Source organism: Geotrypetes seraphini, chromosome 5 (genome assembly GCF_902459505.1).
Source record: "Geotrypetes seraphini chromosome 5, aGeoSer1.1, whole genome shotgun sequence".
Taxonomy (NCBI): domain Eukaryota; kingdom Metazoa; phylum Chordata; class Amphibia; order Gymnophiona; family Dermophiidae; genus Geotrypetes; species Geotrypetes seraphini.
The window spans coordinates 97512646-97619262 of record NC_047088.1 but is presented as its reverse complement, the minus strand read 5'-3'; the positions used below and the strand labels follow the sequence as shown (position 1 = coordinate 97619262).

General features: G+C 44.0%; 1 protein-coding gene across 1 annotated transcript; it reads left to right on the top strand.

The window, feature by feature from the left end:
• The first annotated feature begins 32594 nt into the window (after window positions 1-32594).
• On the top strand, window positions 32595-80693 carry LOC117361193. The gene is made up of 5 exons (XM_033946200.1): window positions 32595-32822; window positions 54868-55323; window positions 70914-72083; window positions 72262-72294; window positions 79604-80693. Exons 2-5 carry the CDS (start codon window positions 55206-55208, stop codon window positions 79651-79653), a joined length of 1371 nt encoding a protein of 456 aa, XP_033802091.1. The 5' UTR covers window positions 32595-32822; window positions 54868-55205; the 3' UTR covers window positions 79654-80693.
• The last annotated feature ends 25924 nt before the right edge of the window (window positions 80694-106617 follow it).

Below are 106617 nucleotides of genomic sequence, written 5' to 3'. Positions count from 1 at the left end.
CAATCTTCCAGCGTATGAAAGGTTTTCCAAACCTTTTATCAAACATGTCACTCTCTTTTGAACCCTCTCGAGTATCGCCATATCCTCAGGGCCGCCATCAGAAATTTCTGGGCCCCTTACTGAGCAATCCTATTTGGCCCCCCGCGCACCCCTTCCCCCCCCCCAACACCCCCCCTTCTTCCATGGGCCGAATACACACATACTTTTCTGCTAATGCTCCACCTAAGCCAGTCCTGTAAAATCTTCTCACATCCATTGGGTGATTTGGCATAGAGGAGATAGTCATAAAAAGAACGTCCGTCAAGATCTTTACTCATAGACTGTGCCATTTGCTTTAAATCATCTTCCATCATTAATCCAAATTGCACAATTCTTTCTCTGTCTTTGTCTGAATGGCATCTGGCCACATTGCTGGATCCTTCCAGTCAACAAATTTATGAGCAGGCGCGGAGAACGCATTTTTAAACAAATGTAGTTTATCCTTGTACTCCTTATGTAATTTTAATCATCTATGGATATGTTTGTATGTTTATTGTTCAAATGGTTTTATTTATTTCCCCAAATTTAGTTTTGTTATACGCATTGAAAATATTTGATATTGTGTTTAAATCAAAATCTCAATAAACTTGAAACTTGAAACGAGTGCCTGTGAGATTGTGGGAGGGTTAAATACTCAAAACTTAGAAGAATAACAATTTACTTAAAGTTTTTGCTACGCCAGCTTTCTGGTATCTTTACATACAGTGGCGTACGTAGCATATGTAACACCCGGAGCCCATCATTTTTTGGCACCCCCCCATTTGTAAGAAAAACATGATTTTTAGTAACAAACCACACGTCACACATGAGTACCTAGGAAAAGGCAGCATCTTACATATTGCAGTGAGCAGTACATCAATACACCCATTGTAAAACTAAACAAGCCAGACCAGCACAGATCAATCCTACACCGTCAATCCTAACAGAAAACCATGTCTTTCGAACACACAGAACACAGAAAACACCTTCGCCTAGTATGGAATATGTCATCACAAACTAACCCCTCACTCTTTTACAAAACTGTAGTGTGGATTTTAGCCACAGTGGTAACAGCCCTGACGCTCATAGAATTCTGAGCATCAGAGCTGCTACCACCACGGCTGGCGCTAAAAATCGCTCCACAGTTTTGTAAAAGGGGGGATAAAATAGAAATACACAGTTTCAACGCTCTAGCTCAGAGGTGCCCAAACTTTTTGAGCTTGTGAGCTACTTTAAAATGACCAAGTCAAAATGATCTACCAAAGCACAGTATACGCTGAGAAAATGTTAATTATCATTCCTATTCTGGGTTTTTTTTCAAAGAGGTCAAGGCAGATGACTCTATGCATTGTCACCTCAGTAACAACCATACAAAAATAGACAAATATACCCTCCATCCTTTTTATTAAACCACAATAGCAGTTTTTAGCGCAGGGAGCTGCGCTGAATGCCCAGCACTGCTCTTGACACTCATAGGCTCCCTGCGCTAAAAACCTCTATTGCGGTTTAGTAAAAGGGGACCATATTGTAAAATATAGACAGCAGATATAAATTCAGAACTGTGCATAGTAAGTGAAGGGAAGTTTTCATCTCTGGGAATTTACCCAGTTAACTATTAAGTTATTTGGGCAAATTCCTTTGAAAACTGTGGTAATACTGCCTCCACTTTGCTAAATTTAAAATAAAATCATTTTTCCTACCTTGTCTGGTGATTTCATGAGACTCTGGTTGCACTTTCTTCTTCTGACTGTGCATCCAATCTTTCTTCCCTTCTATCAGCCTGTATGCTTTCTCTCCTCCACACCTCATTCCCTCCCCCAATTTTTTCTTCCTCTCTCCCTGACCTTTCTTTCTTTTTTTTCTGTTTCTCTTCTTTCCTTCTGTTTCCCTGCCTGCCCCCTTTCTTTCTTTCTCCCTGCCGTTCCCCAAGCCACTGCCACTGCCGCTGCCATCGGGGAACAGGACCCACCAATGGATAACAGGCCCCAAAGCCGACGCCGACGCTGACGCATGCTCTCCCTGCTTCGGGCCGATCAGTCTTCCTCTCCCCAACGTCAATTCTGCCGTCGGAGAGGAAGTTCCGCCCAGCCAGGCAGCGATTGGCTGGCCCGAACTTCCTCTCCGACTGCAGAATTGACATCGGGGAGAGGAAGACTGATCGGCCCGATAGATTAGATCGCCAAGACAAAGTGAGTCCTGGGTGATCGACTCACTTTACTTTGGCGAGCTACTGGCGCCCCTGCCTTAGAACACTGCCTAGGACCCTGGGGGAGCCCGGGCCCCCTGTCAGCTCCAGGCCCCTGAATGCAGGACTGGTAGTACTGCCCTGATGGCGGCCCTGCATTTCCTTCTTTAGGTATGGCGACCAATATTGGACGCAGTACTCCAGATGCGGGCACACCATCGCCCGATACAATGGGAGGATAACTTCTTTCGTTCTGGTTGTAATACTCTTCTTGATTATACCTAGCATTCTATTCGCTTTCTTAGCAGCCACTGCGCACTGTGCCGACAGCTTCATGGGCTTGTCCACTATTACCCCCAAGGCCCTTTCTTGGGTACTCTCACTCAGTAACATTTCTCTGGTTCATAGACAATTGCACGCAAGACAATTGCGCGTGGACAAAGAGGCGCAGACATCTTAGCACAAGACAAGTGAGCATGAGACAACTGAGCGCAAAGACAACTGAGCACAAAGACAACCTAGCGCAAGACATTTCAGCGCAAATTATTTTCTGTAATATGCACGAGCGGGACAACTGAGCACAAGACAACTGAGCGCGAGACAACTGAGCGAGAGTCATGTGAGCGCCGGCAAGTTAGCGCAAGACAACTGAGCGCAAGCCAACTGAGCGTGAGACAACTGAGCGCCGGCAGGTGAGCGCAAGCCAACTGAGCGTGAGACAACTGAACGCTGGCAGGTAAGCGCAAGACAATTGAGCGCAAGACAACTGAGCGCAAAGCGGAAGCAACGGTGCTCCAATGGGGGATATTGGTTGGGAACCCCCCCACTTTACGGAATACAGATCGCGCCGGCATTGTGGGGAGGTTTGGGGGGTCTATGCGTTTAACCCAGGTGCTTTTGTCCCGTTACCAGACATATTCATTGGGGACTGTGAGACCTGTTATAGTGGAAGGTAAATGGGCATAGTGGGTGTTGTTTGCAATGGGTTCATAATAAAATGACCCTAGTCTGATGCCTGCAGTGTCTATTCATCTGATCCATCCGTCAAATGCTAAGGTAACCAGGCTAATGTAAAGCTAGAGGTGTGTAACATTCAGTAAGTTATGTTATTTTCATTATTCTAAGTTTCATTATTTCTAAGTAATCATTTATTTGTGTTTGTCTTGCAGGATATGTTTGTTGTATGAATTCTCAAAATTTGGTAAAGCTTAATTTGCTTAATGATCTTTACATGACAGAATATATGTTTTAAGTGTTTATGAAGGTCATTATGTCTTTTTCTTTGTTTGTTTAAATCGTTAAATCGTTCATTTTCAAACTTACAATAAGTGTCTTGCGCTCGGTTGTCTTCACGCTCAGTTGTCTTCAGGCCCAAGAAATTCCAAAGCTTAAATACAAGCTTCACTGAACTCCCTCCACCTCCCAAAAAAACAAACAAACAAAACTGTCCACAATTTGTTTTCAGCCTTCTAGTTATTAATTTTATGAAGTGTCTTAATATGTTAAAAGAGAATAATAACTAATTTGTTGAATGGCAACCTCAGTCATCATAAGTCATTATAAGTTCATAATCTCATTGGAGTTTGCGAGGTTAAAATAAAATAAATTCTGGACTCAGTAGTTGTATTATAATGTTTTTATTTCTGGTTAACTGTGTTATTTAACAAAGCATAATACAGTGAACATATAAAATGGACAACATAGGTCCCCCAGGGCAAAGTTAAATGCAATGTAAGTATTATTGAACACAAGTAAACATGACGTGAACAGTGAATAATAACATTGAATGATAAAGAGCATTATAAGGAGTTTGAAATTGAAAAGACAATTACAAGGTCAAAAAATAAGCTGCTGATGAGGACGAAAGCCTCAATTCACAGAAAGAGAAGTATTTTGTATGCTTGAGCTTCAGTGTTGAACTGGAGGATGTAAAAGATTATATACATACATATATAGATACATACATAAATATAGTACATATACACATATAGAGTACCTCTCTTTCAATGAGAAAGTATTGTTCCTCATCAAGGGCAAGCACAGGAACATTGGAGAAATGGACAGGGAGTGGAGGAAACTCCAGTGCCTGTTCAATGCCAGTGCTTTTACTCTATAGCTCTCATTCAGTCAGTGTGTGTGTGTGTGCAGTGTGAGCCACAATAGTGGTAGTTGCAATAGGGGTGGCTGGTGGTGAGGGGTTGGTCCCAAAATCACAGGTGGAGCGGCGGTAGAACAGGTGGGACACCGGGTGGTGCTTTGTATGGGGAGGTAGGGTTGAAACAGAGGATAGGGTGCGAGAGGAGGTGGATGCTAATATATCTGCAATGACAAACAGCATTAAAAGCAGTTGGAAATTGAAAAGACAATTACATAGTCAAAATATAGGCTGCTGAAAGAGAAGTCTTTTGTTTCATATAATTTAACTGAATACTTTTTGTTCAATGAGAAAGTATTGTTCCCCATCCTCACTGTCATCTGAAGAAATAAATGCATGTAGTGTCAGAAGTATATGAAGAACTGTTAATGTTTAAAAAAAATTATTAGTCAACAGAGATATTATGACTGTAAGGGTAAGCACAGGAACATTGTAGAAATTCACAGGAAGAGAAGTATTCTGTATGCTTGAGATTCAGTGTTTGAACTGGAGGATGTAAAAGATTATATACATACATAAGTATAGTACATATACACATATAGAGTACTTTTCTGTCAATGAGAAAGTATTTTTCCTCATCAATCAGCAATCAGATCGCAGGAGGATAGAGAGGAACTCCAGAGCGACTTGTGTCGGTTAGAAACATGGGCAGAGAAATGGCAGATGAAGTTCAATGTGGAGAAATGCAAGGTAATGCATTTAGGCAATAAGAATAAGGAATACGAGTATACAATGTCAGGTGCAACTCTGGGGAAGAGTGAACAAGAAAAGGACCTGGGTGTACTGATAGATTGGACCCTGAAGCCGTCGGCACAATGCGCGGCAGCGGCAAAGAAGGCAAATAGAATGTTGGGCATGATAAAGAAAGGAATCTCGAGTAGATCGGAGAAAGTTATAATGCCGCTTTATAGGGCAATGGTCAGACCACACTTGGAATACTGTGTCCAACATTGGTCTCCCTACCTAAAGAAGGATATAAAACTGCTGGAGAGGGTGCAGAGACGAGCAATAAAACTGGTGAAGGGTATGGAGAAACAGGAATACGAGGATAGACTTATAACACTAGGATTGTTCTCCCTTGAGAAAAGGAGACTGCGTGGGGATATGATCGAGACCTTCAAAATACTGAAAGGAATCGACAAAATAGAGCAGAGAAGATTATTTACATTGTCCAATTTGACACGGACTAGAGGACATGTAATGAAGCTAAGGGGGGACAGGTTCAGGACTAATGTCAGGAGGTTCTGCTTCACTCAGAGAGTGTTTGACGCCTGGAATGCCCTCCCAGAGGAGATTATTGCGGAATCGACCGTCCTAGGCTTCAAGAGCAAACTAGATGCATATCTCCTTAAGAGAGGCATATAAAGATATGGTGGACTATAAATTACGCTGACATACTGAAAATCAAAAAGATGAAGAGGAGAAAAATAAACCTCAATTGAGGGTCGTTGGGACTACACAAGTGCCCAACCATCCCCTCATCATCACGGGTTTATAAAAAACTCCAAAACATGCATAAATAATCACTTTTCACATCTTTCATTCACACGAGGTCTTCTTTTTGTTATTTTTCACAGTCTTAAGCTTCAAGTAGTTAAGCTTGGGATTCGGGCCTTGTTCAGTGCTTGACAGTTAAACTGAAATTATATACATAAAAAAGACTGTGAAAAATAACAAAAAGAAGACCTCGTGTGAATGAAAGATGTGAAAAGTGATTATTTATGCATGTTTTGGAGTTTTTTATAAACCCGTGATGATGAGGGGATGGTTGGGCACTTGTGTAGTCCCAATGACCCTCAATTGAGGTTTATTTTTCTCCTCTTCATCTTTTTGATTTTCAGTATGTCAGCTTTATTTATATGTTTTCTGGTCTGGATGAATCCCTGCTTATAACTGAATTTGACAAAACGCATCTTTAATATATTTACTATTAGTTTTACGTTTTGGCCTCAAAATAAATTATTAGTGGACTATAAATTACGCCAGGTGTACACCTGGCAGGGCCTCCGCGTGTGCGGATCGCTGGACTTAATGGACCGAAGGTCTGATCCGGAGATGGCAGTTCTTATGTTCTTATGTTCTTATCAAGCACAGGAATATTGGAGAATTGAACATTAAAAGCAGTCGTAAATTGAAAAGACAATTATTGTTCCATATCCTCACTCTCATCTGAAGAAATAAATGCATGTTGTGTCAGAAATATATGAAGACCTGTTAATGCTTAAAAAAGTTATTAGTCAACAGAGATATTATGACTGCAAGGGTAAGCACAGGAACATTGTAGAAATTGCCTAAATTCACAGAAAGGGAAGTATCCTGTATGCTTTAGGTATAAAATAGTTAAGACTTGAGCTTCAGTGTTTGAACTGGAAGATGTCAAAGACTATGAACCGTAAAAGATTATATACAGAGATACATACATAAATCTAGTCCATATATACATATTGAGTACTTCTTGTTCAATGCTAAAGTATTGTTCCCCATCAAGCACAGGAACATTGGAGAAATGGACAGAGTATGGAGAAAACTGACTCTTTGGCTCTCATTCAGTCAGTGTGTGTGTGCAGCGGGAGTCACAGTGAGCCATAATAGTGGTCGCTGAAACAGGAATGGTTGGTGGTGAGGTACTTAGATTAACTGAGATGGCTTCTTATCATGGATTTTGTGTGCACAAGCCCAAATTCTCTGAGCGTGAAGTACTCAGATTAACTGAGTACTTCTCGCTCAATGCAAAGCTGCTGTTCCCCATCAAGGGGAAACGTAGAAATATCGGAGAAATGGACAGGGCGTGGAACAAATTCACGCACCTGTTCAATGCTAGTGCCTTGACACTGTGCTCAGGAAGTACATATTAAATACATGCGCGGTTTATATATATATATATATATGTTTGTTGCACAGAAGTATTTTGTTTAACAGAGTACTTCTCGTTCAATGAGAAAGTATTGTTCCCAAACCTCACTGTCGTCTGAAGAAAGAAAAAGATAAATGCATGTAGTGTCTGAAATATATGTATTGAATTAAGAACTGTTAATACTAAAAAAAAGTTATTAGTCAACCGAGATATTATGACTGCAAGGGCAAGCACAGGAATATTGTAAAAATGGACAGGGAAATGGAAATGTTCACCGGCAGTGCTTTGATCCCTTGCTCAGTAAGTACCGATTACATTTACATAGTAAAAAATATAGGAGTGGGAACACATACCACTCTCCACTGAGGTCTTTGAATCTCTTCATTATTGGTGATATTGAAGTGCAATTGGGGAGTGGGATTTTATACCTCCTGAAGAAGATTATTCTCATGCTATTAAGTAGTTCTGGGATTTAAAGCAAACTAGATGCACATCTCCTTACAAGAGGCATACAGGGATATGGGAGACTAAAATTACGCCAGGTGTACACCTTATACAGCAATCACATTGTGTGTGCACGAAAGGAAAGATGTTAACATATCACCTCTATACATTTCATCTAATTTATACTTAAATGATTAAGAACGATAAGTGTTCTACTCTATTAAAAAGATCTCTAAACAAGATAAGCTGTCAATCTTATAGCTTTACAAATTCTACGTAGTTCTGTGCTGTGCTGCTGTCTCTGGTCATGACACAGCCATGTACATTAACACTTATGTTTGATAAGGTTTTGCATTTATCCTGTACGCAGTTGTGCCTTATTTTTAATAACTATATTAAAATGTCTTTTTAAAAGTATCATAGATATGATATCACATTTTTCTGATCATCGAAGGAGAGCTGGCAAGCCAAGTCCAGACATGGGAGCTGAGACGGTGGGATGCAGGCGAGTCTTCATGCTGGAGACTTGATTGTTCATGGAACTAGTTAGTGGCGACATCAATGCTGCAGCAACACAGGAGGCTGGAGGGCAAAGAAAACACTGTTGTCAGGGATAGGAAACAACAGTCTTGGTCTGAGAAGGAGAGAGAAAGAGAGAGAGAGCCATTCACAGGAGGATAGCAGATCCCATGAGACGGTAGGAGGCAGGCGAGTCCTCAAGCAGGAGACCAGATTGTTCAGGTAGTAGTCATTGCAGCAGCAACACAGAAGGCTGGAGGGGAAAGAAAACACTGTTGTGAGGGATAGGAAGCAACAGTCTGGGACCGGGAGGGAGAGAGAGAGAGAGAGCCACTCACAGGAGGATAGCTGATCCCATGAGATGGTAGGAGGCAGGCGAGTCATGATGCTGGAGACCAGAACTGTGAAGCTGTAGTCACAGCTGCTGCAACACAGGAGGCTGGAGGGGAAAGAAAACACTGTTGTGAGGGATAGGAAGCAACAGTTTGGGACCAGGAGGGAGAGAGAGCCACTCACAGGAGGATAGCAGATCCCATGAGACGGTAGGAGGCAGGCAAGTCATGGATGCTGGAGACCTGAATTGTGAAGTTGTAGTCACAGCTGCTGCAACACAGGAGGCTGGAGGGGAAAGAAAACACTGTTGTGAAGGATAGGAAGCAACAGTCTGGGACCGGGAAGGAGAGAGAGAGAGGGAGAGAGAGAGAGAGAGCCACTCACAGGAGGATAGCTGATCCCATGAGACGGTAGGAGGCAGGCGAGTCATGATGCTGGAGACCTGAATTGTGAAGTTGTAGTCACAGCTGCTGCAACACAGGAGGCTGGAGGGGAAAGAAAACACTGTTGTGAGGGATAGGAAGCAACAGTCTGGGACCGGGAGGGAGAGAGAGAGAGAGCCACTCACAGGAGGATTGAAGATCCCATGAGATGGTAGGAGGTAGGCAAGTCCTCAAGCAGGAGACCAGTGGCTTTAGGTGAGAATGGGTCGGCAAGTGGGGAACGGATGTGGAAGGGGTGGGAGTGTGGACGGGTGGATTAAGAGGGGAGGGAGTGTGGCAGGGGGAGGAAGAAGGGGTGGGACCTGTTTTTTTTTTTTTAAAATTGTATTTTTTCAAGGAGGGCTAAGGGCAGGAGGGGAAGGGAGTGTGGCAGGGGGAGGAAGAAGGGGTGGGACTTGTTTTTTTAAATATTTTTGCATTTTTTCAAGGAGGGCTAAGGGCAGGAGGGGGAGGGAGTGTGGCAGGGGGAGGAAGAAGGGGTGGGAGGAGTGGTGAGAAGAGGGTGCAGCTCCCTTGGTAATAGCGGGAGACATTCACGGGGTGGGCGGGGTGGGAGGGGCACCACCAAGTTTTTCACTTAAGGTCCGTAGTACCCCTGTCATGTCACGGACCATTGTGACTGCGTCCTGGGAGAGGTCCTGAAAGAGTCCCACACCCGCATTCAGGATTCCCACCACCGTATGAATGTCCTCCGCTGTTACTGAACTGGGCGGAGGATCGGTGTTGGTGGCAGCATGAGCCACAATCGTGGTCACTGCAATAGGGGTGGTTGGTGGTGAGGGGTTGGTCCCACAATCTCAGGTGGAGTGGCGGAGGGGACAACTGGTGGGGCTTTGAATGGGGAGGGGGATCTTGACACAGGGGAGGAGGAGGAGGGGATGTCAATATATCTGCAATGAAAAAGAGCATTATAAGCAGTTGGAAATTGAAAAGACAATTACATAATCAGTATCTCAATGGCCAAGAATTTGGTCTTGGAGGATGAAGTGTACAGTGGCAGCATCTATGAGACAAACTTGGTTCTTTTTGTTACATAGGTAGGAAATTAGCCTATGCATTTGATATTATATTAGGAAAATTCAAGTGATGTATTTAATCTTAAATGTTTTTATCAATTGTACACTTGATGTAAGTTATAAAAATGAATAAAGAATTTGAAAAAAAAACAATTACAGAATCAAAATATCGGAACACTTACCGGACTAGACAGAGAGGCCGCTGAATCTGTCCAGGATGGGGGCTGAGGGAGGACTCCTGGAGGTATGTGGGAGGGCTGGGGGAGAGGTGATGACGGAGGGACGATTTGGGTGGAAAAGTTCTAAACAGAACCGGGGTTTAGGGTGTGGGAAGGAGGGGGAACTGGGCATTGGAAATGAAGGGGTAGGGCTGGGTTTGGGGCGTTTTTGGAGGGGGATCTTGGAGGTGGGGGGAAGTGGGACGGGACTGGGCGGAGGTGGAAGGGGGTTGGAAAGTGAGATGGGACTGGGCGGAGGTGGAAGAGGGTTAGGAAGTGGGACGGGACTGGGCAGAGGTGGAAGGGGGTTGGGAAGTGGGGCGTCGGCGTGGGATAAGGAAGGGGCGGTCCAGGATAGGGGCATCTTCCTCTTCCTCCTCTTCTTCCTCCCCCTCATCCTGCTCCTCCTCACTCTCATCTGACAAAATAAATGCATGTAGTGTCAGAAGTATATGAACTGTTAATGTTTAAAAACATTATTAGTCAACAGAGATATTATGAATGCACACCTTACACCCAGCCTATATTTTACTGTAACATACCTGGGGTGTTATCCAGATTACACCTCACTCCACGCACCCATGCAGAATGATGGAGCCTAAGCTCCCTTGCTTTTTATTTCAAATCTTCAACCTATTATATAATGGAGAGACATGAACGAGGCATGATATATATGGGAAATGTTAAACATCATATTAAAGGCAACTCCAGTCCTCGAGCCCCGTATTTCAGTCCGGTTTTCAGGATTTTCCCAATGAATATGCATTGAAAGCAGTGCATGGAAATAGATTCCAAGCATATTCATTGTGGAAATTCTGAAAACACGACTGGAATACAGCTATCTCGGACCGGAGATGCCTATCCCTATATTTAACTCAAACAAGTAAAAGATGGAGGGACACCATTATGACTGTGCAATTTTCCAGCGGATGGATGATGACGCAGTGCGCGATTTCATGACATACAGATGAAATATACATACATTATTGGCTTCCGCGCAAAAAACAAACATGCACAATCTAAGTAAGTATCAACTGCGCAATTTTGTTTCTGGTGGAATTCAGTTTGTCATGTATATAAAATGGAAAGAGCGTTGGCAGTGCAAAAAGAATTATAATAAATTTAAGGATGTATGGGGACCATTATTAAATTATTATAATGAATAATTTACACTTTTCCCGATGTATATACACATGTGGATTTGGGATGGGGGGTTCTTGGTTTTCCACTAAGAATATATATATGAAAGACAAGATTATTTTCATGAGATATAATATAATGATATTTGAATTTGGGAGGGGGGTGGGGGTTAAATCTTCTTGTATAATATTGTAGATTTTCAAGTGGTATTGTAATATGTTTGATATTTATTGTACACTTGTTGTAAGATATAAAATGAATAAAGAAATTAAAAAAAAAAAATGTGCAATTTTCCAGCGGATGGATGATAACGCAGTGTGCGATTTCATGCATGCGCAACAAACATGCATATATATAACATGTATTTAATAAGTACTTACGGAGCGCGGTGTTAAAGCACTAGCATTGAACAGTTGCGCGAGTTTGCTCCATGCCCTGTCCATTTCTACGATATTTCTACGTTTCCCCTTGATGGGGAACAGCAGCTTTGCATTAAGCAAGAAGTACTCAGTTAATCTGAGTACTTCACACTCAGAGAAGTTGGGCTTGCGCCCACGAAATCCTTGGTAGGATGCCATCTTCTCTGTGAATCTATGACGTTTTTGCAAAGCTTATATACCAGTCACATGACTGATTGAAACGCGTGATGACATCAGCATGCATCCATTAGTGCATTATGATGATGTGTGTCATCATGTTAAAGTTATCGTAGTTTTGCGCGCAATTGACGGGTTTGTTTCCCAGTGCGCAATTAACGGGTTTAAGTTCAATGAGCGCAAGTCAAAACCGCGTGGATTAAACAAGTTACTGGGAACTTGGAATAAATGGTGACAGATGTAAATGCGGGTGGGGGGCCAGAACTGCAAATGCGCACATGTTGTTGACCTATTGATCCTTATGATTCAAATGTGAGTCGCGCCGATATGTGAGTCGCAGCGTGCATGTGCAAAGTGTTTATCAAATACTGGCAATAATAATTTATTTATTGTATACTGTGACATTTCCGCCCTGTGCGACGGTCATGTTAAAGTGAAACCCCGGTCTCAATCCTGTATTAGAGACCAGAGTCTGCCTAAGGACGATCAGGATGAAGATCCTGAAAACCGTGCTGCCTGTCCTGAGCCTTCTCAGCTGGAGCAATGCCCAGAGTATAAGTTAGCTCCACGACCCAAGAGAAGCCTGAGTCACACCAGGAGGTTAAACCAGGTTCCCAGTAGTATTCTGCCCGGCAACCTGGAGGGGAGCCCAAGAGCACGCAAGCTAGACACACACACACTGAGTGCAGGGCGTGGCCAAAAGCCTCTTAAGCAGCTCTCCCGAGCATTAAAGGGAAAAGCACACCAGGAGCTGGCAGAGAAGGTTCTCCGGGCCAGGCAAAGGCCAGACCCCGCTCCAGAACCTATTGAGTGCGAGGATTCCCTGCCTCAAGAGCCAGCCGAGCAGCTGGGTATGGTGGAAAACATGGAACTGGATGAATGGGGCATGCCTGAGACCGATACGGAGGAAGCCATGGATGTAGGCTTGGCAGCTTTCCACTAAGGGTGGCAGGTACGGAGCTGCATAAGAATAATAAGGGAAAAGATTAATGGAAAGCTATTTTTGATTGTTTTGTTGGAGTAAAGACAAGCCCAGAGCAGTGCTGCAGCAGCCTGATTAACTCACTACACTACAGTCATGCAGAAGCTCAGAGGAACTGGAGAAGGTTTGCTGGCTTGTGAAACAGTTTCCCAATTAAGCCACCTAAGTTCTAAGGACTTACAGAATTGGGGTAGGAACCCCGAAGAACCAAGGGTTGGGTTTCAGAGGGAGCTTATTGAAGCTAGATATTGAAAGGGGATCCAACAATTCTGTGGCCCAGCAGTGGGAAAGACTGTAAGCTAATTAGTGCTGAAAGAACAAGAGCCTGCGGTGAGGCTAGAGTTTTTTTTTTTGCTTTGCATGTTTTAAGTTTACTTGATGATAGAACATGTAAATACCTGGTGAAGAAACCGGATTGTCTTGAATTGAAAGTCCAGGGTGTAAGCGCAATTCTTAAGGACTTCCTATGGGACTAATTTTGATGTGTTTCTTCAGAGACTGTGTTTCCATGCAGGGAGAGCAGTAAAACCGGGACTGTGAATTTACCTGATAGCAGCCCTGCGCTGCTTGCACAGAACTGAGTGTAAGACAAAAGTCTTTTATTTGTGTTTTTTTTTTTTTGAACAGGGAATCTTGGACTTTAATGATTCCTTATCTGTATTTTGAGTTTTCTAATGATTATGTGTTAGGCGATAAAGTAAACCTGACACATTATTTTTGATTCAACTAGGCTCGCTGTACTTTATTTGAGCGAAGACTAGGATATTGAGGCACCAGTGAGGTCTCCCCCTTTGGGAGCCACGCCAGGGTTGTGCTACCCCCTATCGGCGGTCCTCCTTAATCTTACAGAGGCCCCGGCAGGTGACAATACGCAAAATAAGAGAGCAGAACATTTGCAAGTCATATGAGAGACTGACGCAAATGCACATGCACAGATATAACAGTGTTTGCATATGGGTACTTGAATTAAAGTCCTAGAATCGCTGTAGTATCTGTACAAAAACCAATTACAGAGGGTGGGGTATATTTTCCAAACTTATATAGGTATCATCAAGCCTATATTTTACGCCAAGGTGTGTATTGGGTCATCCCTGAGCTCATTTAAAACATTCCAGATTGGTTATATTTGGAATGGCGACTCATGTCTCCTTTAAATATATTTTATGTTTTATCAGGATGCCTAGATTATATAAAGATAACTGAATATTAATGGACACATGGAAAACCTTAACATTTGACAGCAATTTAACAACCATTCCTATTAATAAATCAAACTATATGGCTAAACTCTTAGATTCAAATTGGCGGATTTAAGGTCCTATGGAAGCATTGGATGATAGCAGGTATAAGGACTTAAAATGATGTTATTTCAGAGTGAAGAGCTTGATTTTACACAGTTGAAACATAAATATGGTCTTAATAAATCAAAGTTTTAGGTGGTTGCAACTGAAACAGGCCATTCAGTGTTAATCTGTAAAAAAAGTAGCCTAAAACTGGTCTAAGGGATATTTGGAGCATTGAATTTCAGCATCTCAATGGCCACAAATTTGGACTTGGATGATGAGATGATCAATGTCTGTATCTATGAGACAAACTTGGGTTTTTATTTAGCATAGAGCAGTTATATATTATTATTCATATTGTCAAATTATATATTTAATGATGTATGAATAAATATGATTAAAGAATTGTTACTTTTTTATTCATTTTTTCATTGTACATCAAGTGTTCAAATAATAAAACATTTTAAATTAAATATATCACTTGCAATTCTTTCTAATAGTTCATTGTTTTAATTGTGTACCTTACTTGTTAGTTAGTGGGATAGCACAATAACAAGTACAATTAATGGCATGGTTATTGATCTCATACTAAGATAAAGAAGAGAACAAAATGTTTTCAACATTGGTAAATGTTTATTAACATATAGCATATGTGATAAACATGTAATACGCATATGTTCAAATATAGTGTCAACACCACAAAATCTTTGAGCTCACCATTCATGATCTATTATGTACAACATGCTGAATTGTAAAACAATGTATTATTCTACATGTCATGTTTTCTGAGACAGCACCTGACTGACATTGCTACTTAGGGACTCTGCTTCTGTGTTCTAGAAAGGCCAACACCTGACTGCCATCATCACGTTTGCATCTTTGTTAACTTAGATATGTTATAGCAGAAAAACACTCAATGTACACAGGAACCACAAAGCAGCTCAATGTACACAGGAACTGAAACGAACAAGATCCGTTTCTTGGTCCCGAAACTGCCCTGCAAAACACTCTGTCATCTGGAGGCAATTCCCCTTAGAAAGAAAGATAGGTAGACAGTTTTCTAAAGAGATTTTGCCTGTTTTATTATCAGTGTACATTCAGTTATATATCCTTCACATGGGTCAGTGGTATTAGCAGATGACACAATGCAGGATCATATCTAGTGACAGGATACATAGGCTTCAAAGAAGTAATCAACACCAGAAAAGGGGGGGGGGATGAATGAGCAGGATATGTACTTCATTGTTTAAATCTTAAAGGTGTTAAGAGCTGTGGGGGGTTGAGCCTTCATTGTTTCAGACAACTAACTTTGTTAACATAAATTAAATGACCTCTTCCCAAACCATCAAGAGAGTAAACACGAACATTCTGCATTTGATTACTTCCAGCATAGACAGAGACAGAAAACTTATCCTTTCAATCCCCTCTTACGTCATGAAAATGACGTCACAAATACACAGTATGAGCGTGGAGGGAGATAGATTCTAGATATGTCTCTTGAGGAGGGGTTTTAGGGGCTGTAATATGAGTCAAACAGCGCAGGAACAGTCTAAAATTACATAAGCAACAAGAGTGCATATAATAATAAAGATTATAACAATAAGAAGGTCTTTCACCCACCCCTGCATCCAACTAAAATACAGATCCCAAGGATTAGATAAACCAGAATTACGTTTAAGTTCAGCAGAGAGGTCTTCTAATTTTTTAATGGCCATAGTAACCTTACCCGTGGTTTCTGAATCTCTAAACAAACTGTACATTGTAATTTTTTCCCTTTTTTCAGGAAAGCTGCGATATTTCTTTACAGGTCCGCTCCGAAATTCTTAGCAAACATTATATTTTGTAATTTTGATTCCTAATAGTCTCTGTACTCCTTCCACATATTGTAAATCGCTGAATGTCCAGCTCTCTTAAATGTAAACTGCCTAGAAGTCGCAAGATTGTGGCAGTATAGAAGAATAAAGTTACTACCATTATCATTATTATTACTGAAGCGAACAGTCTCATCTGTCTAGGAGGGGGAGAATCCTAAGTTCCTTTATGACCCATAACCAAAAACAATATCACAATGCAGGAATTTTTTCAATAAAAAATACAATATAACAATTCAGAAATTTTCGCTTACCTTACCTTATAAGCGAGGTACATTAATAATATACAATATAATCTTATACTCTATAAAATCTTATCTAAGCGATAGAAGAGAAAAGCGCATGCAAAGAATGGTACAGATGACAGAATGAGCAGACGTTTCTATAAATCCACAATAGAGAAATGTTAGTGGCTAGGCTCAAAGGCTTGGGGCAGGACTCTGGGAAGATAATAGAGTGAGGAGGGAGAGAGAAAAATAAGGAAAACAAGCATTGAATTTGTAGTTCATTTTAAATTTAGCTGTTGTGGCCTCCTCATCTCCCCTTATAGCCACACCCACACCTCTAAGCCATTTATAATGAACTACAAAGCAGTTAAGTTTACAATGAACTACAAAGAGGCAAGAAATGAGAGCTGGATTTTTGCTAGTACAGGACAATTGTTAATGGGATGGGCTTAAAGGCTTTAGGCAGGAGTGTAGGAAGACAAGAAGGAGGAGGTAGAGAGATAAATAAGAGGTCAATGTACACATAAACCACAAAGCAGCTCAATGTACACAGGAACCACAAAGCAGCTCAATGTACACATTAACCACAAAGCAGCTCAATGTATACATAAACCACAAAGCAACTAAATCTACACATGAACCACAAAGAACCCATATGTACACATGAACCCATATGTACATATATGTACACATGACTCTGCCCGCCCCAGCATCGGAGTTCTCTTCAGCCCATAAGGACCGCCGAAATTTCATCCCCCCAGAGACTTCCAATGCAGAGGAAGGAGGAAGTTTCTACCATCTTGTCCCTCCTTCCTCCGCCCAATGCCAATCAACCAGGAGGGCTCTGCTTTTTCTCTTCAGAGCTCCTGCTTCCACCAGCCACCGGGGATCGCCAAAACCTGTGCAGGCTCTGTTCGGGTTGACTCTGCCCGCCCCAGCATCGGAGTTCTCTTCAGCCCTTAAGGGCCACCGAAAGTTCATTCCCCAGCGACTTCCAAGGCAGAGGAAGGAGGAAGTTTCCACCATCTTGTCCCTCCTTCCTCTGCCCGACGTCGATCAAGCAGGAGGGCTCTGCTTTTTCTCTTCAGAGCCCCTGCTTCCACCAGCCACCAGGGATCGCCAAAACCTGTGCAGGCTCTGTTCGGGTTGACTCTGCCCGCCCCAGCATCGGAGTTCTCTTCAGCCCTTAAGGGCCACTGAAAGTTCATCCCCCAGCGACTTCCAAGGCAGAGGAAGGAGGAAGTTTCCACCATCTTGTCCCTCCTTCCTCTGCCCGACGTCGATCAAGCAGGAGGGCTCTGCTTTTTCTCTTCAGAGCCCCTGCTTCCACCAGCCACCAGGGATTGCCAAAACCTGTGCAGGCTCTGTTCAGGCTGACTCTGCCCACCCCAGCATCGGAGTTCTCTTCAGCCCTTAAGGGCCGCCGAAAGTTCTCCCCCCAACGACTTCCATAGCAGAGAAAGGAGGAAGCTCTCATCCATCCTGCTCCCTCGTTCATCCGCCTCACATCCCTTATGCAAACAGGATAACTCTGTTCTACCCATGAATCCTGATGCTATACTTGACCTTCTTTAAAGCTTTTTTGATGCTATTCTGATGCTATACTTGACCTTGTTCAAAGTTTTCTTTAGGACACTATCCAGGCTACCGCCTGACCTTAACCCTGTTCTGTTTTTCCTATAGGACACTAATCAGTTGCTAAGTGCTCGACCTGTTCAAAACTCTTTAAAAGACACTTTCTAGTTGCTAAGTGCTTGTCCTGTTTAAAGTTTTTTTTTATAGGACACTATTTAGTTGCTAAGTGCCTGACCTTATTCAAAGTTTCTTATTTGACACTATCCAGTTGCTAAGTGTCTGACCTTGTTCACAGCTTCTTATAGGACACCATCCAGTTGCTAAGTGCTTTCATTGTTAAGGGACGAGTGCAATATTTAAGCCCTCTCCTTTACCTTTATACTAGTTTCATCCCAGTATGCTAAGTCTGTCTGGTCCTCTCACTACCTAGTTGTCTAGATCCTCTTCTTGTTTAGATACCAAGTTGCCTAGCTCTCCACCCGATCTAACTTTCCCCCCAAAATAAAAAAATGAAAAAAAAAGAAAAAAAAAAAAAAATATATATATATATAGATATAAATCTAACTCTCATCTCCTGCCACTTCTAGCTCTCTTCAGGGACCCTTCTGAAACTACTCTTTCCTCAAGCCTTTGAACCCACACCATTAACAATTCTCTTGAACTGCTATAAATCAGTGAAGAGAGCCGGAAATGGCAAGAAATGAAAGTTAGATTTATATCAATGCAGAATTGTTAGAGGGGTGGGATCAAAGCCTTGAGGCAGGACTCTGGGAAGACAAAAAAGCGAGGAGGGAGTGTGATAAATAAGGAAACAAGCATTGATTTTGTAGTTAATTTTAAATTTAGCTGTTGTGGCCCCTCATCTCCCTTTATAGCCACACCCACACCTCCAAGCCATTTATAATGAACTAGAAAGCAGCTAAATTTACAATGAACTACAAAGAGGCAAGAAATGAGAGCTGGATTTTTGTTAGTACAGGACAATTGTTAATGGAATGGGCTTAAAAGCTGTAGGCAGGAGTGTAGGAAGACAAAAGAGGGAGGAGGTAGAGGGAGAAATAAGAGCTCATGTACAAATAAACCACAAAGCAGCTCAATGTACACATGAACCACAAAGCAGATCAATGTACACATAAACCACAAAGGAGATCACTGTACACATGAACCTCAAAGCACCTAAACGTACATATAAACCTCAAAGCACCTCAACGTACACATGAAAAACAAAGCAGCTCAATGTACACATGAACCATAAAAAACCCAAATGTACACATGAACCACAAAGCATCTCAATGTACACATGAACCACAAAGCAGCTAAAGGTACAAATGAACTACAAAGTGGATACTTCAGTTTTACACATTGAGCAAGAATGTAGTTTCAGAAGTGTCCCTGAAGAGAGACAGAAGTGGCAAGAAATGAGAGTTAGATTTATATCAATGCAGAATTGTTATTGGCTAGGCTCAAAGGCTTGGGGCAGGACTCTGGGAAGATAAGAGAGTGAGGAGGGAGAGAGAAAAATAAGGAAAACAAGCATTGAATTTGTAGTTCATTTTAAATTTAGCTGTTGTGGCCTCCTCATCTCCCCTTATAGCCACACCCACACCTCCAAGGCATTTATATTGAACTACAAAGCAGCAAAATTTACAATGAACTACAAAGAGGGAAGAAATGAGAACTGGATTTATGCCAGTGCAGAATTGTTAATGGGATGGGCTTAAAGGCTTTAGGCAGGAGTGTAGGAAGACAAGAAGGAGGAGGTAGAGAGAGAAATAAGAGGTCAATGTACACATAAACCACAAAGCAGCTCAATATACAAACGAACCACAAAGCAACTCAATGTACACATTAACCACAAAGCAGCTCAATGTACACTTGAACTAAAAAATGGATGCTTGAGTTTTACACATTGAGCCAGAACATACAGTTTCAAAAGTGTCCCTGAAGAGAGATGGAAGTGGCAAGAGATGAGAGTTAGATTTATATCAATGCAAAATTGTTAGTGGGTAGGCTCAAGGTCTTGGGGCAGGACTCTGGGAAGACAAGAGGGTGAGGTGGGAGAGAGAGAGAAATAAGGAAAACAAGCATTGGATTTGTAGTTCATTTTAAATTTAGCTGTTGTGGCCTCCTCATCTCCCCTTATAGCCACACCCACACCTCCAAGGCATTTATAATGAACTACAAAGCAGCAAAATTTACAATGAACTACAAAGAGGCAAGAAATGAGAACTGGATTTATACCAGTGCAGGAGAATTGTTAATGGGATAGGCTTAAAGGCTTTAGGCAGGAGTGTAGGAAGACAAGAAGGAAGAGGTAGAGAGAGAAATAAGAGGTCAATGTACACATAAACCACAAAGCAGCTCAATGTACACAGGAACCACAAAGCAGCTCAATGTACACATGAACCACAAAGCAGCTCAATGTATACATAAACCACAAAGCAACTAAATCTATACATGAACCACAAAGAAGCTAAATCTACACTTGAACCACAAAGAACCCATATGTATACATGAACCACAAAGCAGCTAAATGTACACATGAACCACAAAGCAGCTAAATGTACATATGAACTACAAAGCAGCTAAATGTACAATGAACTGCAAAGTGAATGCTTCAGTTTTCTGAATCTGTATGTTCTTGCTCAATGTGTAAGTGTCCCTGAAGAGAGCCAGATGTGGCAAGAGATAAGTTAGATTTATATCGGTGCAGGATAATTTTTAATGGTGTGGATTCAAAGGCTTGAGGCAAAAGTAGTTTCAGAAGTGACCTTAAGAGAGCCAGAAGTGGCAAGAGAGGAGAATTGGATGGGGATATTTGGGATTCAAATTCTAATAACATTGAGGAGGATATATGTGTTGAAGGAGAGGAGGCAGAAAGTTTAGAAGCAAAGCCTGTGAGGAGACGAAGATTACAGGGAAATCTGCAGACAGGAGAAAATCTGACTAGAAATAATGTTATGGAGGATTTTACTCAACAGGAAGTCATGGATATAATGGCATGCTTTACACAGCGGCCTGGGGAACCACTAATACAATGGATAATTCGGGTGCAGGAGCTGGGCACATCAGGGATTATGTTGGATGCCACGGATGCCCCTAAATTTGTTCAAATTAGTCAAGAATCAGCAGTACAAGATGCGTTACGGGAAGGTCCTGATCCTGCAAAATATGCCCAATGGTCTTTATTAGAGATAATTGGTAGGGGTGTCACGAGGCAATATCCACTTGAATCTGATTGGCCCTCAAATGATAAAATTTGGTATACATTAAAAGATGCTCAAATGAGAATTAAGGAGGAGGCTATGAAGGTAGCTTTAGTAATAGGTCATGCTGACACATATATGTCATTACCTTTTATAGTGTCCATGAGAAATAAAATTATCACAAAAACAAGTGCCCAAGAAGTCTCTAATTACCAGCCAATAGCGAACATCCCTTTTTTAGCAAAGCTCCGCCAAGAAAATTGTCTTCCGCCAAATTTATGACTTCACCAAGAAGACCAAAGTTTTGTACCCGAACCAAACTGGATTTCACCAACACCACTCCACAGAACTCTCACTCATAGGCCTGACCACAAAGATACTTTATCATCTTGATCATCACCAGTCAGTTCTGCTTATCTCCTTGGATCTTTCCTCGGCGTTTGACACGATAGACCAGGGGTAGGGAACTCTGGTCCTCGAGAGCCATATTCCAGTCAGGTTTTCAGGATTTTCCCAATGAATATTAATTGAAAGCAGTGCATGCAAATAGATCTCATGCATATTCATTGGGGAAATCCTGAAAAACCGACTGGAATATGGCTCTCGAGGACCGGAGTTCCCTACCCCTGCGATAGACCATAAGCTTCTTCTGTTGCGTCTAGGAGAAATTGGAATCACAGATCAAGTCATGGACTGGTTCTCATTCTTCTTTACAGAACAGTCTTTCAAGGTAATTTTCAATGCAACATCCTCAGATTCCTTCAAAAACTGATATGGCATCCCACAAGGCTCGATTTTATCGGCTTTACTTTTCCATATCTTCATAGCCCCACTCTTAATGTTAGGTCAATCTATTAATTTCACAATGTTTGCTTATGCAGATGACATTCAACTAACACACCTGACTGATCTAAATAACCCCACCGAGGTAACTATCATAAATCAAAAACTGGAAAAAGTTAAATCATGGCTAGATTCTAACATGCTATCCCTTAACATTGAAAAATCCAAACTAATGGTCTTTCCCATCAAAGGATTGTCCATGCAAGCTCCTCTCAAATACAAATCTCTACCCATCAAAGCTGTATCCTCTTTAAAATTTAAGAGTCACCTTTGATAGCAAATTCACTTATGACCTTCACATCAGCACAGTAGTCCAGTGCTGCTTTCATCATCTAAGAATGATCAGATCTCTCCAAATTGCTTGAGCCCTCCTCTTTGAATACTCTGATCCACTCACTCGTGATCTCCTGCATAGACTACTGCAATGCCCTCTACAAAAGCATAACAAAAAAAGAAATAAGATACCTCCAGATAGTGCAGAATACTACAATGAAAATCATATTTAACGCTAAAAAATATGATCACGTCACTCCCCTCTTGTACAAAGCACACTGGCTACTGGTAGAACATATAATCAGCTATAAAATCCTTTCACTAACATTCAAAACCCGACAAAATAACCAGCACAAATTCATCAACAGACTCCTCTTTCCATATAACCACTCCAAGACTCTTCGTTCCATGACTCAGAACCCTCTTTCAGTTCCATTCTTGAAGCACATAAATACGATGAGATCAAACATTTTTACAGTGACCACTCCTTCCCTCTGGAATTCTATTCCTAACGCTTTTGAATCCTAATTGCCCTTGTAATGACAACACTACGCTGTTTTCTTTATAGTTACCCCTCCTATTGTCCTTACCCGTGTGAGCGGACTGCTGGACATGATGGACCAATGGTCTGACTCAGCAGTGGCAATTCTTGTGTTCTTATGTACTCTTTACTCAGAATATTGTAGTTCTTGCCTTCTTATCTTTTGTTCCTGTTCATCCAGTGTTTAAATGTCTTTGGATGTACTAACTATCCCTAAAGATGTCAAGCATTGTTAAGTTTTAACCTTTTATTCCAGTCAATGTATGTTTTTATTTTTATTGTACACCGTTTAGAAGTTTGATTAGGTGGTATAAGAAATTTTAAATAAACTTGAACTATAAGGATTAAAAATAGTTTTAAAAATATTTACAAGCCTCATATTGCAGTTCCCATGAAAAAGTGTGCATGTAAAAAGTCTGTGGTGGAATAAATTTACAAACCTGCTAAAACTAATCCTGAGATGTTAAAAATCTATAACTAATAAAAACACTAAGGGGATAATAATAAAAACAAAAACGTCAAAAAACTGGCTTAAATGGGTTTTAGACGTATCTAAAACCAGCTTAGGCCTTTCCCCTGCCTCTGAATGCATAGAGCGAAAAGAGGCATTTTTAGAGGGAAAAGGGGAGGAGGTGGGCTGACCTAGACCTAGGCGTACAGCAGATATAACCAAACATTTTTACAGGTTGCCTAGTCGGCACTTATACATTTTGACTTAGACAAAGTCAAAACAGGTATAAGTGCTGAAAAATAGCTCGCTGAGCTGATGGCAGCTGGCGCGATCAGCTCAGCAGCCTGGCAAACTACTCACCCCCCCCCACCGCAACCATTGTGGCAGGAGAAATGTCTCATCTCCCATGCCGTGATGCGATCACCCCTCTACCCGAACTGCTGCGACCCGCAGCAGGAGAGATGCACAATTTCTCCTGTCGCGGTTTGTGGCAGTTCGGGTAGAGGGGCGACTGCATCGCGGCAGGGGAGATAGCCAATCTCTCCTGCCGTGATGCATCACCCCCCTACAACGATCTGGGCAAGAGGGAGCCCAAGCCCTCCTGCCCCGTCGAGCCACAACCCCCCCACAATGATTGGAGCAAGAAGGAGCCCAAGCCCTCCTGCCCTGTCAAGCCATGACCCCCCCACAATGATCAGGGCAAGAGAGAGCCCAAGACCTTTTGCCCTAGCAAGCTGTGACCCCCCCCCTGCCAATTACAATTGGGCCAGGAGGGAGCCCAAGCTCTCCTGGCCAGGCAACCCCCTTATCCTCCACTCCCACTAAGATATGGGCAGGAGGGATCCCAGGCCCTCCTGCCCTCGATGCACCCCCTCCCCCGATCACCCCCAAACCCCCGATCAGCCCCCCCACTGACCTGTAAGACCCCCCTGTTGACCCCTCGATCCCCCCAATTGCAGGTCAGCGGGGGAGTGATCGGGGGTTCGGGGGGGGCAATCATGGGAGGAGGGTGTGTCGAGGGCATGAGAGCCTGGGATCCCTCCTGCCCATATCTTAGTGGGGGTGGGGGGTGGTCGCCTGGCCAGGAGGGCTTGGGCTCCCTCCTGGCCTGATCGTAATCAGCGGGGGGCTCACGGCTCACCGGGGCAGGAGGGCTTGGGCTCCTACTTGCCTCGATCATTGGGGGGGGGGTTGCGGCTCACAGGCAGGAGGTCTTGGGCTCCCTCTTGCTCCGATTGTTGTGGGGGGATGGTGGCTCGCCAGGGCAGGAGGGCTAGAGCTCCCTCCTGCTCAGATCATTGTGTGTGTGTGTGGGGGGATTCTGTAACCGGTGTTGTTTTTGACAGGCACCGGTTACAGAATCCAGCTTTTAGGCGAAGGACTGGTTCCTCCTTTGCCTAAAAGCCCTTATTTTGGGTGTTTGGGACTTAGGCTTTTTTTAGGTTGATTATATGGTGTAAGTTTAGACGTAGTGGTGGTCTGGGTGTTTAAACAGCTGAACTTAGAGGCAGGCCATTATCACAACCCGTCTTCTCCATGTCCTTTCAGCGCCCTTCTCCACCCCTCTGTCTTCCCCATGTCCGTTCAGCGTCCTTTTCCCCATCTTCCCCATGTCCTTTCAGCGTCCTTCTCCCCCCCATCTTCCCCATGTCCTTTCAGCGTCCTTCTCCACACCTTTGTCTTCTCCAGTGCTTTCAGCGTCCTTCTCCCCCCTCAGTTTTACCTTAAGCGTCTTTTCCTCTTCACTCCACTCCACTCCTGGGGCGGACCAACCTCCCCGCTCCCCCTTGGTACGCCCCAGGTGCAGCCATAGGGGGGGTGCACAGCCGGCCAGGTCCCCTTATCTTTATGACGCTTCCTCCGACTGACCGACAACAGGCCCGGTCCGACAAACCTCCCTGCTCTGTAGCTGCGAATCTAAATTACTTTCTTACAGCAGCTTCAATACTCCAGCTGCTATAAGAAGGTAATTTAGATTTGCGGCTACAGGCAGGGAGGTTTGTCAGACCGGGCCTGTTCTGTTGTCAGTTGGGCGGGGAAGCGCCACAAAGGTAAGGGGCAGGGAGGGAGACAGGGAGGAAAGGTGGAGTGGAGAGGAAGAGACGCTTATCAAAACCCTCCTTTTGGATGTTTTTTTTTTTTTTATAATGGACATTTTCCCTGCTTTTACTTTCAACGTTTAGGGCCTTAGGCCAAAAGGGGACTTAGACGGATTTTTTTATTATGCCCCTCTAAGCAACTCCAAATGATAAAAATAGGCTTTAAAATACAAAAAATGTGGTGGAATGCATAGATCTCATTAAGATGCATTTCATTGATGTCTGTGCCTTTCACTGATGTTATTGATGTGTTATAACTAAACTAAACCTTAAGTTTGTATACCGCATCATCTCCATAAAGATAGAGCTCGGCACGGTTTAAAGGTAATTCAATAAATGAGGAAAGGACATAATAAGAAATTAGAGGTTTTGAAAAGTATAGCTAACTTTACATTTTAAATAGATAGCTTTACGTTTTGGAGAAAATCCAGGTTTTCAGATGCTTTTGGAATAATTGGAATGAGCCTAGGTTCCGCAGCGGGGCAGGGAACCATATAACCACAGAAGAAATTTCAAAATGTTAAAACATCCCCCAAAATCTGAGGAACCACTTAAAATGCACTCAAAACATCTCAGAACATATATAATATGGAGTCTGCAATGTCATAAAATATGAAATTAAAAATATAAATCTCAATGTAAAAAAGGGTTAAGCAATACCAGTTAGTGAACTAGAAATCTCTAAGAACATAATAAATCATAGTAAAACAAATCTCTATAAATAAATACAATAAATAAATAAATTTTAAAATCTTAAATGAATAATATCCTAAAGAGGCAGCGAAGACCTAGTAGAACTACAAAAAACTACAGAGAGGGGTGTCATAAAAATACAGTGAAATCGATCTCCTGATTTAGTCAATGAGGAGTGACTGTATTGAACATGTATAATGAATCTCTGTTCTGCTTGTAGAAACAATCTGTCCAAATCACTTCCTCTCCAGTGGGATGTCTAATATAATAATAATAATAGCTTTATTTATATTCCGTCATACCTTTCAGTTCAAGACAGTTTACAAGAGAGGCTGCATGAATGCAGTGAAGTTATATCATGAGCATGAAGTAGGAGTAAACAAACAGGCGTGTAACGTAATTATATATAACAGGAGGTAGGAGTATGCAAGTAGACATAGAGGAAATCGTTTGAGGAGGTTTAAATGAATTTGTCAAATAAATGGGTTTTCAGTTATCTTCTGAATGATTGGTATAACAATGAGTTAAGGAGTAAGTCACTTAGGGTATTGTTCAGATTCCTGCTTGGACGGAGAGTGTCTTGTCGAATAATCTTTTGAATTGGCATTCTTTGGGAGTTGGAAAGGTGAATAATAATATTCTGCGTGAGAAGCAGAGTTTGTCTTGGAGAACAAAGTGTTTCAGACAACAAAAGAAAAACCCTTAAAGACATGTTGTTTCTCAATACAATGCTGTATAAAAGGTTTATCAACTACAGTCCCTTTGATGGCACTTTGTTTCAAAATGCACTTGTTGAGTGGTCTGATAGTCTTCTCAGTATAAAGCAGTTTATAAAGGCACATAATCACGTTTATCACACCAGCACAATTCATACTTTTCTCCTATGGTTGAGTAAATGATCATTTTGATGTTAACCTTGCAAACAGAGAAAAAAAACACAAAACCACAAATACAAATGCAGGAAAAGCAGGAGTGGAATTGTCCAAATCAGAATGATGTGCACTAAAAAAGTGTCCCCCAATTCATCTGATGGTATAAAAATCTTTATTCCTCCAATGATGCAAAGATACATTCAATGACTCAATAACTCGGCCCCCAGGCCTGCCTCAGGAATCTTAGAAGTCAAAAAATGATGATATTCAAAATGTACTGCAATCCAGAGAGAGTCAACCAAAACAAACAAGTAGCATGTCATATCTCCAACGATGCAAATACGTCCGTGGCACATATTCATTAATTATTAAAGCACATGGCGAAGATTTTAACATACAGGCTTCCTTCTCTACCAGTAATGGAATGCAAAATCATATATCTTCATTACAACTAGACCAGAAGTCAGAGGCCCTTTCAAACAGTATAACAAAGGAATCAGTATAACAAAGGAACAGGCTTTTATTCTTAATTATTTTATTAATTTTCAAATGACATACCAAGTAATCACTTGTACAGAAAGTTAGTTAGTATAGATATAACCTATATCCAATACTCTATTTTAAGTTTCTAACAATTCAGAAACAATAAGTAATGCTTGATCCGATGCTTGATCTGATATTTTAACTTGCGTTGGGGCTCCTTCTTTATTTGGCAAATAGTACACTTGAACAAATGGTGGTAAAGTTTCTTCTGAAACTTGCAAAGTTTCTATCAAATATCTCCTAAGCATTTCCCTAGGAGTAACCGAAATCAATCTAGGGAAATTAATTAATCTCAAATTGTTATTCCGGGAATTATTTTCAAGTGTCTCCAATTTCTTCCTTAAGTTAATATTGTCTTTAATTAGGGACTCCTGTACTTGTTTGGTCAAAGAAATTTCTTGATCAAGCTTTTGAATTGTATCCTTTGAAACAGTCACTTCCGCAGACAAATCTTTCAGCTCTCTAGAATGTTGAATCAATTTCCTCTCAATATATTGGAAATTGGGACTAATATTCCTAGTAAAATTTGCAATCAAATCCCATAGTGAATCTAAAGTCACTTGTGCTGGTTTTTCCAAAATTGGAAGACTTTGCTGAGTGTAAAAATGCTCACCGTCAGAAGAAGAAAAGTTCCCCTGGTTAGGTTCTGGCTGGAATCCTACACCTCCGGTTGCTTGTCCCAGCCCGGCTTCTCCTGCAACTACTCCCTGGTCAGAGAGTATTGCCTCCTCAGTTTCCCATGATGACCCCGCTGCCTCGAGGGGAAGTACTTCCCCCATCTCCAGGGTTTCCTCCACCCCTGGGGAACTGGCTGACCGGGGACACGGAGGTGGTGCTCTCAAGTCGGGGGCTCAAGGTAGTTTCTAGCCCTGGAGAGACAACCCTGGTCTCGCCCATCTCCGGTGCTCTCAACGGGCTTGCTCCCGACACAGGAAGAACTGCCTCCTGCAACCGCCGCAACATCTCGTCGACTATGCCGAAGGAGAGTGCATCGGAGCGCCGCGAGGCGTCAGCTGCGCTCCGGCCCCTTCTCTTCGGCATCTGAAGCAGGTAACCAGCAAGCTGACTAACAGGGAAAAAGAAAGATGAGTGGAGCGGTCAGAAGCGTTGCTCTCAGAGCGTCTGCACCGTGGCCATCTTGGATCCCACAAAGGAACAGGCCTAAGGCAGGAAAGGATCCTTTAGCTAAAAGCCTGAAAACAAATAGAGAGAAAAAGAACTCAGGATTTTCACCTCACCTTCTATAAATGTCAGTGCACTTAATATTTCCTAAATCCTGCTTAACCAGCATATTACACAATTATATATATTATTTCCATGATTTTCTTACTATTAATTCTCTTTTCCTCTCGCTCTCTAATTTCCTGATCTTTTGTTAATTATCCTTTTAAGGGAGTTAAAAAAAAAAAATGTTCGCATATATAAATATAGACATACTTTGTCCAGCTGGAAATATCTCTGCCACAACCTGCTATCTGCGCTGTTCACGCCAGACAGTGCCATCTTAGTTTTCTATATAGAAACATAGAAACATAGAAAAAGATGGCCGATAAGGGCCGCGGCCCATCTAGTCTGCCCACCCTAATAATATACAGTAGATCACTATGGAAAGTGCCATTTTCAAAGATGATGTTGATGTACAGAAAATGGATGCCCAAAATATCAAATGTCATTTGAAATCTGAGATTATAGTCAAAGTTAAGTGATACAAAAATTCTTCAAGCTCTGTTGATGTGCCCTTCCAGATAAGTAAAACATCATTAATATATCATTCCATAGGATAATGTTACGATTCCAAGATAGTCCATTAAAAAATATTTTTTTCAAAAACTGCACATATAAATTAGTAAAAGAAGATGGCACGGTAGCACCCATGGCAGTTCCCTTGATTTGATTAAAAAAATACTCTCAAAACAGAAGTTCCTCTTCAGAGCAACTAATGTTAATCCAACCACAAATTCAACTGGGATGTGTGTGTTAGGTGCAATCGATTTGGGTTTGAGTCCTAGTGACTTGATGAATTATAGTTCCAAAAATAATTTGGCTTTGTGTTAGTCCAACAATGTCCTCCAGTGTCACCCCCCATATTTCACTAGTAGCGTGGTAAGCACCTTCCAACCTAAAGGACCATCTTCCAGCACTACGGGCTCCTTTTACTAAACTGCAGTAGCATTTTTAGTGCGCACTAACCTCCACGCTACATGGAAAAACTAACGCCAGCTCAATGGAGGCGTTAGCGTCTAGCGCACCTAAAACTGCTAGCACAGCTTAGTAAAAGGAGCCCTGCATGTCAGTTCTTTATGTCTCATCATCATCTAGTTTTTTTGGCAGAATACAGAAGTAGATTGTCTTGTGGGATATTGGTATATAGTGACTCTATGTTCAATGTTACAAGAATGTCACCATCGACCTTCAAATCTTTAAGTTTAATGATAAAGTCTGCAGAATCTCTTAAAGATTTGAAGGTCAAAGGTGACATTCTTTATATTTTTTATTGTATCTTTTATGACATTACAGACTTCATATTTCAAAGTTAGATGTTCTGAGTGCATTTTAGATGTTTTTAAATGGTTCCTCAGATTTTGGGGGGACTTTTTACACTTTCTTCCATAGTTGGAATACATCAGTGATATCAGACACTTCTCCACAGGAACTGCAACACGAGGCTTGTAAAAGATTTTAAACCTATTTTTATGCCTCACAGTCATTTATTTTGCTCATAACAGCCCTGAGTCATGGAGTTGTTGTTGTGCACAGGTTTCTTTGATTGTCAGTAGTAATGGACACAGGATCACGTGAGTAGTTTTATTAGTTTTGTATGAATTACTGACTTTGGAGTTTATGATGCCACTTTTTGTATCATCTTAATGAAATGTACTAAGTTCTAGCTTTCTGTTTCACTTCTGTATTTGTATTATTTATCTTCACATTATTGTAGCAGCAGCTTGATTTTAAGTTAACCTTTGTTTTTATTTCAGATGTGTTTTGATTTTATTGGTACATCTCATGACTGAGCTATTTTAACAGTTCTTGCAATACTAGTGGAAGTTGTAGAGTATCACCTGCTGGGTAAGCCACTTTTATCTCATTTTAATCAGCAATTCAAAGTTCTTGTTTTTATCTACTCTTTTTATTTATTGTATTATTCATGTATGATTTTTTTGTTGTTGTTTCAGTTGTATGCCTCTGACACAGCCAAGCCCAGTGAAACACAGCCACATCTGGCACCAATTCCTGGGAGAACTGATTAAAGCTATTATTCTTCATAAGGTCCACTTATTATTTGCTTTCCATGATGGATCTAGTAGACTGGCTGCCTTGTTTTCTTACCCATAGAAAATGGGACAGCTAAAAACCAAAGGCTTATCTAGTCCACTCATCTACATCAATAACTTCCTACCTAGAACAGACGAGAAACTAAAGATAGAAAATTCCTCCAAAGTACTAGGAGTTATACTAGACTCAAACTTAACCTTCAACCAACAAATCACCTCCCTGGTGAAAAAATTATTCTTTACGATGAACAGCTGAGGACAATAAGACTAGCCCTAACCTAAGCCAATTTTAGGACAGTAGCACAATCAGTACTAATACCATACCTAGACTATTGTAACTCATTATATTATGGCATTACAAAAAAAGAACTCAAAAGACTACAACTACTTCAAAACACTGCCACCAGACCAGGGATCTCAAAGTCCCTCCTTGAGGGCCGCAATCCAGTCGGGTTTTCAGGATTTCCCCAATGAATATGCATTGAAAGCAGTGCATGCACAGAGATCTCATGTATATTCATTGGGGAAATCCTGAAAACCCGACTGGATTCCGGCCCTCAAGGAAGGACTTTGAGACCCCTGCACCAGACTAATTTTCAAGAGAAATCGGTATGAGAGGGCAAGTCCACTATTAGAACTGCAAAGGAAGCCGATGAAAAAGTGAATCCAGTTCAAGATGGCCTGCATGGTTAACAAAGCAATCTATGGAGAAAATTTGAATGTTATTAAACCTCTGATATCAAAGTCCCATACTTCTTCAAATCAGGAGCATGGTAGCACTTCACATTAACCTTCCCATTGCCTCAACAAGTTAGATGGAAGAAGGTGTTTGAATACCAAGGACCTTATCTGGAACAAACTGCTAATATATCTAAGGCAACTCACCACTTATCTCAACTTCTGGAAAAAATTAGACCTATATCTTCCCATCACCTCTTCCCTTAAACACAAGAATTAGTGCAAAATTGTAACTTTAAGAACCTGATCAAAGTTTTATTGTAAGCCACATGGATTCCTTGTAGAGAATTGTGGGATACAAGACAATGTAGTGTATTGTATCAATAGCCTACACTCATTTCCTCTCCCTCAGAGATTCTGTGCTTGTCCCATATGTCTTCTTGAATCCAGATACTATCCTCATCTTCACCATGTTCACTGGGAGGCTGTTTCATTCTTCCACCACCCTTTCCATATGTAAAGAGATTTTCCCTTTGATATAGTGACTTTAAAGAAAACCATTTATACTTTTGGTATTCTGTCTCAGTCCTCGAGGATCACCAAAAAGGTCAGGTTTTCAGGGTATCCATGCGGGGTTAGGTTCTGTTCTCAAAATATTAAATGTGCACGATAGGAATTTGCATATATATATGCAAATTCCTACCGTGCACATTTAATATTTTGAGAACAGAACCTAACCCCGCTTGTTCCTCCGAGATCGGGAGTCGATACCAGTGACTTATGTAGTCGTTAATGGTTGCTGACTCCATGAGGGATTTTGAATACTGTCCCTTTTAAAATCGCTTTAACACAGGCTATTCTATCATCAGGATTGAAATGCAATCTAAGAAGAGACAATATGGACCAACTCCACATCTAAATCTTGTTATTGTCCTTTTGGCTTCCAGTAATTTTTATTTATTGGTTTTGTTGGGGGTATTTTTTTTTTTTAATTTAAAATCATTGTTATATTATTTCTCTGTCCCTTATTTGCTTTAATTTTAACCACTTTACATTCTACTTTGGCAGCACGTGTATAAATTTTCATGCCAAAAACGTTTTCTGAATCTGAGTTTTTAATCTGTCCTACATATTTAGCCCGGTTCCACGCCGAGCCCGAACCCGCCTTTTCTGACTCGGAGGATAATGGCTGCTCCCCTCCCTACCGCCGCTTCTTTCTTCTGCGTGCGTTCTGGCGAATCTGCTGTGTGCGGACGTGCAGGCTGCGTTTCCCTCGGACTCCATTCTCTGGAGCAGTCACATGCTCAGAGTTTGGGCTGATCAGACTCAGTTCCTGCCGCTGCTCAGATCTGCAAGGTTACTGCTTCCTGGGCCTTTGCCGTGCCGCCCAAGCAGCTTCTTACACGCTACTCTGGCCTTTTGAAGCGCGTGAGTTACGGGAAGAGGCTCCTTCGGCTCTGGCGAGTTTTCCTGGGATATCTCTGGCCCGGTGAGTTACAGGGAGTGTCTCTTGCAAATCTTGGGAGTTAGTCGAGGTACCTCGGGCCTAGTGAAATAGGGGAAGCGTCTTTTTCAGTTTTAGGGAGTTACCGGGGGCATCGCAGGCCTGTTGAATTGTAAGGAGAGTCTGTTTAGTTCTAAATTAGTTTAATTTGAGATTTCTGTCCGCGAGCCAGTCACTCTGAATCATAATAGAAATTCAGGGTTAGAACATTACAAAGTCCTAAATGACAATCGTAAGTAGATAGTTGCGTAGTGAAGTCTCTTGTTAATCATGAGATAAAGTAATTCAGAGTCGGACCTCGTGGAGATGTTATGTCTTGACTAAACGCTCTAATAATTTAACTTTGAAATTACAAAGCAGATTATCCTAGATAAAATGAAATAAGAGAAATAAAATGAGTTCGCCAGATCAGGTGCTGCTACCCTGAAGGCTCTGGACCTTTAACTTTATTTCTTTTCTGATTAAGCAGCTCTTAAGGGATGGAACAACCAATTGTTTTTCACTTGAATGTAATGAATTAGGTGGTCAAGTCACTCATTTTCTGAATCAAATAGGTAGGTCCCGTTCCCCTTGTTGTCTTGAATAGAAGACAGAAAATTTAAAAATTGATGTGAAGAGATATTGGGAAGGAGCAGGGGACAAAAATTAGGATGGAAATGGCCCAGACCCATATTCTGCTTCTGGTGACTTTTCCTGGCTGCCTTTTAGAGTATGTGCAATTTCCTAATTGTTTTGTGAAGGGATTTTTTGTTGTTTTGTTTTTTTTGGTAGGCATTTAGGTAGCATTAGTTTAAATATATAAATACTACTGATTGGATGACTATTGTGCAAGTAGCTGGTAAGATCACCAGAAAACTGTGTTCCAATATTCAGTGGCAGCAGTAATCCCAAGGCCTTTCCAAGGGTATTTGATGTCCTAGGTGAATCTTATATGTGCACTCATCCCTCCTGTCAAGGCTTTCCTCCATTTTCAGTACAGTATTTCGTTTTTCTTTCTCTATCATTTAAAAATTGAGCATCACTCCCTAGTCTGCCCTCCATGGTTTGCAGCATTTCTCTCTAGTTCTTTTCCCTACTTGATCTCTAGCATTCCTCTCCCTCCCATCCTCAACATGGTCTCCAGAATCTCTCTCTTTCCTTCCCTCCATATCCCTGATTTCCCACAATGTGTTCAGTGGCATATTCCCTTCCTCTGTGGTGATGATATAACATCATCTTATAAGAGCTGTCATACTGAGACAGACCCAAGCTGATCAAGCTCAGTATCTTGTTTACAACAGTGGCCAACCCAGGTCACAAGTACCTGGCAAGATCCCAAAGAATAAAATATAAAACAGATTTTATGCTGCTTATCAAAGGAATAAGCAGTGGATTTCCCCAAATCCGTCTTAATAATGGCTTATAGGCTTTTCTTTAGGAAGTTATCCAAATCCTTTTTAAACCCTGCTAAGCTAACTGATTTCAACACATTCTCTGGCAATGAATTTCAGTGTTTAATTAAATATTGAGTGAATAAATATTTTCTCTGGTTTGTTTTAAATCTGGAAGTTAGTAGCTTCATTGCATGCTCTCTAGTCTTAGTATTTTTGGAAAGAGTAAATAACCGTTTCACATGTACCTGTTCCACTCCACTCATAATTTTATAAACTTCTCTCATATCTCCCCTGAGTCATCTCTTCTCCAGGCTGAAGAGCCATAGCCACTTTAGCCTTTCCTCATAGGGAAGTCATCCCATTCCTTATATTATTTTCATCACCCTTCTCTGTAACTTTTAATTCTGCTATATATTTTTTGAGTTTCGGTGACTAGAATTGCACACAATATTAGAGGTGCAACCGCAACATGGAACAATACAAAGACATTATAACATTCTCATCGTTTGTTTTTCCATTCTTTTCATGATAATTCCTAATATTCTATTTGCTTTCTTAACCATCGCCGCTGCACAGTGACCTGAAGGTTTCAACATATCCTCAGAAAACCCAAAAAAACCTCTGTGGAGTGACAATGTTCCTAAATGGACTTTATTTGAAAGTGTCAAAGTTCCAAAGGTACACTGAAATCATCCACATAAAATAATTCCATCCACATAAGAGCCTTAAAGGACCTAGTCCGCTAAGGATACAGGACCCAACACGGTCTGCGTTTCGACAAAAAGTCTTCTTCAGGGGTCCCTGGGGGTCCTATAAAGGTGAGTACGTGGGAAACAATTCTGTGGTGAGCCGGAAGTGAGACACTGCTTGCATTTGCAATGGAAAGGGAACATATCCTCAACAACAACCTTTTCCTAATGTAGGCAGTGATTCCTAATGTACCCTACATCACATAGCTATAGATTGGGTTCCCTTTTTCCCACATGCGTCACTTTGCACTTGCTCACATTAAAAATCACTTGCCATTTTGATGGCCAGTCTTGCAAGGGCCTCTTGCAATTTTTTAAACAATTCTGTTGCAATTTAACAACTTTAAACCTCTTTAAGAACATAAGAATAGACATTCTGAGTCAGACCAATGGCCCTTCTAGCCGAGTATCCTGTTTCCACAGTTGCCAATCTAGGTAATAAATACCTGGAAGAAACCCAAATAGTAGCAACATTTCATGATATCGATCCCAGGCAAGCAATAGCTTCCCCTATGTCTGTCTCAATAGCAAACTTTGTTTCATCAGCAAATTTATATTGCTTGTTCCCATCTCTAGATCATAGTAACATAGTAAATGACAGCAGATAAAGGCTTTCTGAACGGTCCATCCAATCTGCCCTATAATTACAGTACATGCATTACAATTTAATGATTAAAGTGTCTTTTCTTCTTTTTTTTTTTTTTTTTTTTGTTATTTCTGGGCCAAATACTTTAGAAGTCCGCCCAGTACTGTCCTTAGGTTCCAACCACTGGAGTTACTGTTGAAGCTCACTCCAGCCTATCTAAACCATCTCATTGTTTACGGGATCCAGACTGTAAAAGTCTGCCCAGCACCATTCTTATTCCAAATTGCTGGGGTTCCCATCAAAGCCCTCCCAAACCCATCCTAAACCGAATTGTGATATATAGGACACAGATCGTGCAAGACTGCACGGTACCGGCCTTGGTTTTTCAATTTATGCTTATTCATATTCTAATTAGAGATACTCTGTTCATCCCACACTTTTTTGAATTCTGTCACTATTTTCCTCTCCAAAAAAACAGAGTGCTATGGAATGGATGTTCTTGAAGCAACTGTTTATTGGACACATATAAATTCATCCACATGAAAGTGCTATGGTTGCGGACCCAACACCTTTCTCAGGGTCCCAGATAATGGTCATGCAATGATTAAAAACAAAAATAGTTGATGAATTTCACTGAGAATAAACAATGCTCCAAATTCAGTGTAGTATAATAATGTTCAGCGGCTGTGAAGCAGTGACTATATTTTCCTCTCTACCACCTCCCTTGGGAGGGCATTCCAGGCATAAATAAAAAAGAATTTCCTAGCATTACTTCTAAGTCTGTCACCTCACAACTTCAATTTATGCTCTCTAGGTTTACCAGTTTCCCTTCTCTGGAAAAGATTTGGTTCTATATTAATACCTTTCAAGTACTGTATTTATGTCTATTAAAAAGCAACGGTCCCAGCACAGTCCCCTGGGGACCCCCCACTATTTATCCTCCTCTATTGAGAATATTGACCTTTAGCTTTACTCTGTTTTCTATCTTTTAATTAGTTATTAATCCATAGTAGAACATTACCTTCTATCCTATGACGTTCTGATTTCCAGAGATGTCTTTCATGAGGTACTTTGTCAAATGCCTTTTGAAAATCCAGATACATAATATGGACTGGCTCAACTTTATCCACATGTTTATTTACCCCTTCGAAATGCAGTAGATTGGTGAGATAAAGTTTCCCTTGACTAAATCCAAGTTGTTGCTGTCTCATTAATCTATGCTTATGTACTGTATATTCTCTGTAATTTTGTTCTTTAAAATACTCTACCATTTTGCCCAGCACCAACATCAGACTCACCGGTCTATAATTTCCTGGATCACCTCAGGAACCTTTTTTAAAAATTGGCATTACATTGACACCCTTCAGTTTTCTGGTACCATGCTGGATTTTAAAGATAAATTTACAAATTATATGATAGCTCTGCAAGTTCATTTTTCAATTCTATCAGTACTCTGGGATGTATACCATCTGGTCCAGGCGATTTGCTATTCTTCAACTTGTGAAGTTGCTTCATTATATTTGCCAGTCTTACAGAGATTTGCTTCAGTTTTTCTGACTCATCAGCACTAAAAACCATTTTTGGCACTGTCGTCTCCCCTGTATCTTCCATGGTGAATACTTAAGCAAAGAATTTGTTTAACCTCTCAGCTTTGGCCTTGTTTTACACCTTTCTCATACAGCAGTCCAACTGATTCTTTTCCTGGCTTCTTACTTCTAATATATCTAAAAAAGTTTTTACTATGTGTTTTTTGCCTCCAGCGCAATTTTTTTTTTCAAGGTCTCTTTGCCTTCCTTATCAATACCTTGCATTGGTTTTACCGTTCCTCATACTGTTTGTTTTTACTGTTTTCAGATGGATCCTTCTTCCACTTTCTGAAGGATTATCTTTTAGCTCTAATAGCTTCCTTCACTTGTTAACTGCACCAGCTGCCATTTAGGCCCTCTTCTATCAAACTGCGATAGCAGTTTTTAGCACAGGGAGCCGCGTTGAATGGCCCGCGCTGCTCCCGACACTCATTGAGTGCCTATGAGCATCGGGAGCAGCGCAGGCCATTCAGCACAGCTCCCCACACTAAAAACTGCTATCACAGTTTGATAGAAGAGGGCCTTAGTCTTCCTTTCTCCTTTTTTTCCTTTACAATTCCAAGTGCAACACTTACAGCCTATTTTACAAAGCCATGCTAGCGGCTGCCGTGCGGCAACATCCCTGAACCCCTTTAAATCTCTATGGGCTTTGGGGCCGTTACCATGCAGCAGCCGCTAGCACAGCTTTGTAAAACAGGCCCTTAGTTTTCTATAATTTCTTTGAATTTTCATGTAAGATCTATGTTTTCTTTACCGTTTGGCCTTTATCTGCCATCATGTTTCTAAAGAACTCCAGTTTAAGGAAATAATTGTAATTAGGGAGAGTCATGATTACAGAAAAAATAGGGGTCTAATAGAGGAAAAAAACCCTTTATAAATATTTCATATAAGCTTATAAGAAAATTTGGTGGGTTAAAGAATACATCTCCAAATATGGCTCTTATGCAGGGAGTCATAGTGTGTGTGGCCATTTTAACATGTGCTGCAACTCTTTCCATCTCGAGTTGGCAGCACCCACCGTGAATACAAATTAAGACATCACACCACCTGTTTATCGCAATGGGTGATTTATATAATTATATATCCATGCAACTTGCTATATGTGGGACGGACCAGCAGAAGGATGAAGGCAAGATTATCAGAACACAAGCGGGAGCCTTGTTCATTCGGAGGATACTACCTGAGGGGATTCTAAGCCGGTTCCTGGCCTCCTGCAGAAGCGGTTTGCAGTTTATTTTCCTTTGCTGGCAGGCACTTACAGAGATGGACCCCCTGACGTCATCGGGTCCGTCTCCAACGCCTTAAAACTAAGCTGCCGCCGTGGCTGAACCGGGAGCCTTGTTCATTCGGAGGATATTACCTGAGGGGATTCTAAGCCGATTCCTGGCCTCCTGCATCAGCGGTTTGCAGTTTATTTTCCTTTGCTGGCAGGCACTTACAGAGACGGACCCCCTGACATCATCGGGTCCGTCTCCAACGCCTTAAAACTAAGCCGCCGCCGCGGCTGAACCAGGAGCCTTGTTCATTCGGAGGATACTACCTGAGGGGATTCTAAGCCGGTTCCTGGCCTCCTGCAGCAGCGGTTTGCAGTTTATTTTCCTTTCCTGGCGGGCACTTACAGAGACGGACCCCCTGACGTCATCGGGTCCGTCTCCAATGCCTTAAAACTAAGCCGCCGCCGCGGCTGAACCGGGAGTCTTGTTCATTCGGAGGATACTACCTGAGGGGATTCTAAGCCGGTTCCTGGCCTCCTGCAGCAGCGGTTTGCAGTTTATTTTCCTTTGCTGGCAGGCATGTACAGAAACGGACCCCCTGACGTCATCGGGTCCGTCTCCAATGCCTTAAAACTAAGCCGCCGCCGCGGCTGAACCAGGAGCCTTGTTCATTCAGAGGATACTATCTGAGGGGATTCTAAGCCGGTTCCTGGCCTCCTGCATCAGCGGTTTGCAGTTTATTTTCCTTTGCTGGCAGGCACTTACAGAGACGGACCCCCTGACGTCATCGGGTCCGTCTCCAACGCCTTAAAACTAAGCCACCGCCGCGGTTGCGGCTGCAGCCGCGCGACCGCAGGGCGTGGCCATAGGGGCGTGCCCTAAGGGGCACGCCAGGCCCCTTTGGAGCCACGAGGAGCCCGGGAGCTGGAAGCCGGTTGGTAATATAAAAGTCTTCCTATAATTTTTACATGACTGCTTAGAATATGGGAAAAAGAAAGATAAAACCTAAAAGTTCTACACCAGTGGTATCGGGTCCAATAGATAGACATTTATCATTACTTTAGGACAATCCACCAGTGGTACCACCAAATGTAGATTCCTCCTTGTCAGGAGCCTCAATAAGTCCTCTCAATCGTACTCCTTCCCTTCATCCGGTACCCAGTGATAGTGAGAATATAACACCCACTATATCCGATGCTCAAGTGATTTCATCTACCCATTCAAGTAAATTAGTATATGCTGAAATACCTAAATCTTTGATATTTTCTGGTGGAGTGGATGAAAACACACGGACAGAGGAACCACAGGATATTACCTTAAAAGACTTATGGTTAGGTATATCCAGAGTTGAAGGGTTTCTCAGGACAACGATGAAACAAATGGGAGACTATTCTCAGTTAGTTTCTTCTAAATTAGAAAATGTGGATGCTAACATAGGTTGTTTGGATAAACGACTAAATGTGGTGGAAAATCAATGTAATAATTTACAAGCTGTCTCGGTATCAGCTGTTAAAGATTCTACAGTAATACATTCTAAAATTGAATCTATGGAGAACATGAGTAGAGTGAAAAATCTACGCTTGGTCAATTTTCCAGTAACTCATTTATTGTCACCAATGCTGAGAAGTTTCCAATAAATAATTATTATTATATCCCTCCAAAAAAACTTGAATCTGCCCAGGAGGTGGACCATCTGACCACACCAGAGGTAAATTTGACTGAATTTCTAGAAGATACACAGGATGTGATTCAGAGCCGGTCCACCCTGGTAATAACATGCATAAGCGAGATGGATAAAATGTTGATAATGAGACTTTATTTTAAAAACAGGTTAATGAAATTTTGTGGGGATTTGGTTAGGATTTTTCCGGATGTATCCAGAACCACACAGTTGAGGAGGAAAGAATTTTTGAAATTGAAGGATAGAATGTTGGCACTGGATGCATCCTTTTACCTGAAATTTCCCTGTAAATGTCTGATTAAGCTACAAGATATTGAATATTTTTTTGGGGATCCTATACAACTACAACAATTCTTAATTGCAAGAGAAAAGAAATAGAAATGAGATTTGTTTCACTTCGCTGAGAAATATGAGGAGAATTAATATAAACAGTATCCCAGTTTAAGGAATGACTCAGGGTTCATTAAATATGAACCAAGAATCATCCTTTATATTTCTTGAACTTTATTTTATTAGAAATAGCAAGATATACTCCCCATTAATGTGGGCTTGAAAGGAGCTTTGTATGTATGATTTGATTATGTATTGTTTTATGTGATTTCCTTTTTCTTTTGAATTGTTGGATATTGTAATGTATTCAAAATTATAAATAAATAAATAAAAAAAAAGATTATCAGAACACAAAAGCAGACTTAACACCGCTACTTCATCTGCCTCTATGGTTCCTCGCTGCTTGGAGGAGGGCCACGATTTCTATGATCTTACATAGAGCAGATACCGTGGGATTTTAAAGGCGATAAAACAGCTCACATTCAACTACGGGAACAATTCTGGATTTTTCATCTTAACACTTCAACCATATGGACTTAATGAGAGTATTGAGTGGAATACTATTGTGTAGCCTTCTTGCCTAGTGGTTCCTGTTGCTGTGGCATTTAGCTGCTTTTTATTGACGTCAGTCTCCAGTGTTCTCCCCAGAAATTTTTTCCAGCCGGGTGGCATGAAAAAGTAGCCGGGTGGGGCGGGATGGGGAAATTTGGTGGTGGGGAAAATTAACCCCCTCTTTTACTAAGGTGCGCTAGCATTTTTAGCGCGCGCAAATCCCTGCGCTACGTGGGAAAACTAGCGCCAACTCAATGCTGGCGTTAGCATCTAGCGCCAGCATTTTGTTGCTTTACGTAGAATCAAGTAGTATTGTATCTATTGATTAAAGTTTATAAATAGGAAATGGAAATAAGGCAGTTTTTTGGGGACTAAACCCCTTTTCTCAGGTCAGGACAGGACACCATACCATAACAGCAGGGGTGCCCAAATGGTCGAGCGCGATCGACCAGTAGATCACAAAGGCAATGTGAGTCAATCGCGTTGCCTTGGCAATCTTTTTCTTCCTGCCTCCCTGAGCCAGGCCAGGTGCGTACAAGCGCTGGACTCATAAGACTTCACCTCTGATGTCAATTCTTACGTCGGAGAGGAAGAGCCAGGCAGCGATTGGCTGGCCCAGAACTTCCTCTCTGACGTCAGAATTGACGTCAGAGGTGAAGTCTTATGAGTCCGGCGCTTGTACGCACCTGGCCTGGCTCAGGGAGGCAGGAAGAAAAAGATTGCCAAGGCAACGCGATTGACTCACATTGCCTTTGTGATCTACTGGTCGATCGCGCTCGACCATTTGGGCACCCCTGCTGTTATGGTATGGTATCCTGTCCTGACCTGAGGAAAGGGGTTTAGTCCCCAAAAAACTGCCTTATTTCCATTTCCTATTTATAAACTTTAATCAATAGATACAATACTACTTGATTCTACGTAAAGCAACAAAAAAATTTTTTTCTACCTTTTGTTGTTTCTGCTTTAATCATCTTGTCTTCACTCTTCTTTCTAGCCAGCATCTGTCCGCTCTGTCTTCTATGCAGCATCAGCCCCTTCCATCCACTGTCCACCCTCTCCCCGTCCATATGGCATCTTCCCTCTTTTTATGCTCCTTCAATAAACTGTCTATCCTGTGCCCCTTCTCTTCTCCTTTGTACATGATTGATTTCAGCTCTGCCACCTCTCCATTTTTCTCTCTCTGTCAACACCCCGTCCCCTATGCTCTGGGAATTCTCTCTTCTCCTTTCTTTCCTTCGCACCCCACAGTCTGGTATCTTCCCTTCCCTGATTCTCTGGCATCTCACTTCTTTCCTTTTCTTCCATCTCTCCCTCTCCCTCCATGCTCTGACATCTTCTTCTTCCTTTCCCCCTTTCTTTTCCCTTGGTTTGGCATACTTTCCTCCTTCCCTCCAATCCCTGGCATCTCGTTTCATTCCCTCCCTCATCTTCTTTCTCCCTCCAGTTGGGTGCAGCAAGTCTCTCCCCCTCTGCTCCCTTTCCTCCTTCTGTCACCCAAGGCCTGGCGTCATGAACTTCTTCAGGCAGCAGCATTCACAATTCGCTGCTGTTGCCAGCTTCGGGCCTTCTTCTCTGCCGGGTCCTGCCTTCATAGAAACAAAAGTAGGCAGGACCCGACAGAGAGGAAGGCCTGAAGCTGGCAACAGCAGTGAATTGTAAATGCTGTTGCTAGCCGAAGAAGTTAATGATGCCAGGCTGAGTACCCGGGGCAGACTGCTACTCTCCCCCCCACAACCTTCCTATCTCTTCCTCCTCCCATCACGAGACTCTAAACAGCACTGCTCTACTCTAAGCAGGCTGCTTCAGGGCTTTCTCCTGCCGTGATTCCCTCTGGCACGTCACTGATGAGGGAAGGAGGGAGAGATAGGAGGGTCAGATCGGGTTGGGGGGGTGCCCAGGATGATGATGAGGCTGCTGCTGCCAGCGAATCCAGCAAGGGTGAGGCCCCAAAGCACAGCACTGGCGGGACCCCCCTGACCATTTCAGGTCCTAGGCCTGTGCCTACTGGGCCTATCCTTTAATCTGGCCCTGCTTCCCCTCCCCCCCATATGCCCTGACATCTCTCTCTTCCATTCCATGGTATGGTATCTCCTTTCCCTCCCTCCCATGGTCTTTGCATCTCTTTCCTCCTTTTCCTGATCTTCCTTCTCCCTCCTTCCCTCTCTCTCCCCAATTGGATACAGCAGCATTTCTCTTCCCCTCCCCCCATTAGGTACAGCAGTATCATCAGCATTTCTCTTTCCTCCCCCCAATTTGGTACAGCAGAAGCAGCATTTCTCTTCACCCTCCCCCCAATTGTGTGCAGCAGCATGACTCTTCCCCCTCTTGGGTACAGCAGCATCATCATCAGCATTTCTCTTAAACCCCCCCGCACAATTGGGTACAGCAGAAGCACCAGCATTTCTCTTCCCCCTCCCCCTCTAATTGTGTACAGCAGCATTTCTCCTCCCATTAACCCCCCCTCCACCGTCTCACACACCCGGCAGATTCGCTACAGACAAAGGCAAGTTGCAAGTTTCCCTTCGTCGCTGACCTATCTCCCAAAGGTCAGCGACAGAGGGAAGCTTACAACTTGCTGCTCTTGCTTACTTCGCGCCTTTCTCGTTGCCGGGTCCTGCCTTCGCGGAAACAGAAAGTAGGCAGGACCCGGCAGCGAGAAAGGCCTGAAGTAAGCAAGAGCAAGTAAGCTCCCCTCCGTGGCAGGCCTATCTCCCGCATGCTCCGATGCTCTAATGGTCCGTGCCGGCTTTTCTTCTCTACCCCCCCCCCCCCGACGTAACTTCCGGTTTCGGAGGGAAGCTGGGTTCGAGTCGCTTGCTGGGTTTTGTTTATTTTAAAGTCCGGCGGGAGTCTTTCGGCGGCTCTTCAGGCTGCGCGTTAAGCAGTGGTGGCAGCAGGATTCGGCAGATAACAGCCGGGCGGTAATCTAAATTTGCTGGGCGGAGCGCCCGGCTGAAAAGCGCTGGGGAGAACACTGGTCTCCCTTTTTGGTTTTAAAGCACTTCTTGCGCACTGCTCTGTTAGCACCGCCCTCCTCTCAGCTAGCTCGGTCGTGGAATACTATTGTGTAGCCTTCTTGCCTAGTGGTTCCTGTTGCTGTGGCATTTGGCTGCTTTTTATTGATGTCAGTCTCCCTTTTTGGTTTTAAAGCACTTCTTACGCACTGCTCTGTTAGCTCCGCCCTCCTCTCAGCTAGCTCAGTCTTTCAATTGTTCGCCAGATGTGGCAACTTGTGATTCTCTTATTGGCAATGGGTTCCTGATGAAGGGACTGTGAGTCTCCAAAACTGGGCTTGGTTGAACCTGGTTAGAAGGTGGTGTAGGAATTCCGCCCTCCTTTTTTGATTCTAGACCATCTCTCTCGTGCTCACTCCTCTCAATCTCGTATCAACTATCTGTTGATTTCTCGCTCTCTCTTCTCTTAAGATACAACGGGCAGAGATAGGGCCTTACGCGATATCAGATCATGCCTGGGTGTGGATGGACTGAAACTCGGACATAGGGCCTCGTCCCCCAGGGTACTGGGCTTATTCTTTATGGCTCTGTGATGATCCTAACTTTTTGCCGTATCTTATGAAAAAGTGGAAAGGCTACCAATATCGTAATAGCCAACATGTGGAGAACCCAGTTCTATACTGGGAAACGGTGAAGGTGGTACTTCGGGGCGCTATCATTAGCTGTGTTAGTAGGGTTCAGAAGGCACGTGATAGGGAACTGATACGTTTGTCTGGACAATTGACGAGAGCTTGACGTGCCTTTAGTCTTCATTCCACCCCAGCTAACAAACAGAATCTCTTATCTTTGCAAGCATATTTTAAATCCACGGGCTTCCAAGTCTCTTGCCTATTACAAATTCCGCTTGTATATTCATGGCAATAAGAGGGGGGAGACTTTTGGCCCGTTTGGTCACACAGAGGGAGAGTCGTAAGAAGATTTTGCGTCTTTGTACTGGAGAGTCCGCTCGGGTCACTAGTGATCCTGATATCTGTGACGTCTTTTGTTGTTTCTATGAAAATCTTTATGCTCCACTTCCAGATTTGGGGCTCCCTGGTGACTTATATTTAGATGGACTCGATCTCCCATGTCTTATGGAGGAGCAGCTTGCCCGATTAAATGCGCCTATTGAGGCTGGGGAGGTGCTATCACTCACAGTTCTACTTTGAAAGCCGCTGGAATCGATGGTTATAGAGCTGAGTTTTATAAACTTATGAAACCTGAAATTGTGGCACCGCTTACTGCTATGTTTAATGTGATTGTCAATGCTGAAGCTATGCCCGAACGTCTTAATGTGGCTCAGATCATAGTCCTTCCGAAAACAGAGAAAGATCCTGCTCTCCCAGAATCGTATCATCCTATCTCGTTCCTCAGTTTTGATGATAAACTTCTGACAAAGATTCTTGCCAATCGTTTGGCTCAGCTGTTGCCTCTCCTCTTTCACGAGTCCCAGGTCGGTTTTGTACAAGGGAATAACCTTAAAAGAAATAGGTAGATTGCAAATCCTTCAAAACACTGCAATAAAAATAATTACTAGAAGGAGAAAATTTGATAAAGGAAAAGCACTGGTTACCTGTAAATCATAGAATTATATATAAAATAGCATTACTTACACACAAAACTTTAATGAACAAAGCTCCTGCATTCTTAGAAAGGCTTTTAATCCCTTATATCCCCACAAAATCCTTAAGATCTGAAGAAAAATCTTTCAGCTTAGTCCCTTCACTAAGACTCATTTATTCAAGGAGGGACATGATCTTTTCTGTCAAGGCCCCTCAAATCTGGAATTCGCTCCCAATCAATATAAGGGAAGAAAAATTACTTAGTAAGTTTAAAAGTTTCCTGAAAAGCTAGCTTTTTAAGGATGCTTTTAACTGAGTTGACTGAATTTTATATATTTAGGATACTCTTTAGTGGACTAATAGTGCTGTTAAGTGAAAATTGAACGGGTAATCTTTTCCCCATTCTATTTCTTTACCTATGTTCTTTTATTTGCTTACAAATTGTATTTAATCCTTTTTCTTTTTTTTACCTTTTGTGTTTGGTTGGTCAAAAGTTGTATTAACTGTCTGGTTTATTCAATATGTTTTTCTTTTTTACTCCAACTTTATTGTTATTTGTAAATTGCATTGGATTAAGATTTTGCGATCAAATCAAATTTTTAAATAAACTTAAAAGGGTCGTTCAGTGGCAAAAAATTTGTGCAAAATCTTGCTATCTTTAGAATATAGCTCTAGAATTGCACCGCCTTCTTTACGTATCAGCTTTGATGCTGAGAAGGCATTCTGCCGCATTTGTTGGGATTATTTATATGCTACTTTGACAAAATATGGCTTTCAGGGCTGCTTTGTTTCGGCGCTACGTACGCTCTATGCTACTCCCCAGGCCGCTTTGTGGGTTAACGGTTGTAGATCATCTTTATTTGAGATTCATAGAGGAACTCATCAGGGGTGTCTTCTATCTCCTTTATTATTCATATTGGCCCTTGACCCTCTTCGTGATATCTACTCGAACTAGGACATTAAGGGAGTTCTTCTGGAAATCAAAGCTTTAAAGTCGCTGCCTTTGTGGATGATCTTTTGGCTCTTCTTTTCAGGCCCTTTTGGAGACTATTAGAGAATATGGTGACCACGCTGGCTTCTGTCTAAATCTAGTCAGATTTGAGGCTTTACCATCTTCCTTGGCCTTGCAGGCTCAATGGGGTGACTCCGTCCCTTTACGGTGGGCTAGGGGCTACTTTTGGTATCTGGGGGTGTATCTTTCGACCTCTATGACACGACTTTATTCACTTAATATTATTAAGCTTTTGACTGATACCAGGGTCCAACTTAAGGCCCGGGGTGACCTCCCTTTGACACTGATGGGCCGTATAGCCTTGATACGTATGGTGATACGTAAGGCCAATACTGGGGAGACTTGCACAATCTGTGTCTGTATATGGCCATTTGGGGGAGGATGGGCTGAAGAGGGCTTCAATGGCTGGGAGGGTTTAGATGGAATGAAGTAGGTTTTAACGGAGATTTCAGCAGTTGGAACCCAAGCACAGTACTGGGTAGAGCTTTTGATTCTTGCCCAGAAATAGCTAAGAAGAAAAAATTTAAATTGAATCAGGTTGGGCAGACTGGATGGACCATTCGGGTCTTTATCTGCTGTCATCTACTATGTTATGTTACTATGCGATTTTCCCACGTTGGCTGTATGTGTTGCAAACTTTGCCACTTTGGTTGTTGAAGAAGGATCTTGCTCATTTGAACAGTTTACTATCGCGTTTCTGCTGGAATTCTCGTAAGCTGCGAGTTTGCTTTCATTATTTGGTGGGTGGCTGGACTTAGGGGGGCCTCGGTCTCCCCGATTTAGGCTTTTACAATGAAGCCTGTTTACTCCAGCATCTGAAAGATTGGTTGCAAGATGAACAACAATATACTCCTTTGGATTTTGAACGGGCTTTAAACGTACCTCGTTCTTTGTCTAGTCTCTTACACTTGCCTGCTAAGGAGATTCCCGCTATGTTTTGTGCCTGTGTTCTTTTGAAATCTATGCTTGTTGTGTGTGGGAGCTTGATAAGTAGATTGGGAGGGGACCCCAGAGTGACAAATCAGTTACCCCTTTGTGGGAACTTGGCTTTTCAGCTGGGCCGCGATAATCCTGCTTTTATCCCAGGACAAGCAGGCAGGTATTCTCACTAATGGGTGACGTGATCCAACGGAGCCCCGATGCGGACGCCTCACACGCAGTCTTGATTGAAGAAACTTGAAGTTTCGAGTCGCCCGCACCGCACATGCGCGAGTGCCTTCCCGCCCAGCGCAGGGCGCGTCTCCTCAGTTCTTACTTTTCCACGGAGCCGAGAAGTCCATCTTCATCTCTCTGCATGAAGTGCTTTCACTTGTGCTTTCTTTAAGTCCACGGTTTTGGGTTATTTTTCTCAGAATCGCTGATTTTCGTCGTTCTTTTCTTGTTTAAAAAAAAAATTTCTTCTGTCCGTTCGACCGGGCAGGCCACGTGGCTGCAGCCCCGCGGCTTCTATCTTGTGGCAGATCTTTTTTGGCCTATGTCCCGCCCTGCGACCGGTTTTAAGAAGTGTTCCAAGTGCCAGCGCGCGATTTCCCTGACAGCCCCTCATCGATGCTGTCTTCAGTGTCTTGGGCCTCAACACCTCCCGAAATCGTGCCGGCCTTGCTCAGCACTTACTGCCCGTGCTTTCAAGCATCGTTGCATCTTGTGGGAGCAGCTTTTCAGCATGGAGTCTTCGATGCAGCTTTCGTCATCGAAGGGTGCTTCACCATCGACCTCATCCGAGGCTCTCCAGGCTTCCACATCTTCTGCTCCTAGCCTCATCAAATCTGCCTCGTTTGTACCGGCTCTGTCTTCGACGTCGGCTGCGGTGCCTTCCTCTGTCTCTTTAGGTCAGGTAGCACAGCAGCCCATTCCCCCGGTGGTGCTTAAAGTGCCCAAGGCTTCTAAGTCCAAGCACTCTCACACTGCCTCGAGGGAGATCGAAGCCCGTGCAGGTGGTCCCGTTGGAGACGCGGATCCATCCTTGCCGGCTTCGTTCCAGACCTTATTGGAGAAGCAATTCATTCAGCTCTTTACCACAATGGGGCCAAAGCTTCTCTCTCAAATCCAGCCTGGGCATGCGGAGGTCTCCTGCGAGATCGAGCCGCCTCCTGTGCCTCAGTCGTACGCACACTCTCTTCAGGGAGCAGAGTCTCTGCGAGTGTCTGGTCTGGCACCGATGCATGCATCGCAAGGAGTAGAGTCTTTGCTCATGCCTCCGTTGGAACCTGTACACTCGATGCAAGGAGCAGAGTCTTTGCGAGTGCCTCGAGGTTCTTCCACCCAACCACTGCTGCTTCGTTCCACAGCCTCCAGCCCCATCCATTCTCTGGGGGCTTCGACGAGGACACACTCTCTTCGAGTGTCGAGGCCTGCTTCGAGGCACAGCTCGCATCATCGATCGAGGCATTCTTCAAAGCATTCATCCAGGCATGCCTCGCTTCATCAGAAGCAGCCTTTTCTTCAGTATTCCCCACCGTCTACTTCGACCCTTCCACTTCCGGATCTCGAGGATCCGGTGGGGCCTTTTTCTCCATCCAGATCTCCGTGTTCATTGGACCAAGCTGCCTCGACGTCCTCGAGTCCCTCTCGAGGCCAGGCTTTGGCAGATCAGCTGTCTTTTTCTTCTTTTCTACGTCAGATGGCAGCTGATTTGGATATTCAGCTGGACACTGGGTCCAAATTTTCTAAGGAATATCTCGAGACCATGCATCTCCCTCAACCTCCTGCGGAATCCCTCAAGCTTCCTCTCCACAAGCTTTTGGATCAAACTTTTGTCCGCTGTCTGGAAACTCCTTATTCCATTCCAGCTGTTCCAGGGAAATTGGATTCCAGATACAGGACTGTCCATCACAAGGGATTTGACAGTGCTCAATTGTCTCATCAATCCCTTCTGGTGGAATCTTCTTTAAAGCGTTCTCACCCTTCTCAAGTCTATGCTACTGTTCCCCCGGGCAGAGAGGGCAAGACGATGGACAGCTCTGGTCGTCGCATCTACCAGAACTCCATGATGACCTCCAGAGTTCTCAACTACAATTTTCATTTCATCACCTATTTTGAGTTTTTCCTATCCATCCTTCACAAGTTCATGCCCTATTTGGATTCTCGGGCACACTTTGAGAACCAGGAAGTCCTGGCATCATTGACCCAGCTTCGACTGCAACTTCTTCAGTCCTCATATGATGCCTTTGAACTGTCTGCTTGGGCTACTGCTTGCTCGGTGGCCATGCAACGTCTGGCGTGGCTCTGTACCATCAACATGGACCAAATCTGCAGGACCGGCTGGCTAATGTCCCTTGTGTTGGCACTGATCTCTTTGATGAGTCTATTGAGGCTGCCACCAAGAAGCTTTTGGACCACGAGAAGTCCTTTCTATCTATTCTCCGTCCTAAGCCGAAGCCTGCTCCTCCTCTGCCTTCACGACCGCCTCTGATTTACCAACGGCGTTTTCCACCAAAACAGGCTCCTGCCACCCGTCAGTCTGTCAAGAGGCAACATCCTCGGAAGCCTCAGCCACCTGCTGTACCCAAGGCTCCTCAGCCTTTTTGACTGTCTCACTCAAAGCATAACCTCAGTCGTTCTGCCTTTTTCCATTTTTCCCCCTATCGGAGGTCATCTCCATCAGTTTTACCACCGATGGACAACTATTACCACCGACCTCTGGGTCCTTTCCATCGTCAGGGAGGGATACTCTCTTCAGTTCCATCAAGTTCCTCCGGAACATCCTCCAAGAGAGTATCCTTCCAACTCGACCCAGACTGCCCTTCTTCTTCAGGAAGCTCAAGCTTTGCTTCAGCTTTGAGCTATCGAGCCCGTTCTTTGGCTCAACAGAACAAGGGTTTTTACTCCCGGTACTTCCTTGTTCCAAAGAAGACGGGCGATCTGTGTCCTATTTTGGATCTCAGGGTGCTCAACAAATTTCTACTCAGAGAAAAGTTTTGCAAGCTGACCCGGTATCCCCTCCTTGAGCAGAATGACTGGTTATGCTCTCTGGATCTCAAGGAGGCCTACACACATATTCCCATCCATCAGGCCTCCCGACCATACCTCAGATTTCGGGTGAGAAATCTTCATTTTCAATACAGAGTGCTCCATTTCGACCTGGCCTCGTCGCCCAGATTCTTCATCAAGTGTCTGGTGGTGGTGGCCGCTGCACTCAGGAACCATGGTCTGCAGGTATTTCCCTACCTGGACGACTGGCTCATCAAGGATTCCACGTCTCAGGGAGTTGTCCTCGTGACCCAACGAACTATCTGGTTCCTGCAGAGTCTGGGGTTCGAAATCGACTTTCCAAAATCCCATCTCCATCCTTCTCAGACTCTTCCATTCATCGGAGCTGTTCTGGATACTGTCCAACTTGGAGCGTTCCTTCCTCAACAACGTCTGGAAGCTCTTCTCCGTCTTTGTCATTTGGTGTCCTCTTGCCCGTCCATCTCGGCAAGACACATGGCCTCTTCTGGGTCACATGGCCTCTACAGTGCACGTGACTCCTTTTGCCATACTTCACCTCAGAATTCCTTAGTGGACCCTGGCATCTCAAGGGACGCAGGTTTCCGACCCTCTGACTCGACACATCCAGGTCACACCTGCACTGACACAATCACTTCGCTGGTGGATGCTCTCTTCCAATCTATCCAGAGGCTTACTTTTCACACGCCCCCTCATCAGAAGGTTCTCAGACCGATTCTTCAACTTACGCTTGGGGGGCTCATCTTGATGGTCTCCGTACTCAAGGCTATTGGACCAGTACGGATCGTCAGTGTCACATCAATCTCCTGGAACTCAGGGCGATTTTCAATGCTCTCAATGCTTTTCAGCATCTGCTTCATGACCGTGTAGTCCTCATTCGCATGGACAATCAAGTCGCCATGTATTATGTCAACAAGCAGGGAGGCACGGGATCTGCCTCTCTCTGTCAGGAAGCTCTGAAAGTTTGGGATTAGGCAATTCGCCACAACACCTTCCTCAAAGCTGTCTACATTCAGGGGGCGCAAAATGCCTTAGCAGACAACTTGAGTCGTCTTCTACAGCCTCACGAATGGACTCTCCATTCCATGCCCCTTCATCACATCTTCTCTCAGTGGGGAACGCCTCAAATAGACCTCTTTGCAGCCCCCCACAACTACAAACTGCCTCAGTTCTGCTCCAGGATCTACACTCCTCATCGCCTCGAGGCAGATGCTTTTCTTCTGGACTGGACAAATCTCTTTCTATATGCGTTGCCTCTAATTCAAAAGACGCTGGTCAAGCTGAAGTCCGACCACGTCACCATGATTCTAGTTGCTCCTCGGTGGCCCAGACAACCCTGGTACTCCCTTCTACTTCAACTCAGCAGCAGGGAGCCATACCTTCGACCGGTTTTTCCCTCTCTGCTTACGCAGCATCAGGGATCTCTGTTTCATCCCAACCTGCAGTCTCTACACCTGACAGCTTGGTTCCTCTCGACATAGCTCCTCTGCAGTTTTCTCAATCTGTGAGGGATGTTTTGAAGCTTCACGGAAGCCTACTACTAGACAATGCTATCACCAAAAATGGACTAGATTCTCTACTTGGTGTTTTTCTCATCATAAGGAACCTCAACTTTCCTCCTTATCTTCAGTTTTGGATTATCTGTTGCACTTTTCTCAGTCTGGTCTCAAGTCTACTTCGATCTGAGTCCATCTTAGTGCAATTGCTGCTTTCCATCAGCCTATTGAAGGGAAATCTATTTCTGCTCATCCTGTGGTTTCCAGATTCATGAAAGGACTTTTCAATGTCAATTCTCCTCTCAAACCGCCTCCAGTGGTTTGGGACCTCAATTGTTCTTGCTCAGCTGATGAAACCTCCATTTGAGCCAATTGTCAAGGCTCATCTGAAATATCTCACTTGGAAAGTGGTGTTTCTCATTGGCCTCACTTCTGCTCGGTGAGTCAGTGAGCTTCAAGGGTTGGTTGCGGATCCACTTTTCACCGTATTCCATCATGACAAGGTGGTTCTTCTCACTCATCCGAAATTCCTTCCTAAAGTAGTCTCGGAGTTTCATCTCAACCAATCTATTGTACTTCCAGTGTTTTTTCCAAAGCCTCATTCTCATCCTGGAGAATCAGCTCTTCATACTCTGGACTGTAAATGTGCTTTGGCATTCTACTTGGAACGCACCAAACCGCACAGAACTGCTCCTCAACTTTTTGTCTCCTTTGATCCGAACAAGTTGGGACGTCCTATCTCTAAGCGTATCATCTCCAATTGGATGGTGGCTTGTATCTCTTTCTGCTATGCCCAGGCTGGGTTTCCTCTTCACAGTAAAGTCACAGCCCATAAGATCAGAGCAATGGCAGCTTCTGTGGCTTTCTTCAGATCCACACCTATTGAGGAAATTTGTAAAGCTGCTACTTGGTCCTCGGTTCATACCTTCACTTCTCATTATTGTCTGGATACTTTCTCCAGACGGGATGGACAGTTTGGCCAAACAGTATTGCAAAATTTATTCTCCTAAGTTGCCAACTCTCCCACCATCCCACTTTGGTTAGCTTGGAGGTCACCCATTAGTGAGAATACCTGCCTGCTTTTCCTGGAATAAAGCACAGTTACTTACCGTAACAGGTGTTATCCAGGGACAGCAGGTAGCTATTCTCACATCCCACCCACCTCCCCGGGTTGGCTTCTCTGCTAGCTATCTGAACTGAGGAGACGCGCCCTGTGCTGGGTGGGAAGGCACTCGCGCATGTGCGGGCGACTCGAAACTTCGAGTTTCTTCAAGCAAGACTGCTTGTGAGGCATCTGCATTGGGACTCCATTGGATCACGTCACCCATTAGTGAGAATAGCTGCCTGCTGTCCCTGGATAACACCTGTCACGGTAAGTAACTGTGCTTTCTTAGCTGGGCTGCTCACGGAATTAGTCTCATAGAACACCTGTTGACTGAGGAGGGAGGTTTGAAACCCCTAAATGCTTTTGGGTATCGCTTGGGTGGCTGCTGGGTTGATACTTTCGCCTACTGTCAAGTTAAACACTATCTTCTCTCTCTTCCTCAGGAACGGATCGCACAGCCGATGGGGGAGCACTTTCGGGTTTTCTTTGAAGGGGTGGTGGTCTTGTTCAACTTCGGTGTCAGCATTGTACAGGGCCCTTTCAGAGTTTACTGGCCCCAAAGATGTGTCACGGATACAAGGGAGCTGGGGTCGTTACCTTCATATAGATCTTAGCCATTGGAATATTCTGTGTGCCCAGCAGGGGGTTCCTAGCTTGATCATGGGAGTGCTGTTTTGAGAGTGTTATGTTAGAGTGATATATAGGGCCTATTATACTCGGGTGCAATTGCATAAAATTGGGGGTATCGACTCGCCTATCTGTCTGAAATGTGGCTGGGATCCAAATACATTTGTTCATTCCTTTTGGGATTGTTGGACTGTACAAGTCTATTGGCAGTCTATAGTCCATTACTTACGGGGCTTATTTCTGAGTCCAATTGCGGGTAATGTAGAGCAATTGGTTCTGGACCTGCCTGGGGCCTTCCGTGGCCTTCCTAAAGGGTCCCCTATGGTATTGTAAGGTGTGTCTTCTTGCTTGCAAATGCATTTGCAATCCTGGACTGTTTCTGAGCCTCCCTCTTTTTGGAACTGGAGATCTTTGGTGCATAATTTGGCCACATGGGAGGCCTGAGAGGCGGTTGGTTGCCCTCGTCGCAAGCATAGTTTTCTGCTGGTTTGGGGAGTCTATTTGGCTTCCTTATCCTCTAGAGGACGTAGTCTCCCTTTGAATCCTCTTGCTTAGCTTTGTTGTGCAATGTGCTCGCTGCTGGGATTGGTCACTGCAGGCACCCTTTTTTTTTTTTTTCCCCTTTTGGGGAATCATTACTGTGGTTTCCAAGGGCCACAAGAGTACGGGCCTTTGGGATACAGGTCTTCATCGCAATTGGCTCCGACTGACAGGTCGCAAGTCAATCTGGACGTAAGTCGGCCTATACTAACTACAGTATTTTTTCACCCCTCCCCATGTATCTTTTCCCTGGTGGCCCAACGGTTAGGGGTAAAAAATAGTATGGGCTGAGATGGGGGAAACGCGTCATAAAGTCGAACCGTCGTAAATTGCATAGGTTGTAAGTCGACGGGGACCTGTATTAGAGACCTGTTGATCATCATCTGTATGTTTCTTTTGTGGGGGGGATTGTGTTAGGGGATTTTGCTAGCTGGGTAGGGTTGGGGAGGCAGGGGTGGGGTTTACTACTCTTGTTTTACCAAAGCACAAACCAAAACTGTTATATTGTTGGATGTTGGTTCTTTTGACTTTGCTCTATTCTTTGTTGTCTATTGTTTCATTCACAATAAAAAAAGATTTGAACATAAAATCTGGTGATTGCATAGGCTGTCTTTTAAGGTCCTGTAGATGGTTACACTTGGTTATTTTTGGTTACTTTTGTGTATGTCTCCTGCAGGTACCTCTAAATTAAACATTGTTTTCACGTGACACCATCTGCTATATTCAAGAAGAAGAAGAAGAAGGAAAATCAAAAAGAAGAGCAACAGCGGCGTGCATCCCCCTCCAAGCCAAGGCGCAAAAACCTTTTCCCACATTTAAAAAAAAAAAAGCAAATTAAAACCAAACAAAAAAATCTCCTAAAAGTTGACCCTGTGTTGTGTATACACACACTATTTTTTCCCTCTAAAAAGACATTTCTATTAATATTAAGAATTAGCTGAGTACATTTTTATTTATTTTTAATTTTTAAATATTTGTGGAAAAGGGAAGATATTTAAAAATACAAAATAGATTATGCAGAAGGGCATTGTTGCTAGCGATGAGAATATGAATCCCCAGGAACTGTGGCCGAGTCGTAAGAAGGAGAAATGTTACAAGAGTGAGACAGAGGGTCGGATCAGGACCAAATCAGGTATGAGGCTTGTGGGAAATAGGGTGGGATGGGATTTGAGGAGAGCTTCCTAGGCATGGAACTGCAAAAATCCTAGAGTGAAAACTTGTAAGAAAAAAAATATTATAGATAGATAGATATGTGTATTTTATATATGTATTATATTATATATATATACATAAATACACACACAAACACATATTAATTTATATATATATATATATTTTTTTTCCAAGTAAAAATTTCAAGGTGGTGGTTGTACAAATGTTGCACTGAACAATTGCAACATGATATTGCAGACCCTGCTCAGTCTTTGGTTTAACCTATTTGCTTCCCCACTGCTGAGGTCTTTCTCCAGTCCTGATAGCATTTCTGTCTATGTTGAGAGAGACTGGTGGAAAACAGGGAAGCATGGCCTTAGTGATGGCTTTTAAGGTCTTTCATGATATGAATCCAAATTACGGGGTTCTTTTACTAAGGCGTGCTAGCCGTTTTAGCGTACGCTAAAGGCTAACGCGTGCATTATATTTGCACTAAAATGGCTAGCGCTCCTTAGTGAAAATGTTGGAAAAGTTTACCCGTGCTCTGGAATTTACTCCCAGTGGGGCTATGTCTAACTCCAGACTGTCTCTACTTCAGGAAGCAGGTGAAAGCTTGGCTCTTTACCCAAGCCATTAATATATAGGGTGATTGATTATACACTCATTCTGCACCAGGACTAGCTCACCACATATACTAACTAAATTAATTCCTTTTACATTGTTTAACTGTATAAACAATTTGCCTTGAGTTTAGCCTCCCATTTGTTTAGTCCAAAGTACCCTGTACCTGGTCCCCATCTAATATCTGCATCTGACCCCTCTGCTTTAGGATAGAAAAGCATTAGTGACATATCTATGTTATTTGAATGCTTATTAGATGCTTCCTAAGTATTATATCGCTCTTATTTGAATTTCAGTGCTGTTAATGAGTATATTTTTGAAACTGTTTCATGGTAGCCGTATTATTTTCAATTTACAGATTTTAACTCTACCTCATTCATTATATATATGTTCGTATTTGGTCTTTCTACTACTGTCATGCTGTTGACAAAATTGTAAGTTTTATGCTGAATTATACCTACTATACATCGGCTTGTTTGTGTCTCTTCACAAAGGCGGTTAGTAAATCTCAATAAATAAATACTGAATAATGTCACAACTTCCCTTTATCCCCACTCAGCCATTCTATGCATTCAGCCCACCTTGATGCCCCCCAAGCTGCTACCACATCATATCCCCCTAATCCAGGGGTGTCAAAGTCGGTCCTTGAGGGCCGCTGTCCTGCCGGGTTTTCGGAATTTCTCCAGTGAATATGCATGAGATCTGTTTGCATGCACTGCTTTCATTGCATGCTATTCTCATGCATATTCATTGGGGAAATCCTGAAAACCCGACTGGATTGCGGACCTCGAGGACCGACTTTGACACATGTGCCCTAATCAATTTGGTGTGTGAATGGTATACAGTAGTGAGTTTTTAGGGATTCAGCTGATGGTTCTCCTAAATTAAATAATGTAGCACTTGATTTTAGTACCTAGAAATATACTAATATATCTCATTTATTTATTTAAAAACACTTTTATCCCGCATATACAAACAATCTATGCGGGTGACAGAAGTGCATGTACAAATCAATAAACAAACATAAAATAACACAATTTCTTTAAAATAAAAGCTAAAATCGTATATAAAAAAGCAAAAGCTAATGATTCAGCTCATTTGAATAGATTTGAATGGGAAGTTCTCAGACTGGGAGAAAGTGACTAGTGGTGTGCCCCAGGGCTCGGTTCTTGGGCCGATCCTATTTAATATTTACATCAATGACCTGGAAGAAGGAGTATCCAGTGAGATCATTAAATTTGCAGACGACACAAAGCTATGCCGGGCAATCAGATCGCAGGAGGATAGCGAGGAACTCCAGAGCGACTTGTATCAGTTAGAGAAATGGGCAGAGCAATGGCAGATGAAGTTCAACGTGGAGAAATGCAAAGTAATGCATTTAGGTAGTAAGAATAAGGAACACGAGTATAGAATGTCAGGCGCAACTCTGGGTAAGAGCAAACAAGAAAAGGACCTGGGTGTACTGATAGATAGGACCCTGAAGCCGTCGGCACAATGCGCGGCAGCGGCAAAGAAAGCAAACAGAATGTTGGGCATGATAAAGAAAGGAATCACGAGTAGATCGGAGAAAGTCATAATGCCGCTTTATAGGGCAATGGTCAGACCACACTTGGAATACTGTGTCCAACATTGGTCTCCCAACCTAAAGAAGGATATAAAACTGCTTGAGAGGGTGCAGAGACGAGCAACGAAGCTAATAAGAGGTATGGAGAACTTGGAATATGAGGAACGACTCAAGAAACTGGGACTGTTGTCCCTTGAGAAGAGGAGGCTGCGAGGGGACATGATCGAGACGTTCAAAATGCTGAAAGGCATCGATAAAATAGAGCAGGAAAATAAATTATTTACATTGTCCAACGTGACACGGACAAGAGGACATGGTTTGAAGCTAAGGGGGGACAAGTCCAGGACAAATGCCAGGAAGTTCTGCTTTACACAGCGAGTGGTAGACGCCTGGAATGCTCTCCCAAAGGAGGTTATTAAGGAATCCACTGTGCTAGGATTCAAAAGCAAATTAGATGCACATCTCCTTACGAGAGGCATAGAGGGATATGGGTGACTAAAAGTACATCAGGTGTATACCTGACTGGGCCTCCGCGTGTGCGGATCGCCGGACTCGATGGACCATGGGTCTGATCCGGAGATGGCAGTTCTTATGTTCTTATGGCGAGGACTGGCCTACAGAGTATCCAAAGGTTGGACATGACTGAATGGATAGTAATAGTAGTAGTCCATTTCCCCACATCCTCTCTGATACCCCTGATTTCCTCTTCTACACATCTTATAAATCTGCACAGGTATGTACCAAAAACACAGCATCTTATAGCCATTTTCAACCAAATTGGTGGCAATCAAAACCTAGAGTTGCATACAAAAAATTATCTTTCATTCTTTCTCTTCATAGTGCTGACCTAACTCTTGTTTCACTGAAATATACCACAATGGGAACAAGTCTATTTAATCACTCAATTAACAAAACAAAAAGACTTGTATGATTGATTATCTAAAATCGTTATTCTATCTTTAAGCTACTGTGCTCTCAGATGCCTGCGCTGAAAAATCATGAACGATTGTCTCTTCAGCTTGTGCAGGAAAGGGGTATCTTTCATTGAGCTCAGTGCCTCTATTGTTATAAAAAAAAGTGCTAGTGCTTTGTGCAAAAAACTATTATAAAGTGCTTTAGTACAAATCAAATGACTGAACCGGCACTTATCTTGTAGTGACTTTAACGCCAGTGTCATTGTTGTAGCAATATGAAGCTCTTAATGCCCAACGGGGACCCGTTTCACCTATTATCGGCTTCCTCAGGGGTCTACATTATAATATGCAGCTACACTCCAGTTTATAAGGATTAGCCCTATGTAACAACCTTCTCATCTCTGTGGGCATTAGTCAGGGAATTGCTCTCAAAGGGTATCCCTTACCAGGTGCTGCTCTATTATTCCAGGACAAGCAGGTAGCATATTTTCACAGATGGGTGACATCCATGGAGCCCTGGTATAAACAGTGCAAAAGTGTACTGTCACATTACTTTAGAAGTCTCGAGACTGCCCATACTGAGCATGTGCGAATGCCTTCCCGCCTGATGTTGACTCACTGGTCCATCAGTTCTTAGTTTTCCACTGAACTAAGAAATTTTATTTTGGGATTCTCTCCAAGTGCATGAATTTTTTGTCTTTTTTTTTTTTGCCTTCCCATCATTTAAATTTCTTATTTTCTTTGTGTTTTTATTCCCTGTCATTTTTTCCTTTAACTTTACGTTTTTCAGGCCTGTTTTCAGATTCTTGCCCACTTGACATCAGTACAATTGAGTCCTTCGACCTCTCTGCGGCTATTTTTCCATTGATGTCTAAATCTTCAACTGGCTTCAAAAAGTGTACTTGGTGCAGTAGGATCATCTCAGTCACCTACCCACACAACTGGTGTCTCCAGTGCCTTAGTCCTGAACATCGAGTAGACTCTTGTGTCCACTGCTCCAAGGTATAGAATCGTTTATTGAAGTCTTAACTTTTACAGCAGGAAAAGTTATTTGGGGCCACCCGGTGCATCGACAATGTCGACCCCATCAGAAGTTGAAAAACACCATTCTCCAACTGCATTGACATTGACACCAACGTCGGTGTCCTTCTCCATGTTGGCTTCTGCAGTACCACCAGCTTCATTACCCCCTAAAAAGGCTAAGAAGCATTCTCATGCCTCACCTACTAGAAACACATTGGCATCTTCTCAAGCATCGATTCAATACACGTCAAACACTGACACAAGCTGTTCTCCATTTCTGCAGTTGGTGTCCCCTTGGAGGCATGTCTGTTTATTAGAGTCCCCAATGCCTCAATGCCCTACAGCACCAACCGTACCAGCAACACCTGCAGTACCAGTGCAGTCCATCCAGGACCAAATAAAGGAGCTGTTTCAAAGGGAGTTGGCAGTTATTCTACAGTCACAGGTAGCCCAAGTTCCTCCCTCGGCTGCGTTGGCACCAGCCCAGCCTGAGCATCACTCTACGAGGCCTTCAGGTACCAGGTCATGTTCAGCTCATCACCATTGTACAACTAGATCCAGTAACTCTTCCAGATCTATATCAAATCTGAACCAGGGTAGAGATAGAAGCTCCTGTCATCGTTCGGCCCGACATCAGAGTTGCCGATTCTCTCGGTGATGTCACGCTTCGACAGACCATTGCTCCAGACCTACCCCATCTCCAGGCATCGAATAATTCAATTCAGACCTTTGACCAAGAGCTGTTTGCTCCAGAGTCTTTCACATCCCATCCCACAGCATCATTGGATCCCTCTCCTCCACCACCTAGAAGGAGGTCACCCATCACCTGAGAACCTGTCTTTTACGAAAGTCAATTGTCAGAAGGAACAAGCTCTGCCAGTCAGAATGGAATCTGAATCTGAACTGAGAGCTGAGCTGTTTGATGTCTTAAACTTTGAGCAAATTCCCAAGGATTGTTTAAAATTTGCATTCCACAACTTAATGATGGAAGCAATGTTTAAAAATTGAGAAACACCTCTATTCATCCCTGTAACACCCAGGAAATTAGACTCTTATTTATTTATTTTTTTTTAAACATTTTGTAGCCCGCATATCAAACATCTATGCAGACTCCCTTTTATAGAGTCCAATCATGCCCAGGGTTTGACAATCCTCAAGTATAGCATCACTCCCTACTGGTGGAATCTGCTCTTAAAAAGCCCTCCAGCACCAGGACCTTTGCCAGCACTCCACCAGGAAGAGAAGGCCATACCAGATTCGGTCGCAGGTTATATCAGAATACAATGCTAACTAGTTGCATTCTCAGTTATAATTTCTACATGACATTTTACTTCAAGCAACTGGTTCAACAACTGTCGCGTTATGAGCAGTATATTCTAGGAGATCAGGTAGAAGAATTTCTGAAAAACACCTATTAACCTCTGGAGACTAGAAAGTTCATGGCCCAGTCTGTTTTTAATGCCTTTTATGTCGCCTCTAAGGCATCAACATTATCTATTGCTATGCACCGACAGGCATGGTTATGAGTGTCTGGCCTAGATTCTAATGTCCAGCACCGTCTAGCATACATTCTCTGTATTGGTGATGAACTCTTTGGAGACAAAATTGAAGAAGCCATACAAAAAAAATTACCAGGCATGAGCAAAGCATGACCACTTATCTACTAAATCATCAAAACCTCAGTCTCTTAGGTGTTGCTATAACCCTAGATACTAGTCAGCACCCTGCAAATGGTGCTACACTCAGCCAGCTTCTACCTCCAGGGCTCCTCCACAGAAGCACCCCAGACAGCAGTGTTAGAAGCCTCAAACACAACCTCAACAGAAGTCAACTCAGTCCTTTTGACTCGCTCATCCAGAGCTTAGCCACCGTTCTTCTATCCCAACCTCCTCACCCCATCGGAGGCTGATTAACCCATTACCACCATCGTTGGACTCTCATTACATCCAACAACTAGGTTTTATAAGTCATAAAGGAAAGTTATGCCATCCGTCTGCAAGAGAACCTCCAAATCTTCCAAGAGAGTACTCTTTCACATCACAACAGACCTCCCTTCTTCAACAAGTTTCAAGTTTATTAGGATTTTATATACCGCCTATCAAGGTTATCTAAGCGGTTTTTACAATCAGGTACTCAAGCATTTTCCCTCTCTGTCCCGGTGGGCTCACAATCTATCTAACGTACCTGGGGCTATGGAGGATTAAGTGACTTGCCCAGGGTCACAAGGAGCAGCACGGGCTCAAGAGCTCTTGGCCCTCCTGAAACAATGCCATCGAACCAGCAGAGGGGCCTGGAATTTTACTCCAAATATTTCCTTATACTGAAGAAGAATGGAGGCTGAGCCCGATTTCTTGATCTCTGAGCTCTCAACAAATATTTAGTCAAAGAGAACATAAGAATTGCCATCTCCGGATCAGACCTTGGGTCCATCAAGTCCGGTGATCCGCACATGCGGAGGCCCCGCCAGGTGTACCCTGGCATAGTTTTAGTCCCCAAATCACTGTATGCTTCTCAAGGGAGATGTGCATCTAATTTATCCTTACCCGTATCACTCTATGCCACTCTTAAGGAGATGTGCATCTAGTTTATCCTTACATTCTAGAACGGTGGATTCTGCAATTACTTCCTCTGGGAGAGCATTCCAGGTGTCCACCACTCGCTGCGTGAAACAGAACTTCCTGATATTTGTCCTGGACCTGTCCCCCCTCAGCTTCAGTCTATGTCCTCTTATCCGTGTCACACTGGACATTGTAAATAACTGCTTTCCCTGCTCCATTTTGTTGAATTCTTTCAGTATTTTGAAAGTCTCGATCAGATCCCCTCGCAGTCTCCTCTTCTCAAGGGAGAACAACCCCAGTCTCCTAAGTCGTTCTTCGTAGTCCAGGTTCTCCATACCTTTCACTAGCTTCGTTGCTCATCTCTGCACCCTCTCTAGCAGTTTTATATCCTTCTTTAGATATGGAGACCAATGCTGGACGCAGTATTCCAGGTGCGGTCTGACCATGTCTCTATAGAGTGGTATTATAACTTTCTCTGATCTACTCGTAATTCCCTTCTTTATCATGCCTAGCATTCTATTTGCTTTCTTTGCTGCTGCCGCACATTGCGCCAATGGTTTCAGGGTCCTATCTATCAGTACATCCAGGTCCTTTTCCTGTTCGGTCTTTCCCAGAGTTACATCTGACATACTATACTTGTGATCTTTATTTTTTCTTCCTAAATGCATCACTTTGCATTTTTCCACATTAAAATTCATCTGCCATTTATCTGCCCACTTCTCCAATGATTCAAGTCGCTCTGGAGTTCCTCGCTGTCCTTCTGCGATCTGATTGCCCAGCATAGCTTTGTGTCATCTGCAAACTTAATGAAAGTTTCACATTCTCTCTCTAGGCACTTTGTACCCCCTTCTAGAGAAGAACAACTGGCTTTGCTCTCTGGATCTCAAGGAAGTATAGACACATCCCTATTCTTCCAGCCGCAGAAAGTATATTTGATTTTCAAATAGGGACACATCATCTCCAATATAGGGTGCTACCCTTTGGCCTAGCATAAGCGCACACAGTCTTCACAAAGTGTTTAGCTGTAGTGGCTGGAACACTCCGCTCTTATGGCTTTTATGTATTCCCTTATCTGGACAATTGGTTGATTAAAACCTCAAGCGGCTCAATCGGCAATAAACTCAACCATACGTCTTCTAGAGCTTTTGGGATTTGCAGTTGACTACCAGAAATCCCACCTCCTACCATCTCAGAACCTGGAATTTGTTGGAATGCTGCTAGATACGACTCAGTCTCGTGTTTAACATCTCCAACAGAGACTAGATACTTGCTTGCAGAGGTGAATCAGAGTATCTACTTTCCAAACCATCACAGCACATCAAATGATACGACTCTTGGAACACATGGCCTAGACAGACCATGTTACCCCATTTGCCCATCTTTATCTCAGAGATATTAAATAGACTCTTTCCTCTCAGTGGTCTCAAGCCACAGATCCACTATCCTATCAACTCCAGGGTCAACTCTTTACTTCATCAATCTCTCTATGGTGGTGGCTAAACCCAACAAACCTATCCAGAGGCCTTCTGTTCCATGTACCTCAATTTGAAAAGATATTAACCATAGATGCATCCTTGTATGAGTAGAGAGTTCACCTAGATGGTCTTCACACTCAAGGCATTTGGACTGTTCAAGAAAAATCTTTTCACATCAATCTCCTAGAACAATGACCAATTCGAAGAGCGCTGCCCACATTTTCAAGTACTAATCTGCACAGACAATCAAGTCGCCATGTATTACATAAACAAGGAGGCACAGGCTCTCTCCACCTTTGCCAGGAAGTGACAAAGATTTGAAATTGGGCTGTTCCACAAAAGATCTTTCTCAAAGCTGTCTTATCAGACAAGCAGAACACACTAGTGGACAGACAGCAGATTTTTTTCAACCTTACGATGGTCACTCAGCTCAGCGATTGTACATCAAATCTTCTTAGCATGGGGAACCCCTCAAATAGATCTTTTTGCATCTCCTGTCAATCACAAACTTCCACACTTCTGCTCCAGACTACACTCGCCTCATCTAGAATCTGACGCATTTCTGTTCGATTGGGCGAACAAATTTCTGTACGTGTTTCCTCTGATAGGAAAAACTCTGTTCAAATTTGGACAAGAGCCAGCCACTATGATTCTCAAAGCTCCAAGGTGACTGAGACAACCCTGGCTCCCGCCACTACTAAAACTCAGTGTCAAGGAACCCATTCCAATGTAGATTTTCCCAATTCTTCTGACTCAAAACAAGGGGTCCCTCCTCCACCCCAGTCTATGTTCTCTAGCTCTCATAATCTCTCTCCCAGTGGATAGATCAATTCCATAAATCTGATCCCGTATCAACTATAATAGACACTTCCAGAAAACTGTCCACATAACTCTTGTTATTTCAAGTGGATCCGATTTATTCTTTGGTGTAACCAATGAACCTGACTTCTAGATATGTGTCCTCTGTCCTCAGTGCTGGATTACCTCTTACATTTCTCCAACTCTGGCCTAAAGGCCACTTCAGCAAGGGTGCACCTCAGTACTATCAGTGCTTTTCACATACTTCTGAATGATAAACCTCTGGCTACATACCCATTAGTTTCCAGGTTCCTGAAGGGCCTCCTATACCCCAAACCCCCCAATCAAACCTCCACCAGTTGCTTTGGACCTTAACATTGTACTTTCCACTTTAATGAAACCACCATTTGCACCTCTTGTATCTTCATCTTTCAAGATCCTCACATGGAAAGTAGTCTTCTTAATCTGCATAACTTCAGCATGCCGAGTCGGTGAACGCCAAGCACTTGTTGCAGATCTGCTTTATATAACATTCTTTCATGATAGTTGTCCTGCATACTCATCCCAAATTCCTACCAAAATAGTTTCAGAATTCCATTGCAACCAGTCTATAGTTCTTCCAGTCTTCTTCCCAAGCCAACATTCCCATCCTGGTGAAACTGCACTCCACACATTGGACTGTAAATGTGCTTTAGCTTATTACCTGGATCGGACCAAGCCTCATAGAATTTCAGCTCAGTTATTCCTCTCATTTAATCCGAACAGATTTGGGAGCTCCTATAACCAAGAGAACAATCTCTTAAGTGGTTGGCAGACTGTATCTCCTAGTGCTATGCTCGGGCTGGGCTACCACAGGAGGGTTGTGTTATGGCACATAAAGTTAGAGCACTGGCAGCTGCAGTAGCTTTTCTCTGTTCCACTCCTATTGAGGAAATTTGTAAAGCAGCCACTTAGTCCTCAATTTGTACTTTCATATCCCATTACTGTCTGGAGATTCATTCCAGATGGGATCATTGGTTCGGCCAAGCAGTTCTACATAATTTATTTTGTTTAGATGCCAACTTCCCTCCATCCCTTTCTTAGTAGCTAGGGAGTCCCATCTATGAGCATATGCTGCTTGTTTGTCCTGGGATAAAATGCAATTACTTACCTGTAACAGGTGTTATCCAGGGACAGCAGGCAGATATTCTCACAACCCTCCTACCTCCCCTAGTTGGCTTATTAGCTTTTTTTTTTTTTTTTTACTGAACTGATGGTCCTTTGAGCTGACGAGCGAGAAGGCACTCGCACATGTGAGGTATGGGCGGTCTCTAGATTTCTAAAGAAGTTAGTGTCAGTACATTTTTGTACGGTCTGTACCAGGGCTCCGTGGAAGATGTCACCCAACCTGTGAGAATATCTGCCTGCTGTCCCTGGATAACACCTGTTATAGGTAAATAACTATGCTTTCTTGTTGCACTGCTCTAGAATATATTTGAAAATTAGGAACTGCCATAAACCCCACCCCCACCAATTCTTAGGCCGAAATAACATCTCTCTCTAGCCAAAGTGGCTTGCATCTCCAAATACAGTGATGCCTTGGAATCCGAACTTAATCCGTTCCAAACCCCAGTTCGAGTTCCAAGACAATTTTTCCCATTGAAAATAATAGAAAATGGATTAATCCGTTCCTTGGTCCCACAAACTCAAATTTTAACAGTAAATACAGTATTTCACAACAAACTTCTGTTGCAGGATCTTTCAAAATTTACAGTTGCTCTCATCTCCGTGATAAATATTGGAGGAATAAAATTTACGAGGAATGCAAGTTAGCTGCTGATGGCCATTAGTGTTTTAGTAAAAACAAAAATCTCTGCATGTTTTTTCTCTTCTACTTGCCGCCTTTCAGCCCCTCCCGCTTCTTGACAGCTTCACACTTGGCTTTTTGTTCATTTACTTGCCTCTCGCCGTCTAGCTCCGATATTCTCTTCTGCATGTCAGATTTGCCGTGCTCATCCTGCAAGGCCTTCCTTGGGCCAAATTCTCTGCTGCTCTCATAAAGGGCTGCAATGGTCATTGTGGATCTTGTTTCTCACTCGCAACCGAAGCACGCCTTGCTCCGGATCAGCTCATCAAAGCACTGGGAATAAAGTTCCCTGCGCACAGGGGGCAGGATTACATTTACAATTTCTTCAGGCCTCCTAGAGAATGGGTTAAAGGGAATCGGCTCTGGAGCCAGCAGGTTTCCAGCACACCAAGCACCGGTATGGATGCAGTGCATTTGCAGGAGCAGCTGGATATCAAACTGCAGCAAAGGCAGGCTTGAGAGACGGGGATTTGTATGTTCTGTGCGCGGGGAGCTTTACTCCCAGTGCTTCGATGAACTGATTAGGGAGGTTATCATTAACTGCGCGGAGCGAGGCTTGGGGGGGGGGTACCGCACCAGATACAACAGGCTGTTGCGGACTCACTTTCAAAGGCCTGATCTCTGCGAGCGGTTCAGCAGCCATGATCCTGCCTGCAGACTCCCTGCTAAAGAATGACAACCCTCATGCTCATCAGCCACAACATGGACAGGAAGTCCCCCTCCCCATTTTCTTTAAAAAAAAAAATCTTCAGGGGGCACTGTGTTACGAGTGATTTCCTGCTCTCGTTGGCTAAATTGGACGTCGGTCAAGGAGCAACCGTTTCCCATAGGATCAAAGTATAGTACACTGGATTTTAAGGTAAAATATTAACAAATATTCCAAAGCAGCATTCAGATTCTGGGGCAGAAACACACACATACAATGTGCAGGGCGTTCGGATTCCAAAGCAGAGTTTGGATTCTGAGGCAAAATTTACTACAAAAAAAAGTTCGGATTCCAAAAACGTTCGAGTTCTGGGACATTTGGATTCTGAGGTACCACTTTATACGCAAATACTTTTTAATGTAATCGCCAAAAGAATGTTTTAGGTAGTCTTCAAAAAATATCTTAGTCTTTTTTTTTTTTAATTTTCTGATGCTTATTCTTAACTCTTTCTAAAATTCAGACGTTCACATTATTATAGGCAGATTTTAGCTAATTGATCAGAGTTCTGAGACCCACCCTTTCCTTCTGTGTTTCCCTTATCCTAACTTTACTATTTATTGTAGTTCTCCCCTTTTCCTTCACATTCATGTCTTGTCACACACCTATCCCTTTTTAAATTATTTTGCATTGTAAGCCACTTAGACAAAATATGATAGGTGGGATATCAAATTTTAATAAAACTTGGAAACTTATCCTCCCCCCTCTTTACTAAAACCGCGATAGTGGTTATTAGTGCAGGGAGCTGCGCTGAATGCTCTGCACTGCTCCTGACACTCATAATCACGGATAGTCCTTCCCAAATTGTTATGTGTTTTCAGTACTCTATCTTTTTGACTGCATTGATCCTACTAAACCATAAGAGATTAAGATCTTCCCAATGTTCCAGGTCCTCCCATATAATTTTCTATAATGGGGGATTGTTGCTGTAATGCCCAGATATTTTATACAAGTCTTGGCTCACTGAAATGGCTAACGCCCCTTTAATTGATCTATTTTATGGCTTCTCAATATGATTAAAATTTCTGATTCCACATTTTTTGTTTTGAAGGCTTGAATCCCTGGATCATAGTGGATCAGGGATTGTAAAAATGGCATCATTTGCAAATAATAAAATCTTATATGAGTTTTCTCTCTTAAAACACTACCTCCAATGCCTTGATGGCCTCTGATAAAATGTACAAACAGTTCCATTGACAAAAATAAGATAGGGGAAAGGGCACCCCTGGCAGGTCCCTTGTTAAAGCTCAGATTCTTTAGTATATGTCCCACTAATGCAGAGGCAGACAAATGGCTTTTGATATAAAGATTGAATCTAGACCATAAAACGGGTAGGACAGTTTTTGAAAAACACTAATCCCTTGCTATATTCCAGAGTCCTGCGGATGAAGCTGATGTAACTTCTGTTGCTTAGGCAGGACATGCTAGAGAGAGAAAGACACTCTGGAGCCAGCTAGCCGGCTTGCAGTGCACACTGCCTTAATCGCTGGCAATGTATGGAAGGTCGGAGGGAGGGAGTGACTCGAGAGAGATAGTAGACCGTGGAGGTGGGGAGGAGGAGAGAAATATCGTACTGGTCTGTTGGGGAGGGGGTGGGGGTAGGGAAGAAGAGGAAGATTCAGGAGCACAGGAACAGGTGCCAAAGAAAGAGAAGGAAGAGAGAGAATGGATCCGGGGGGGGGGAGGAGAGAGGGTTCAGGAGCACAAGAAGATTTGCTGGGAGAAAGAGGGAGCGACAAAAGAAATGCACACATGGAGGAGGGATGATGTTTCAGAAGGCTAGATGCTGTGGAAATGGAGGATGGAAAAAAAAAAGGGAGATGGTGATGGGAGAGAAATGGTGATCACAGAATGATGGAGAGGGGAGGGAAGAGAGAGCGCCCAGGGGAGGGAGGAGATGATGGTGTCCACGAATTGAGAGGAAGAGAAAGAGAGAAATGGAAACTAGATAGATTTTAAAAGGAGCAAGAAAGTTAAAGATGGATAATAGGGCAGGAAATGAAGAGAAAAAAGAGTGAATAGACAGGAGGCCCTGTAGATAGAGTTCAGAGCACAGGGAAACAGAACCAGAGATGTGGAACAAGATGATTAGAAAGATAAATCATAAAACAGTAATGGTAAGATTAAATGATTTTATTTTTAATTTAGTAAGGGAATAATGGGATTTTCTGTGATATAATCAAAATTTGTCAGTTTTGAGAATTCAAACAACAAAGGGATCCAACGGTGTTTGCTGTACAAAGACAGCAAGCAAAAAACTAAAGGAAAACTGCAGACTATATGTACAAGATGCAGGCTATGTTTATTATACCAAATTTTAAATGCGGTAATTATTGTTACCCTTCTTACAGAACCAGGGACCCGACACGGTCTATGTTTCGTTATTGTGGTGCACAGTTGGACTGTATTGATTGTCCTAACACAGGTGTTTTGCTTATTACCAATTTACATTGCGGTTAGCTTTAAACCCTACAACCAATGGACCCCTGAATAAGGTGTTTTCTCTGAAACACGGACCGTGTTGAGTTCCTGGTTTTGTAAGAAGGGTAACAATAATTGCGAATTTGAAATTTGGTATAATAAACATAGCCTGCATCTTGTACATACAGTCTGCAGTTTTCCTTTTGTTTTTTGCTCAGTTTTGAGAATTTACATCTGCTATCTGTATATTGTACTATACAGGAGGAAATGTGAGGTGGTGCCTTATGCAATTAATTGTGCAATTAAAAATTTAATCGATGTACAACCTAATATAGTTTTGTTATTTTATTTTGCTCCCCCCACCCCCACCAAAGAAGAACTTTTTTTCTGCTATCATCTTACCTCTCCTGGCTCATGTCTGACTGGCAATATTCAAAAAAGCATGTGGGATCTCTTAGATAGGCATGTGGGAACTCATAGAGAGAGGAAGAGATAATGGTTACTGCGGATGAGCAGACTGGATGGGCCATTTGGCCTTTTATATGCCATCATGTTTCTATTTCCCTTCTAGCCTATTGCCAGATACTGAATTTGCAAGTTATTATCAAAAATAAACAGCACCAGAAAAGTTTCAAGTTTAAGGTCTTGATATACTGCTTTTATAAACAAAACGGTTTCCAATTTATGCAAATTATTTAAAAGTTTTTTAAAAAAATATAAAATAGAGGGAACAAATTCACAATTACAGTACAGACATAACATGATACATATGGACAGATGGGGAGGATACATTGCTTAAAATAAAAGAAAGGTGAAGCAGAATACAAAAGGGAGTAAAGGGATCTTTAAAATAAGGTCTAATGTCTGAGTTTTTTGAATGAGGAAAACTAAGTACCGTATTTTTCGCTCAATAAGATGCACCTGACCGTAAGACACCCTAGATTTAGAGGAGGAAAACAAGGAAAAAAGCACATTCTGAACCAAATTCTCCCTGCCAGGGGGCGAAAGTTGGGCCGCGATTAAAAACAGGTACCGGAGGGGGGATTGTGGTATTCCCTCCATAAGATGCACCCTTATTTCACCCACTTTTTTGGGGGAAAAAAGTGCATCTTATGGAGTGAAAAATACAATATAAATCTCAAAAGAATCTCTAAAAATAAATGTTTTGAGATTAGATTTAAAGTTGTTAAGGTTCTTTTCTTGTCTCAGGGTCAGTGGTAGAACATTCCACAGTGTTGGTGCAATTACCAAAAAAAAATGTTTTACGTGTTGTGTCATAAAATAACTGATGAACTGAGGGAACTGCTAAAAGATATTGTTGGGAAGAACGTAGTGTCCTATGCGAATCATAAAGGATCAACAATCTGTCTATAAATGAGGGAATATGATTAGATTGGACTTTGAAAGCAAGAAGTAATATTTTGAACGTATGTGAAATAGGTAACCAGTGAGCTTTTCTGAGGAGAGGGGTAACATGGTCAAATTTCTTAGCATTAAAGATGTCATAACCAGCTGTTATTGTTTGGGGGGGGTTCTGATTTTTAGAGGGTTTCTGCCTACTGAATAATTGCTCCTCTCTGTTAATCTGGGGGTAAATTTTGTGTAATCTAGATTATCACTGAATCCAATTTTCTTTCTCATTCCCAGGGTCCTGGGACACTAATGGGTGTGGGCCTGACCCAGAGATTGAAGCAGTGTCCAGTCGGAGCGAAGAAAGCACCCCGTTGAGTCCATCCAACAGCATGAATATCCGTAATCTGCAGATTTCAGAGCGGGAGACTACAGCCCCCCGCCAGACACAGAGACCCCCTGCCCACCATTACAGTTACCACCGACACCAATCACACTATACTGACCGCTCAGGGCCCTTCCATCCGGGCTTCAGGAGAAACTTTAGAGACTTTGAGAGAAAATACAGGAGGGACTGGGTTCCTCGGCAGAATAATGCAATGAATGGCTATCGGCCTCAGCAGTCCGGTGGCATCAGTTTTGAGAGCCGTGGTTACACACGAATGCAGAAGACTAAGGAGTTGCTGGGAACTTCTGAGGAACAGAAGAGCAATTCCCCTGAGCCCCAAATTGTACCTACTGGCAGTGTGAAAACTGGGGGTAATTCTGCTTCCACACATCGTTCACCAGGAGCTACAGATCCCCCTCAGGCACGTGACAAGGTGGAGGGGAAGCCAACCTCCAACATGACAGGAAAAGAAGAGACTTGGTCTCCCTTCAAACAGCCACCAGTCTTTCCAGTAGACAATAGTAGTGCCCGCACCCTGCCGAAGATCAGCTATGCTAGCAAGGTAAAAGAAAATCTAGAGAAGAGGACCCCAGAGCCTCCTGCAGCCCCAGCAGCCAAGACCACCATGGTGCCTGCCTCAGCAGTGAAGACCACTAATAGCTTGCCCAACTGTGTGCTGTCCACTAGCCAAAATGATCCCTATCGAACTGGCACGACTGCAGCTGCTTCTACCGCTTTTCTCCCTACTTCAGGTGCTCCTTCATCCCCTGCAACCCCAGAGCCATTGCCGCATCGTTTGGACTCTCCACCCAACAGTGAGAATGGACAGAGTGCCCCTGGCTCTCCACCCTGTGCATATTCCCAAAATAAAGAGCACCTGGGTGCCATTTTTCAGAATGAGTGGGGGCTTTCCTTCATCAATGACCCAAATGCTGGGCAGGCAGTGTCTGCAGGAGAGAGCACACCCCTTGTCCTCACAAACATCGTGACAGAGGTAGCAGCAGAGATGGAGCCTCAAGTATGCCAGGAGTCTGCAAGTGAGAAAGACTGGGAGGCAGTGGTGTGGTACCACATGCGAGGTAAGTTTACTTCTAAGGAGGTTCTGGCTTGAATCATGCCCTGCTATTCTAGCAGGGACTTCAGTGCATTGGCAGAGTTGTGTATAGGTCTTAGTAATAAAACAGCATTGAAAACTGCTGAAAGATTTTCATTGCTGCAATGTTTAATGTTTAATTTATTTTTTTCTCTTTTCTCTAGAATGGGATCAGCTGTGGAATCTGCATAAATTAGGTAAAGTTAAACTATATAGTTCTGGTTATAATAGAGGATTATAACGTGAAATTTAGATCCACCTTTTAATTTACTCTTGAGTCCTACCAGACCAGTCCAGAGAAGTGAGATATGTCCTTCTGCCAGCAAACATCAGAGCAAAAAAAAAAAAAAATTCCAGGTAATGACTTCATTCCTTTTATAGGGGTCTGGTGCTGCCTATTGCTCCTCAGTATCCCATGTTAAAATAAAAATGCCTGAAGGCAGTGTGTTGGGTTCCCAGTTCATTACCAAACCTAAACCTGATGTGGTCAAAAACATTTTATTGTTACTAACCCAGAAATTATAATTTCATATGTCAAGGGTATGATTACATTCAGACTGGCTGCTACGCCTCCAGTTGTATGTTTGTCTAAATGCTAAATTTACATAGAACACATCCTTTCCCATGGTGCCTGTTTTCCTGCTTGCTCCATAATCGGTCCAAATGCACTGGCTGATATATTGAATTGCTATGACTTACCTACCTTTTCCCTTTGTCTTTTTTCTTTTTTTAAGATATACTGGAAGCAGGTGGAAGGAGAGTAGTTTTCATCTGTCCACCTGGCACCTATGTGCCTGCCTGCTCTCAAGTCGGGCTAAATGTACAAGGTGACATGCTGAATTACCATAACTTACCTGTAGTGTATCACCTTCCTTTTTGGGGCAGAGACAAACAAGCAGAGGGAGTTAGGGGGTGTTTGTGTTTGGAGTGTAATCACCTCATGAATAAAATCTAAATCTGACATGACACCATTGAAGAATGGAAGGCTCTCTGGGAAGAGGCTGTGCTTTCAGTATTTCCTGTTGTCAGACTTGCTGAGGATAAAAAAATATTGAGCACTACTCAGTAGTCGGCCCATTTGGTGTGTTAATTCTGACCCCAGCTGAGTGTTCCTAAGAGGGGAGATAAATCAGCTGCAAAGGCTTGATCTATACTCCACCAGGAATCTACTGCTTTTCTAAACGTGGCCTACTTATAGTTGTTGCACCTGGCCACAAATCTGTACCATCTGGCAGAGCCAGAGAAATACTGAGGAGGTAAAGGCAACACAAAACCTGTATAACGGGCATGAAGTCAGCTCTGAGCTGTTCCCCCTCTCCCCCACCACCACCCGGGCTCCATCTGCTGGTAGAGGAATATAACCAAGTTGTTTGGACTGGTCTGGCAGGGATAATGAGGAATGAAGCTTGCTTGGAGAGGAACAAAGCACAATTACCTTCTGGAGATTACATGTATATGTGCTGTTGAAACTCTTGCCTTCACAGTCAACAAGTGCAGAAATGCACAGGTACTTCTAATATGTAAATGCAAAAACACCACTTGCTTAAGGCTAAAAGTCAGCTCTAACGGAAGAAAAGCCTCAGGTTTTATCGGCAGAGCTAACTCTCAAATCACCACCGCCCACATCATTGGCCAAAAACTTCCAGAAAGAGCGATTATACACTATTGAAGTTATTTTTTAACAACTCAAAAAAAACTGTGTTAGAAAATTAGTCTTCTTGTGTGCTGCCGACGTTTCACGATACTAAGCCATTTGTTCATGGCTTTTAGACTTCACTTATATCCACACAGATCGGTAAAAGTAATTATGTATAGCATGTATATCACTTTTTTTTTTTTTTACCTCATGCAATTCTATAATTACAAGGTGGTTCTGGATCGTTGTATTCACAGTCTCACCAGCGTCCTACTGCTGTAACTTCAGCTTTCAAAGAGAGAATAGCCAATCAAGACCCTCTACGTCGGCTTCAGAGAAAGTATTGGCCTCTCTTCATTGGATGACAAACAGTCATTGCAGGCATGGGCGTGTTTCCCAATCGGGCAATAAAATCTGAAATATCTAAATATATATGAGAGGACTATAGATTAGTAAAAATAAAACCAATCTAAACTCATATTTAACCCCTTCAGAGTCACAGTGTCTAGTTCATAGATCCAGCATTGCTCTCTTTGCTAGAAACATAGTTGTCTATTGCCTCCACGTGGTTCATGTCCTATATGATCTAATACATTTTAATTGAAAGAAATGATTGAAATCAAGGCAGTGTTGTACCATCAGAGCATGTAAGATCTTCCTATTCAGCATGCTTTTGTGTTCATTAAGTCGCAGTCGCAATTGTCTGGATGTCTGACCAACATATAATTTCAAGCAAGGGCAAACGATACAGTATACTACAAAGATAGAGCCACATGATGTCACAAATTTGAATGGTTATTTTTTCTGGTTGACTGGATTTGTGAATTCTAATTTTCTAACACAGTTTTTTGAGTTGTTAAAGAATCTTAGTCCTCGTAAAAATAACTTCAATAGCATATAGTTGCTTGTTCTGGAAGTTTTTGGCCAATGATGTGGGCGGTGGTGGTTTGAGGATTAGTGCTGCCAATAAAATCTGAGGCTTTTCTTCCGTTAAAGCTGACTTTCAGCTTTAAGCAAGTGGGTTTTTGCATTTACATATTTATATTTTCCCACTTCACCTTTTTTTGAATTGAGTAGTTTCAGGTACTTCTAATATGCGTACATTATGCTAATTTTTGAAGAGACTATCTTGTGTAGGTGATCTTCAATAGGAATATACGGTAAAAGTACCCAAGTGAGCTATTCTAAATTGCCTCCAAATTTTTAAACTAATTTATATGATCTCTTATATACTGCACTTTGCTTGGAGGCCTTATGTACCTGTTACATAGTAATGCCCATAGAGAACCCTATAGATTTAGCAAAGAAAATGTATGGAGCATGCATGCAACATTGACTATGAAATACTGGTGTACAGACCACTCTGCTAGTGCTACCCGATTCAGGAAAAAAAAATTTGATTCAATTCAGCCTATTGAATTGATTTTTTGATTCGATTTTCCTGCCAAAGTGGATGTTTTTTTTTCAAATATCCTGGTGGGTTTATTTTATAGTCTCTTCGCCCACTTTGCCCTTTCCTACCCACACTTGCGCTGTGGTATAAACAAAATAAACAAACAAAAAAGACTTTTCCTCTCTTAAATCCTAGCTCACATTCGTGGTCTAACACCACAAAATAGAAAATAAAATTATTTTTTCTAGCTTTTGTTGTCTGATCATTATTCAGATCTTATCGATCCCCGGCTCCAGTTGTCTTCTGATAACTTGCTTGCCAGGGTCTTCTTCTTTCTCCGTGCTAACCATCCATCTTCTGTCTCTGTCCTCCCCTTCAGTTTCCCTTCCCTCCCCTGGAGGTCTGGTATCTTTCCTTTTTTTTGTCTCCATCCACCTTTTCTGAATTACCCTTTCATCCTTCATCTCTCTCTCCTTCCCCACCACCCCAGGGTCCACCATGTCTCCAATTCTCTTCCCAACTACCCTCCTATCCAGTATATCTATCCCTCCCCTCCACACCATCCCTTGTGTCCAACTTCTCTTCCTTTGTGTTCCCATTGCCCACCATCTCTCTCCCTCTTCTGTTTTTTAGATCTTTATTTCTTCTATCCTTCCCCTCATCTCCCTTCTCCATGATCTCCCCCAAGTCCATCTCTCCCATCTATCTTCTCCCCATCTCCCCTCTCCCTCCATCTTCCTTTTTAATTTTTTTTATGGCACTCATAAGCCCCCACCACCACATCCCCGCACCTTTCCCAAAGAGAGTCCGGCAGGAGGGACGCATCTGGTAAGAGGTCTGTCCTGGCGGTAGCGATCCACTCCTGCCAGCACTCCTTGCGTCTTCTCTCCACTGTAGCCCGCCCTCAGTGAAAATTTCCTGTTTCCGCTTGGGCGGCCGAATGGAGAGAAGATGCCCGGAGTAGCAGCAGGGTAGTGAGTCGCATTCGCTACCGCCGCTTTTGCCTGGCCAGGGAGGAGAGGAGAGAGCCTTGCAGCCCCGATCTGTACGCAGAGACCCGTTCGGGATTTCCTTCTGCCGGAGTCCTTGCTTCGATGTAACTTCCGGTTTTTGCAAAACCAGAAGTTACCTCGAAGCAAGGATTCCGGTGGCAGAAGAAAATCCCGAACAAGTCTGCGGTGGTAGCAGGGGGCCAACGAATCGGTAAGTCCGATTTTTATGCAATAACAAACCGATTCAAATTGATTCACCCAAAGTGAATCGGAGAACTGATTCGAATCGGGCAGCACTACTCTGTGCAACCAGAATATATTCTACTAGTCTTTAAGCCCGTTGCATTAACGGGTGCTAGAATAGATCTGTCTGTCTGTCTGTGTTTCTTTATCTCTCTCTCCTTGGCCGCTGTCTGTATCCTTCTGTGTCTCCCCCCCCCCCCCCCCTGAGCAAAGCTGTCTGCCCCCAGGACACACCTCCCCCCCCAAAGCAGCCCCCTTTCCCTCTCCCTAACTGTCTCTCCATGGTCCTCTTCTGTCGTCATCCCCAGAGCAAAGCTGTCTGTCCCCAGCACACCTCCCCCCAAAGCAGCCCCCTTTTCCTCTCCCTATCTCTCCATGGCCCCTTCTGTCTCCCCCCAGCACACCCCTCCCCCCAAAGCAGCCCCCTTTCCCTCTCCCTGTCTCTCCATGGCCCCTTCTGTCTCCCCCCCAGCACACCCCTCCCCCCCCCAAAGCAGCCCCTTTCCCTCTTCCTGTCTCTCCATGGCCCCTTCTGTCTTCCCCCCAGAGCAAAGCTGTCTGTCCCCAGCACACCTCCCCACAAAGCAGCCCCCTTTCCCTCTCCCTGTCTCTCCATGGCCCCTTCTGTCTTCCCCCTCCCTCCCCTCCGAGAACACCTGTCTGTCCCAAGCACACCGCTCCCCCCCTGTATTGGCCCCATTCTTACCTTCCCTCCATCCCGGCATCTTCTGGCCTGCTCCTCTTCAAAGCAACCTGCGATCATGGTGGACGGCTTTAGCGAACCTAGCAGGCCGCTCTCCAACTCGGTAGCACGTTTCCTCTGACGCGATCCCGTGCGTCAGAGGGAGCGTGCTACTGAGGTTGGAGAGCGGCCTGCGAGGTTCTTTAAAGCCGTCCCCGATCGCAGGCTGCTCTGAAGAAGAGGATCAGCGGTGGTGGCGGCAGCGGCAAGTGAGGGCGGGAGGTGATACGGTGAGGACACGGGCAGGGAGAGAGGGCAGATGGTGAGTGAGGGCGGACGGTGACGCGCCGAGGACAGGTTCTCCTGCTTCATGGCGGTGGGCGGGGCTGCAGGAAGACGTGTGAGTGTGGCGGCAACGGCAACCCCGACTCCTTCTTCTGCACGGAGGTGGAGAGTGGCTTGCGAGGTTCGCTACAGCGGCTGGCGAACCTCAGCAGGCCGCTTTGAAGAGGAGCGGGAGGGAGGAGTCGCTGGTGTCTTCTGCACAGTCACACGCAGGCGCTGTGAGGACTGGCACAGAAGCAGACCTCAAGCCACCAGGAATCACGATTTTTGAAAAGCGCATGCGCGCTTAGCCTTTTATTATTATTGATAGAGGAATATCATACAGTGCTGTGTCTAGGAAACCAGTTTGTGCTGCAACATTGCTTATAGAAATACCATAATCATTGGTATAGGGTTGCCTGAAAGATATGTCTAAGGGTGCAATATTAAATGGGAGGGAGCTGTAAATGGGAGGGAGTAGTCTCTAAACCTGGGGTGGGAAGTATTGGCTATTAGTGGGACTCACTGGCTGTAGGGATGACAGTCCCTTGAAATGGATGAGAAGGAATCTTTAGAAGACTGGCTGCAGATGCAAAGGGTAATGTTAAAATACAGTATTCCCCTGCTTTGACACGCAGCTCCTGATTGGATAAGGCCCGACTTAGTGCAGGTAGAGGTGGTTGGAGCATACCGCGAGTGATTTCCTGCACTCGCGGTGCTCCGGCTTCTCTCCTGCCCTCTTCAGTCTCCCCCCTGAAACACCGTATTTGCGGTTTTTCAAAATTTGCGGGGGTTCCTAGAACGGAACCCCCACGAATATCGGGGGAGTACTGTAGTATTGTTTTGAGGAGAGCCCTGCTGGGGAGGTACCTAGTGAAAGAAGGGGTTCATGATGAAATGAAAGACTTGTTGCTAGATTGTAAGCTCTTTTGAGCTTGGGACCGTCTCTTCTATGTTTTTTTTTTTTTTTTTTTTTAAATATCATGTTTATTAAGACAAGAAACAATGGGACAGCCACCGCCGTCTACAATACAAAGGTAATACTGGTACACAAGGAAACAGCAGAGAATATGTAGTGCTATACAACGTAACACTGTGCATAGGCATAAGCACACAGAGTCATGGGATTGCAGATTAAGGTGTTAGAACGCAGTCCCGCTGAGAACTGCAAACTAGCTGTGAGAGAGAGCGGTACGCCACCCAGCGCCCCTCGCCTATATTTCCAATTAGGAGAAACCTCAACATCTTGGATCCCCAAACGATCTATTGCATCCTCTGATCATTCACACCCCAGACAAATCATACAAACCGTCAATCACTCCACATTCGTCTCAACAGACTCACAGACTTACGTACTCACACTCACCAGTCAAATACTCACGGCAAGGGCATAGTGGTAATCAAAATGCAAAAACTCAAATACTCATAAGCTCTGCCACTCGAACCCGTGGCAGAGCAAACAAATGGAATAAAATACCAAATAGAAAAGATAGAAAAGAAGCGTAAGCATGAACATCCAGTGCATGAACCAAACCTACAGAGAATCTAGGCAACCTGGGTTAAGGTCGTCCTCCATAATGAGCAGTAAAGTTTCCAGTGGGCCTGGGGTCAGGAGGCATAAGTGTCCAGTTCAAAGCGTGCTTGCAAGTGCATCCGGGACATCCACATATTATATGTCGGAACCTCCTCAGTTGTCCAATATTTCAGGATGAGTTGTTTGCCCACAAGGATCGCGTGCTGCAGGTACTTATGAGCGGGAAAGTCCATGCCCTGCTGTTTGAGATCAGTAACATCTCCCATCAACAGTGCAATAGGGTTCCAAGGCACTGTGCACCTTAGGATGTTCGCCAAACAGAGCTTCACAGAGTCCCAGAAATGCAGTTTGGTACAAGTAAAGAACGAGTGGATATAATCACCCCTATGAGAGTTACATTTGGAGCAGATATCATCACGCCACAGTCCCATATGACAGCCCCGGGCTCTAGTGATATAAGACCAATGCAATATTTTATATTGTGTTTCCTGCAGGCCCGCGGCCTTCACATGCATGTAAAGTGTTTGAAAAAGGAGCCTGAGATCATGTATGGACACAGACATCCCCAACTCTCTTCTATGTTTTGATGTACAGCACTGCGTATGTCTGTTAGCACTATAGAAATGATTAGTAGTAAACATTGCTGTTCTCTTTCCACTTTATTCTCTCTCAATTGTTTGTGGTTTTTTTTTTTTTCCATAGATCCAGCAAGAGTCACAGTGTATTCTGAGCCCACCGATGGAAAGGGTTAAACCAGACCTGAGTTGCGATCTACAGATCCCCTTGCTTTCCCTTCCTCCCCTGCCTACTTCAATACTTTTTAAAAATGTAAACTTGAAACATGGAAGGGGTGGGTGGGAAAAATCTAGCCTTCACATGTACATGTTTTAAATGCATAACTGCCCCAACCTTTGGGAAAGGCAGCGGCAGCGGCACAAGTAAAAACCCCTGTCCTCTCATCCTGTGCTCCTAATTGAATGCACCTTTAAATTTTAGGGTTTCTTTTTTATTTTATTTTTTTTTGCTTTCCTTTTGTTAGCAAAGATTTTAAAAACAAAAGAAAATAATTTTTTTAAAGGAAATACCTTAATTTCATGTGTGAAAATGTGTCTTTTTGAATCAGAAGGAAGAAAAAGAAAATGTACATGTTAAATACCCAATTGGTGATCAAATAGAAAGGAAAAATATATTTAAATTCATCTCTGAAATCTGTGTGTTTTTACTATTTGTGGAAGAAAATTATTCTTGAGGTGTTGGGTTGGAGAGGGCAGGGCACAGTTGTGGTTTTGTGTCTTGCTAAAAAAAAAAATGGGCAAAAATACAGGGACTTAAAAAATCCTCATAATTGCCTAGTTTTATTTCACTGCAGCATGGTTTTTCATTTTGCCATTTGGACTGCATTCTCTCCCTGTGCTTGGAGTTTGGGTAGAGGATGGAATACTTACTTACATGCAGCCTAATGTATTGGCTCTGCAGTACACTGGTGTCTTTTCCTGCATTTAATGCCCAGGCCCGAAGGCACAATGAAACATTTTCCTCAACTGTAGTTATTTCTTGCCAGTAAAGATAACATAGCTTGCACAGTTTAACCAACTGAATGGCCTCCTTTTGGCTGAGGGGTAGAGCTGCTGATTTTGGACAAGGGAGTTACAGGTATTAATTTGAGTGGTGATGTTTCCTGACCATGGTGTTGTGCCAAACATGTGTTTTGAACTCCTGAAACTCTTACATTGTTTATATGTTATGATTTCAAATAGGCAAATAATTCATTAATAAACATTTTGTTAATGTGCTTATGTACTCAAGGTTGAGCCCTTATTAAGAGGGAGGAATAGTCAATAAAAGTTTCTAGCGGTGAGAAGTGCATTTGGAATGAGATGCTGTATATGCACCAGTAAGAGGGTGGCCTTTTGGATGGTTGGTAGAACTGCTATATGTAGCTGGTTCTAGTTATAATTTCCTTGCAACGAAATAGTGACTTAAGCCCAGAATAGACCATTAAGGGAGCCCACTCTTAAACAATAATAATTGACTGTCTCCACTAGCCAGTGGTATGTGTGAATAGATTGACAAGCGTTTCAGAAGTAAAGAGGCTAAATTAGGATGCATGCATGATGAGGACTAAATAATAAAGAGGCCATATATGATGGCTGCTGATGAGAACCAGCTAGGAAGGAGAAAGGCCTTGCAATTTGATTCCCTGATGAGAGCTATATGTAATTGAGGGTGAAACCACTTGAAGAGGGTGAAATGCAAGGAACTGTTTGTTTGTTTTTTAAATATATCTTTATTCATTTTCATTCTAAAAACAGTACATAAAAAAATTGCATAACAAGTTACCTGAAAAACATAAGAATAATTTTCACACACCCCCCTCCCCCCTGAGGGACTGTTTTAAAAAGTTGAGCATGGCATCTTTCACCAAGAAGGAATTCCTTCAGTGCAAAATATCAAACCTTTTAAATAGGTTAGGTGTTCAGCCTTAAAAAAAATGGTTTGATTTAAAGCCAATAAAAATTTGGTAACAAGAATTATTTGCTGTAGTTTGGTTCTGGTTCAGAATGAATGAAGAGATGAAAAAATGAATATTTTGCTTTATTTATTATACAACATTAAAAATTAATGCTTCCAAAAGTAGTAGACAGGCAACCATTAGAGAGTTGCATGGTGACAGAAATCCCACCCGTCCCCACCAGTATCCTGGCCATCCCAGCCCGTCCCCGCCAGAATCTCCTTCATCCCCGCCCGTCCTCATAAGGAATCCCCTCCATCCCCACCCAACCCCGTGAGGAATCTCCTCTGTTCCCGCCCATCCCCCCCCATAAAAAACAGCAATTACTTCTGACAGTTTTTAAAGTCTTAGTTTATTCAAACCAACAATAAAGTACAATATAAACAAATAACAGTGAACAGAAATAAGAGATGCATACGTCACCGGAAAGAATTAGAATAGACATAAGCCATGTGACTGTAGGGTCGACCATTTCTTGTTAAAAGAGTTGGATTTTTTTGGCAATATAAAGCTCATATCTGTAGAGCAAACAAATCTGGTTCCACCATCTGGCATAGGTAACTTTGTGAGAGGTCCCCTGAAGATCCACAAATGGTTTTTAATGCAGCAATGAGTAAAGAATCAAACAATACAGCATCAAAATCATTTAAAGCAGAATTGAGAGAGGCACTTTTCAGGACAATGGTTGCATAAGAAAATGTGCCAAAACTGAACTGGAAACCCCAAAACAAACTCAGCAAGTACTTCATTTTGTACTAAACATAATTGGTGGCCATGAGAGGGGGCTGGTCCTTCCACTTTGAGCTTAGCCCCCCCCCCCTTCAAAATGAACATCTCCCTTGCTGTAGCTGATAGGACATTTTGTTCTTCCATCATCTTGATTCCAGTTTCTGCTTTTGTCTATCTCTTTCTAGACCTCGGGAACCCCGGTTCCATCCCCGAAGGAGTCCTGTGAGCCTGGGGGGGGATCCCAGCGGGAGTTCCATAGACCTGGGGGGATCCCCGCGGGAGTTCCATAGACCTGGGGGGATCCCCGCGGGAGTTCCATAGACCTGGGGGGATCCCCGCAGGAGTCCCGTAGACCTGGGGGGATCCCTGTGGGAGTCCCACAGGACCCGCGGGATTTCTGCAATCCCCGTTCCCATGCAGATCTCTAATAACCATTAGTATCCATCTCCCCTTTTAGCTATACAGCAGCACCCCCTCTGTTACAGTATCCACGTAGCTACTGGCTGATTGCCTTCCTTCAGTTTGCATAATCCACAGCAACTGACTTTTCCTGTGCAAATATGATTCCTTACAGATGGGTTGTGTACCCCAACTCGCGAGCTGGATTGTAGAAGGCATTAATCATTTTTCTCAGCTCCGCCTCCTCATCTTCCTGGGCAGTGCCCTCTCCAGTCTTCTGCAAGTGAGTTGAGAAGGTTTCTTTTCTTCTGTTCTGCACTGGATTTGTTATTTTTGGGTATTAATCTAATCTTTTTCAAGGCTTCCCTGTGCTAAAAGGTTCCCAGTAGTCCTGGAACAGCTGTGCCTTGGAAGAAAGGTCAGACATTGGAGTCTGAAGGCAAGAGGACCACACTTTTTTAAAAGAGTTCCTGCCTGGCTGTCCTTGGAGCTCGGGAATAGGCTCCATGGTCACAGATTTGAAATATGGTCAGAAAGTTTGTTGGCCACAGATTTGAATTTTGGCAGGAAGCATCCATTGGACACAATTTTAACTTCTAGTGCAGAAATCTGGGGTCCCTTTTTTTTTTTTTTTAGTGTAAATCATATTTTTATTGTTAACAACATAAAACAACGAACAGTCGCAGGAACAGCAGCCAAACAAGTCAACAATAGAAACAGTTTTCCATTTTCTCCCCTTCTACACCTAACCCAAACCAGAGGCCCCCCCTGTGTTTGCACCATACCCCCCTTATTGATATAACAAAGCAAAAGGACCAATATCAGATGTCTGAGAGCTGAACTCTTATGCTCCCAGACTACCTAGTACCGGCGCCCAACTCTCCCCCTCACCAGAGTCCTCCCCCCCAAAAAAAACCATTCATACAACCATCTACTCCAACAAACACACCATTCTCCCTCTCCCTTAAGGCCACGGGGAAAAGGACAAAGGCAAGAACAAACAGACCACTGAGAAAGGCTGGTTAAAAGGCATTCGGCACTAAGCTCCTAGCCCGGGGAGGGGGGGGGGGTAATGACTGAATATATGCATTCCAAGTCAAGAAGAAAACCTTCCATTTGAAAGAGGCGAACGTGATGCTGCTCCAGAAGCATTAAACTATGGAGACAGTTCCACCAGGCCCAGAAAGCAGGTGTGGTCGGCTGCAGCCATACCCTCAAAATAGTTTTCTTGCCCAGAACAGCAGCCCTTCGAAGTAGCAACCGATATCCCCTTGCAGTAATACAAAAAGATTCATATCTAGCAAAAAGCCTGCCGGTGACATCGGAAGAGATTGCCCAAAAAGGCGCTCAAGATATCGAAGAATAGCCCTCCAAAACACTTTGACTTTAGAGCATGCCCAAAAGGCATGAAAATAGGAGTTGCAGCTTTGGTTGGATTTCGGGCAGGTTGGAGAAGGGACCCCCCACCCCCTATGTACCTGTTACTGAGAAAAATAAGCAGGAAAAATCACTCTATATTGACATTCCTGCAGTTCAGCACTGGGAGACAGAGATGAAATACGATTAATAAGGGTTGAAAAATTCAAGGATTCACCAGGCACACCCAGTTCCCATCCCCAACAATGACCCAAATCCTCATATTGCTTATCCGGAAAGAGGGATTGGATAGCACCATGCAACGCAGATACCAAGCTTGTGGCCCAAACGGCCCCGCAGACCCGACACATCCAAGGAACCCACATAGTGATGGACTTTGTTTATAGGCAAAGATGCCGCCGATGCCAGCAGAGTGTAGTGCGGGAAAAGCAGCCCAGGGTTTAAGGCGGCCCTCGGAGTCCAACAGGTGTTCGAGGAGCAGCAAGCCATGCCTTTCTCAGCGAACTGGGGATTATCCATGCCTAGGAGAAATTTTGGGTTTCCCCGTATAGAAAACTGATCGTACACCCTGGAATCCCCCCCCCAACAAGGGGATCATCATTCTCCAACAAGACCGCCACAACCGCAGAAGTAGGTTGGACTGCACAGCGGAGGGCAGGATCCTCACAGGAAGTTGGAGTAAAGAAAACAGATTCCACGGGTGAAAGAAGGAAGATTCAAAAACCTTCAGAGATTCAAAAACCTTCGAAAGATAGACATCACTACACAAACACCAGTCACCCAAATAGCGAAGCAGACATGCCAATTGTAACTACCGATGTCCAGGAGGCCCAGGCCTCCAGATCTCCAGGGACCAAACAAATGGCGCAACGGAATTTTAGATTTCTTCCCCTGCCAGATGAAATGGGACAGCAGCTGGTGTAACTGTTAAGTTATCCCAGGACAAGCAGGCATGATATTCTCACATGTGGGTGACGTCATCTACGGAGCCCCGATGCGGACAGCTTTTTCAAGCAAACTTGATTGAAGATTTAAAGTTTGCTCTGCTGCTCCACGCATGCGTGCCTTCCTGCTCCACTAGAGGGCGCATCTCCCCTTCGTGGTCTCCAGTTCAAATTTTTCCGCTGAGCCTAGAAGTCGTTTTTTTTCCAGGCTCTGCCCCAACTGCCTTCTAGCACCGCAATTTTCTTTTTTGTTTTGCCTTTGATTAAGTCGCTGTGCGCAAAATTTTCTTTTTCTTTCCTGCTTCGTTTCGCGACCCGGAGGCTTCCGGGCCACCGTGGCCGCGTGGCTATTCGAGCCGCGGCCAGTTTCTTTTTCTATGTCCCGGCCTCAGACCGGCTTTAAAAAGTGCACCCGGTGTGAACGGCTTCTTTCCATCACAGACCCGCATCGCCGGTGCATCCTCTGCCTGGGGGCCGCCCATCCAACCGACTCCTGCCCCCAGTGCGCTACTTTTCAGAACTGGGCCCTCCGTCGAAGAAAAGCCTGCATGGCGGACCTTTTCACCGCCGACCAACCCACTACCTCGGCCTTTAGGTCGGCCCCGGCCTTGACCTTGGCCCCTAATGCCTCGGCATCGCCTCGAGACTCGACCCCGAAGCCCTCGGGACAGCAAAAAGCCTCAGCCCCGGGTAAGTCTCCTCTTCCTTCTTCAGGTTCCGCACCAGCGAAGAAGCCAGCCTCGGGGACACCGGCGACGCATGGTGGAAACCCCATGCTTTCAGCCCCGGCGAAGCCTGCCAAGCCTTCGGGCCGTGCCTTCATCACACGGGAATACTCTGACACGAGGTCGCCCCCGGTGGAGTGCACCGAGGCATCGGACATGCCCTCGATGCTGTCCGTGCCCGTTTTCCAGGACCTGCTCCGGGCGATGATCTCGTCAGAGCTGTCCGCTGCACTGGCCCATGTACAACCGGCTCCGATCTCGACCTCGCGTGCGCCGGACCAGCCTGAGCCTCGCGTCGAGCCTCCTTGGGGCAAAGTGCGCCAGCTTCGCCGCATTCCATTCTCCTCGGATTCCTCGCCGAGGCGCCCGAGACGCTCTCCCTCCACGGACCGCCGTGGGGCAAAGCGTCGCGCTAAGACAACCGAAACCTCGAACCGCCGTACCTCTAAGAAGGCCCGGGGTTCTCCCACACTATGAGGCCGTTTACCGACGCCCCGTACAGGACCGCTGAAGGTGACCGAGTTATCACTCTCCAACCCTCACATCCTCCTAACTCCCCCTCGGACCGGGGCTCCGAGCCGAGGTCCCAGACTTTCGCCGAGGGATTCCGGGTCGAGGTCACCGATTCGACATCGATCGGTACCCCGTACCCCATACCCCGGCATCGTAGGTCCTCGACCCCAGAACACTGCCACAGTGTTTCCCCAGTCTCGGAGCGCGGGTCAGAGCATGAACCTCGATACTAGAGGGAAGCCTCCCCGTCCTTCTCCGCCCGACAGAGGTCTCGTTCACCGTCCCCACACGGGGCCCCGGGAACGTCTCGCCCCTCCTTCACTCGCTTTGTCCAGGACATGGGCCACGCTCTGGACTTAGACCTCCAGTCCGACTCAAGATACTCTAAAGAGTACCTGGAGGAACTAGATTTACCATCACCGCCCAGAGAGTCCCTCCGCTTACCTCCCAATCCGGTACTCCAACAGGCTTTCTTCAGGAATCTGGAGACCCCCTATATGGTAACAGCTGTCCCCTCCAAAATGGAGTCCAAATACCGTACAGTACCATACCCCAGATTTGAGCAACCACAGCTCTCCCACCAGTCGCTGTTGGTAGAATCTTCCCTGAAAAAGGCTCACCCCTCCCGGGTCTCAGCGGCGGTCCCCCCGGGTCGAGAGGGTCGGACCCTTGACAAGTTCGGCAGAAGACTGTACCAGAACTCTATGATGGCCTCTAGGGTACAAAGTTACACTTTCACCTTCACGTCCTACTTGAAACACCTCTTTGGACTGTTAGGAGCCTTTGCGACCGACCTGCCGGCCTCACGCCAAGGAGCCTTTAACCTGCTCCTGGAGGTTTTCTCCAACCTACGCCTCCATCTATTCCACGCGGCCTATGATGGCTTCAAACTTTCCTCCAGAGTGGCAGCCTTCACTATCGCCATGCGCCGCCTAGCCTGGTTACGCCTCGTTGACATGGACCCCAACTTACAGGACTGGTTGGCTAACCTCCCCTGCGTGGGCAAAGAACTTTTTGATGACACTATCGAGGCAGCTACGAAACGCCTTTCAGAGCATGAACGCTCGTTTGCCTCCCTTGTTCAGCAAAAGCCTAAACCACCTACGTCTAGGCCGTTCAGGGCCCCTCCATGCCATTACCCTCAAAAATCCACCCCTGCCTTCTCACGGCCTCCACCCCGACGCCCGCAAGCTCACCTTCGGGCTCCGCCAAAGTCCCAGCCACCTGCGACCGCCAAACCATCCCCGTCCTTTTGACGGGACAAGCGGATGGGGGCTGGCCCCCACAGCCCCAGGCCTCCTTCCCATCGGGGGACGCCTCAGAGCCTTCTACCCGCGCTGGGAATAAGTCACGTCGGACGCATGGGTCCTTGGCGTGATCTCATCAGGATACTCTCAACTTTCGGGAAAACCCTCCAGACAATCCTCCAAGGGTGTGCCCTCCCAACCGAACTCAGTTACCCCTCCTCTCAGAAGCTCGAGAACTGCTTTGCTTACGGGCAGTGGAGGTGGTTCCCCCCGACCAACGGGGGAAAGGGTTCTACTCCCGTTACTTCCTGGTACCGAAGAAGACGGGAGACCTGCGCCCATTTCTAGACTTGAGGCAACTCAACAAATTTATGGTGCGGGAAAAGTTCCGGATGCTTTCCCTACCGATTCTCTACCCTCTCATCGACGAGGGCGATTGGCTCTGCTCCCTTGACCTGAAGGAAGCCTACACACATGCTCCAGTGTACCCCGCTCACCGCAAGTTCCTGCGCTTTCAGGTGGGGGACCTGCACCTACAATACCGAGTCCTCCCCTTTGGCCTGGCGTCGTCACCCCGAGTCTTCACCAAGTGCCTCGTGGTGGTCGCAGCTGCCTTACGCTCACAGGGCCTCCAGGTATTCCCCTACCTGGACGACTGGCTGATCAAAGCCTCGTCCAGGGAGGGGGTTATCTCAGCGACCCAACAGACTATTATCTACCTTCAAGGTCTGGGGTTCGAGGTAAACTTCCTAAAATCCCAGCTGCGCCCCTCTCAGTCCTTACAGTTCATCGGGGCCGTGCTGGATACGGTTCGACTCCGCTCCTTCCTTCCCCCTCCACGTAAAGAGGCGTTAGTAAGCCTGAGTCGAAGTATTTCGCTGCTGACCTCGGTATCAGCTCGGCAGTTGATGACTCTTCTGGGCCACATGGCCTCTACCGTCCACGTCATACCCTTCGCCCGCCTCCACCTGAGGATTCCTCAATGGACCCTGGCCTCCCAATGGCGTCAGGACCGGGACCCAATCAACCGTCCTGTGACAGTGACTCCTTCATTGCAACGATCGCTCCTCTGGTGGGCCGACTCTTCAAATCTATCCAAAGGTTTACTTTTTCTCGCCCCTCCACACAGCAAGGTACTCACCACGGATTCGTCGGAGTACGCTTGGGGAGCTCACGTGGATGGCCTACACACTCAAGGGATGTGGTCAACAGAGGACCGCCGCTGCCACATCAACGTGCTGGAGCTTCGGGCCATCTATCTCGCCGCTGTAGCCTTTCAACATCTGCTCCACGACCGGGTGGTTCTCGTCCGAACCGACAACCAGGTAGCAATGTACTACGTAAACAAGCAAGGGGGGACGGGGTCTCGGGCCCTCTGTCAGGAAGCCCTGCGCCTCTGAAAGTGGGCACGCTCAAACCTTAAGACAGGTGTTCGAGAAGTGATAGACTCCTCAGATAGATCTGTTCGCCTCCCCCCTCAACCACAAACTCCCTCAATTCTGCTCCCGGATGTACTCCCCGGACCGCCTCGAGGCTGACGCCTTCCTCCTAGATTGGGAGGGAAGGTTTCTATACGCGTTTCCGCCTTTTCCTCTGATTCTGCGGATGCTGGTCCATCTCAAACCAGTGCGAGCCACTATGATCTTGATTGCTCCTCGGTGGCCACGCCAGCCTTGGTTTTCCCTTCTACTTCAACTCAGTACCAGAGATCCACTGCCTCTGCCTCTGTTTCCCTCTCTGCTATCGCAAAGCCAGGGTTCACTGTTACATCCAAATCTTCAGTCTCTTCATCTGAATGCTTGGTTTCTCTCCCCCTGACTTCTCTCCCCGTGTCACAATCAGTCAAGGAAATACTGGAAGCCTCGAGGAAGGCCTCGACTAGAACCTGCTATTCCCAAAAGTGGACCAGATTCTCGTCCTGGTGCTCCTCGCACGACCAGGACCCGGTGTCGGTCCCGGTCCCCTTGGTCCTGGAGTATTTGCTCCATCTTTCTCACTCCGGCCTGAAGACCAACTCCATCTTAGTGCGATTGCGGCCTTCCATCAACCCTTGGAAGGAAAAGCCCTTTCACTCCATCCCTTAGTTTCTCGTTTCATGAAAAGCCTTTTGAATGTCCACCCTCCTCTCAAACCTCCCCCAGTGGTTTGGGACCTTAATGTGGTGCTGGCTCAACTCATGAAACCCCCATTTGAGCCGTTAGACAAATGCCATCTAAAATTCCTCACTTGGAAGGTGATCTTCCTGCTCGCACTCACTTCCGCTCGGCGGGTTAGTGAGCTGCAGGCCCTGGTGGCGGACCCACCTTTCACTGTATTCCATCACGACAAGGTGGTCCTCCGCACTAACCCTAAGTTCCTGCCTAAAGTGGTGTCTGATTTCCACCTCAACCAGTCCATCGTCTTGCCAGTATTTTTCCCCAAGCCCCACTCTCATCCCGGAGAGACGGCGCTACACACGCTTGACTGTAAGAGAGCGTTGGCCTTTTACCTCCAACGCACTCAGTCTCATCGGACAGTCCCACAATTGTTTTTGTCCTTCGACCCTAATCGGCTGGGTCGCCCAGTTTCCAAGCGCACCTTGTCCAACTGGTTGGCTGCTTGTATTTCTTTTTGCTACGCTCAGGCTGGTCTCGCGCTGCATGGTCGAGTAACGGTACATTAAGTCCGAGCGATGGCAGCCTCCGTAGCCTTCCTCCGGTCCACACCAATTGAGGAAATCTGCAAGGCTGCCACGTGGTCTTCGGTTCATACTTTCACCTCCCACTACTGCCTGGATACATTGTCCAGGAGCGATGGCCGTTTTGGCCAATCGGTATTACGTAATCTATTTGCTTAAATTGCCAACTTCCCTTCATCCCTTTTCAGTTAGCTTGGAGGTCACCCACATGTGAGAATATCATGCCTGCTTGTCCTGGGATAAAGCACAGTTACTTACCGTAACAGGTGTTATCCAGGGACAGCAGGCATATATTCTCACAACCCGCCCGCCTCCCCGAGGTTGGCTTCTTTGCTGGTTAAGTGAACTGGAGACCACGAGGGGGAGATGCGCCCTCTAGTGGAGCAGGAAGGCACGCATGCATGGAGCAGCAGAGCAAACTTTAAATCTTCAATCAAGTTTGCTTGAAAAAGCTGTCCACATCGGGGCTCCGTAGATGACGTCACCCACATGTGAGAATATATGCCTGCTGTCCCTGGATAACACCTGTTACGGTAAGTAACTGTGCTATATCCTTTCTCCGAACACTAAGAAAGTTAGTGTATAGATCCAGCAAAGGAAGATAACCATTTTATATAATTGGACCCTGCCATAAAAAGAGATAGGTAAATGCATCCACTGTAAGAAACTCTGCTGCGTAGTGGCCATCAATGCCTCCACATTGATCTGGTGCAAACAGGAGACATTCCAAGTAAGCAACACCCCCAAATACCAGAACAGGCTATCCACCCTTCGTAAAGGGAAATCCCCAGGCCATTCCCGCTGCACCGACTCCACCGTCGCCAAAGATTTGTCATAGTTAAGCCTGAAACCCAAAAAGTCACCATATTCCTCAAACAATGCCATGAGGGCCGGAAAAGAAACTCTAGGGGATGTCAAATGAACCAACAGGTCATCCGCAAATGCCGAGATTTTAAACTCCTGGTCTCGGATATGCACTCCCCGAACCTCTGGGTTAGACATGATTTCCCGAATCAGAGGATCTAATGTGAGCACGAAAAGAATGGGGGATAAAGGGCAACCATGTCGCGTGCCATAGGAAAGGCAGCCGATTCAACTCCACTGACCAACACCGTAGCTCACGGATGACTATATAATGCTAAGACTGCTCTGCTGAAAAATCCAGCCATACTATAATGCTGCAAGATACAAAACAAAAAATTCCACACTACTCTATCAAAGGCCTTGTTTGCATCAAAACTAACTAATAATGAAGAGGCCCGTTCCCGCTGTACTCATTCCAAGGAAGTCAAGATGGTCTGCAAATTACGGGTAGCCGACCTGCCCTTCACGAAAATGACCTGCAGAACTGCTAACAAGGACGGGAGTACATGAGCCATGCAATTAGCCAGCAGCTTAGCAAACAGCTTTGCTTCAGCATTCAACAATGACATAGGTAGGAGGGACACAGGGGGTCCTTCCCGGCTTTAGCAAAACCACTAAGTGCATGTCCTGCAGCAAGGGCGGCAATGATCCCTCAGCTACGACATGATTGAACATCTAAGTCAAAACGGACAGAATATCCTCTTGTAAGATCCGATAAAATTTGTTCCTGAAACCATCAGGTTCCGCGGCCTTACCCAGAGGGGTACCCCCAGTTACAACGCCAAGTTCATCCTCCGAAAAAGGGGCCTGCAATTGGTCATTTTGAGCCTCCGTAACCACCGGATGGTCTATCTGATCTAAGTACAGGTTTCCCTCCAGCGGAGCACCTCTCGGAGCAGCATATAAGTCCCAGAAGTAGTCCCTAAAAACCGCCACCATATTGTCATCCTTAAGCACAAGCTGCCCATCCGCCACTCGGAGTTGAAGAATAGGGGAGAATCCCTTGGCTTGGCGCACCAAGTTAGCCAGCATCCTCCCGCTCTTATTACTATGGAGGTACAATTGATACATATAATAAGCCAGGGATTTAGTGGCTCGGTCATGAAGAAGTTCCTGCAACACCTGCTGAGACGCTAACAGTAAAGCCTTGTTCACCCCGGTAGGATGGACCCCAAAGCGACTGTGATCCCCCTCAGACCTGGCCTTCCAGATGAAGTTGCTGATCCCTCCGCTTCTTCCGGCTAGAATAGGCTAAAATCTCGCCACGCAATACAGCCTTAGTTGCTTCCCAATAGAGAATTGGAGTGTCCCTATGAATCTCATTGTGGAAGGCAAAATCCTTTCACTTTTGAGTTAACTGATGGAACTCGTGATCAAAGTAATGGGACAAAGTAATGGGAATCTCCAATGAAACCCCGCAATCCTCACCTGAGAACTCCAGCTGGAGAGAAATCATAGCATGGTCCAAGACATCATATGTGCCTATATCTGGGGATTGTACCTCAGAAAACAAAGAATCAGAAATCAACCAGTAGTCTATTTGGGACTGCGTTGCATGGGCACTAGATGTATGAGTAAAATCCTGCTCACCTGGGTGCAACACCCGCCAAACATCTAAGAGGGAGTGAGAAGAAGTGAATAAGGGGAGTCCCCTATTCTGGGTAGACCTATCGTGGGGCAACAGGCTGGAATTATCTTCCGCAGGGTCAAAACTTGGTTAAAATCACACACACCCCCATCACCACGGGACATCCCCAGGCAGGAAGTTTGATACAGAGCGCATAAAAGCTGGGTCCCACTTATTGGGAGCATAAAGGTTGCAGAAAACCAGCTCCTGTCTGTTAAGGGTCACCCGGGCTATTAAGTAGCGACCCCTCAGGTCTGACCATGCTTGATGCACCACCAGCTTGAGGCCCTTTCTGCAAAGAATGACCACACCTGCCTTCCGATGCGAGGCTGGGGATTCCAAAACTTCCCCCACCCATCATCTCTTGAGCTTGATATGTTCTGTGGTTAGATGAGTTTTCTGTAGAAAAGCAAGGTCTGTTTTTTGACGATTCAGAGCACTTAAAATTTTTTGTCGCTTGACTGGGGAGGTGATGCCATGAACATTCCAAGAAATGAACTTAAGCACCATCAAGAAGAAAACCCAGTGGTGAAATGATACATGACCAGCAGAGTGAACGGCAACCTCCCAGCCAAGCTGCCCTACACCAGCCATCTCCCAGCGGGATAATACCCACTGGACCAGAACAGGAACACAATACAATCATGCACCAGCCTTGCCCCAAAGCCCCCCTCTCAATCTGCCACCTCCCGTTCCCCCAGCCCACTCCACCATGGCCAAAACCTCCTCCTCCAACCCCACACCACAACCATACCCTCAGACATACCAATCAAGCACACAAGAAAAGGAAACCCCCCCCCTAACAAGAACCCCCAAATTTCCACTATGGCCAGCAGAGCACCCCGCCTCTCCCCTCCTGCATAGCATACAAAGTGGTCCCCCCCCCAGAAACCATTCTCACCCAGGAACCCCCCTCCTACATTCAGCACCCATGAACCAAAGAAACAGACAAGGATAATCCCCACAATGTAAAAGCAAATTAGCAAAAAACAGCTGAGCTTCCACTCCAAAAGAGGTTGGAAGACCCTCAACCCCAGGCCCAGTCTGGATGGGTAGAAGACCAAAGAGGCGCCAACAGCTGGGGTCCCTCAAAACAGGGGTAAATCTGCCCCTCGGGGCAGGAGACAAAAAGATTAAATCTCACAAAGTTCCAGTCCCAGGCAGCGAGCAGAGGCAGAAGTCCGAGCCATCACACCACATCCGGCCACAAGCAAGATGCTAGGCAACAGTCCAGCACGGTGAAGAAAAACCCTAAAGGCTCACCAGCAGCTCTGCTACACTGTTCATTTGTGAGTGTCCAAAAAGGATTGTACCGTGGCAGGGGAGTCCAAGTAGATGGTTTTGTTAGCCTGAGTCACCCTCACCCAAGCAGGGAAACGCGATCCAATGCCTGTTGTAGATGTTCAGCAATGCCTTCTTTCAGCTCCAGTGTGGCTTGCACCTTGGATAATTTATCATCCAGGATGTCTGCCAACATGCGGGTAGTTTTCTCAGTGGCCGTATCTTGCAGTTGTACTACCGGCTGGGGCGAATCCGACAAAGCCACAGATCTGGGAGACGCCATCTTGGACGCCAAGGGTATGCTGTGAGAGTTGGCGGGCCGTGGGATTTTTTGCGGGCATTACCTCACTCGCGGGGTACACCAATGATCTGCAATCCCCTACAAACCCTCGTGGGAGCCTCACAGATTGCCCGCCAAATGCTGCCTGAGCAAGCAAGATGGTGTGAATTAAACCAGATTTAATACCGGGTGCTGGAGAGAAAAGGCCCTGTGCGTCCTCCTAGGTCACTACCATCACGTGATTCCCCTGTCACATTTTTTTAAAATTCTGTCAGAAAAAAATGGGGGTGGAAATTCTTAGATGACGGGAGAAGGTGTTTGTCCTCTGCCCCAGTCCTTTTTGTGCTAAATTTCTTTTGGATGAGTGGTTGCCATGCTTTGTTTATGGAGAGCCCTTTATCTCCATTGAAATTATTGGGGTGTCTTGCTATCTCTGTTGCCTCTTTGATTCTTCTCGGCCACTAGCAGTCTTCTTTCTTCAGGACATTTGTGTTCTCAAATCTAATCATATGACCAGTTTTCCTGCCATGGAGGACTACAGTTGTTTTTTATGTGTTGCATAGCTTGTGGTGTCTCTTGTGCTCTTTCAGCCTTTCCTCTATAGAGCATCCATTTTCACCAATTTAGGATTGGCCGCAGCTACATGGGATTTCGTACACCCTAGGGTCCAAACTGGTCTTTCACAGCTTCTAAGCTCCCCCGCATAGTTGGGAGACTTTTGGAGTTCTGCAAGACTTGGGTGCAGATTTCTTCAGACCAATGGGTGCTGGACATAATTCGAGAGGACTACAAGCTTGAATTTTATCACCCATACTGGGACCACCTCTTGGACTCTCCGGTGGGAAGACAAGAGAAGGCTATCAAAGTCAGAGCGACAGTGCAAAGGCTGTTACAAATTGGGATAAGGTCCCTTTAAGATAAGTTAAGCTGTTTTGATAAATCATATTTATATGATGGTAAATATGATACAGAGGGTTTTTTTTGACCGATGATTGAGGATATCCCACTCAATAGGCTGTTGTAGCTAACTGAGAGTCAGATGGAGTCGGGTCTTTTTTCCTCCTTTTAAACATATGTTTTCAGCTAACAAATAATATAGACATTGAAAGTTTTGTTTTGGTGCTACCTCACTTTTGTTACTTATTTTTATTGCATAGTATGAGGTTTTTTCCATCATTATTTTTCTTGTTATAAATGGAAGCCATAGAGCTGGTTCCAGATTCAGGCTCAGGGAAATATACTTTGTGCCCAAGAAATTCTCAGATGATTGGAGATCAATCCTAGATCTGAAGGCGGTTAATGTTGTGTTGAAAGTTCCCAGATTCTGGATGGAGACTGAGATCAGTCATTTCTTCAGTGGCTTCAGGCAAATTTTTGGCCTCACTGGATCTAACAAAGACTCACTTTGCATATTCCCAGATCACAGAAAATTTCTCAGGTTTCATGTGCTGGAGAAGCACTTTCAGTTCATGGTGCAGCCTTTTGGTGCTGCACACCTTCACCAAAGTAATGATGTGGCAGAAGCTCACTTGCACAAGGTAGGAATCCAGGTTCATCCTTACTTGGATGATTGGCTGATAAAAGTACTGTCCTTGCTATACTGCTAAGTAAACACCAAAAAGTCCAACAGGACAGAGAACCATCGGGTATAAAACAGTACAAAAGGAAGTGGGAATGGACAATGAACACTCCACTGAAGATCACTGATGTAAGACCAACTTGTTTATTTCAGAAAAGGACACAAGCAAAAGCTGTGGACCCGACACAGCACTATGTTTCAGCGTCTGAGGACTGCATCAGGGGTCACTAAACATAAAAACATAACACAACATATGAAATCACATCATATAAAAATTAAATTTGTACCACATATAAGTATGAAAGGATGATGGCGGAACGTTTGGAGACTAGTAAATCCTTTAATGATGTATGGAGTCCATTGACTAATTTTATTGCATTATAATAAGGGTCATGTTTCTTTATCATTAGATTTCCTTACACATCCAGGGGGGTGGGGGGAGGGAAATGTATGTTGAATAGTTCAATTATTTATTTATAATTTGTAATTACATCATATGTATTATATTAAGAATGAAGATGAGGATGGGAAAAAATGATTGTTTAATGTAATAATTGTATAGTGAATAGTGTGTTTTGTGCAGTTTTTCTGATTTACCATTTGTATTGCACTATCGAAGTTTGAAAATCAATAAAGTTTAAAAAAATTCATAAGCCATACAAATAAATCAATAGAGGCCAATCAAATAAATAAATACAACGAATGATAAATATGTCAAAGATATGTATATGTGACAAAACATATGATAATGTATATGCAAATTCATAAAAATGAAACCAAACCTCTGGCGTATATGTTCACAGATGACAGGTCTTGAATAAAACAAAGCTGTGTAGTAAAAATATGGAAATAGGACCATCAAAATACCATATTTCATCTGGAGAAAAACTACAGCATAACACAATATTTAAATAAGACAATAAAAAAGCACAACACATGTAGCTGCATGTACAAACTTCAAAAGCTATTTGATTGAAAGAACAAGTTTTGTAAGAAGGTAGCAACCATGCAGATTGTTAATGCAGAAAGTCTCAAGTGTATCACTATGTAACTTTGTAACAAAATAGCAACTTTATAGAATGTTAATACAGAGAATCTCAAGTGTCATTTCATGCATTGTAAAACCTGAACTGAAGAAGAGGAAGGTGAGTATAAAGAGAGATATGAAAAGCCACAGGTAAGGAGAAAAAAAGGAAGGGGGAAGAAAAACCACACCAAAGGAAAATAAGCCAAAAGGACCAACATAATAAAAAATGATGAAATAAGAAGCAATAAGAAAAGAAGCACCTATGAATGGAGCCCCAAAAAAGGCTCTGATATAGACAGAGGTGATAGAAATGTGAAAAAAACAAAACCGACATGAAAAACTAAAGAAAAGCAGACTGTCATCGGAAAAAAACATCAAGAAGTGCTCATCAGAAAAAAGGGGGACTGACCAAGAAGAAACAGAAGAAAATAAGAGGATAACGAAGAAGGAAACAATCTGGCGGCATAGCTGTGAGGGAAAGCCCAAAACGCTAAAAATGAAACCAACAAAGTTGAACGATACAGCGAAAACTATTTAAAAAACCAACACCCCAAAAGGAAAATATGTAGAACTATATGAAAGAGCCTGCTGTACTGCACAATTAAGAGCATATAAGAATACTGATACAACTGCATGGCAGGAAAAACTGTGTTGTAGCAGTGTCAGAAACGGGCAAGAAATGCTAAACAAGTGTATTTAAAAAAAAAAAAAAATTCCAGGTGGTTGCTTAGGTAATCCAATCCTTATAGGATCTCGTGTGGATTATCAGTTTCAGAAAAAGCCACCTGAAACCTACTTAGTGTCTGGCATATCTGGGAATCCTATTCAACATTGCAGAGGGCCAAGTGTTTTTTTCTAGAGCCATGCAAACTGAAGCTCAGACACCAGATCCTACACAGCTTGGCATTTCCTGCAAGTTCTGAGGTCCATGGTGGTGACTATAGAGGTGATTCTATGGGCAAGAGTGCACCTGCATCCCCTACAGAGCTCACTGCTGGCATGTTGGTTTCCTTAGTTGGACTTGCTCTAGAGGGAGTCAGCCTGGACAATGGAGGTACGACAGAGCTTAAAATGATAGCTTTGAACCCACTGGAGTCATTATTCGTAGGCCTTCCTCTTTACATAGTCGTGGGTGATACTAACAACAGATGCCAGTCTCTAAGGCTGGGGTGGTCATTGTGAGGGTCATCCAGTGCAAGGCTGATGGCTGCCATTGCCAAAAATGTGGTCCATCAACATGCTGGAGTTGAGAGCCATTTGGTTAGCTCTCCGCTTTTTCCAAATATGGCTGAAAGGCAAAGCAGTCAGAATATTCTTGGACAGTGCTACAGCGGTGGTATATGTCAGCAGGCAAGGGGGAACCAAGAGTTCTTCTCTGAAGCTGGAAGCCTAACTGTTTCGGTGAGTGGAAGTCCACTTGTAGGTAATAAGAGCGGTGCACATAGTGGAAGTGGACAATGCCGACTACCTTAGCAGGTGGACACTTGATCCAGAGGAATGGGTGTTGGCCCAGTGTTCAACTGCATTATGAAACGCTATGGGGCACCCGATGTTCAATCTCATTGTGTCAATGGACAACAAGAAAGCCCCTCAGTTTTTTAGTTGAAGATTCAAGTCAGGAAACATCAGCTTGAATGCTCTTCATACAACCTTGGCCAGTAAGAAAACTACTGTATGTGTTCCCTCCGTGGTCGATGAGCCGTTCACAGAATAGCAAACCATTGGGGATTGGTAGATCTCGTAGACCCAGATTGCCCACTTGCAGCGGGACAGCTGCCTCAGACTACCACTGTATCACAGCATTCTGTCACAGGGGCCCATACTATTAGGCAATCTGTAACGCTTTGGTCTTGGCATGGCTATTGAGTGTGCAACCTTAGCACAGAAAGGATATTCAGAGATGGTGATATTGATTCCACAGTTTTAGAAAGCCAGCCACAATGGCAGCCTATGCTAAAGCGTAGAAAATTTTTCAGCACTGTGTAAGGACAAGTAGTTGGGTCCTTTCCAAGCTTTCATTCCTTAGCTCTTCTCGTTCCTGCAGCATGAAAAAGGGCTCTTAAAGTTCAAGTAGCTAGTCTTTCATGCTTCTGGGCCAGAGTGCATCAAGCGCGTCAAGTCTCTTATCCAGATGTTTCCGGTGAGATAGGAGTGTCTTTGTGCAGCTTGCCTTCCTTTCTGCCAAAAGTGGTATTAGCATTCCATGTTAATCAGGAAATGAGTTTACCCACGTTTCAGCCCATGGGCGAAAAGAGACAAGGTTTTGAGGTTGTTGGATGTGCAGAGGGTGCATCTTCGCTATCTTGAAGTGACAAATGATTTTGGGCTTAGATTATCTGTCTTATCCAGTTCTAATTGTCAGGAAGACTAGCCTCTAAGGCTTCTATCTCCTGATGGATTTGCATGGTGATCTCAGCATACATTGGCTGTGGTAAACTACTGCCAGTCATCTTGAAAGCTCACTCTTCTAGAAGAGTGACTTCTTTTGGGGCAGAGTCCAGGGCAGTGCTGCCCGATGAAATTTGCAGGGCAGCCACATGGCCTACTCTTCATACCTTTGCAAAGTTTTATAGAGTGGATGTGTTAGCACAAGCGGATGTGGCCTTTGGGACCTTGATGTTTGTTGCATGCTCATCTTTCCTGCCCTAGACTCAAGGCACTGCTCTGGTACTTCCTGTCCATAAGGAATTGTATGCTGTTTACACAGGAAGGATTAGGTTCTTACTTAGATAATCCTCTTTCCTGTAGAACAGCATACAATTCCTTATGCCCTGCCCTGTTCTGTCAGAGATGGATACAGCCTGCATTGAATAATAGTCTGGGTTGAATTTCCAGTGGCTTAGCTCCTGGCAACCAAAAGAGAATAAAATTATTGCAAGGCAGTGGCTTAGAGTTGTACTGCTTGCTGCAGTCTGCTTTCATGGAGCTATACCAGTGTTAATGCTGGCACACAGGTAGGTAGTGAATTGGTTCAACCTTTGGTTTTGAAATTGCAATGGTTTACTGTTTTTTTGTTTCTATTGCAGAGCAAAGTTAACTTTATTGGGGAGTCTCCTGACCCCCTCCTTGTTATCATTTCCTCTTTTAGGAGTTATTGTACAGACTGAAGAGAGAAGGCAAGGAGGTGGAACTGACAAGGAGACAAGGAGGTGGAACTAAGAAAAATGATTGATGCCTTATACAATCGAACTCGCAAGTTGGGGTACACAACCCATTCATAAGGAATCGTATGCTGTTCTACAGGAAAGAGGATTATTGAAGTAAGAATGTAATCCTTCCTTCTGAGCCAGTTTGGGTTGAGTTCTAGTTCAGGAAAAATTAAACTTAATTCTGGGTTTGGGTTCTCATTAACGTCTTTTTTGCCCACTGCAGCCACTTGCATCCTATTGGCATTTGCAGAGATGTGTGTCTGAAAGGCTATGCTTTAATGGGTTAATGTAATTCTTTTAGATTTTATATTGCTGTGGAGTGTGTGTTATGATATGCTTCTGCCTAGAAATATAACATTTTTGCCCCTTTTTTAATTCTTGGAAGAACTTTATTGAAACTTCATAGCATCATAGACAATGACAATATCAGGCTATACAACAAGAATGTAAAGCTGCACAGATGCTCCATGATATGCGATAAATCAAGACTAAATAAAACTTGGAAACTTGAATTGTCAAATCATGGCTGGTCCTATTAAGCATAAAAAAATTCAGTCTCAGGGACTTACCCAATCTGATCCAGTACTTGAAGGTTTTCTAGTAGACTTGAGCCTTAAAACACCACCAACAAATATGAGGCATAGAGGGGCATTTTCGATAGGATGTCTAAGTTTTGAGTTTGGACATTTTGGAAAAGACATCCCGAGCAGTTGAGGTCTGGGCTGTCTTTTTGTTAGCTGTCCTTCTAAAATGAAAATGATGTCAGCTACACCTCCTAGATGAGTCACTCTGCACTGATTCTGTCCTTTTAACTTTTCTAACTGCCTAATTGAAAAGACCTTTACAAAAAATAGTAAATGATGGCAGATAAAGACCTAAATGGTCCATCCAGTCTGCCAATTAGTTATATATAAATTCATGATTTAATTAACTTGTCTTTTTTCTTCGATATTTCTGGGCCATACACCATTCCAGTCCTCGAGAGCTGGAGCCAGGTCAGGTTTTCAGGATATCCACAATAAATAGAGTGAGCTTTGTCAGTAACTCCAGCAGCTGGAACCTAGGACAGTATAAGGTGGACTTCATGGTCTATAGCAGGAGTAGGCAATTCCGGTCCTCGAGAGCCGGAGCCAGGTCAGGTTTTCAGGATATCCACAATGAATATTTGCATGCACTGCCTCCTTGAGGTGCAAATCTATCTCATGCATATTTATTGTGGATATCCTGAAAACCTGACCTGGCTCCGGCTCTCGAGGACCGGAATTGCCTACTCCTGCTATAGACCATGAAGTCCACCTTATACTGTCCTAGGTTCCAGCTGCTGGAGTTACTGACAAAGCTCACTCTAGCCTATCCAATCATCCCATTGTTCACAGGATACCTACCATAAATTCTAGGTAGTAATGTCTTCATGTTCCAAGTTACTGGAGTTCCCATTGATGCCCTCTTCAGCCCTTCCTACACCAAATCACCATATATGGGATACTGCCCAGTACCGGCCTAAGTTCTTTAATTTATATAATTTATTTTCAAATTAGAGATCCTTTTTTGAATTCAGTCACTGTTTTCCTTTCCATCCCCTCCCTTGGGAGGGCATTCCAGGCATCCACCAGACTCTAGGAAAAAGAATTTCCTAACATTACTCCTAAGTCTTTCTCTTCACAATCTTAATTTATACCCTCTAGTTTTACCATTTTCCCTTCTCTGGAAAAGATTTGGTTCTATATCAATTCCTTTCAAGTAATTACCGTAAATGTCATATCATATCTCCCCTATCCCTCTCCTCCAGAGTATACATATTTAGGTCTTCCAATGTCGTACTTCTAAAATAATTCACTCAAATTCATTTGGCATGATTTACCTTTAGTAAACGTGTTGCCTCTGATCTTGTAATCCATTAGATTCTAAGAATTTCACTATCCTTTCCTGCAGCAATGTTTCCATTATTTTTCAAATAACCAAAGTGAGGCTAACTGGCCTGTAGTTTCCCACTTCATCTTTGTGACTACTTTTGTGAAGAGGGACCACATCTGCTTTTCTCCAGTCTCCACCACTTCTTCTGGGAGACTGGAGACAAGGATTGTGTCTGAATTCAAGAAGGCGTGGGATAGGCATGTGGGATCTCTTAGAGCAGGGGTGCCAAAGTCCCTCCTTGAGGGCCGCAATCCAGTTGGGTTTTCAGGATTTCCCCAATGAATATGCATGAGATCTATTAGCATACAATGAAAGCAATGCATGCAAATAGATCTCATGCATGTTGGTGAAATCCTGAAAACCTGACTGGATTGTGGCCCTCGAGGAGGGACTTTGACACCCCTGTCTTAGAGTGAGGAAGACACAATGGTTACTATGGGCCATTTGGCCTTTATCTGCCATCATGTTTTTATGTTTTTGAGAGGAACTATGTGAGGATTTTAGGAGTTGTCTCAGTAATATATAAACACGGGCATTTGCTCACAGGAATTATTGGGCAATGGGATTATAACATGATAAATATGGAGACCACTCATCAATAATTCGTAGCTAATGTCCAGGAAAATAATATTAAAACAGTATTCCAGTAGTCTATGTTCAATGATTTTTAGATGTTAACAGATAAGACTAATGCTGATAGGTAAAAATGTGTGTCTCTGGTATGCTATATGTATGCACCAAGTCTTGAAATGAGACTTACCCTGTCATCAATAACCTGACCCCAGTTGGAGATTGCCAAGGTAACGTGTTCCTGGACGACTGGGATCGAGGCCTAATGAAACAAGAGGGTTGTCCACAATTAGAGAGTGATTAGGTAATTGAAAGTGAAAACAGATTGAGTCACAAATCTGAAAAGTGTTAGTTATCGCTGGGCTTCCCTCACCCTTGATATGGTCCTGTCAAAGGTGGTAGCTACACGAGGGGCAATACTTATGAGCAAGATTCTGATATTATTCAATCACTCCTGTAACCTGAGCTACCATCTAATAAAGATTCAAGTTAGGAATTCCCAGTTTACTCTTCATTTTCATCTTGAAAAATAATATCCCTAGAATTCTCAGGCTGTATATGATTCCAGATGGACCAATTTAGTGAGGCTTGCAAGTTAAGTAAGAAGTGGTAGGACTGGGAAAATTATTATTTATACACATATATGTTGCACCTGCCATTCTATATTGCATTGGTCTCCATCAGAGGAGGAGAACACTTACCCCTAGTTGCTAATTTAGGGGGTATTCTCTATGACATGTTCAGGGTCAAGCAAGATCTCTGCTTATTTTGTCTCCACCCATAGAATGCTCTGGATTACAAAATGGATGGAAGATTTTGCTTCCAAAAATACATTAAGCCAGCTGTTTCAAAGGACAAATGCTTCTTGGCAAAGGGCTGGATTATCTTAGGGCCAGTGTGGCAGATCATCACACTAAGTCTTGGCCAAACAGTAGACCACGTGCCCCTGTAGGGACAGATGGTAGTGTTTTTCATGGTTCTCGATTTTTTTCAGTCCTGTCAGGTCCTCTGCTCAGAGATAATTTCACAGCTCTTGACAGGGCTTTGGAGGCTCCAGCAAATTCATATTTCTGCCCAGAAGTGGGTTCTAAAAAGTCCTGACACCAGCCAACTCTCTGAACTCCCATGGATGGGAGGGAAGTTGTCTCACTGGGAGTCCTTGGAAGGGATTTGCTTTGACCTCGGTACCGAACATCATTCGGAAGAGCTACAAACTTGAACTTTTTCATCCTCTACTGGACTTATTTTTAAAAACTGGCCAGACTGCCAAAGTGGCCAAAGTCCAAGCAACAGCAAAATAGCTGTAGAACCTGTACCAACTGAGGAATCGGCTTGGACAGATATTCTATGTACTGTATTGTGACCAAGAAAGACTAGGCCAACTGGAAGTTAATCCTGAATCTGAAGTTGGTCAACATAGCACTGAAAGTGCCCTGATTCCAGGTGGAGACCATGCGTTCATGTATAGCTTATGTGGTGCTGGAGGTATTTCTAGCCTCACTGGATTTGACAGAGGCTTACTTGCATATTCCCATATGTCTGGCTCACAGGCAGTTCCTGAGGTTCCATGTTCTGGAGAGACATTTACAATTTTCAGCAGCAAGGTGACGGTAGAACATGCCTGGTCTTTTTTCAAGGACACGGTGAGCGAAGCGCAAAATCTGTATATCCCCAGAGTCAGAAAGGGGTGCAAAAAAGTCGAACAAAAGACCCGGTGTGGATAACTAAAATAGTGAAGGAAGCGATAGGCAATAAGAAAAACTCATTCAGGAAATGGAAAAAGGACAAAACTGGGGGGAACTGGAATGAGAAGTGAAGGGAAGTGTTTTCAAGCTGTAAAAGCCAGACCCTGTTTGTCTTTCCTTCTTTGAAAATACTACAAGGACATTTATGTTTAAACAGAGATGTTGTGAAGTGAATTCAATTGTTTTTATAAGCCGTATTTGCAAACAGATTTAGATTAGGAGCTTTGCTGGTCAAGGCTTTTATTGACCCTCTGTGGACTTCAGTCTCCAGAAAGAAAAAATGCTGATGTCTTTAAAGTTTCATGTGACCTGTGTCCATATATGGTTTGTGTTTACGTCACATGCTGACAAACCTGATTCATGTAAAAGATATAAAAGATGTGAAACTCATAATAAAATTTGGACATGTTTTGGAAGATGATTTCTGGTCTTTAAGATATGTCCCCAGGTACCTGACTTCCAAATGACAGAGACAGAGAAAGTATGGGGCAGGAATTGGGACCTAATTCTTTTCAAGAAGTATCAAAAAGAATGTCACCGTGTGGTTTGAAAAGCAAAAAAGAGAGTATAAAGAGAGGCTAGCCAGAGAAGCACGAAATTTCAAACTTCTTTAGATATGTTAAAGGGAAGCAGTCGGCTAGGGAGGAGGTGGGATCGCTGGACGATGGGGACAGGAAGGGAGTGGTGAAGGAGGAGAAAGAAGTAGCAGAAAGACTTAACATGTTCTTTTCGTCTGTATTTACAAATGAAGACACATCCAACATACCGGAACCTGAGTAAATCTTCAATGGAGATCAAGCCGAAAAATTAACATCCATGGAAGTGAGCCTTGAAGACGTACGCAGACAGCTAGAAAAACTAAAAACTGACAAATCCCCAGATCCGGACGAAATCCATCCAAGGGTTCTGAAGGAACTAAAGGAGGAGATAGCGGAATTACTGCAGCAAATTTGCAATCTATCCCTGAAAACAGGTGTGATCCTAGAGGATTGGAAGATAGCCAACGTTACGCCCATCTTTAAAAAGGGATCAAGAGGTGACCCAGGAAACTACAGATCGGTGAGTCTGACCTCGGTTCTGGGGAAAATGGCAGAAGCACTGATAAAAGACAACATCGATGAACATTTTGAAAGAAACAAACTTCTGATATCCAGCCCACATGGTTTCTGCAAGGGGAGATCGTGCCTAACGAACTTATTGCACTTCTTCGAAGGAATTAACAAACGGATGGACAGAGGAGACCCCATAGACATCATATATCTAGATTTCCAAAAAGCCTTTGACAAGGTACCCCATGAACGCCTACTTCGGAAACTCAAGAACCATGGGGTGGAAGGAGACATACATAGATGGATCAGAAACTGGTTGGCGGGTAGGAGTGAAGGGCCACTACTCGGACTGGAGTAGGGTCACGAATGGAGTCCTGCAGGGCTCGGTGCTCGGGCCACTGCTATTTAATATATTTATAAATGATCTAGAAATAGGGACGAAGTGTGAGATAATAAAATTCGCGGACGACACCAAACTATTTAGTGGAGCTAGGACTAAGAGGACTGCGAAGAATTACAAAGGGACTTGAACAAACTAGGGGAATGGGCGACGAAATGGCAGATTAAGTTCAACATTGAGAAATGTAAAGTACTATATGTGGGAAGCAGAAACCCAAGGTACAGCTATACGATGGGAGGGATGTTATTGAAGGAGATTACCCAAGAAAGGGACTTGGGGGTAATGGTGGACATGACAATGAAGCCGATGGCACAGTGCGCAGCGGCTGCTAAGAGAGCAAACAGAATGCTAGGTATAATTAAGAAGGGTATTACTACCAGAACGAAGGAAGTTATCCTGCCGTTGTATCGGGCGATGGTGCGTCTGCATCTGGAGTACTACGTCCAATATTGGTCGCCGTACCTTAAGAAAGATGGCGCTACTTGAGAGGGTTCAGAGGAGAGCGACACGTCTGATAAAAGGAATGGGAAACCTTTCATATGCTGAGAGATTGGAGAAACTGGGACTCTTTTCCCTGGAGAAGAGACTTAGAGGAGATATGATAGAGATCTACAAGATCATGAAGGGCATGGAGATAGTGGGGAGGGACAGATTCTTCAAACTTTCGAAAAATAAAAGAACAAGAGGGCATTCGGAAAAGTTGAAAGGGGACAGATTCAAAACGAATGCTAATAAGTTCTTCTTTACCCAACATGTGGTGGACACCTGGAATGCGCTTCCAGAGGGCGTGATAGGGCAGAGTACGGTACTGGGGTTCAAAAAAGGATTGAACAATTTCCTGCTGGAAAAGGGGATAGAAGGGTATAGATAGAGGATTACTATACAGGTCCTGGACCTGATGGGCCGCCGCGTGAGCGGACTGCTGGGCACGATGGACCTCAGGTCTGACCCAGCAGGGGCATTGCTTATGTTCTTAAGTACATTCCTAAGGGCACCCACTGGACTTCCAGCAGATTTTAAAACTTTCACCTTCCCTATGAACCTTCTCCACATCGTCTGCCTGATTCCCACTAAAATATCCCTTATAATCAGGTTATAATTCATATGC

Coding starts and splice junctions, on each gene's coding strand:
- LOC117361193 (XM_033946200.1), top strand. CDS start 55,206: ATGCAGAAGGGCATTGTTGCTAGCGATGAGAATATGAATCCCCAGGAA. Junction 72,084..72,261: donor GGTGTGGTACCACATGCGAG/GTAAGTTTACTT, acceptor TCTTTTCTCTAG/AATGGGATCAGCTGTGGAAT. Junction 72,295..79,603: donor GTGGAATCTGCATAAATTAG/GTAAAGTTAAAC, acceptor TTTTTTCCATAG/ATCCAGCAAGAGTCACAGTG.